The sequence below is a fragment of the Phragmites australis genome, chromosome 15 (assembly GCF_958298935.1).
Source record: "Phragmites australis chromosome 15, lpPhrAust1.1, whole genome shotgun sequence".
Classification (NCBI taxonomy): Eukaryota; Viridiplantae; Streptophyta; class Magnoliopsida; order Poales; family Poaceae; genus Phragmites; species Phragmites australis.
In genome coordinates this window covers 12,960,692-13,104,870 of record NC_084935.1, presented here as the reverse complement: position 1 = coordinate 13,104,870, position 144,179 = coordinate 12,960,692, and the positions used below count along the sequence as shown (strand labels likewise).

The 144,179-nt window shown below is 44.7% G+C and overlaps 5 protein-coding genes and 2 pseudogenes across 8 annotated transcripts; 5 read left to right on the top strand and 2 right to left on the bottom strand.

Moving 5' to 3' along the window:
* Nucleotides 1-34,054: 34,054 nt before the first annotated feature.
* Nucleotides 34,055-37,012, bottom strand: LOC133893151 (D-ribulose kinase). 2 transcript variants are annotated; one of them, XM_062334122.1, is made up of 9 exons: nucleotides 36,760-37,012; nucleotides 36,432-36,646; nucleotides 35,896-36,035; nucleotides 35,550-35,808; nucleotides 35,288-35,420; nucleotides 35,091-35,179; nucleotides 34,712-34,989; nucleotides 34,460-34,529; nucleotides 34,055-34,356 (listed from the first exon to the last, which is right to left on the bottom strand). In XM_062334122.1, exons 1-9 carry the CDS (start codon nucleotides 36,824-36,826, stop codon nucleotides 34,162-34,164), a joined length of 1,446 nt encoding a protein of 481 aa, XP_062190106.1. In that variant the 5' UTR covers nucleotides 36,827-37,012; the 3' UTR covers nucleotides 34,055-34,161. The 2 variants fall into 2 exon arrangements, with proteins under 2 accessions (XP_062190106.1, XP_062190107.1); XM_062334123.1 differs by lacking the exon at nucleotides 36,760-37,012 and having other exon boundaries at nucleotides 35,896-36,039; nucleotides 36,432-36,573.
* Nucleotides 37,013-57,173: 20,161 nt separating this feature from the next.
* Nucleotides 57,174-59,470, top strand: LOC133892141 (probable plastid-lipid-associated protein 12, chloroplastic; annotated as a pseudogene).
* A 417-nt stretch (nucleotides 59,471-59,887) lies between these two features.
* On the bottom strand, nucleotides 59,888-64,157 carry LOC133893627 (uncharacterized). Of its 2 annotated transcripts, XR_009904541.1 has the most exons (7): nucleotides 63,872-64,157; nucleotides 63,060-63,152; nucleotides 62,176-62,311; nucleotides 61,652-61,922; nucleotides 61,453-61,507; nucleotides 60,309-60,605; nucleotides 59,888-60,128 (listed from the first exon to the last, which is right to left on the bottom strand). XR_009904541.1 is itself a non-coding variant. In XM_062334701.1 (6 exons), the coding sequence occupies exons 1-6, from the start codon at nucleotides 64,007-64,009 to the stop codon at nucleotides 60,531-60,533; spliced, it is 768 nt and encodes a 255-aa protein (XP_062190685.1). In that variant the 5' UTR covers nucleotides 64,010-64,157; the 3' UTR covers nucleotides 60,197-60,530. The 2 variants fall into 2 exon arrangements, 1 of the variants encoding a protein (XP_062190685.1); XM_062334701.1 differs by lacking the exon at nucleotides 59,888-60,128 and having other exon boundaries at nucleotides 60,197-60,605.
* A 1,614-nt stretch (nucleotides 64,158-65,771) lies between these two features.
* On the top strand, nucleotides 65,772-71,228 carry LOC133892476 (serine/threonine-protein kinase/endoribonuclease IRE1-like). The gene is made up of 7 exons (XM_062333286.1): nucleotides 65,772-66,275; nucleotides 66,755-66,947; nucleotides 67,028-68,415; nucleotides 69,128-69,300; nucleotides 69,418-69,664; nucleotides 69,762-70,056; nucleotides 70,917-71,228. Exons 1-7 carry the CDS (start codon nucleotides 65,941-65,943, stop codon nucleotides 71,061-71,063), a joined length of 2,778 nt encoding a protein of 925 aa, XP_062189270.1. The 5' UTR covers nucleotides 65,772-65,940; the 3' UTR covers nucleotides 71,064-71,228.
* Nucleotides 71,229-71,689: 461 nt separating this feature from the next.
* LOC133892140 (protein SET DOMAIN GROUP 40-like) lies at nucleotides 71,690-96,280 on the top strand (annotated as a pseudogene).
* A 7,510-nt stretch (nucleotides 96,281-103,790) lies between these two features.
* LOC133893241 (protein argonaute 18-like) lies at nucleotides 103,791-112,422 on the top strand. Of its 2 annotated transcripts, XM_062334216.1 has the most exons (23): nucleotides 103,791-103,930; nucleotides 106,440-107,182; nucleotides 107,271-107,476; nucleotides 107,564-107,728; nucleotides 107,815-107,948; nucleotides 108,176-108,291; nucleotides 108,378-108,484; nucleotides 108,610-108,745; nucleotides 108,843-108,959; nucleotides 109,057-109,164; nucleotides 109,252-109,323; nucleotides 109,695-109,817; nucleotides 109,906-110,062; nucleotides 110,137-110,258; nucleotides 110,347-110,481; nucleotides 110,572-110,675; nucleotides 110,756-110,818; nucleotides 110,905-110,968; nucleotides 111,044-111,167; nucleotides 111,244-111,317; nucleotides 111,405-111,499; nucleotides 111,579-111,610; nucleotides 111,958-112,422. In XM_062334216.1, exons 2-23 carry the CDS (start codon nucleotides 106,457-106,459, stop codon nucleotides 112,131-112,133), a joined length of 3,156 nt encoding a protein of 1,051 aa, XP_062190200.1. In that variant the 5' UTR covers nucleotides 103,791-103,930; nucleotides 106,440-106,456; the 3' UTR covers nucleotides 112,134-112,422. The 2 variants fall into 2 exon arrangements, with proteins under 2 accessions (XP_062190200.1, XP_062190201.1); XM_062334217.1 differs by lacking the exon at nucleotides 103,791-103,930 and having other exon boundaries at nucleotides 106,401-107,182.
* Nucleotides 112,423-121,725: 9,303 nt separating this feature from the next.
* On the top strand, nucleotides 121,726-122,859 carry LOC133892139 (protein argonaute 18-like). The gene is made up of 3 exons (XM_062332868.1): nucleotides 121,726-121,930; nucleotides 121,991-122,189; nucleotides 122,271-122,859. The coding sequence occupies exons 1-3, from the start codon at nucleotides 121,726-121,728 to the stop codon at nucleotides 122,437-122,439; spliced, it is 573 nt and encodes a 190-aa protein (XP_062188852.1). The 3' UTR covers nucleotides 122,440-122,859.
* Nucleotides 122,860-144,179: the final 21,320 nt, after the last annotated feature.

The following is a 144,179-nucleotide window of genomic DNA, read 5'->3' as shown; positions in this document are numbered from 1 at the left end:
CATTGAAAGCTAAATTGCAATGTCTGTTGCAATTATATCTAGAGGAAGTTTGATTTATGGCAATTTGAATAATGGGAAATTAATTACCTGTAATAGCGCATCAAATTGTACTGTGCCTGATAAGATGTCTTGGCACGTACCTGACAGACGTGAACTAACTCAAGATGATTCCCATATCCACACAGGCTGTGATGTTTGTCCACTAAATGTAAGCCATTCATTCTTTCTTCTGTTGCAAATTTGCAAGATTCCAAATTATTCAATTAGCAAACCAGTTGATTCATGGAACATATAGCTATTCCACATCATATTTGTTCATATTTTACTTCTTTTTATACAGCTCTCCTAACTTTTTTTTAATCTTTATGGCAGTGTCTCTCCCGAGAAATCAAATCTACTGTCCAAAGCACCTCATCTGAATGAGTGCGCAACAAGGTTGAAGGACATGACTTGAACATGTGGTAGTGCGATATGCTGCTGCCAAGCTAATCATCAGGTGTGAATTGTTGTGATTTTCCCTCTCCAATTTCTCTTCTTCTTTTTTTTAAAAAAAAACATTGCTCGCATGATGTTAGGGTAACATCTTGGGAATGAGTGGCACTTCGAAAATCTATGTATCAAATAAGCAACGTAGTCAAAAAATGGCACAACTATGGAGCTGAGGGCCCAACGATACATCTCTCTGACTGTCTAAATCTGTGAGTGCATGTAGTTGATACACAGCAAGGTGCTTGGTGATAATGAAACACATATAAGGAGTTTTCTCTAAGCAAATTTTGTTGCTACCCAGTCAAAATATGGCACAACAATTTACTTTCCTGCTAACTTGGCAAACCCTCATCACTTCTGCAGCTTTATATAACGTGTCATCTCTCTTCTGTTTTTGCAGCTTTATATAGCTGAAGGTGAGGTGCTCCCTATAAAATTTTCCTTCGTTCTCAGCTGTGTTATTCCAAAACCTAATGAGTGGGGCATACATATATTGGCGAACAGCAAATGACGTGAGGGTTATATATGGATGCTCTGTTTGGTATGTCTTTTGTTATTGTTAACACCACACCCCCTTCCTCCCTGCCTGGCCCAGCCACATGCGCGTGCGCACACACAGCTTGCCCCTAGATTTTTGTTGTCCATCGTTTCAGAAAGGAGAAAGGAAATTGCTCTTATGATTCACGTAAATGTGCGTAGGAATGGGAGACATCTGGAATGCCAAGCTCCATGGAGCAGAAACAGTTTGAGAGTCAGAGGACCAGCTGTGGGTAATGATTTGGTCCATGGTCATGACTTTGGAAGCGATTTCTATCCACTCTGTTGCTAGGAAGATCATCAAGGATGACAAGTGGGCAAATTGTTGCCGGATGGTTGAGCACAATCCAGGTAGTTGCACCAGGTTAGATAGCGTGCCAGCACGTTTTCTTCAAATCCATCACATACTCAAGTACTGTCACACCCGGTTTTAACAGTCAAAATCAGATACGACTTATGTGTGCCTAAGATGTTCAACACACATAAAGACGTCACAGGTGAAGTAACAAAAGCAATACTTTTATTAAATAAATGTTAAACTCTTACAGCAATTGACATATATTGTTTTCTATGAAGATATCTGCAGCGGAACAGAAGCACTGGTGCCCAACAACACCGCAGGCAACCGACCGGGAGACACGCGCCTAGAACGTCACAATCTTGTCTTGATAGTCTTCAACATCTTCACTCACTGAGCAGCAGCATACATGTCGCATAGCATAGGGAAAATAGCAAGTGTGAGCACATAATGCGCTCAGCAAGTGTGGAAAAAATAATGATATGCAGGCTTATATCAAGAATAGGCTAACACATGGTATATTTGCGTAAATGCGAGTAATGAAAACATATTTGGACTCAAAAATATTAAGCAATTATTAAGTGAATATAACCCATACAGTGCAACATCCAGCATATAAGGCTCCCCACCTTACATACCATAACCATCCAATACTCCATGTACTATAACCAAAACCACAACCATCTAGTACTCTCTGTACCAGAACCATAACCACAACCATCTAGTACTTCATGTACCAGAACCATAACCACAACCAAACTCATAACCACAACCCACTAATCATGTGAGGATCCAAGTCTCCCATAACCGCGGGCACGACTGTTATAACAGTTTTACACTCTGCAGAGGTTGTCCAGCTTTCCCCACGAGTCATGATTTCCATGTTACCGTGTTAGCTAGACACTTAACACACGCCAGTGGTGTGTCGCCCGGAAAGTCACTTCAAAACTATTACAAAGTTTCATCCAGTATGTGCATACCCGCTAGGTTTCACCGCCGTCAAAGTGGCATCACACCACCCAGAAGCCCCCTTTTGCGCCTTGTAGCTCTGGAAAGTTTTCACCCTTCCCTTCCACTACACACCTCATACCACTAACCAAATGGTTCTGGCCTTTGCCATCCCCACACAACCACTCTTCCGTTTGGCACGCACAAGACTGGAATCCACTAATTAATAGGCTAGGCCTGTCCCATACCAGGTCTCGTGGTTGGTACAATATTCCTTGGGTTGTCGCTCCACGAACCGATCCTTACTTAGGTTACTTGAGCAAACACTAAACCAACAACATAACCATGATAATTATCAAAACCACTTTGCTCAAGGCCTAAGATTCCATTTGTTAAACCATTAACACATTAACAACCATTGTTTCATATGTTCATTAGTCAAGATTATGACACTTTTCAACATTCCAAAAGCATGACTAAGCAATCTACCCATAAAAGACAACTAACCATAAACCATCTAGGTTCCAAGGGATGATAAAGGAAAATCTAGGGAAAACCCTATCATAGGTTCAAGATGATCAAGGACACTTGACTTTTACCCATTGCTGCTCAGTGTTGTCGAAATCTTGGTCTTGAAGTCCCTCGAACTGCTCCGGAACTTTATCGACTAATCGCGAGAACTACCGATAAACAACACAAAGGAAAACACTAAGAACAACATACCAAACATTATTAAAACACTTTAAAAACACTATGGTTGGATAGGGATGATTTTAGAATATTTAAATGCAAGAATCGCCTAAATTAGAGTTAAGATGAAAAGAGAATAACTTTCGGGAGATGGATTAGACTGGAAAGGAAATGCTGATTTTCCGAAACTATCTTCTTATGGGAAAGATTTTATTGCGCAATCATTGCGCTAGGCTTGACAACATCATAAAGCATGGTTCAAGAAATGTAGGGCAGACTAGACTTCACTGACTAGGTTAAGGATAATGATGTGGTGCTGATTTGGCATGCTATGCAAGTAACATCTTGGATTAAAGAAGGGATACTCTGAGACCTAGTATCGACCACCTATGATGGATCAAAAAGACTGAAGGTTGCGCTTCTAGGTTAAGGATACTACTAGTGACTCTATGTAGCGGTGGTGGTTCGGGTTTCATCGAGGATGGCGATATGGCACATGGCCACAAACATCGATATCGGTTTCAGTGGTGTTTCAATGAAACGAGGGAAGCATGGCGTAGAATGCGGAAAGACTAACTCAGCGGTATGGTTGGTTTTGGAAGGGGTCATCTGAGGTAGCGGCAAAACAGCGATGACTGCTTCTAGGTTTGGTGGTGACCGCGAACAAATGCAGGAATGAAGGCCCTCGCGTTCCCAGAGATTGGCTATGAATTTTGAGGAACCATTTGAACAAGGATGTTCATATATCCCAGGAACACAATGCTATGGCATTGATTTTGGTAGATCATCCACTGAGAGGAAGAACGATCAGCATAGATAAAACGGGTGATGACTGCGACATGCTGTGGTTGGCAATGGCGTCTTGGTCTTGTCGCTGCACAAACGGGGATGGGCTCCTAGGGTAACGTAGAAGACTCCATTGGACACGCCGTGACTTGGTTGGTGCATCCATACGGCTTTCGGATTAACGGGGACGCGAATGCAAATCCGGTGCGCGTGCAGAACACGTTCAGAAACTGGACAGCAGGTATGTCGACATTGATTGCGGTAGTTTGGCTGCTCTAATGGCCGAACCGGTTGGTGAGGGCGTGGGGAACATCATGGGACATATGCTGGTAAAAGGGCATGGCAAACGGTGCACTAGTTGGCCGGGAACATCGATGCCATTTAGCTACAGCGCTGCTGTCTCGAGGCTATCCGCAACGGCAACGACCGTGGCGGCGTAGATCGGGCTTTGGCCGGAGCTAGGGCTCGGCTAGGGACTTAGTATGATGCTAAAACAGTAGTAAGGGAGGAGAAGAATAGATCCTTACATTGCTTTGATGGTCGAGGAAGAAGGATTCGCGGAGAAGACGACGTAGCGCATCACGGGCGGCGACGGCGGCGGCGACGGCGAACGGCGGCGCTTCGGCGACATACGGACAGGGCAGCAGCGACTTCTAGGGTTTGGTGGCATGGAATAGGGGTAGGAGAGGGCGTGCAACTCATATTTATAGGGCTAGGGCCGGCTGGTTGAGGTGGAGTCCAAACCGAACACGAATCGGATTCGAGTTCGAGTCGGTTACGATTTCTTTTTTCGCAGCTCTCTATTCCGAGGATGATATCTCCGTCGTCCGGACACCAAATTGGACGTTTCTTGATTCTAAATTGTAGTACTCGAAAAGATCTACAACTTTGGTAGTCATTGGAACTTCTGGAAACGTCGTCTTGATTTCCAAAAATGCAGCACAAGATAAACTGTTTGAACTCGGACTTCTCTGCACAGCACTGATTTCGGGGGCCATAACTCCTAGCTCCATTATCCAAAAGGTGACTTCTATAGGTTCAAATCGAAGCTCTCAACAAGGCCTACAACTTTGCTATTTTCAAGATTTGCATTTGAGGCCGTTTTGAACTTCGAAACTTCATGAGAAAATAAGGCTATCTAGGACTCCGCGAAAATTTCCAGATTTCGTGGATCCTTTGTTGGGCCATCTAGAAGACTTGGCTAAGGGTTTGAACTTGAGCAAAATTGAGCTCAAAGACACTTTAGGTATATCTAGGGTTTAGAAAAGAAACTTTTGCAGAGAAATTTGAATACGGTTTGAATTTGAATTGAGTTTGAAGTGAATTTAAGAGAAACGGAAAAGATGAGGTTGAACAAGAATAGGAGTAGATAAAGAATTTGAATTTGGATTTAGGTAGAATTTGAGAAAGAAGAGAGATTGACTTTAAACAAAGACTTGGATAAGATTTGAATTGAACTAGAGAAGGATCAGGTATGATCAAGGATTGAATAGATGATGAATTCAAAGATTTTAAATTCCAACCATTAAGATCATTAACTTATTCACTACTGAGTTTTGTAAAAAACCTTTTCAAAATCTTTTTCACTCAAAACACTAAAAAGAAAGAAAAGAAAAAGAACTCTAATGCATTTACCTGGCTCTTAACAAAAATCAGTATGCAATGCACACAAAATAATATCCTATATTGATCGATTGATTAAAAAATAGATTTTAAGCCTATACTACTGTTGAAGCTATTCAATAATCTTGAAAAGTTTTAAAAAATTATAAATTCTGAAAATCAGGGTGTTACAAGTACCCAACAAACAGGTTTTCTTTTGTCTTTTCAAGTCTGATGACAGAAAAGAATGCATCGAATTCTCAGCTGAAACTACAAATCATACACTATTATTTATATGTTTGATCGGAGCACAAAATTAATAACCTCTTCTGCTTATCAACAAGTCCCTTTGTACAACTAATGTGTTAGAGACTAAAATTAAGCTCCCGTGATCTCTGACCACAATTTAATTAAGCTACCCTGTCAGGACATGTCATAAACCTGAACATAGCTCCGCACAGAGTTATATGTGCCACCTCTCCTCGCTTTCCTATTTATACAGCTCTCCTCCTAGCTTATCGTTGGTCTCCAAAGATCCCTTCGGTCCACTTTGCCTTTTTACCAAGAACTGGTGTAAGGGCAAAGCGTAGATGCATGAAGGGCATAGGAGATCACGATGAAATATGGGGACTTTAATGTCAAGTATTTATGCACATGTCATCTGTGATTTGACTCCAAGATTTCTTTTTGCCTTGTTATAGAAATTATTGTTTTGTGACACAGGCCAAGGTTTGTGGGGACTGGCGGGCCTCGGGAAAGCAAGATACATCATGAGCACTTGTAGTGGAATCAGATTTGAGACCAAAAGAAGATCAAGAGAGAACATTAGCAGAAGTTATGTGATGTGTGGCAACAAGAACTAAAGAGGTAGAGGTAAGTAGATGACTGTTCGGAATGCTTGTATGCATAGAGCACACAGCATCCTCGTGAGCAAAAGGAACTTGGTTTATTCTGTTATATTTTAAGCTGTAAACACATTTATTCTGAAAAATTCCCCATCCAATCCTCTGGTGGGATTGCAAGTTAAACTGACTATAATCTTTTGCAGACAACAGAAAATTAACAAACCGCCCGTGCACTCAGTATGTAGACCAGTCCCACATCCCACGTGGGGGCTGGGCTTTGAGCGATATGTGCCCTTAGATGTTGCACATGCGTGGTATTAGAGCATCAGATCTTCTATCGCATGGTTTACACAATAAAAGGTACATTTTACTCAAATGAGAGTCCATATTAACTCCCATATTACCATATTTCGTTAGCCTTTCTAGGGGTGCAAATTAATTAGCCTAAGGGTACCTACCAACCCTCTTTAGTTCAATCAATTATACTAATTTTCTGAAATTTTGCTTACTTTGAGAAAAATGGTGTTATTAATTCAACTAAAGAGGGTCGGTAGATACCTTTAGGTTCACCAATTTGCACCCCCTATGCCCTTCCTACATAAGAATCGGCGTGCCGGATACAAACTCCAATGCTACTCATTTCAATTTCTGTAATTACAACTTAGACTTTTGGCAAGCGACGTGAAGACACTAAAGGAAACAACACAGAATGAGAGGTTGATTCAATACAGAATGAATGATACCAGAAAAATCAAGTGCAGTGGGATGATCTGTGATCTGCTGATGGAGTAGCCAACGGCTCTGACAAAACCATCCAAGAAAATGCAGACTGGTGCCAGTCTGGATCCGAAACGGGAGTGAATTCATTGCCGCTATCAGCTTGTGGAATTCCGCTAAAATGAAGAGCACAAGACAGGAAGAGAAACAATAACTGTGATGTCAGCTATGTGTGCATGCGTAGCTATGATTTCTTCTAATAAATCTCTCTTTGCAACTGTGATTTTTTTTCTCAAACATGCAGGAGAGCTGCATGTCATTATATTAAGGAGGAAAAAACAGTCTGAAAACAACAACACACAAGGCACTCAGGCCCAAAAAACAGAAGGGAAAAAAAACGCAGTGCCAACTCAATCTACTGACCGACGCTATCACAGATAGAATGAAAAACACAACCAGAAAATCAAATCAAGGAACCAAGGCACTCAGACCCTTTGCTCCGGCGATGCACCACAGCCTAGCCTCATCCATAATCTCTCAGATGGCTCATTGCCCATTCGGAGTGGGGCCGTTGAGCACAATCGTTACAATGTTTCCAAATCCACCATGATCCTAGAATCACAAGTGAATTGAAACCTTTGCGCCTCAGCTTGTCAACTCGCCTTGCTGCCCTGCGCCACCATGTCTCTAACTCATCATCCTGCTACTGTGGTCTTTGCAAATGTGATGAAGAATTGTTTTTGTCTCTGAGGTCAAAGTGTTTCAAAATGGGCGGCATCAGGAAAGCTAGGTACATCATCAAGAAGCAGAATCATAAGACAGAGACTTTGCATCAAAGAGGCAGACTTCTGTGACTTGGTGAAGACTCTATGGAAGCGGATAGTTAGATTCGTAAAACATGGATGAGGCAAATTAGTTTCTAGTTTATTGTAAAATGCTAGGTAAGTTGGTTTCAGGTATCACTAAAAAAAGAAAGGAGCTAGCTTAAGAGTGTTTTATTTTGACCTAGAAACATCTCATCAACAACATATATTATCTCTCATCCAGTTCTCTGTTGGAAAACAGGTGAAACGTACTGTTCATTGAGGCCTTGTTTGCTACGCTTTAAAGTTGAAAATTTTGAAATAATCACATGACACATAGGTCACATAAATGTTTGCTTAATGAACACATTTTTCAGTGACAATGTGAAATAAATCTACAACAAAGAAAGGCAAAAGACAACAAAAAAAGGGAGCAAGGTCACTACGGTCATCTTACCAACTAGTCTTACTGCGACTGCTGGTGGGATCGTGTTAGGCGAATATTACTTTCTGCGAGATGTATATGGGGAGTACGGGCTATAAACCTTCCAGGCGCCAAGCCACAGCTGAAGAGCTGCTGCCCCCTCTCACTAGAGTTGAGCCTGCCAGCATGCCACGGGGCAGAGGAGGATGTAAAACAAAGCAGGCAAGGCCCCCTCGATGACAGAGCAGAATTGATAGTCAGACTGTCGGAGTAAGATCCGCGGAGCACTAATTGATTCGTCAAAAAGAAGTTTTGTAAACTCGTTTCGAATTTAAGAACTTCAAATATCCACTGATTGTACCAGACTATTATGTAGTCAGACAACGGTTAGACTGAGCTTAGGGGTCATCTCATCTTGAATAACCGATTAAGACTGGTCTGAAGGCTGAAGCTTTATTGATTAACTTTCATGCTGCAGAACTTAAGCTTAAAAACTTGATTGTGACAAATTCAAAGTGCCCTGTTAGTATAAGCAATTTACCTATAATTTAGACCATGTTTGATTACCTTGATCGGCCTTATTTCTGGGAAAGAGTAAGCAAGGATTTGCTTTCTTTCGAGGGAGAGCCTCCAAAAGCAAGAATTTTCATGCCCACTACGACGGCAAGATAGCCAAACACGAAACATGCCCACCAACTTTACACATCACCTAAATTGTTACATGTTCTATTTCCCTTAGCTTTTCTATATATGCTACTACCCTCCTAGCTTGTTTTCAGTCTCCAAATGTTCTATCCATACAGTGTAATAGAAAAGACGCAATATGAGTAAGGCAAAACACATACGGATGAAGCAAAGGATATTGGGAGGAATACCAGGACTCCAATGTCAAGTGTGTAGCAATGTCCTTGTATGTGCTCTTGTGATCTGCCGTCTTAGAGTTTTCATTATTTTATGATCTAGGTAAGAGGTGTTCAGAAATAGGAGGCATCAGAAAAATCCAGCTCCATCAATATCATTTGGAGTGGAATCACAGTGTGAGCTAGAGAAGCATCAAGTCTAAGTAATTCAGCTCATGAGAGCATCACAGCGACAAGAACCGACGAGATATGAAGTTTCCTGAGGCCATATTGTTCATTCGTAGTAAATCACGAAACCAATATAGAACGCTAGTCACACTCGCGAGTCCAACCATGGCAATTAGCTTTCCGGTTGAAGAGAAACCACTTTGCGTGAAATGTGAAGGGTATCGAAACAGACGCTATTGAATGTGCTTAGTTATAGTTGAGGCATATTGTCTTCAAGATTATGATAACTAAGCAGGTTTGTCTTCAGACTGATCAGCAATCTAAGGAGTTCTATCAGTCTGCTTCTAGTGTTTCTCTTTGGAACTGCAAGTCAGACATAATCTCTTGCACAAAGCAGCAGCGTATAACCTTTGAACAATTATCTTAGGTCGAGTCACTGATAGTCAATGGTATATTGGAAACAGATTGGCTCAAGGTGATTTCCCCGGTGCCTATTTGACCTATGAACAAGCAATTCTTTGAATTCGGATCCGATCAATGATTTCCCATTCATTTTCTGCTCGAATCGCATAATTGGTTTCTAATGGAACTGATTGACTTAAGACCCAAAGGTTAAAAAAAAGATTAAGCGGAGTGGTTACCAGCAACGCAGCACGGCAGTACGGCAGGTCAACTAGTCTTGGTGCGGACGCCGGTGCGAGCTGCGGCGGAGCCCGAGGGCGGGGAGCACGTACAGCCATGCGACGGAGGCGCAGAGAGTCGCGGCGGCGGCAATCTCTGCCGGCGCCGGCCGCTCGCCGAGGCCGACCCCGCCGGCGCGCCACCGGCGGACGAGGATGTAGATAGAGGCGGCCGCCAACGCCCGGAATACACGGTCGGTGTGACCTCCCGTCGCCGGCGGAGAAGGGTCGGCGTCGGCGAAGTGGGCCGCTCGCATGGCGAGATTTTGACGGGGGAGTGGGGAAGGGACGTCGAAACATCGAGAGATTTTCACTGCCGCGACAGAAATACGTGTTCGATTTGCGTGTTTGGGTGTAGAATCAGCAGTAACTATGTAAGGAGATTCATTCTTTTCGGAATTCGAGCAAAACAGGGTTTTTTTTTTCCAATTCTCCTAAAAGTTCTAACAAAAACACCCTCATTTTTATTTCAATAATCCAAATATCTGCTGGAAATAAAACATGTGGGTAAATTATATTCATTGACCACACTCAATTAGGGCGGGAAATATACCTTTAGATGCTGTTTGGTAACTGGAAAAAGAGAGGTGGGATAGAGAAAAGTAAAGGAACGGAGGGTTAGAATAGAAATTGAAAGAGAGATCGGTGTCTAGGATTGAATTTCAGTGATCACATCTCTTTCCATTTTCCATTTCAACCTACATCCAAATGGCACCTTAGGTTTAGGGTTCACTGTTCCAAGCCGAGAGCCCAAGACAAACACAACACGTCGTCAACACCCACTAGCAAGTTGCTAGAGACACGTCGCTGCCTCCTCACGGACTCCATTTGTGGTGGTGTCCAGCCATTGACACGTCTCCCACCCACCTGCCCTCATCTTGCACTCTCGTCATGCCGCCGCCTCTTTGCCCATAGCCCACCATTGTCGCTCAGTCACCGCCTCTCTGACTGCGTAGCCGCAGTCCATGGAACTGGAGTGGCAACCAAACATCGTCTCCTGTGTCCCCGCCGCCATGCATGGAGGGAAGGGGCACGCTTCCACCGCCAATGCCAAGGCCACCGTGGGCATGAAGGCTGGTGCATCTTTTTGGCCAAGTGTGTCTTCTGCTTCTGAGCTATTGAGGGGAAATGGTCAAATGGATCATGCTTACTATGTTTCTCAGTTAGTGCTTTAAATCCTATCAGTTGAAATGTTGAATGAAAATTGCTTGATAAGATATTATACAGTAGGGACTTGTGATGAATGCCATGTGATGAGGTGAATAAGTATGTCTGTTTTTGTCTCTCCCTTTTGATTTGGTTTAGTACTGGGTTATTCGGTTCATGTGATTTCTCATTTGTTAATTGTTATGTTCACTTGTTCTGTTATTGATACATTGTCACCGAGTCACCAGCACGACAGCACAGTCAAACAAAGGTTGATGCAGAAGAGAACCCTTGGCTCGCGAGAATGCAGAAGAGAACCCTATCTCACGAGCCAACCGAGCTGGCTTGAGCCTGAAACAAGCCCGAGCTGAGCTAGTATTCCAACTCATTTTTTCTATCTAGTCGAGCCTGGCTCGACTTGCCCAAGAGCAAGCTCCCTTGAATCGAGCTGAGCCTGGCTTGGCTTGCCCAAGAGCGAGCTCACCTGAGCCAACCAGGCTTGTTTCCACCCCTACACTCAATCCCTAGCGATAAACCCGCAACATGTCTTTTGCTCCCATGGGTACGATAGCCACCTCAGTGGGTCGAGAGCTTCGTGACGACATATGGACCCTTGTACTTCTTGCTAGGACCTCAGCCACCATGTCGCCTTGGTTCATCGGTCATTGGACCCTCAGAAGGATCAGCCATCTTTACAGAAGCAAAAAAGAAACTATTAAAAACTGGAATATTCATCAATCATGCATCAACAAATGCATTCATCCATTAATGAATTACCTTGCTGACATTAGTGGCGTCATGTTGGTTCATGTTGAGATAGTTGCTCAGGCTACCGCTCTGGTTAGAAGTCCCATCTCCATTGAGCATCAGGATCGGGTCGGAGGGGCCTTCTGCATGTTGCCACGTCCACAGGCGAAAAGCAGTTGGAGGTCCCATCCCTAACAATTTTCAACTAGTAAGTATAACTAACGGTGATATTCCTTCACTAAACTATGAATTTAACATCCAAAATTGAGTCAATCTTCTTCTCACAACTATAAATGCTTTGAAATTCCTATTTATAATCCTATTTTCTAACAAGGCAAAAAAAGTCGGCTGAATATGCTCCTAGTAAGAATTATAGTGCTAGGATCAATTATGGAACAATAATTCCGAGCAGTAGCTTCTCGCAGCCGGCCAAATTTGCCACGCGAGATGTAATCTGTCGGAGAGTGAACTCCTGTCGCAGGGATCCCGAGAGACCCCTTTTTAGAGATTCGGCCGGGGGGATGATCCTGGAAAAACTTGTTTGGGAAATAAGCGGGAACGGAAATAAATGCGATGGCTGGCGGGAGACGATCACCCTAATGCAAGAAAAAGTGGGTACGCCGGGTTTTAGACAGGTTCGGGCCGCACGGAGGCGTAACACCCTACTCCTGTATGAACACTATATTTATCCTTGAAGGGAATTCTTCAAGGAGGTATCTGGTTCTAAGGGGAGAGCTGTTTACAAAGAGCTTGAGGCTCTTATGTTCTAGCTTAACTTGAGCTGGTTCGAGTGTCTGTCGATCTATCTTTGGCCTGGTTCGTCGGAGATTGTTGGTCGTCTGGTGGTCGGGGGCCTTTTTTTCCTTGCTTTTAGTGTTCTCCATCCTTTCCTTTTATAGGCGCGCCGACCCCAACATATCCTGAATGGGAAAGAGGGGACGCGAATGCCAAGGTGCCACGGAGAAAGGCGTAATCATTTCATTTTGGCGAAGTGACAGGGGCGGTGGAGAAATGCGGCGCGCATTCGACCACCAGCCGCTGCGGAAGCCTCGGGGCGCCCTAAAAGGGGCCCACCGGTCAGCCTCAGAGGTGCCCAGTGCGCCCACCCTGTCTTGTTCTTCTGCCAGGGCAGGGTGGCAGGCGGAGTGCTTTGATTCTGGCAACGTTATCCCGAGGCACCTGGATGAAACGGGACGGGACCCGTGCATTTAATGGACCCACGGCCCCCTGCTAGTGCATGGCAGGGTCTGACACTGGGGCGTGGGCAGCTGAGAATGTCAGGATGTCAGGATGTCAGACCGCGCGTGCCTATTAAATGCGGCATTGGGCCTTTGACTGGATGACACCCTGACGACGGGACCCTTCGGGTCGTTGAATGATCTTGCGCGAACCTTCGGGGCACCGAGTCCTCGGGGGCTGCCACGTGCAGCCCCGAACACTCTCTCCCGAGTACTGCGGTGGGACCTTCGGGGCACCGAGTCCTCGGGGGCTGCCACGTGCAGCCCCGAGCACTTTCTCCCGAGCACTTCGGTGGGACCTTCGGGGCACCGAGTCCTCGGGGGCTGCCACGTGCAGCCCCGAGCACTCTCTCCCGAGCACTTCGGTGGGACCTTCGGGGCACCGAGTCCTCGGGGGATGCCACGTGCAGCCCCGAGCACTCTCTCCCGAGCACTTTGGTGGGGCCTTCGGGGCACCGGGTCCTCGGGGGCTGCCACGTGCAGCCCCGAGCACTCTCTCCCGAGCACTTTGGTGGGGCCTTCGGGGCACCGGGTCCTCGGGGGCTGCCACGTGCAGCCCCGAGCACTCTCTCCCGAGCACTTCGGTGGGACCTTCGGGGCACCGAGTCCTCGAGGGCTGCCACGTGCAGCCCCGAGCACTCTCTCCCGAGCACTTCGGTCTTAGTATTTGGACCCTGCAGATCATCGGGGAACTAGGGTGCTCGGGAACCAGAGGCGGCGGCCCCGAGCACCTTCTCCCGGGACTTAGCTTTTTCTTACCTCGCAAGGTGGTGACATGTGGTGGATAGCCGGCCTGGCCTCGGGACTTAGGGACCCCTGGTTCTGAATATACCGACAGTAGCCCCCGGGCCCGTTGGTAGCCGATGGGACGGAGACTGCGAATGGGCCCTTCGTCGCGACCGAGGCCAAGGCTAGCGCGGACGCCATGTGGCAAGCTTTCGAGAGGTGGCCCTTGCGGACCTAGACCTCAAGTACGTTCCAACGGGAAAATGAGTGGACGCGTGTCCACACAACTTCCGAAGGGTATGATAACCATACGGGCGGCACGCGCGGTCGCCGCGCAGATCGAGGAAAATACGCTTGGCAACCGCTGACATCGCGCGATCGGCGGGAGATTCGTCTGACAGTTGCGTCGATCGAGGCGACGCTTCGCCGAGCGAACCGTCTGGGGCGGCAGTTTTCGAATTTTTGAGATATAAAAGGGGGAACGGATCGGTCCGTTTCCCCTTTTTACGCTCTCTTGCACTTGCGCTCCTGCCTTCTTGGTGCTCCGAGGCCCTCAGGAAAATCCCAGGCGACCGGAGCATTCTCCCTTCTCCCTCTTCTCCACCAAAAAACACCTTCCACCCTGTTGAGATGACGAGGGTTGGAGGAGGACGCCGGGATAGGACTTCGGACAGCATCTTGCCGGAGTCTCGTCTGAGGAACGAGGAGGCGGCGGATAAGATTAGGAAGCTGTTGGTACCGGAGGGTCAGGAAGGTGCCGTGGTGGTGAGGCCGGCGACTCTGACGCCGGCGACGACCGTCCCTGGGCGGACCGTTCTCTTCACCTCTTTCGTGGCGGCGGGGCTAGTGCCGCCGTTCTCCGCCTTCTTTCTGCAAGTTTTGGAGACGTACGGCATACAAATGGTGCACCTAAGCCCTAATTCCGTCGTGGCGTTGGCGGTCTTCGCGCATCTCTGCGAAATGTTCGTGCGGGTGATGCCGTCGGCGACGCTGCTTCGCCATTTCTTCGTTCTCCGGCCGGTGGGGAAGAAGAGGGGGCACTCCACGGCGGACGTCGCGGGGTGCTGCAACCTTCGGCTCCGGGAAGGCCTGGGGGATCATTACATTCCCCAGGTGCTGCGCAGCAAGTGGGAGGAGTGGCGGCGGGACTGGTTCTTCGTCGACATCGACCCCCACGAGCGCCTCGAATTGCCAGAGAGGGCGGCGGAACCTCGGCGATCGACGTGGGAGGCGCCGCCGCCAGAAGACGCGAGGCTGAAGCCGGTGCTGGAGCGCATCTTGGAGCTGCGCGAGTCCGGGCTGACCTCAGTCATGGTGGTTGTGGACTTTCTGCGTCGTCGGTTGGCACCCTTGCGAGAGCGGGCCCGACCAAGCTGGTTCTACACCGGGCCGGAGGACATCACCAGGACCCAGATTGGCGCGAGCTGGGATCTGGGGCAGGCGGAGCTGCGAGGGATGACCCGAGTGATCACCGGGACGGAGGACATGAGCCGGGCGGAGCTCCCGTGGCCGGAGATGGCGCTCTGCGCCAATCTCAACCGGGTGGCCATCATGGCGGGGCTGCCAGAGTTCGATGCCCAGGGGCCCGTGGACCGGCCACGAAGCCGGAGTCCCGAGGCCTCCGACCTCCCCGGCCTGGAGGAACTTCTTGGCGAGGAGGTCGCTGGTAGTTCGGCGCGGGCTGGCGACGGGGCCGCCGCAAGCAGCAGCCGCCGTGCCGGAGAGGAGGGCGCCACTGAAGTTGTTGAAGAGTTGGCGCCGGGAGACCGGGGAAAGCGACCCCGGGCCTTGATCCTAGTGCCGGATTCTCCACCGTCGCCGACGGCAGCGGCGGCATTTCCGGTGCTGGAGCCGCGCCTGGTGCGGATGGGGCCTGCATCGGCGCCCAGGAGGAGGCCCGTGCGGCAGCCGCGCGGGAGCAGAAGCTCCTAGAAGACATCCGCACGGAAGCCGCGCGGGAACGAGAAACTCTGAAGACCGCGCGGGCAGAAGCCGCGCGGGAACGAGAAGACGCCGCCCGCTTGGCCGAGGCGTCGAGGCAGCAAGCTGCCGAGGCCCTTGCCAGGATGGGGCAGGCGCAGGAGAGGGAGGTGGCAGTCGCAGCCCGGGAGCATGCTGCGGAGGAGCGGCAAGCCGAGCTGACCCACCGGGAGGGCGCGGCCAAGAAGACGCGCGCCGACCTCCAGCGCTGGGAAGACGACCTCCGGAAGATCAGAGAAGAAATCAAGCGCTGGGAAGAGGAAGTCTCCATCCGGGAAGTAGACAACGAGCTATCGGCGTCTGAACTCGGTGCCCGGGAGGATTCGGTGGTCCAGCAGGAGGAAGTGCTGGCCCGGCGGGAGAATGAGCTGAGTCGCCGAGAAGGCGAACTGAGTCGCCGAGAGGGCGAAGCTGCTGCTGCGGTGGCCGCCGCGGCTACCAGGGCGGAAGAGAATGCGAAGCATGAGGCGGAACTGGCCGCCCGTGAGCGCGCCTTGTCCGAGATGGTGGCCAAGGCGAAGCAGGCTGCCGTCCCCGCCGCAGCTGGCGGTTCTTCTGGTCCGGCCAGGGACCAGGGACTCGAGGCACAGCTGTGGGCCGCCAAGGAGAAGCTCGAAACCGCCTTTGTCTCGCTGGTCAACCTTGAGCATATGCTGGAGGACATCCTCCGGCGGATGCGACGGGCCGTGGAGAAGGGTGGTCTCGGACGGCTTGTCGACGACAAGAAGGGCGACGGCCCCGCACGACAAGTGTTGGGGCTGCAGCAGGTCTGCGAGCGCCTCGAGACCCTGCCCTGGGCAGTTCAGGAACTTGCCGCCCGGGAGGGACGTGGCTTGGCACGTGCCGTGGCCGAGCACGTCCTGGCCTGCTACCGAAGCAGGGACCCGAACTTCCCATTGGAGCCGGCGCGGGAGGGAGTAGTCGAGGCTGAGGAGGAGGCCGCCCGGGCAGCGGTTAGGAGTACCGCCTCCGTGGTGGCGGCCGGCTTCAGGCGAGAGGTGCCGCCGCCGCCAGCCCCCGGGGACGACTCGGAGGATTCAGCCGACGCCTCTGCCGCCGACTAGGCCTTCTGTGCCCTCTTTTCTTTTGTTGTAGATGTAGGAGTGAATATTAGGAGTGAACCCTTAGAAAACGCCTTGTATATGTCTTGTGAATATAATGGCAGCTTTTCCTTGGGCTCGCAACTCCAATTTCTCTGTGTGTTTGATGTTTCTTCTGGTGCTCTGCCTGGAAGTCCCGGGGAGTACTCAGTCGGGCCGTTCCCGACCTTCCCATCCCCGAGAAATGAAGTTGTTCCGGTCGCTGGCGTTGGCGCAGCCAGCCCTCAAGCTCTCGCGAGTCCGCACTGCCTAGGTTAAGAAACGAAGACACAGACTCCCTTGCCCGGGAGATAGATCGATCCTGCTCGGAACACGCCGTGCCTAATGAACACTTTTTCACTTTGCGACCACTCAGTTAGTAGAAGGGAGACGTGTGCGGGCGAGAATGTGACCAAGAGTCCTCGCGGTCCGGTGGTGCCCGGGCTTGAAACGGGCCGGACCGAGCACTGACAGCCTGCCCCCGAGACCTGAGCTCCGGACTACCCGAGTAGCTCGAGCGATAGGATTACCCAGGGTACCCGAGGACTCGGTAGTGCTCGGGGTCCATAAAAGCAGACCGAACACCACGACGACCACGAAGGGCTTCGGTCAGACATTATCGCAAGCACGGTACTCCTTTCTACAAACCGCTATGTCGTTCTGGGAAAAAGTAGACACGCGGCAGGGTTTTTGCGTGCAAGGAGACCACCTCGCCGAACAGATTAAAGCGCGAGAGCCCCCGAGAATGACTCGGGAACATAAATTTACTGAAAGCAGACTTGTCTGAATATAACCACTCACCGGACAGCTGTCGGCCTTCCGGCCAACCGATCCAGGAGGGGTGTGCTTCCGAGCTCGGGGGCCCGGGGACTTGATTCTTTCAACGGAGCGCCCGAGGGCCCAGAGGCATACGAGGCTCCTAGGGTCGGGTGGCCTCGACCACCCAAGCCTAAGTGGTAGGACCACCTGAAGACCCTTGGGGCCGACCAGAGACCGGGGCATTGAAGCCCTCGCGGCCGAACTGCTTGTGATTGCCAGCCTGTGACTTGAGAGAGAATATAGAATTTCTTTGTCTGGTGCGCTCTGTTAGTGCGGTACTTGCTATAGACTGTTCTCGTTTTTAACCCGAGACCTCTCGAATACCCAAACCGGCGAACAAGAGCGGACAGAGGCATAACCTAGAGGTCCTATGGTTCAGTGGCGTCCGGGTATGACAGACCAGACCGAGCACCGACAGCCCGCTCCGAGGGCCCGAGCTCCGGACTACTCGAGCAGCTCGAGCGATTGGATTACCCAGAGCACCCCGAAACTTGGTAGTGCCCGGGAGCCTGCCACGACACCGAACACCACAGCCTACCATGCCGGACGTAGGTCAGCGGCGACTGCTCGCATGCATACCGATCGGGATTCTTTTGTCAGCGGGAAAAAAGAGAGAGCGAACTTTTTCTCGCACAACCGAGCTCCTCACCAGACATATTAAACATACGGAATCCAGAAAAAGTATTTTGATATAGCGATTGCTTATTGAAAAACTTAATGTGCAATATTTACAAGGTTGGGTGACATCGACTTACCCCATGGGGCGAAGCCTTCAGACTGCTCGGGCGGGGAGAAGCCCCCGGCCTTACAAACCTGAACCGCGAGCACGACCATCTACGGGTAGAAGCGTCGAAGATGCTCGATGTTCCACGGATTCGGGAGTGGCTGTCCTTCCTCCGTCGCCAATCTGAAAGACCCCTACCTGGCGCGCCAGCTGTCGGAGAGTGAACTCCTGTCGCAGGGATCCCGAGAGACCCCTTTTTAGAGATTCGGCCGGGGGGATGATCCTGGAAAAACTTGTTTGGGAAATAAGCGGGAACGGAAATAAATGCGATGGCTGGCGGGAGACGATCACCCTAATGCAAGAAAAAGTGGGTACGCCGGGTTTTAGACAGGTTCGGGCCGCACGGAGGCGTAACACCCTACTCCTGTATGAACACTATATTTATCCTTGAAGGGAATTCTTCAAGGAGGTATCTGGTTCTAAGGGGAGAGCTGTTTACAAAGAGCTTGAGGCTCTTATGTTCTAGCTTAACTTGAGCTGGTTCGAGTGTCTGTCGATCTATCTTTGGCCTGGTTCGTCGGAGATTGTTGGTCGTCTGGTGGTCGGGGGCCTTTTTTTCCTTGCTTTTAGTGTTCTCCATCCTTTCCTTTTATAGGCGCGCCGACCCCAACATATCCTGAATGGGAAAGAGGGGACGCAAATGCCAAGGTGCCACGGAGAAAGGCGTAATCATTTCATTTTGGCGAAGTGACAGGGGCGGTGGAGAAATGCGGCGCGCATTCGACCACCAGCCGCTGCGGAAGCCTCGGGGCGCCCTAAAAGGGGCCCACCGGTCAGCCTCAGAGGTGCCCAGTGCGCCCACCCTGTCTTGTTCTTCTGCCAGGGCAGGGTGGCAGGCGGAGTGCTTCGATTCTGGCAACGTTATCCCGAGGCACCTGGATGAAACGGGACGGGACCCGTGCATTTAATGGACCCACGGCCCCCTGCTAGTGCATGGCAGGGTCTGACACTGGGGCGTGGGCAGCTGAGAATGTCAGGATGTCAGGATGTCAGACCGCGCGTGCCTATTAAATGCGGCATTGGGCCTTTGACTGGATGACACCCTGACGACGGGACCCTTCGGGTCGTTGAATGATCTTGCGCGAACCTTCGGGGCACCGAGTCCTCAGGGGCTGCCACGTGCAGCCCCGAACACTCTCTCCCGAGTACTGCGGTGGGACCTTCGGGGCACCGAGTCCTCGGGGGCTGCCACGTGCAGCCCCGAGCACTTTCTCCCGAGCACTTCGGTGGGACCTTCGGGGCACCGAGTCCTCGGGGGATGCCACGTGCAGCCCCGAGCACTCTCTCCCGAGCACTTCGGTGGGACCTTCGGGGCACCGAGTCCTCGGGGGATGCCACGTGCAGCCCCGAGCACTCTCTCCCGAGCACTTTGGTGGGGCCTTCGGGGCACCGGGTCCTCGGGGGCTGCCACGTGCAGCCCCGAGCACTCTCTCCCGAGCACTTCGGTGGGACCTTCGGGGCACCGAGTCCTCGGGGGCTGCCACGTGCAGCCCCGAGCACTCTCTCCCGAGCACTTCGGTCTTAGTATTTGGACCCTGCAGATCATCGGGGAACTAGGGTGCTCGGGAACCAGAGGCGGCGGCCCCGAGCACCTTCTCCCGGGACTTAGCTTTTTCTTACCTCGCAGGGTGGTGACATGTGGTGGATAGCCGACCTGGCCTCGGGACTTAGGGACCCCTGGTTCTGAATATACCGACATAATCCAAGAGGTAAACTGAAATTTTATTGAATTTAGCTTAAATGTTAAATCCAATCAAATTTTTAACTATCCATTCCAAAACAAATGGACATCGCTATTTCGATTTGTCCTCTCGCTATCCTGGACTCTCATATAAAAGGTATACCTATTTATGTCGTACCCTTGGAATATAAGGATTGTACTTGACGATCCCAAGCCAACACTTTAGCTGATCACACTCCGTCTTGTATTATTGCTTGTATTCATATTGCATCTACTTGTTCTTGCTTGTATTCTCGATTCGCTTGCAGAAAAAGCCTTCTTGGCGAGGTCAACCTCATCTTGGTACAGTTGATAACCACGAAGTAGTGGTGTAGTGGTTGCGAAAGTTCTAGATCTATTCTGTTCAGAGTCTTTGGATCATCAACGTCGAAGCTCCATCAATCGACTTATTATATTACGTTTCGGAAGATCGGGCAAATACACATCAAGTGGTATCAGAGCCTCAATTGCCCATTAGGTAATCTCAGTTATCCCGTTTGTTTCGTCGTTTTTCGTTACCTAGAGTCTAGAAAATTGTCCTACAAAAATATTTAAATCTTAGTTTTTTTTCCGCTATCCAAACCACTTTGTGCCTTTGCAATTTTGTTTTCAGTATTCGCGTTTTTGAGTTTATGTCCATTGTTGGTATCTTTGTTGCTGGTCGAGTCATCGTGATCTAGTTTCTAGAGTCGAGTCTTACTGTTTAGTCACTTTAACCATCTACTCAAGTTCGATCACTAATCGAGTTGACCATCAAGTCATGTTCAACCACTAGTCGCTTCAACCATCTACTCGAGTTCGATCACTAGTCGAGTTGATCATACTTGGTTTTGACCTAGTCACTCTGACCACTCACTCGGGTCTGAACCAGTCACTTTGACCACCCACTCGGGGTTCAATCAGGCACTCTGACCACCCACTCGGGGTCCCGACTAGTCACTCTAACCACCCACTCGGGGTCCCGACCAGTCACTCCGGTCACCCACTCGGGGTCGCGACCAACCACTCCGACCACCTAGTCGGAATCGCCCACCTTCTCGAATCCGACCACCTAGTCGGAATCACCCACCTTCTCGAATCCGACCATCCTTTCGGGTTTAACCACCTAGTCAGATTCAACTATCCACTCGTTTTCGCCTCCCCAGCCAAGTCAGAGTATATCTGTTTTTGGCTAGTCTCAGACATCCCCATACACCTTTCATATAGAGCATTGTCCGACAAAGTTCAAGTAGCAATTCATAGCGGAAACAGAGGTAGCCAAAGTTCCGAGAGAGAGTATTTTTTTTATTACCTTTATACCACTGCTCTCCCAAAAAAAATTGTGACCCATGTACCTCACTATTCTTAGAAAAGGCAGTAGAAGAGTTTTTGAGTTTGTGTCACATTCGAAAAAAAAAGGCAAGCAAAAAGCAAAGAGTGCAAAAAGGTAAAAAGTGCAAAAAAAAAAAAAGAAAGCAAAGAGTGCAAGAGAGAGAGAGAGAGAATTCAAAAAAAAGAATCAGTTTGCTTTGCGAATTTTGTTCCATTGTGCTTGTGTCTATTATATATATATATATTTTGCTTGAGCTAGTTCTAAGAACGTGTTCAGGCCCGCAACTGTGACGAGTACTGTAGACTTTTATTTAGCTTTGCTAATCTGATTTCAATTATTGCCATTCATTGCTACTAGATATTGCATGTCCAAGTTACACCTTCTCTCGAACGGAATGGTATCTCCCCTTGCAACTACCTCACTCGCACCCAATAAGGTATCACGAACCAACCATCGGTTGTGCCAACTGCAGTGATTGGTAAAGACACTTGTAAGAGTGTGGTAAGACGCTTGAGAGTGTGTGACTCCACCTCCACCACCTTGTAGTCAATAGAGATAATTTATCTATTGTTGTTTTGTATCTTCGACTAACCATGGCAGGAGAAGCATCGGAAGTGAAAGAGTGTGTTTTGAGAGAAGAACTCACAATGTTGTTGTATGATCATTGGCAAACTATTAGTGATGACATTGACAAGAAGCTTGCGGGAACCAATACCGCATTGCAACGACTCAATGAAAGCACTACAATACTCAATACACACTTTAAACGATTGGTTAATCCACCACCGAATAATGGTCGAGTGGATGCTCATGGTGCAGCCTATGAACAAGAGGAGTTCGCCACGAATGATGAAATTTTGAGACAAGAACATGACACCTATGATGAAGGATAAAGGAACCGATTGAACTTCAACCATCAAGTTATGAGAGGTAATAATTTTCAGCAACATAACCCACGTATTAATGATGATCTATTTGCTAAGGTTAAGTTTACTATACCATTTTTTGAGGGTGCTTATGATGTCGAAAGGTATTTAGATTGGGAGATGACGGTAGAACAGAAGTTTAATGCTCATTTAGTTTCTGAAGTGCATAGAGTTAGGCAAGCCACTAGTAAATTTAAAAATTTTGCAATCGTCTGGTGGAATAGGGTATGCATCAACGGATTAGCTCCTACTACTTGGAATGCTTTAAAGATTGCTATGCGTAATAGATTTGTTCCACCCTCTTTTAAATGTGATTTGTGTAAGAAATTGCAACACTTAATCCAAGGTGATAGATCCGTAGAAGAGTATTACTAGGAGCTACAAATTAGTATGTTACGTTGTGATATTATTGGAGATGAAGAGGCTACAATGGTACTTTTATGGTAGGAGCTACAAATTAGTATGTTACGTTGTGATATTATTGGGGATGAAGAGGCTACAATGGTACTTTTATGGAGGGTTAAGGCGTGAAATTCATGACATAGTTGATTACAAAGAATACAGTAATGTTACTAGATTGTTCGAACTTGCATATCTGGTAGAAAAAGAATTGCAGGGACGACAACAGAGGCCAAGGAGCAATTTTGGAAGCATGAACACTTCAAAATTAACACCGAGACAAGTCAAAATAGCCCCACATTCAACTACACGGTCTGCTACCTCCTTCTCAAATAGGGCGCATTCAACAGTACCTTCGACACCATCGCACACTCTCGAGGTAAGCAAATTCGTAAGTGTATAGGGTCTAGCCAAGAGCTCTTCTTCAATTGCTTCTACAGGTTGATCGACCAGGATTGTATGCCACCAATGCAAGGGAATATGCCACGTCATGAAGGATTACCCAAGTCAGTGAGTGTACATTGTAACATAAGATGGTGGATATGTAAGTGCTAGTGATGTTGAGGATGAATATGCTCTTGCAGCTAACCATGCAGGTGATGAGGATGGTTGTGAGACGGATATTGACCATGAGGAAGTGTTTGATGCCACTACCGCGGAGGATTATTAGACCCTCATTGTATAGCGAGTGTTAAGCACTCAAATAGAGCAAGCAGAATAGTTACAACACCACAATTTATTTCAGATGTTCCTCATAGTCAAGGATTATCGTGTTTGAGTCATTATTGATGGAGGAAACGCAACAACTTGGTAAGTTCATATATGGTCAAGAAGTTTGCCTTGCCAACAAGAAACCATCATCACCCATATCATATTCAATGATTTAACAACAGTGGTAAGGTGAAGGTAATGCAAACAGTTAGGATGTATTTTTCTATTAGTTCATACCATTATTGTACTGATTTTGATGTAGTACCTTTGCAAGGATGTTCACTTTTGTTAGGACAACCATGGGAGTTTGACACTGATGCAACAAATCATGGTAGAAGTAATAAGTACACTCTTATGCATAAAGTAAAGAAAATAACTTTTCTACCTTTAACCCCTACTGAAATTGTAAAATGTGAACAAGAAATAGCTAAAAATAAGATAAAAGAGTTTGAGAATGAATCTGAAAAACAACAAGTAGCAGAAAAAGTTTTTCCACCCAAAAAGGAGAAAGCAATAACAACTTCTAAGTTCGATGGAATTAGACTAAAATGATGTGTTATGATTGCTACTAAATTTAACCTTGCTGAAATTTGTGATGATGAGTTGCATGCTATGCTTTGATATCCAAAGATGCTTTAGTTTCACTCATCTAGCTCTTTATCTCCTGCTGTTGCCAACCTTTTGCAGGAGTTTGTGGATGTATTTTCAGCTGAGGTACCCCAGAATTACCACCTATTTGAGGGATTGGACATCAAATTGATTTGATTTCTAGAGCAACTTTGCCAAACTGTGCTGTATATAGGACCAACCCGGAAGAGACTAAGGAAATTCAGTGACAAGTCTAAGACCTTTTGGACCGCAGGTATACACGAGAAAGTCTTAGCCCTTGTGTTGTTCCTGTTCTTTTGGTTCCTAAGAAAGATGGTAGTTGGCGTATGTATGTTGATTGTAAAGCTATTAATAATATTACTATAAAATATCGTCACCCTATCCCTAGGTTAGATGATATACTTGATGAGTTGAGTGGTTCTATAATTTTTATTAAAATTGACTTGTGAAGTGGATACCACCAAATTAAGATGAAACTTGGAGATGAATGAAAAACTGCTTTTAAAACTAAGTTTAGCTTGTATGAGTGGTTAGTAATGCCTTTTGGATTAATTAATGCACATAGTATTTTCATGCGATTGATGAATGAAGTTTTACGTGCTTTTATTGGTAGACTTTTGGTGGTATACTTTGATGATATCTTGATTTACGGCAAGACACAACGGCAAGACACAAGAACAACACTTTGATCATTTACATGCTGTTTTTAATGCTTTGAGATATGCACATTTGTTCGATAACCTCGAAAAGTGCATCTTTTGCATGGATCGAGTTTCTTTTCTTGGCTATGTTATACTCCACAAGGAATAGAAGTGGATAAAGTAAAAATTGAAGCCATAAAGAGCTAGCCAACCTCTAAGATTATTACTCTAGTGAGAAGTTTTTATGGTCTTGCGGGTTTCTATCGGCACTTTGTGTGGGATTTCAGTATCATTTCTACCCCATTGAATGAATTGATGAAGAAAGAAGTGGTTTTCAAATGGAGATCTGCATAAGAAGAAATATTTAAGTTGTTGAAAGAGAAACTTACCCATGCTCCTTTGCTCCAACTCCCTGATTTTGCAAGGACCTTTGAACTAGAATATGATGCTAGTGGGATTGAAATTGGAGGCGTGCTAATTCAAGAAGGTAAACCTGTTGCTTATTTCAATGAGAAATTAAGTAGACCAAGTCTGAATTATTCCACTTATGATAAAGAATTGTATGCTTTAGTTCGAGTGCTTGAAACTTGGCAACATTATCTATGGTCAAAAGAATTTGTTATACATTCTGATCATGAATCGCTGAAACATATTAGAAGTACTGAATAAACGACATGCTAAATGGGTAGAATTTATTGATCGTTTCCATATATCATAAAACATAAGAAAGAAAAGAACAATGTAATTGCTGATGCACTTTTTAGGCGTTATACCATGTTATCTCAACTTGATCATAAGATTTTTGGCTTAGAGACCATTAAGGATTTATATGCTGTTGATTTAGATTTTAAAAAAGTGCTTGAACATTATAAAGAAGGGAAGACATGGAATAAATATATGCCGAATGAAGGATTGCTCTATCGTACTAACAAGCAATGCATTCCTGCTAGCTCTGTTCATCTTTTGTTGTTATAGGAGGCGCATGGAGGAGGATTGATGACACATTTTGGAGCAAAGAATATTGAAGATATGATGGCTGCCCACTTCTTTTTGCCAAAGGTGAGACGTGACATCGAGTGCTATGTTTTACATTGTACCACTTGCAACAAAGCTAAGTCTCACTTAAATCCACATGGTCTTTATATGTCTCTTCCGGTTCATAGTACACCATGGGAGGATATTTCTATATATTTTTGTTTAGGACTGTCTAGTACAATGAGGGGAGGGATATCATATTTGTAATTGTGGATCATGTTTCTAAAATAGCACATTTTATACCTTATCACAAGAGCAATGATGCTACAAACATAGCTGATTTGTTTTTCAGAGAAATCATTCGACTACATTGAATGCCTAATATTGTCGCCTCGGATTATGACACAAAGTTTTTGAGTCACTTTTGGAATAAATTGGGGACGAAGCTGCTATTTTCTACTACGTGTCATCCCCAAACTGATGGTCAAACAGAGGTCGTCAACCGCACATTATCAACCATGTTACAGACAGTTCTAAAGAAGAATTTAAGAATGTGAGAAGAGTGTTTACCATCTATTAAATTTGCTTAAAACAGGTCGGCACACTCCACCACCAAGGTAACTCCGTTCCAGTTAGTGTATGGATTTAATCACCGTGCTCCTATTGATTTACTACATTTGCCTACTTTTGAAAGACTTAATTTAGATGCTAAGAAACGTGCTGAATTTATTCTTAAGTTGCATGAAACCACTAAAAAGAATATACAGAGCATGACTGAAAAGTATAGAATTGCTGGAAGTAAAGGTAGGAAGGAAATAAAATTTGAACCGAATGATTTACTTTGGTTGCATTTAAGGAATGATAGGTTTCCAAAACTAAGAAAATCAAAATTAATGTCTAGAGCTGATGGACCATTTAAGATAATTGAGAAAATCAATGACAATGCATACAAATTGGACCTACTTGTAGATTTTTGGGTTAGTCCCATTTTTAACATTTTAGGTTTGAAGCCATATTTGGGAGAAGAAGATGAGCTTGAGTCGATGATGACTCCAATTCAAGAGGAGGAGGATGATGAGCCCATGGCTCCTACAGATACGATCAATACTACTAATATTCCTCAAATCATACAAGGTCTAATTACAAGAGCACATGCACAGCAATTAGACCACCAGGTGAACTCGTTGTTCATGCTTCCTTGGATGGGTTACTACTAAATTCTTATGATGTTTTATTACTTAAGAATGAGGGGAGAAGCACCACAACCTTACCCGGATATCGCCCCTCTAAGGCCAAGTCTACTCATACTCGAGGCTGAGCTTTACCCATGGTCGAAGTCGTGGTCATGGTTGTTGTCGAGTTCCAGGACAACACGTCAATAAAACGGGCATAACTCTCTCATACGAAGTCCGTTTTAGGAAATATTGGATATTCTAGAAAGCTGACGATGAGCTCTTTCCAATGGATATGAGCTCGACCAAATATTCCTAATGGTTTAGTCAGAGTCAAATAAATAAGGTGCTAAACCACCATTTTGGGTCTTGTTAGGTCTTGTAATCGTGTCGGAGTCAGAGTCCAGGTTGTTCACGCCTCTTTCCATGGCTGCACAACCCTCGGTCAACCTCCCCACGTCCCTCCTATATAGTCAGTAGCCATCGTAGTTTAGGCTCAGGTTTAGCTTAGATTATTATTTTTAGATAGTTTCACCGTTTATCAGTTTGTTGAACCCCAACTCGAGCACTTCATTGGTAATTAGCAATATTCAGATTGCATCTACTTGTTCTTGCTTGTGTTCTCAATTCACTTGCAGAAAAAACCTTCTTGGCAAGGTCAACCGCGTCTTGGCACGGTTAATAACCACGGAGTAGTGGTGTAGTGGTTGCGAGGGTTCTTGATCTGTTCTGTTCGTAGCCTTTGGATCATCAACATCGAAGCTCCACCAATTGACTTATCATATTACCTTTCGGAAGATCAGGCAAATGCGCATCAAGAACCTGGACAAAATTCTAAAAAATCACACAATATCATTATGGATAGTGTTATTGTACCAAATTAGAGAGCACAAATTCTAAAAAGGACAAGCAATTTCTTGCCTAGATAGAAATAGAGACTGAACAGTAGGATTCAAACAAGTAATGACAGAACAAAAAGGATGAATCAACTTCCTTATCCAGAAACTGATATGCTAATCAATCTCTGAACTTACGATAACACAGCATCCAGAGATCAAATTACAATAGGTAGCCCACTGCAGAGACAACACAAGAAATATCTCTCAGTATACAAGTACAAACCAGCAAGAACTATCAACAAGTCTCACCAAGGGCTATAACAAATATCAGACAACTAGAGAGCCACAGGTCTAAACTATTGTACTCAGTAAATTGCCCAGTCTCAATGTATCAATTCGTCATCAAGCGAAGGGAATATATACCAGTACTGTCTAGAATAGAAAAGGGGAAATACTCATAAGCATCATTTGAACATACAAAAAGGACCGATGCAGCATATGTTCTTATCATTTGAACACACAAAAGGACCGAGGTAGTATATTTGTTCTTATCATTTGAACACGCAAAAGGACCACAAGCAACATCTGTTCTTATCATTTGAAAACATAAAAGGACCACAAGCAGTATCTGTTCTTATCATTTGAACACACAGAAGCACTAAGGCAGCATATATGTTCTTATCATTTGAACACACAAAAGGACCACAAACGGCATTTGTTCTTATCATTTTAACACACAAAAGGACCATCACACAAGCATATGTTCTTATTATTTGAACACACAAGCAGTCGACCATGGATCAATATGAACTTGTGCTGAAACCCTAGGAATCGGAGGGGACAAGGAGACAGAGAGGTAGCCGGGAGGCCTACCTTGACGTCGGGGTGGTTGTCCATGACGACGGCAACGATGGACAAGGGCGTAAGGCACGACAGCGTGGGCTCCTTAGCGTTGGGGTGCTCGTCAGGGTGGAGGCAACGATCTCCTTGGTGTCGGGGTGGTGGTCCTCAACGGCAGCGGCAATGGATGAGGGCGCAGTGCATGGCAGCAAAGGCTCCTCAGCATCAAGGAGAAGGCGGCGAGCTCGTCGGTGTTAGGTTGGTGGTCCTCAGCGGCAGCGACGTGGACGATGGCGCAGGGTATGGAAGCGTAGGCTCCTCGGCATCAGGAGGCGATTCGACGAAGGGCACATGCTAGGAAGGGGAAATTTTTTCTAAGTGTCAAAGGGCGCAGGCGTCGAACACTTTTATAGGGAAGGATTTTCACTGCTAGCTCAAGATGAAGACCGACAGAGAAAGGGGATCTTCACTGCTAGCTTAATAGGACAACCAGCAGTGAAACATATTTCTCTATCGGCCCAAAAAGTCCACCGGTAGTGAAACAACTTTCACTGACGGTTGAATATGTTCACTGGCAATGAAACCTCTTTCACTGCAGGTCCTTTGTGCCAAAAATTTGTTTTAGCTACGCGCGCACACTCGTCGAGACTCAAACCCACGATCTACCCTAAATAAGACCGAACAATTAAACAGCTGCGCTACTCAAATATTTTCAAATTAGTTTGTACTATCTATATTTATTAACATTATGTTAACCTAAAATCCTAATGCAAAAAATTTATTCAATTTTTTAATTCAATAAAAAAATTAAAATAAATATATTCATACCTAAGTTTCCATATTAGGGCTTGCTATATATCTTAATTTCATCAATAAATATTTTAAATCATTAAAAAATTAAAATATATACGCTCATAACTATATCTAATGTAAATCATGTAATATGCAAATAGCAATATGCTAGTGTTATTAATAATTCATTAAAAATAAAAAAATAGTAGTACATAGAAATAATGCTTGTCTTATTGCTAATTCATTAAAAATAAAAAATCAATATACTCAATAATAAAGACATTTTCCACCATAAACTAAAAATTGAAGCTTCCATAACATAAGTAAGGTATAATTACATCTGAAATAAAATCATGCATAGTAATTAATACAATTTAGCTACATTATCTTAATGATTCGCCCTTCATTATGATCACGACGTACTTATGGAGGTTCATCGGTGTCTTCCATGGGACTTAGGTCAACATCCTCTCCGAAAGGAGGTAGCACGTCAAATTTATTGTAGTCTTCCTCATCAATGACATTCTCCACTCCAATAATCCTTCTTTTTTTATGAAGAACCACGTGGTGCTCCTCCTTGTTAGCCGGGTCTGATGAGTTTTTGTTGGTGCCATCTATAGAAATTTTCTTTATCATTCAACCCTTACATGCATGATATACATATATCGATAACTTATCAAAATTAAACAGCTCATTCACCTTCGGGATCAACCTTATGACACTCCACAACGTCGTTCTCTAAAGAGCGATAAAGTGCATCGAAATTAGAATGAATGAAATGCTTGCTATTTTTAAATCTAAAATTATATCAGGTAGTTCAAACAAACTCACACGAGGGAAGTACTCAACATGGCAAAATGTATTGATTATTGTGTAATGTATACATAGAGAATACCTAAACAAATTACTTTCACATTTTATGATTTTTATTAATTTCTGTAGAAATTAATCAAGTTTAAAAGGCTTAATCAAGATTAACAAATAATTAGTGCTAAACAAGCATTTCATGCTTGAAATATATTTTTCCTATATAGAGCATGACAAAATAAGATTAACAAAGTTGGATTGACCAATTTTGGATATTTCAAGATTTAATTATGGATTAACAAGTTACATCATATTTAATAAAATAGAGGTATTTCAGTGGATATTTCATAATTGCATGTATTTTTATCATGTAGATCATGACAAAACAAAACTAACAAACTTGGTGTCATATTTTTCTGAGCTCTAGATATTTTTCTACAAATTATAGATTGTTTCAGCTGATTTATCAATACAAGTAATATTCCTTTTGGTATTTTCTGGATTTTTTGACTTTGACCGGTTGTCGGCAGTGAACAGCGGCAGAGCTTGGTTGGGAAGGGGTACCAAAATGCTTAACACACTGTGGCGAACTCGTTTGAGGGGTCAGCGGTGGTATGCGCGGCAACAAGCACAGCCGGCGAAGACCATGGCAGGTGGCAGAGCTAGACCGATGGTGGTGGTGCACTATAGAGGGAGAGAGTGGAAAGGAAGGTAGCAGCAAAGTTCCCTGGACCATGGTGAATCTCACCGTGCGTTCGGCTCGGGTAGAGGTGTCTCACGAACCGAAGTTCGTCGGCGAGGTGGGTGAGCTTGCGGTGGCGGCTGGTGGAGCATTGGGCTAATGATGGGCTATAATCGAACTAGTGCACGCAAAAGATTGGGTATGGCACTGTGAAGCTCATTGAGCAATGGAATTTTACGGAGAGGGCTTAGAAGTGGTGATGCGTTGGTGAGGGCGATGAAGGTCACAGGGGACGGTGTTGTGCTCGGGCTTAGGGGAGGGTCACTATTTTATACTGTATACATCACCGCCGGCTCATCCCACCAGCCGACAGTGACGTCCAGCTATCACTGTAGGACGGTGGCTCAAGTCGGTAGTGATGAGGTAGCGGGGCATCACTGCCGGCTCAAGCCATTGCCCGACAGTGATTTCCCTTATCACTATTGGTTCATAAGCCATGATAGCTAGTTCTTCCCGTGTAGGCTACAAACCGGCAGTGATGCCCCATCAATGCTAACCCATAAGGAGCCAGCAATGATGGAGTAACATATAAGCCCGATTTTGTAGTAGTGATATATCCTCAAGAGCTATAATTTTCATATAAAATTTGTCTCCATCTGACTCTGTTAGAAAAAAGTTATAAATTTCTGAAATTGATCCTCACTGTCGGTTCATATTATGAACCGGCAGTGATACTATCAGTGTGGGTTCGTAATACGAATCAGTAGTGATAATCCAATGAGATATTTTTTGAACTGACTTTTATTTGTTCATAATTTGTGATGATTATTTGGGCATCAAAATTATTTTTCATGCATTGTTCGGTGTTTACATTTTTGAAGCTATAAGGAGGCTCATCGGAAAGAATATCACGACTTCTACTTTTGAAGCTAATGAGGAGGCTCATCTGAAAAATATTAGTGTTTACACTGTTTACCTTTCTTGACCCAGAAAAGGCTCAGAAAACTATTGACAGGACCTCTAAACACTACGTAAGAAACTAACAAAGGAGACACCACATTAGTGACGACTGCTCAACACGTGTCAGTAATGTCCTATTAATGACGGATCCAATAATAACGCGTCACTAATGTCTGTTTTGATCGGAACCAAATATAGATACGTCACTAATGAGTTGTCATTAGTGACGGGTCGTAACATGACTTGTCACTAATGATAATAGTGACAGGTCAAGTTGTGACCCGTCACTAATGACTAGGATATCAGTGATGAGTCGTCCTAGGCCAGTCATTAGTGACAGATCAAGTTGTGATCCGTCACTAATGATAAGGTCATTAGTGACGGATCGTTCTAGGCCAGTCATTAGTGACGGGTCACATCATGCTATGCTAGTCATTAGTGACGGATCAACTTATAATCCGTCACTACTAAACAACTCCAGTCACTAATGACGGTGTTCGTAAATATTTTTTATTTTTCTCTTATTTTTTCTCACCTCAGCAGCACTAGAATAGAAACTATTGTACACTTTTGCTCAAGTTGATGTAAGGTGTGGCGGCTATGGACACAAACGCACATTCCAAAAATGGTGCAAAAACTTTCAGGGATGAGAACTCAATCTTCCAAGCTATTTTTGGCCTAAAAAAATTCTTCAAACTCGATGGAGTAGGGAAAAAACGAATGTAACTTTTTTTAGATGTTCGTAGAGTCAAAAAAACATCGAAATCGAAGTTTGTATGCAAAAGTTATGCCTATTTTACCAAATACACTCCGAGTAACCTATCAAATTATAACCCTCGATGAAATTTGGCAAATTAGTCATTAGTGACGGGTCATAGTTATGGCGCGTCACTAAGAACCTTTGGCAAAGAAAGTTAAAAGGATAAAATATCCGGTTTATATCACAACTATGTAATAGCATAGGTGGTAAGGTTGCTTACACACGTAAGGAGGAGGTTACGGGTTCGATTCCCATGAAACGTAAAATTGGAAACAATGTGAAAAAAGCATGGTTTGTGAGGCATATGAGATGGGCTTGCGTTAGGATAGCTCTGGTGAAAAAATATTTTTTTAATTTTTTATCCAAAAAATAGAAAAAATGTTCAGTCAATAGTGACAGATCACGGTGATGACCCGTTATTAATGACCTTATTAGTGATGTGATAAGAGTGACGGGTACGAGACCCATCACTAATGCCGATTATCACCCATTACTAATGACTTTTTTCACGTAATAAAAGTTTTTTGTCAAAAATTGACTATCGCTAATTTTTCTGAAAAGTTTTAGAGACATAGTACTGTACTGAAAGTCAGTGTTTCACAAGCACTTCATCAATTCGAGTTACTAAACTCGATATAAAAAATCTTTCAGGTTACAGTTTTCAACATTTTAACCCTATGTGTGGCATTTTCAATCCTATATTGTAGTGTTATACCAAATCCTATGGATTACTTTATGATCCAATGCGTTGTTCAACCTTGGACAGTTTTGTAGACTTAGTTTCTGAGGTTAAAGAAAAGAATTTTTTTTACTAACAGTGACTTCACATCTTGCTTGAAACTTACCATTTTACCTCACAATTTTAGTTGATGGCTATAGTGTAATCTATTTTGACTTTTTCTGTATAAATCTTTAGTCGATTATTATTTATATGGCTTCAAATAAAAAAGCACCAACTTTGTTGTAGATCTCATCCAGAGTTATAATTTTTATATAAAGTTTATCTCCATCCAATTTTGTATGAAAAAAATTATTCCATATAACTCCGTACAAAAACATTATGACTTTCCAAAATGAGTTGTATTTTATTGTCTGCTGATAATATAACAAACCGACAATGATAATATATCTATTATCACTGCTGGTTAATAGCTAGAACCGACAGTGATAATCAAGTATTACTACCGATTTATTTCATTGCCAGTTTTTTAATTGAACCAACAGGAATACTTGATTATCATTACGGTTTTTGTCGGATAGGCTATTATCGACATTGATATTTTATCATTGCCGGTTATTTCTAAACCGGCATTGAAAAGAGGGCAGAGATGATCCTTTATGTAATTATGCAGTTATCGGCAAGAATTTCGAAGCAGATCCATCTGCTCTCCGCGGGGAATAAATTTGAGCCTATTGGTATAGCTCTAGCTAAAAGAATTTTTAGAGCTAGTTATTATAGCTTAAAAATTCTCGAAGCTGGAGCTACGAAGGATTAGAGATCATTGGTTGAAACATTTTATTTTTATTTTATATTAAAAATAAATATTTCAACTATTTTATTTTATTATATAAACTTTAAATTCTGTATGATCATAGAGCCGGAGGTCTATCAAACATGAGCGAAGTCTCCGAATCTGTCATTAGCGCGTACTAGCTACTTGTGCCCTTGAGCGCAAGCAATGCAGCTCCATATGCGGCCTCGGTCTGTTCTGCCTTCCGGACGGGCACGCCGAGCACCCTACCCCGAATCGCTGTCCACTTTTCATTCTGCGCTCCTCCTCCCGCCGTGAGCACTTCCTCCACCGCCGTCGCGCCGAGCTCCTTCAGCAGATTGTACCCCTTGGCCTGGTCGCCATAAATCACGAACCATTTGGTCGGTTAGTATATATGCTTCAAAGCCTTACCCGCCCGAAGAAATGTAGTTTGATTCGGATTCGCATTCGACGACCTCAATTCGCGCAATCGATTCCAGTATCCCGTGCAGATACTCCGCGTCGCTCTCGGGGCGCGGCTGCAACCTTCAGAGACAGAAACTAAAAGTGAAATCACGCCGAATACATGGTCTGAAGATGAGAGCTACCAACGAGTTTCAGATGCATGGTTGATTCATTTTAACAAAAGAAGATGCATGGTTCCTGATCCTCATTTCTTGATGAAAACGGAATGGTAATGAAGGGTGAGTGTACGCAATGTGATCAACCTCGGCATCATGTTGGGGTCGGAGACCGGAAATCTTTCTCCTTTCTTAGTCAGGGGATAATAGTCAAGAGGGGATGGAACTGATGGGTCAACGTTCTTGCTTAGTGCAACAAGCTGGTCATCGGTGAAAAGCTGACGGAGGACGGCTCCCCCAGTATTCGACGCACCGCCGACGAGCCATGTATCGTCCAGGCGATGGCTGTACACGCCGAACCTCGCGTCATCGACGCGAATTTTGCTAACAAGCTTGATCGCCAGAGTTGAGCCCAGTGATGTCACCTGACCAGATCGAGAAAAAGAAACAACAATAAGGTAGAGAATCACACAAGAAAAATTACTAAGGTTGAGTACTCTAGGGTGGCTTGTGCAGAAGTACTCACAGCTCTTCCTGGTCCAGTGGTGCGGGCTGCAAGAAAAGCAGCTATGCTGTCTGTAGTTCCAGTACAGACAACACAGTTTTTGGAAAATCCTGGCAGTCAAATTAACCTTTACATGTTTGTAAAGCATTTAATTTGAAACAATGTGGAACCTATTAAAAAGGAAGAAAAGATGTGAAGGAAACGAAGTGAGTGGTTACCGTATTGCGAGCGCACATCTTCTTTGACTGTAGCAATGGGAGCTCCAGGTGCTCTGACAGAAGGCAACATGTGTGAGTACGGTTGTGACATCAACCAGCTAGGATAGGAGTCGATCTCTGGATCATAGCCTACCTGCAACACAACGACGACAACGTAAATCCTCGACTACCAATGTCCTCGCACTCTTGAGTAAGCCATTGTGTTTCTCTACTATCTCTCTAGGCACTCTAGCTAGCTAGAGCATGGTGACAATAGAATCACCTTGAGAGTGTTGTTGTAATCAGAAACGCCATACTGGCCATGCAAAAGCCAGAGGAGCCAGTCCGACTGGTGCATCAGCACCGCCGAATCGGCGCCGCCACTCGAGCCCTCCGAGCTCCACCATGACACGAGCTTGCACAGGGTGGACGAGCCGGAACACACCGTGTGATTCGTGGGGGCGATCGACTCGACGGCGGGCAGCGCGCCCGGGAAGCTCTCGTTGTAGAGGAATGGGCCGGCGACGAGCTCTCCGTTCTTCCTGCTTGCACCGATCCATCGGCGTTACACGTTTACTTGGCCGATGAGTGAGACGATTTAAAGACGTGAGGATTTCTGAACCGCAAACCTGTCGACGATGAGCGTGGTTGCCGAGGTCCCGTCTATGGAGATGGAGGAGATGGATGGCCGGTGAACGGGTGGGATGTCACTGAGAAGGTGGAAGAGAGCTTCTCTCCAGGAGCTTGCCCTGTCTGTGGCGTCGCCGACCTGCCTAGCAACTCCAATCAAAGGATGTGTAGGCTCATCAGGAATGGAAACTGAAAAAATAGGAGCTAAGTGTACAGGGTACAAAGATCAAGATAGTAAATAATAAAGCTTGAGTGCTTGACTGACAAAAACATGGTGTAAATATTGGCATTGCTAGGATTTGTTTCAGTGAACGCTCCACATAGTCCAAAATAATAACTGATTGCCCGGGCTAAATATGACTCAAATAAATCACGCCCCAGATTATTGGACAATCAAACAATATAATCAGCCAGTCAGGGATGGGATGACCAAAACTGATACACAATCTTACCATAAATCTGGAAAAAAAGTCGCAAACTTAAATAGCATTTACTATGTACACGTAGCAAGAGTAAGAGGAAACCAAACTCTTACAGGTGCATAAGCTCTTTTTCCTTCGGCATGGATAGCCCCTTGCTTGTCAATAAGAGCATATCTGGCTCCTGAAGTTCCAAAGTCTATCCCAAGGTAGAGTGGTATGCCGGATCCATCAGCGCCATTCGGGGCTCCCGGATCCTGCTGCTTAAGCATCTTAATCCTCGTCCTCGATGTAAATGCACGTCTCTGATCCTTTCTGAACCTCAGCAATCCTGAAAATATAGTCAAGAAAACATGGCAGCATACATACTCAGAAATTTACGGCAATTGAGACACCTTAAGGTATTGGTTCAGCAACACAGTAGAGTATCAGGTGCTCACTCGCCTCGTTTTGCAGGGAGATGAGAGTGAAACAGCGGCTTAGCAGGGAGAGTGGGAGTCGACATCATCATTCGATATGAATAGCAGTGGAGAGTTCCTGGGGTGACCGAGTTGATTCGGTCAGATGATTACTAGGTAGGAGGATATTTCTTATGCTGGGCCGTAGAGGAGGACACGATGCCGGCTGGGAAAGGATAAGGAACGTTTGGACATGATATCACTATGGCTTTCCGGGGTTTCAACACGGACAACATTTAGCGGGCACATGCAGGTACACTTCAATCTTAAACGGAGGGCGCGAGAGTGGCTCAAGCTCAGTGCACGTAACATACTAACATGTTTTATTATTTGCAGCAGTCCTATGGACGTTCAACTAGCTTTAATTGCTTTTTGGTTCTAGAGAACTTTTACGATGAACCCAAACAAAATAGAGGCCATCTATTTTAGGGTCCACAGGTTCGGATTAGTTCGAATAGTACTCACCCTCCACCACTAGCTAGGGAAATACCACTCACCCTCCATCACTAGTCATGCAGGAGAGAAAGTAATACTAAAATGATCTCCAAAGTTTTTATTGAAGATTTACTTTTCTAATTTGCTTGAAAATTTTAAAAGACATAGTGTTACATCTAAAAATCAATGTTGTACATACGTTTTACTAATCCAAGTTACTAAACTCACGCTAAAAATCTTTTAAGTTACATTTTTCAACTTTATGGGTTTGTATGTGGTTTTTCAATCATTCTTACTAGTGTTACACCAGATCTGACAAATTACTTTATGGAGTGATTGCCAAACATTTCGATGTGTACTTTCATTTATAGAGGGATGGTGGATCAAATTGGTAGCTTGATAAGAGAATCTGGAATGATGAAGAAGAAAAGCAATGGACAACTGTCTCTTACAAGAAAAAACCTAAGCAAAGGAAGGTCTCCTTTGCTGCTAGAATTGTTCAATCCTCTCCAATAAAGAAATCCATTCCTGTGCTTCATCAGCAAGCAGTTAAGATCGGCAGCTTCATCTGTCATTTTGATCCAAGCTTGAACATTCCTTCCCATGGTCCTTGCCCTTCCGTTGGTTCTAACCTGGTCAGCTCGCGCTTGGTGTTTCCTCTGCTCAAGAGTTTTTCCCCTTCTGATTCCAATGGCTGTCAGGATATTGCTTGCTCTCATTGGTCCCATGGCTCGGCAAAAGCTTTGCTTGCAAGGCCTGTGGCCTTATCCTGTTCCCAAGACCCGGTGCCTTTTTCTCATTGGGGTGGTATCCAAGCAAAGGATTTGGTTTTGAACCAGGATGTCTGTGGTGATATTCATCCTGATCACGGATCTGCACAAGTTGTTTCACCAGATGAGAGTATACCCGGGAGGGTTTGCATCAAATGCCTGTGTCCGGGACACTTTGTCAGAGAGTGCAAAAGCAAAATTAGGTGCAAGAGCTGCTTCTATTATGGTCACATAGCCAAGTCATGTTTCAGAAGACAAGCTAACCAACAATTGAGATGGCGTCGTAAGAGTACAGCACAAACCTCAACCGTTGATCTCCCCACCCTCGTCCCAGAGTGCCACTCTTCTCATCACTAGTGGAGCTGAAGTTAGTCTTGACAGAACAAACCCCCAGCTCTCTCCAGCGCTTGATTCTTCCTTTTCCCCCACTGCTCACGGTGATGCTTCTTCTGCTGGCCTGGAGGAGGAGATTGAAGTGAACATGGCAAACTTTGCTCACGGTGAACCTGAACAGGTGGAAGGAATGGTCAATTTGCAAATGCAATAGGTGCAAGGTGACCCAACTTGGGACTTGGTAGCTCAACAGGCAGCTCATAATCAGGGATGGTCAACATGGCTTCAGCCAAATGTTGATCCTGCTCCAATCCAACGTTTTCATCAAGATGAGCATTCTGCTTCTTCTAACACTAGCTCTGCAGGAACTAGCTCATCTTCTTTAGCCAATCAGATTCTTCAGCAAGGCCTTGCTCATGAACTGAACCTACAGGATCAACAGCTGCAAAGTGATCTACCTTTTATCAACTCTAAAATCAAGGGGCAGCAACCTGGTTGGATTCATCCATTCATGACAAATGCTTTAAAAAGATTGCTTGGGACTGTTTTTCCTGAAGTCCAATCAGCCTGGTGGAAACAGAACAATGCAGCTCCCTCTTACATGAATTTTACTCTTCAGCTTAACATCCAACCCTCTCTCACTGATAAACAGTAGCAGCTCATCATGCCAATGCTCAAATGGTAGCAGATGCAAAGTCAGTAGGCAGGTTTCCCAAGAGTTAGCCATCTTCTCCCTTCTATCCACATTGAGGAGATCAATGAGACTCCCACTAATGCACAGGTGCCTAGTTCAACGCATGTCTGGGAGAAATACTCCTTTAAATCCAACATGGTTATCAAGAAAACTTATGCGAGGAGGAAGAAGACACAATAGAATCACAAGGCTAAAGTAATCACAAAAACATGTGTCAGAAGAAGAAAATTGAAAACTAATTCCAGGAATGAAGAAAGTACCGAGGAGGTCCATAATATCTTTGAGCAAAGAGCAAATTCTGTTGTGAATATAGTTGACAAGTCGGTCCATCCTGCAACCAGCCCAGAAAATGAGGTCAATGTTGAACATAACCAAAATATCACAAAAGATGTAACAAGGCTTAATCAAAAGGGAAAGAGAATGATGATTTCAACACCACTAAGTGATGATAATCTCAGAAGAAGCAAAAGACTGGAACAGAAGAATAATGGGAAGAAGCAAGCAGTTGGCACTGCAGTTACAAGCAAAAGGTCAAGAAGTGGGCGCCTATTCAAGAGTCTTCAATCCATTAACAACTCTATTGGCAATTTCTCCATTTCTTATGTTTTTCTTGGTCCAGTTAAATTCCCTAGTTTAACTGACCTTGATAGCTTAGTGGAGCCTTACCCTGAGATCTCACCGGCTATTATTCAGGCAGTTGCAGTTGAAAAGTGCAGCATTCCTCCTAAGGAGGTGTCGCTGGAGCTGCTTACAAGTATGGGAGGTGAAGCTTCCCAGGAGCAAGGGGGTGGCAGCTCCCAAGACTCCCAAAGAGTTAGTGATGGATAGAAAGTTATTTTGGAATTTAGGGGGTGCAAGGGTTAGTTCGTCACAGTCATTTCATATTTTGTTCATTGTGATCAGTAGTGGCTGCAGTTATTCTGGATGTTTAATTCCTCAGTGGAGAATTTGTGGCAGATCCTTCTACAAGATTGTTTTTTGTGGTTCTATTTGCTGTAAATTGTTGAATAATCTCAAAAGGCAGATTCATCTAAATATTAAGAAGTTTGATGACAGTTGTGTGGTTTGTGCCAGGAATGTTCACCTTGCTCAGTGGTTCTACTGTTTCTTACTCGATAATAGACGCTCACCATGCTTAGCCCTTCAGCTCTATGATCAGAGGATTAGTTGCATCATTCTTCTTACAGTTTCATATGGATATTCAAAATATAAATTGTAACATTTTAAATTGGAATATAAGAGGTTTGAATGCTGAAGACAAATGTAAAGCTATTCGGGCAAAAATTGATGAAAGCTCTTGTGCAGTTTTCTGCATTCAAGAAACCAAAAAGGAATTCATTGACAGTTCTTTCATAAAGAAAATTGCCCCTAAATGCTTCAACAAGTTTGCTTTTGCTCCCTCTGCTGGTGCCTCTGGGGGTATCCTAGTTGGATGGAATGGGACAATTTTTTTAGGGCATGTGATACATATTTCAAGTTTTGCTATCACGATCAGATTTACCTCAAATCATAATGCAGAAATTTGGACTCTTACCACAGTATATGGTCCATGTCAGGGGGAAGAGCGTGATCATTTTGTTCAGTGGCTGCATGATCTTGAGATTAAGGACTTAGAAAATTGGCTGATTGTGGGGGATTTCAATTTCTATAGATCAACAGAAGACCGAAATAGAACAGGTGGGAACATCAATGATATCCTTATCTTTAATGAAGTTATTAGCAACCTTGGTTTGTTGGATATCCCTCTTAAAGGCAGAAGGTTCACATGGAGCAATATGCAAGAAGAACCCCTCCTTGAACAGCTAGATTGGTGCTTCACTTCAACAAATTGGACTTTGGATTTCCCTAATACCCTTCTCATCCCTCTTGTTAAACCTGTTTCAGATCATGTTCCTTGCATGGTTCAAATAGGAACCAAAAGCCCAAAATCTCAAATCTTCCATTTTGAGAACTATTGGATAGAGCACCCTGATTTCTATGATATTGTTGAAGCAGCTTGGAGAACAGAGGTGAGAGTAGGAAACAATGCTGTTAGAATTTCTGCTAAATTCAAAATTTTAAGAAGGGTCCTTAGGAGATGGAGTAAATCCATTTCCAAACTGAATAAGCTAATCAAGGAATGTAACGAGGTTCTAGAAGTGCTGGATAAATTGGAAGAGCAGAGAATTCTATTCACTCAGGAAAGGAATTTTAGAACTATCCTCAAGGGTCATATTCTGAAGCTGCTCAGATACAAGAACGAATATTGGAGACAAATGTACACAGTGAGATGGGTTAAGTTTGGGGATGAGAATACAAAATTCTTTCATGCAGCTGCTACTGAAAGGTATAGATTGAATACTATCACTAGTCTTCAAGCTCCCGATGGAAGAATGGTAACATATCATAATGAGAAAGCTGCAGCATTATTGGATACTTACAAGGGAAGAATGGGTCATACTGACATGCATAAAATGCTCTTTGACCAAGATGATTTGATACAGACACATGACAACCTTGGTGGTCTCTCTGAACCTTTCACCAAAGAAGAAATAGATAATGTTGTAAAAAGACTGCCAATTGACAAGTCACCTAGGCCTGATGGTTTCAATGGATTGTTCCTTAAAAGGTGCTGGCATATCATCGAAGAAGATTTCTATCACATGTGTGGTGACTTCTACAATGGAACTTTAAGTCTGCAGGCCATCAATAACTCTTTCATCACCCTTATTCCAAAAGTTAACAATCCAGTTGGAGTTAATGATTTCAGGCCTATTTCCTTGTTAAACACAGTGTTAAAACTCATTACTAAATTGTTGGCCGATAGACTGCAATCAGTGATTCTTTCTCTTATTCATAAAAACCAATATGAGTTCATAAGAGGTAAAACCATTCAGGATTGTCTACGATGGGCTTATGAATATTTGCATCTATGTTATCATTCTAAACGAGAGATAGTGATCCTGAAACATGACTTTGAGAAGGCTTTTGATACTATGGAGCACAATACAATTTAGAAGGGAGATATGCCTATAATAATTATATACCAACTGGATTGACAATCTCGACAACAAAGCGTTTGAAGAAATTAGGAAGCATCAATATTGGTGTATTTGATAGCCAGTGTTTTAACTTCTGAAATGCATGGTCTTCCAGTGGTGTCCACACAAAGATCACGTGTTTCTTGAGTAAGTCAGTGAGTGGTTTACCGATTAAACCAAAATACTTCACGAATTTCCTAGAGTACCTAGCAAGGCCCAAGAACCTGTGAAGTTCTTTGACTGAAGAGGGAACTAGCCAGCTTTGTATTGCACCGATCTTATCACCTGGAGTAACCCCATCTTTAGATATTGTGTGTCCCAAATAGGAGATGGGTTGCTGTGTGAAAGAACACATTGTTAGCTTCACTTTCAAACCTTGCTCTCTCAGGATCTTGAATACCTTTTCTAATAATATCATATGTTCTTCCAAGGTGCGACTCTATATGAGAATTCATCGACAAAAACTAGTACTCCCTTCCTGAGCATTTCCCCTAAGATCTCATTCATTGCATTCTGGAACATTGCTGGTGCTATGGGTTTGAAAAGCTGTTATGGGTTTGAAAAGCTGTTTTAGCCTCATCTTCGTCACACAACCTGAATTGATGGTACCCCACATGAAAATCAAGCTTTGAGAACCAGGCTACTCTAAATAATTCATCCAATAGCTCATCAATTATAGGTAACATGTACTTGTTTTTCATTATGATGGCGTTCAGATGATGGAAATCGTTACATAATTGCTAGGTTCCTTCCTTCTTCTTGACTAATAGAACCAGTGAGGAGAAAGGACTTGTGCTTAGTTTGATCAAGCCACTCTAAAGAATTTTCGTGACCTGCTTTCTATTTTTGCCTTCTATTTAGGTGTGTACCGGTAGAGCCGAATACTTACTGGCTTGGCCCCTAGCAACAATGGAATATGACGATTCCATGTTCTATGAGGTGGCAATCCCTTAGGCTCTTCAAAGGTATCTATGAATTCAAACACTAAACCATACACTACTAGAGGTATACTGTTGACCTCCATTGTCGGATCTTCTTCAGCTAAGAAAACTGCTGGAGGTATACTGCTGGAGGTATGTGTTCCACTGAATTACTCTTCAGTAGTTATTATAGCTGAAAGGCTGATAGTGACTTGCAAATGTCCAATTAGGGTACTATTCCTTGTAATGACACCATTCTCCCCTTGTATTGGAACAACATTTTCTTCTATCCCATTGATAAACAATCAGAATGTGGGATTCTAACCAATCCATCCCTAGAATGATGTCGTAGCATCCCAATGGAAGAACTCACAGATCTAAACTGAATGATTTCCCTTGTACCCACCACTCACACTGAGGCAAAATTTCACTGCAATGCATGTATCCCCATCAGCTATCTTGACCCTCATATCTAGAATTGAAGTGAGCTTCCTACTGAATTTGTCTGCAATAGTTGACTTGATGAAACTATGTGAGCTCCCAGAATCCACCAGGATGAGCACCTCTTGATCATCTACCATTCCAAGCAATCGAACAGTGCGCTTCAGTTCCTGAAGCAGCCACCTTTGATATTGACATGAGATTGTCTTCCTCCGAATTTTCCCCTTGATGGACCAATTCATTATCATCACCATCTTGCAACATCTTTAGTAGTTCTTCAACCACATGGAGTTGTACCGTATAAGCACAATGATGTTGTGCATTCCAATTATCCCCGCATTTGAAGCACAATCCATGTGCTCGATGGTAGGCGAGCAGAGTGGACAGCTTGTCTTCGATCGATCGACAATCAGGAGCCCGAGCGCTTTCAATGCCCCTTCGATCACTAGCTACCTCATCTCCAGTCCCTCACGTTAGTGGCACCAACATGGGAGTCAACTGAGCATTTCCCCAAACACTTGTGGTACTTTCTCTTAAGCCACTCTGCGGTCACGAGGGAACATCCACTCGTTCCTGCAGGGATGCAAGCGTGTACACAATATACAGGTCTTGCGGGCATGCAAAATTATCATAGATCGGATATCATCTCGGAGCCTATCTATGAACCTAGTAATGAAGAACACCGAATCAAATGCAGGATTATGAGCTAGGATTGAATGCATGATCAGCTCGAATTTGGCCATGTAATCCTCTATCGAGCCGCTTTGCCGCATGTTGAGCAATTGCCTAATCTGCTCTTGGTACTGCTCCCTCTCGAAGTGATTGCACAACTTGTGACATAATTCTTCCCAACTTCCTAATGGTTTTTGAGCTTGCAACCACAACTCAGTGTTGCTAGTGAAGTGGTACGAGGCCACCCGAATCCATATATCCAACAGCACCGCATACACCTCAAAGTAGTCCTCGCATCTCTTCCTCCAAAATTGCAAGTTCTCGCCATCAAAACAAGGGAAATCGAGCTTAAAATTGTTGCTAACTTATGATAGAGTGATGATATGAGAATTGACTCAGGGGAATTGATCGTGAATAGCAAATGGCATGGAAAAACCAAATGGCGCACATGTGACTGGGGTGGATGTAGAGGTGTTGCCAGCCCCATACGCCGCTCCTCGACGATCATGCACCTCACCATGGCAAGTTTGCACGGGATGCACCTCAGATGCATGTGCTCCCAACTCCAATCCAGGTGGCTTTTTGGAGATGGCAGACTACTTCTCAATTCGTTTGACTTGATGATGTAGAGTACCGACAACTTGATGCAAGTCCACCACACGTGACTCAAGTCCTGGATGCCAGTCCTCGAATGATCTCTTCAATGCCTCTATGTGTTCTTGCATCAAATGATTGTCTTGACGTTGTTGAAGGTGATCCTCCTGATAGGCTTTGAGAAACGTCATGAACTGATCCTCCATGGCTTGAGCTCGCTGTTGCTGGTGCGACTAATATCACGGCCATGTGTACGGATCCTCCACGATGATGCTCTGGTGAAGATGTGGGTGAGAGGCTCTAATATCAGATGTCGCGAACCTCGTCATGCTAGAATCGATCAACGAAATAATCAAATCAATCACAGAGAGAATGAGAGGAGGTAGTTCTGGGCACCCAAACACTAACTCCTTTTCGGTTCTTTAGAGTTCATAGTTTTGTCCTATCTTCATAGTTCACTTGATTACAGCAGCGTGATTCCATTTTATCTTCACAATTCAAGACACGGGAAGTTGCTGGTCTCCAGAAGGGATTGTTAGGAGCCATCTTTAAGGACCCCTGATGCCCTTAGACCTGTTAGCCTATGCTTCTGAATCTTGGGTCCTCGAAGGCCTCTTAGGTCTTTGGACTCCAGAGCTCTCCAGAGCCCCAGCCTCCCAGAGCCCCAGTCCTCCAGAGCCTAGGCAAGCTCTCCGAAGTCCGGGAGTGGGCCATTAAGCCTTAAAGGAAAATCAGCCAGAGGGGGGTCACGAGCCGTCCTCCACATGCAAGGAAGTGATCGGTATATAATGCTGGTACAAGTGGTGGCCATCCTGACATTCGAGACCGTGCGGCGTCGTGCTGTGATTGATGACCGACCGAGTATCGCACCCTCTGGGATCACCTACACCACTGTACTTGCCATAGTAGATAATATCTTCTAGTTAGGGGTAAATATTTTCTGCCTGAACCCAGGTTGTGTAATTTGACTAGCCTTAAGTCCCTGTAGTATGGTGGTAACTTGCATCGCTATCTCTGTAAGGGCCTATTTGTACACTTACACCTCGAGTGACACTATAAATATAGACCCATAGCTATCAGGCCAAGGCCCAATCTCTTGGTGATAAACACATCGGTATTTCTTCCTCTCCACTTCCTCTCTAAGCTCGAGTCCCCTCTCTAGAGGAGGCTCTCACCGCACTTGTTCGTGGAAGATATTTTCTTTCACCAACAGCGCGTCGTTCGTAGGGACTCAAACATAGAAGTACAAAGAGAGGTAGGATACCACCCAAAACAAAGACCACCAAGGCCGTAGAACAAGTGGCTGACTCCCCGGCCACACCTCTGCGAGGGTCCACAGAACAACCACAACCGTGCAAGCTATGTACACCGATGAGTTCCGCCACTAGATGGAATGATGACACTCCAGCCACTATCAACCTGGCGGTGGTCCTAGATCGGGCTGGCGTTGAGGCCCTAGCCAGTATACAGGCCCTCCAACAATGGCGTAGCGAGGAACTCACAGCACCCAAGGGGTTACGAACTAGGTCGGATATAACCCTTATCTAACAACTCTTGCAGTTGCTCCTTAAGTTCTGCTAGCTAATTAGCAGCCATTCTATACGGCCTCTTAGATATAGGAGCTGTACCCGGTACTAGTTCTATAACAAACTCGATGTCACGGTCAGGTGGCATACCTGGTAATTCTTCTGGAAAAACATCCGGATAATCACGAACAACTAGAATGCTCTCCATTGGTGTTCCATCAGCTTGATTAACCGTTCCTTTGTCCCTTGGGGAACCTTTTGCAACGTATTCCACTTCTTTTCCTCCTCTCGCAGACAGACGAACAGCTCTTCTTGCACAGTCAATAACCCTATTGAACTTGGTTAACCAATCTATCCCTAGTATGATGTCTATTCCTTCGGATTCCAAAACGATAAGGTTTGCCGGGAAATCTACCCCCCTTATCTCAATACTAAGGTTCGGGCATACATGCCTTGCTTTTATTTCTCCACCCGGAGAGCTAACAACCATTCTATTCCTCATAAGAGATATAGGTAAATTGTGGCTTGCTACATACTTGGTTGATATGAAAGAATGCGATGCTCCAGAATCAAAAAGTACGGTAGCGGGGTTGGAGTTGATGAGAAACATACCGATCACCACATCCGAGGCATCCTGAGCTTCTTCCACTGCCACGTGATTCACACGGCCCCTTGCCATATTCTGCTTTGCTTGGTTCTGGGGTTGATTCCCATTGCGGTTTTGCTGGTTTGCACCTTGGGTGGGTATATGATCCGGACACTTATGAGGGCATTGATATGCAAAATGTCCCTCTACTCCGCAATTGAAACAGGGTTTTCCTTTAGTGGAGGCTTGAGGATTGTTACCAGTGTTGTTGTTCCTTTGAGGGATCTGACTTGAATTGCGGGGAGGTTGAAAATTGGAGCGCGGGTTCTGTCCAGCATTCCTGGATGAGTTCTGATTTGTTGACTGGGCCCTGGGTTGATTGTACTACTGACCGGTACGATTTATAGATCCAGACTGAGGGGTGTCATAACGGGGCCTAGCATTACTGCCTGACTGACCCGGGCGATCCATCTTGCGCTTGCGCTCAATATTGTTTCTCTTATGTTCCAGAATAAGAGCACGATCTACCAGGGACTGAAAATTCTTGAAATCCCGAGAAGCCAGAGAATACTGCAGTCCATCATTTAGTCCTTCCAGGAAACAATCTTGCTTTTTCTCATTGGTATCTACATCCTCTGGTGCATACCGGAACAACTGGGTGAACCTAGTGACATTCTCTCACGGTCATTCCTCCTTGCTTGAGCGACAGGAATTCCTTTCTCTTAATTTTGATAGCTCCTTGGGGTACATGATGAGCTCGAAAAACATTCTTGAACTCCTGCCAGTTGATGTTGTCAGGTTCTTCATGAGCAGCGACATAGGCATCCCACCAGTCCGCAGCAGGTCCCATCAGTTGGTGTGAAGCGAACAGAACCTTCTCCCTGGCGTTGCACTGGGCGACTGAGAGTTTCTTTTCAATGACCTTGAGCCAATCATCAGCGTCCATAGGTTCAACCGCATGAGAAAAGGTAGGCGGTTTAGTCCTTTGAAATTCTCCGAGCTTGTCACGGGATTGATGTGATGGTGCTGGTGCGGTGACGAGTGGATTTTGCTTCATTTGGGTCATGGTTCGAGCCACTCCTTGCAGAATCTGCATTTGCACCGCCAAAAGTTGCTCGAGGGATGGTTGTGGCGGTGGGGAAGGATTATCATTGTCTTGCCCGTCAGAAATATTGCCATTAGCGTTGGCGCGGTTCCGTAGGTTCACCATCTGAGATCAGGGTAGGTAGATGAGGAAACAAGGAATTTATGAAGAACAACAGAAGGAAAACAAAGATAGGCCCCCAATATAACTATTATATTAATTATAAGGATGCATTCGTGAAGAGAAACTTCACAAAACATCACTCACTCAAACAAAAATCCAAATCATTACATATCACACCACCAGATCAACCTACTCTCTAACACACGATTTGCTAATGACTCATAACCACTAAGGGGCAGCCTCCTAAACAACTACTACTTATGCCGAAACCTCAAGGGGCTGGAGCTGGACGACGCTGTGCCTGGAGACGGTGCGGGGAATAGGGAGTCTCTTCCTCAGATCCAGAGTCAGACGCAGAAGATTCCCAACAGTCCGGGTGGTGACGCTTCTTGTTGCGTAGCTCACTCTGAGCTTGAGCTAACTTGCCTCTGACGTACTGCAGCTCCTCGGTGGTTCGATCCAACTCCTGACTCAGCTCCAAGGCCAGTGCTGTTTGTTCTCCCAGCCTGGTGGTTCCCTCCGCGATGACGGGTGTAGCGGTGATGTCGGTGAAGCCGCTGACGCGCTGAGGGTAATGGCTGAATTGCGTGAAGATCAGGTCGTCGCTGTGGCGGTGGCAGAGGACTAGCAGGGCTTGGCGCGCGGCGTCACGTATTCCAGCCTCGAAGGTAGCTCTTGGTGAGATGGCGTAATGGATGCTCGTCACCTCATAGGCTCCATGCTCTGGTAGCGAACTGTAGATCACCACTCCGACTTTCCACTCAGGAGGGGCATCGGCGTACTCCGTCTTCACTCCGGCATATTCTGGTGCCTTCTCGGATCCCAAATAATGAAGTATCTCCCAAAGCTTGGCGGGAATCCATCCGGCACGACGTCCGTCAGAGTGGTAGACACGGCTCCATCGTTGAACTCGGGGTGGCTGTGGTCTTGCCCAGGCCATGGCACGAGTCGGGGTCAAGGGTCGAGCAGGAAGGCGGCCGTTGGTACTCTTTCGCGCTGTCTTACGTGTTCGGGCCATCTACAATCATTTTTTTAAAAAAATAAGGAGAGTTAGAAGCATGGTTTTAAATAGGATCAGCAAGGAAGGTATGAAATAAGACGGAGCAGAGTTTTTCAAAATTAGTTGGCTTTAGCAAAATAGTCCTTAGAAACTCGTCCATTCTAACTAGGCTTGCGACCTACGGTCAACACGGCTCTGATACCACTTCTGTCACACTCGGTTTTAAAAAGGGGCAAAATCAGATGTAAACCACATGTATGCCAGGATCAAGTTTCATACATGCAGCGACTTCATCAGTGTATCACATCCAGTGTCATTATTACAACGCTTTAACTATAATAAATAATGAGACCAAAAGTCTTTAATAAAAAGCACACAGCGAAACTCCGTGAAACTCCAACTTTCACAGGCATTTGACCGGGGGAAACGCCAGCCTAGCAGTCTTCCTCTTCATCCTCGAAGTAATCTGGATCTCCTTCATTGTCTGAGCAGCGCTTGAACATCATTTGGGGTAAAACAACAAGTGTGAGTACAACTAGTACTCCGCAAGTGTGGGAAATAAAATGCTATGCAAGCTTAAACAAGGAACATGCCATAACAATTATAATTTTGCATAAAAACCAACTGTACTATGAAGTTTTATGAAAGCAACCTACTTAACTAGGTTCATCATCATTAAACCTCCAGCTCCTAGAACCATCTCCACAGTGTTTCCCTCCACCCGAGTTCCCACGTCAGGCTTCCCACAGACCAAAACGACCCAACCCTCTTGGCTAATCATGTGAGGATCCAAGTCTCTCATAACCGTGAGCACGACTGTTATAACAGTTTTTACACTCTGCAGAGGTTGTCCAGCTTTCCCCACAAGTCGTGATTTTCCTTGTTGCCGTGTCCGCGAAACACTTAACACACTCCAGTGGTGTGTCACCCGGAAAGTCACTACAAAGCCGTTACAAAGTTTCACCGCCGTCAAAGTGGCATCACACCACCCAGAAGCCCCCTTTTGCGCCCCGTAGCTCCAGGAAGTTCTCACCCTTCCCTTCCACCACACATCTCATACCACTAACCAAATGTTTCTGGCCTTTGCCGTCCCCACACAACCACCCTTCCGTTTGACATGCACAAAACTGGAATCCACTAATTAATAGGCTAGGCCTGTCCCATACTAGGTTTCGTGGTTGGTACGATATTTCTTGTGTTGTCGCTCCACGAACCGGTCCTTACTTAGGTTACTTGAGCAAAGACTAAACCAACATCATAACTTCATCATTACTGACCCAACTTTGCTCAAGGCCTAAGATTCCATGTTGCTATTGCCATCATTAATGTTCCCAACCCATAAATGCATTGATTAGTTAATCATGTTTAACCCTTCAATCCCTTTTGTGCGAAGCTAAGCATGACTACCCATCATATCCTCTACTATCAACATGGCGACAAGGAATTATATGGAACAAGGTACTATACATACATAGGATTCAGGATTAACAGCATGCATATTTGAAAAGAACGCATTTTAAACAAACTGGGATCAAAATATTCAAGGACACTTGCCTCTCCCAACTTGCTGCTCAGACTCTTCAAAAACTTGGTCCTGAAGGTTCTCGAACTGCTCTTCGTCTGCTTTCAACACGTACCGGAAAAGCAAACAACAAACCAACTAAGAACAGTACACCACACAGTAACTAACATCTATGAAAAAGGTACTACAAGATAGTACATGTTGCTGCAAGCGTGTGAGCGCAAAAATCGTCTAAATCGGAGCTAGAACGAGAAAGTTATGCTAGAAACAAGTTTTAGGGTTAATCTGAAAAAGAAAAGGGACCTAATTTGAATTAAACAGAAAGGACAGGGGCCTTTTTGCAAAAATAGAGGGACCTATTTGTAATTATGGAAAACAATTAGGGACTAAACTGCAAAAAGACAGGGGCTTTTAACTAATTTCAGAAGAGTTCAGGGCTTTATTGCAAAAGTACCAATTTCTGGAGTTCTTGGAATTACTTTTGTACTAAAAAAGGCTGATTTAGCTGACTGGGCTGCTGCGGTTGACGTGGCATGATGACTGGGATGACACGTCGGTATGGTTGCTGAGGTGGCAGGCTGACGTGGTGCTGACTGGGTTTAAGTGGTGACACGTGGCGGCTCAGGATGGGGTGGCCGAAGGGGTATTCGGGATCTAATCCGAACCGTCCAGAACAGATCCAACGGCTACCAGGCGAGGGGGGGCTTCGGCCGACCGGCGCTAGAGGAGACGGTGGCGGACCGTTCGGCGTGGCGGTGCTACTCGTCGGAGAAGTGGCAGACCTCGTCGCCGGCTACGGGGGACGACGGCAAGCGGCGAAAGAGAGAGAGGAGAGCACGAGGGTTCCGTTTTAGTCACATACCGATGACGGCGCGGCTCGGGTGGCGTGCGGCGGCGGGGTAGACGTCGGCGGGCCTCGGGCGATGTCGGGGAGGGTGTTCCGGCGGCCAAAACTCGATGAAGAAAGCTGCAGCGGACGTGGTGGACGACGGAGATGCTCAAGCGCGGCTTGGCTACGGCAACCGGGCGTCGGAACAGCGGCGACGAAGCTCTGGTGGCTCGGCTATGGCGGCGGCGGGCTAGACTTTGCGCACGTTTTAGATGGAAAAACCGAGGGTGCTCGGGTGTTTATATAGGAGGGTGTGCGGCTGCGGATAAGTCCGAGTCAGTTGGGATTCGGTTGCGGAAGGTTCGGCGAATCGGCGTCGATTTTGATCCTATCGAGCGGAGTCCGGCGCCGGCGGGAGAAGGAAGACGGCGCTGTTCAGGTGAAAATGGAAAACGGCCAGGCGCCACTTGGAGTAATAAGCCCCGGCGTTGATGGGCTACAGCCTTCGGCCGGCCCAAGCGGGGAGGCGGAAAAGAAGCAGGCCGGCCCGGGCGGGGAGGAAGGGAAAAGGCCCGGAAAGAAGATTTCGGCCCAGAGAGAGTGAGGAAGATTTTCCTTTAAAAGCATTTTCCAATTTCCCCCTTTTCTTTGTTTCTTCATTTGATTTTCTTTTAAATTCCAAATATCGCGCTCGGGGTTTTTCAAAAGGGACTTTCCACACAATCAAACCCTAATGCATCTATTCCAACATGAATGCGACAAACAATTCCTACTTAATTATTTGCTTTATAAATTAATGTTTTTCTCTCTAGGGTTTTCAAGAGCTAGCACAACACTTCTAACAAAAATTCTTTACTATTAGGAAAAGTTAAAAATTAGTGTGTTACAGACCACATGCTCTAGTACGGGTAGATCCTGCCAACGCCTTCAACACCGATCACATGCTTCAGTACCACAGGGAGGGTACTGGTGCATCCTGCACAAAGTCGGGCGCGACCATAATGCTGAGAATTGCTGAAGCTTTATAACCTTCTGGACTGAGTACCTCCCTCGGCCTAGGGGGTCATGGAGTGCCTCCCTCGGCCTAGCCATCAGCTTCACCTCTAGCAACCGCCATCGGGATCCGAATGGCCCTGCCTCCAGAGATTCATTGCGGTTTAGGGCGAAGGAGGTCTCAAACTGTCTCCTCCGGCCTAGCCATCGACACCACCTCTGGCAGCTATCATCGGGCTCTTGATGGCCCTGCCTCCAGAGACTCACTGCGGTTAAAGGCCGAGGGGGTCGCGGACTACCTCCCTCAGGCTAGCAATCGGCCTCATCTCTAGCAGCCGCTACCGGGCTCCAGATGGCTCGGCCTCAGGAGCCTCACCACGGTTAAGGGCCGAGGAGGTCGCGGAGTGCCTCCCTCGGCCTAGCCATTAGCGTCACCTCCGATAACCACTATCGGGCTCCAGATGGCTCTACCTTTGGAGCCTCACCACGGTTAAGGGCCGAAGGGGGTCACAGACTGCCTCCCCCGGCCTAGCCATCGGTGCCACCTCCGACAGCCGTCGTCGAGCTTTGGATGGCCCTACCTCTGGAGGCTCGCTGCGGTTAAGGGAAGAGGGGGTCATGGACTACCTCCCTCGCTGCGGCTAAGGGGCCACAGACTACCTTCTTGGGCCGCAACTGCCGCCCGGCCCCAAATGAATTACTTTGAGTTAGAAATCCAAAACAAATTTGGGAAAGGAGTCTGTACCAGCATCAGACAGAAAAATGTTCATACCATGCTGGAACCTAGCAGCAGTCAGGGCTGAAGGGGTCGCAAATTGCCTCCCTCGACCTTAATTATCGGCTTCGCCTCCGGGGGGGTCACGAAAGGTGAAGCATGGAGGCTTAGGTGCACACAAAAACACAAAAGTCTACACGTTCGGAGGATTACCATACACTTCGATCAAAGGAAAAACATTGAGCGGGTCCAAGGATTTAGTTATCTTCTTAATAACTTGTACATCCAAAAGATGCTTACAAAGAAAGCACTGACAAACCGGCGACAAGCAAAGAAACAAACCCTGAGAGAAAGAATACAAGGTGACTATGAAGGAAACCACAAGCTCGAGCAGTGGTGAATATAGTGGTGTATGCACTTCATATGTGCCCTATCGTTGTGGGAGCTGATGCAGTAGTTAGCGCCCAAGCCGTCAGAGGACGAGGATGAACAGAGCTCCTCCGTGGCCTTCTTTCCCTCCTCCTTGGCCTTTTCCTTCCCCGCTTGAGATGCCTCCTTCTCCGCTTTTTCCTTCTCCTCTTCATCGATCTCCTTCTCCTAGAGATTCCAGTGGACCTCCCCTTCATCATCAGAGATATCAATAATCTCAACTGGAGCGGCCGATCGGACTACAGATCGGGGCAAACTGATGAGAGGCGGCTCCCTCTGCAAGGATGGAAGCATGATGGCCACCAGCTCCAACCTTGTGAGCATGCCTACGGGACCGCTCAACCTCAGAGGCACCACATCTGGCAGAACCGGGGCTGGCGTCAGAAGTGATGAGCCAGTCGAAACCATTGTCATCTTCGACAGGAGAAAGAGGACGCCATACTCAAGCCAAGAAAAGGTGCTCCCTTACACAACGGTGAAGGATCAACTAATTGAACCCTCATCTTTTTTATCTGGCCCAATTGCTTGCGCACACCAGGGGAGGAAAACAGAGTCGTCACAGGCATCATTTTGTGGCACTCCCAATTACTCCCCTAGGGGGATCCGTGGCCACGCCCGGGTCGATCTGCGCCCACACGGCGATGTCTTGTGGAGGCTCCTTGGTTTCTTGTGCACATGTCTTATTGCATTTATGGCTCAAACCTCTTTCAACACATGCGAGGGTCGTGGGCACATGACCCTAGGCGAACCTATGCATTGCCCTATCAGACGCACTGCCATTACCACACATCATCCATTACCCGGGCCAAAAAAATGAGGAGAATACCTCATTGCCACACGCAACCTCCACCATGATAGTGCAAGCGGCCAAAGGACTCACCATCAAGGGAGCTGAAGGGCTTACTCCGCATAGGCCCTGGAGCGCATTGACTTCGTTAGGCCTCGTCGCGGTAAACCACTGAGGGGGTTATGGACTCCCACCTTTAATACCTGTCAACCACGCAGTTTCCTCTAGATTACGCTGTTGCCATCAAGCTTCACCATCGTCGCTCACGGTCACCACAGAGAGGCTCCTCAACGGTGAGAAGCTATAGTAGGATATACTAACTATGATGTTGGACTGGAGCTAGTTTCTTCTGCATCCGCTCATCCATTCATACCTCGGGGCCAACAGATGAGGGTGTACTGTTGGGGGGAAATACCCCAGCCTGTAGACATTACTAAAGGGCCACCATCTAGAGCTCCTCTGGAGCCCTTGTGCTCTGGATCCCCAGCCGGAGGTCTAGCTTCCGAAGACTGTGAACCCCTCCGGCCACTGCCTCTCAAGATAGGGGAAGTTGCTGGTCTCTAGAAGGGATTATTGGGGGCCATCTTTAAGGACCCTGATGCCCTTGATCTTGTCAGCCTATGCCTGTGAATCTCGGGTCCACGAAGACATCTTGGGTCTCCAGGCTCCGGAGCTCTCCAGAGCCCTAGCCTCCCAGAGCTCTAGTCCTCCAGAGCCTGGGCAAGCTCTCCAAAATCCGGGCGGTGGGCCATCAAGCCTTAGAGGAAAATCAGCTAGAGGGGGGCCACGAGTCATCCTCTGCATGCAAGGAAGCGATAGGTATTTAATGCCAGTACAAGTGGTGGCCATCCTGACATTTGGGACCATGCGGCGTGTGCCGCAATTGACGACTAGCCGAGTATCACACCCTCTGGGGTTACCTACACCACTGTATTTGCTATAGTAGATAATATCTTCTAGTTAGGGGTAAATGTATTCTACCTGAACCCAGTCTGTGTAATTCAACTAGCTCTAAGTCCCTATAGCATGGCGGTAACTTGCATCGCTATCTCTGTAAGGGCCTATTTGTATACTTACACCCTGAATGTCACTATGAATATAGACTCATGGCTATTAGACCAGGGGCCAATCTCTTGGTGATAAACACATCAATATTCTTTCCTCTCTACTTCCTCTCCAAGCTTGAGTCCCCTCTCTAGAGGAGGCACTCGCCGTACTTGTTCTTGGAAGATATTTTCTTACACCAACACACACGAATGTGTGAGTTTTTACAAAAAACAAAAAGGTTGAATTTCTTCCATAAGGAAATATGGAGATAGAATACATTATGATCAGTCTTCTTAGAGACTTGCTATTCACCAATAAGCTTTGGCAAGTGAAAACCGAATTGATGCAATAAGTTGTTTCCTATGCCAAAGGAAAAAATCATCCCAACTAAGCAATAAATTATTAAGAATAGAAATGCACTTTTACTGCATCATTTTTTTAGTGTCTTCTAATCTTCTAGGATTTAATAGAAGTGAGCACACTACCTTCTTAGCAGCATACTAAAAGACAATAGTACATAGCTAGCATTAGAGCCAAAGACATAAGCTTCATTGACTTATCCCCATTCTTACAATGATTCTGTTCAAGACTAAGCGGAATTGGCGGTAACGTCCAAATTACTCTGTCGCTAGAGACACTGTTGAAGTTCCACTGAGTGTTATACCAATCTATTGTCATAATATCTCAGAGCAAGCTTTTCAAGAGTTCACAACTCTTATTTCAATCATGAATTCTATACAAAGTAACAACAACAATACAGATATTTAGCAATATATCTAGGGCTCTGAAGATTACACAACAAACAAGTTCTATAATTTGATCTTCAAGGGGATTAAACCCCTGCTCCTTTTAGTTGGATCTGGAAATCGGACACTACTAATTCAAGCACGCGAGCAGCCCAACTCGCGCCCCCTTCCTACAACCCTCCTCCTTTCTTTTTTTGGAAACTTTTGTCCCTCCATATCTTTCTATTTTTGGAAACTTTTCTAAAAAATTATGTCAAAACTTTTGAGAAAAACTTTAGCTTGAAACTTTTGAGAAAAAAGTTAACAAGAAAAAGTTTGTATCGGGCCACTAGTGGGCTCCTATGGGCCGTCTCGCTCGGACGCGCGACTTGGGCTGCTAGCGTGAGCCCGCGGAATAGGATTTTCGCTAGAAATCCAAATGCAGTAGAAAACTGAAAGTCTTCAGCTGGCTCCTATTCATGGACAGACTGAATATTAGAAACCTATGAAAAGGAAAATACTTAAAATTGAGGGAAATAACTACAACTATGTGTTCTGCAATGGTAGAGTGGAAGAAACAATCTTCCATCTCTTCCTTGAGTGCCCTTTTGTCCCTGGGTGCTGGACTTATGTCAACTTGGCTTGGGACAAACAGCTTCACTTTTTCCATATGTTGCTCAACGCCAAGAGAGACTTCCTTTATCCGTTCTTCATGGAGATCTTCATTATCACAGCTTGGACTATATGGAAAGCAAGAAATGATGTTATTTTTAGAAAATCGGCTGTTTCTTTTTCTAACTGAAAAGTGTCCTTTGTAAATGAGATGTCTGTTCAATCCTTTAGGTTGTATTTGTCCTTGAGACCCCTGGGCTCTCCTCGCTCTCCTAGTCTTTTCTTTTTCTTCCTCTCCCTTTGTACAGTCCTGTCTCTTTTTCTCTTTCTTTCTTCTGTTTCTAATATAATTTATACTACAGTAGGGTTTTCCTCTACGGTTTCTCTAAAAAAAGAGAAGCCTTGTACTCCCTAAACTAGAATGAACTAGGAACAGTGCTGATTTTAATTCGAGTCAGATACATGCTTCTTGCAATCTGCAAATCTATGCTACTGCTAACTGCTACTTTATAGTGCTTTACAACACTTCTACATGACTTCACAATGAGGTATTTTATGGAGAAAAAAAATCAGGCAGAAGCTACTATTGAAAATGGAACGCGCATTCTTTTCCGTTTTGACCGAGCAGCATTCACCTACAAGTTTCTGCCATTTAAAGTTCCATACCCCGTGCCATTTAGGCTTCTTAGAGACGAAGCAAAGGGTTGGTTTGATACGTACTTATCTCACACTGGGAACATACGTATTTCAAGGGGAAACAAGGTACATTTGCACGATCCTGATTTTATTTAACTTCCTTGATAACAGATGAGTTTTCATAATTGCAATGTGGCCATGAGTTTAAGGTTTCGATTTGTGTGACTGATCTCTTGATTGAGTGCAAGTCTACAGTGAAGCAAGTTCATAACCCTTATATCCCTTCTATGTAGAAATCTCTGGCTTTCTTTAGACCCGCTTGTATTTCGTCATCTTTTCAAAACAATCTATAGTGCAGGGAACCACATTTTTTCTACATAAAAGTGCAGACCCAAGACAAACTTTGCTGTCAGCTATATGTGCAGGGTCTGGAGTAAAGGAAGTGTGTCATTATAGCTTGCATTATCCGTTGTCGCACTAAATGGTGAAAGCTATCTGTACAATATGCTTGTTTGCTAGACAGGTCATAGATGATTTTTTACTTCAAGCAAAAATGGGGCCGAAGTTGATCTGAACATGCTAGTGGGAGAATGGCAACTATTGTGGTGCTCACAGGTTGACCTTTACATATGTGCTTGAAAAGAAGACTGCGTATTTATCAGTGACGGATCTAGAATCAAAATAATCGGGTGTCCCATATATATGACTATGCATGTTCAATCCGTCCGGGTGTCCTATTTATTCAGACAGGAGATGCCATATGAGCCTAATGTACATAATAGATCTCTAGAAACGAAAGCTATTCGGTGTCTTGTGCACCCCTTGCCTCCACATGGATCCGCCCCTGGTATTTATAGCTATCTTTGATACATAGTTAGATTATTGTCGGCATAAATATCTTCATATTTTCAATTCAAACACCTGACAAGGTTTGAACCTATATAAGTAAAATATTTTAATTTTGCATTATTATCTTATATTTGAAGTTTTCTATGTCACTTTATGAATATTTTTTTGCGGTAGTGGTCTCCCTACTGTTCTTGTCAAAAGAAAAAAAAAGGAAGTAAAAGTTGAAAGAGTTTCAGACTGCGACAAGTCTCTCTCTGTGGGACAGGATTCTTTGTCAGCATCGAACCAGTTGGATTTTTTTTTTCTGGATTGCGAAAGTACATGAGCTGTTAGACATTCTAAACAAGCAATAGATGTTCCTGATGAATGAGTACATAGGACTTGGTATCTTGGATACTTACTCAACTGGACTCTTACGTCACTTATTTGCATGAATATAGGAATCCTGATCTCTATCCTTTTTTGTGCAGACCGAAGGTCATCTATTGCATCTGCCGGTCTCAAGGACTTTCAGGTTAGTTTCAGAGCCAAGTCAAGCTTTGCAAAGTGACAAAGAGATAATGTGTTACTCTAATGTGTTTGTTTGCACTTGACACCTCACATGACTAACTGTAAAATGAAATTTTCACTTAGATTATAATAGAAGATGGACAATTGAAGAATTCAGTCAGTCTGTTGCCAGGCGTCAGCCTCGATGCAAGAGGCAACATATGGTAAGTCTGTAGAGCCTGCTTGAAATAATGTTTATGTGCATTTCCTGTCTAGGATAGTTTGTAGCTGTACAAGACCATCTTAGCGAAACAAAAAACAGAAGTCTTTACTTCATTGCTTCAGTATGTGTGATCTATACTGCTAAAGTAAATTTCTCTTCCATACCAAAAGAAACACTGGTTTGCTGCACTTAGTAAATGCTAACATGTAGAATAATCTGCACACATACAGGGAGGGAAAATGAACATTTTGCAATAAGACCATATGTACCGAAGTGTGCTTTTAATTTTCGCACTCCGTTTTCAATGCCAACTTAGCACTTTGCATTGCATTTGTAGCAAAAAAGGGAATAGCAATACCTTCAGCGTGTCCATGAATGAAGGAGCTGTTCAAGTTGGTGGTGTACAGTTTCCCTTGGATACTCAAGGAGAATTTGTCATGGAAATCTTGTAAGTCATCACCAATTTCTTAATAGATCAAGTTATATTTTAAAAAAATAATGTTGCTCACTGGTGATTCAAATAGCAGAGGACCAATGCTTGTTCTGACTGAGTTTTCCTTGCAGGTACATCGAGAACGAGATAAGAATATCCAGGCTTAACCAGTACATGCTAGTCCATTTACGCATAGCAAATACAATATAAATACCAAAATGAAGGAGCTGTGGTCATATTGCTCGACTTCATTTTTGAACGATATAATTTAAGATTTTTTTTTTCTGATTGTTCATTGGAGTATAACTAACCCTAGTAGTACAAAACTCAGAGGCTTGTGTATATGTTCAATGTTCATTCTCGTAAACAAAACTCAGGCTTGTGTATATGTTCAATGTTCATTACTGCTTCCAGTAAAAGAAAATGGTAAGAAAGATATATGTTCACTGTTTATTGCTGCTTCCAGTAAAAGAAAATGGAATCGTTTTGGAAATCAACACGGTCTCCAAAATAAAATTAGACTTTAATTTCTATTGCAGTAAATTTATTATGTATCGCGAAATCATGATACTATGACACTTTTTTAAAGACAAATCTAGTCATGTCATTTTCAAATATTCAGTCTCAAGATATAAAACGATATCAATGGTCAATGTTCAGCCATTTATTGCACCCACCCAAAACGTCTACTCTAAAAGAGTATATTCACTAAAGAACGAGTATATCTTAGCTAAGCATGTCTGAACTGATGATCTGAAATTGCGCATCAGTACCTATTAATCTGTCAACTCCTGTACTATTGGGACACCTTCAAAACCAACAAGCTATTTCCAGAGCAGCTCACAGAAAATGTCCATGCGATCCAGTTCTGAACAGATTGATGTGAGTAAAAAAAAAATGCCAATATCAGAAACAGACCTTTGTTGCTTCTACACAGCAAAAAAGATGATAATGTGCTTAATTGTCATGTAATAGATACAAACCTAAATTAGGGTAAAGTAACTCAGCCAGGACAAAATAATGACTGGTATAAATAATGTCTTCCTACCTCTGAAAATACAACAATAACCTGTGAGATCCTTTTTACAAGGTACAGTACTTGTCTTATTTGATCAATTTTGGGCTGACTCGATTCCTCCAAGAGGCAAGAGCAAAGCAATTCTTGGTATTGCGGCGGTAGGAGCTTTCGCAAACACATGGTGGCTCTTCAGAGTTGCAGCTACAAAGTTTGAAAGGGACTAATGCAGCTCAGATCTTCATTCAAAATTATTTATGCAGTTGCCAAACTATCACATAAGGTCTTGTATGCTGCACTGCAATGCTTGAATTTCTCCTCTGCTTTAGCCTGTCAATTGAATAAAACCAATATGCTTAATTAGCTATGTAGAATAATAACAATGACTTGTAGTAATTGAAGACAAACGTCCAACCATTAAGCTAGAAAAATGCAACCTCTCCCAGATACAACATTGCAGTTGACTGACTCGACACAGAATTTCATATCATGCTCTCTACTGAACCAGGTACAGGCTAGTTCAGACAACATGAAATACAGACTAACACACATGTTGTAAGGAATCTACGTGAGCTGCTGACCAATCCTTGCTGATCAAACAAAGTGCAGACGTATCAACTAAATAAGCCATACAGTGCATTATCATGAAGGACAGAGATGGGCCCCAAAAGTTAATTGAATAAAGAAAAGAAGGTAAAAGAGGGTAACTAGATCTGTAACTTCTGTTTCTTATCTTTAATTGATACTACCTCCATTCTCAAATAGATGTCGTTTTAGAATACGTACAGTCAAACTTTAAAAACTTTGACAATTAATACACACAAAATTGCTAGGATTTGACACATGTAAATGATGTGATTAGATTCGCATTGAAAAATACTTTCATATGATTATATGTTTAAAAAAATTCACTAAGAAATAATTATAAAAAGTAATGTTAAAATATGTGTGTTAGAGACCATGTCGATGTCCTAAAAGGCAAGTAAAAAAGAACAGAGGCAGTATAACCATATCTCAGTTTGTTGTTCAATTCAATCCTATCTCATGGTGCCACCTCATGTGTGCTCACGACATATGCCAAAGACTACCAGCAGATTATTCACAGCAGAAAAGAGAAGTTACGCATGTATTTTGCAAAGAGAATAAAAGTTAAACATCAATGTCGAAAAAAAATTACCTTAGATGACCCATTGTGGCGATCTGGATGCCATCTAAGTGCACATGTCCGGTACCTAGTATCAAGAGAAAAGAAACAAATGATAAAATAATCTTGGAACAGTTCAAAAAGAAGTATACATTATCATGGCACAATCTCTGCCCCCCCCCCCCCCCCCAAAAAAAAGGCTCAAAGCCATGGAAATGCTAGTAGATCTTACGCGCTTTTAACATCTTCGAGTTTTAGTGGACCAGAAATACTCAATCCAAGAGCTTGCCGTGCCAAAGATACTTCTGATGGAGCAGATACATCGTCCTCATCGTCTGTTTCATAACTCCAATTTCTGGAGTTTTCTGAGTGAGCACGTCTGGAGTTCCTCCACTGAAAACTATCTTTGGAAAAAGACCAATAATATGTGTGCTGCTGCCGAAAAGCATTACGAAAAAGAGTCTCTGGTTCATCCTCATCACTCGTGCAAAACTCGAATCCTCCTGTTGCCAAACAAGAAACAACTGATGTTTACAAGGTTCATTATATGTTGGCTAGTAAAAGCATTGATTTCATCCAGGAATTTTTAATTTTCATTAAATAAGTTGCATCCACATTTATGTCCAGCTAGAATACTTCCCGTAACCAAAACTGCTAGACATGGAAGGCCAGCTCAAGAAGTTGTCCAGAATCAAGGTAAAGTCTAAGAATAATCCAAATATACTTATTAGATGGAAAAAAAACAAAGTAATGTACCTCTGCTTCTGAAATTTCCATAATAAAAATCATGTGAATGAAAACCATTATTGTTCGAATTCCGAACCCAACGGTGTCCTCTAAACCATGAAGGCCCACTAGAAGCATCAGTTTTCTCATCTTCATCGCGCCAACTCTGAACATCAAGATAAATATAAAAATGTGAAAGGACCAAAACTTTCTATATCTACAATTAACATTTGGGGGACATTTTTATTGAAGGCAGCAACCAACATTATAGCAAGAATAAAAATGAACACAAAAACCATGGAAAGCAGAAACAAGAACAGGGATGAAAAAAGGTAAAATAAGTCAGTTCTATTTTATTTCATCCTAAATTTCACGAAAAAATAAAGGCACATGCTTTTATCATCATTATTGATTTCTACACTTTTTATAGGCATAAATGCTCCAAGTCTAATGCGTCAAACCTACCAAGTCTTCTCCCAGGAATCTAAACAGCTGGTTTAAACCATTAATATTTACCAAAATCTTTCAGGGATTCAATTGGCATTCTAGGGCCCACTTTGCACTTGTTGCACTGTGCCGTGGAATCTAGTTTGTTAAGTACATCTAAAATTATAATAAATATGAGCTTTTGAAAACTCGCCACAATGGCAAACAGAGGAGGCTAGGCTGTTCTAATGTTTTTTAGGAACTCTTTCCTCTATTGTTTGCTTAGTTTTGCACTATCTAATATGCAAAGGAGTATGACAAAAGATAATTAAGTAATTTATTGATCTAATTTTAATTAACAAGGTCAGCAGACTTGAAGAATTTGTGGGAGCTAATACTAATCTATCTACTCTTATGTTGTCAGCATAATTAACAAAATGATCAAAAGTTAAATAACAAAAAGATGTGAAACATTTCATTACACTGACCTGGAAGAGGTAATCTGCATACTCCGACATATTCCGTAGCATCGTCCTTTTAGTTTCTCTGTTCCTCCTACATTTCGTGTAATAATTGAACCTCTGCTCAAAGCAAAAGATAAATAATATTGGTTCTTTCTTTTCTCAAAACACAAATTATTTTTGCAATACAAAAGCACATAACTTGCAATACAAAAGCATTCTAACCAGACAAAATGCTAAATTACAGAAACCTAACCATGCAGAACAGAGAAGACCAGCTGAACCAAATCTTCACACATAACATCAGGCCAAAACAGTCATCTTAAAAAGCGCAACACAATTTTACCACAGTCAAGCCCTCAGAAATTTGTTAGAATTCGTGTGCCAAGGTCCTAGCTAGCATTTTATCAAGCACAATATGAGCAATGCATCAAACAGCGCAACAAGACACCAGATAGAAGTTCTATCAAACAAAAGTATCTCCAACTTTCGTATGTATCATCCCGTGCAGAGAAGTGTAAATAAGCACCAAATCCAGCTAATGTCATCTACAGATCTACTTCCACAGTTTTCTCGCGCAAAATTGATCCAACATATCGAGGACGAAAGCTCTGCGGATTCTTCCACCGCTCACAATTCATCAGGCAAGCACAACGATGGTGCCGCAGACCTACCCCATATAGGCATTTCATCGAGCAGCCTCCCGGCCATACCACGTTCAGATCAAACAAAAGGATCCACCTTTTGTCTCATCAACGAAACCGAAGTCCTTCTAATTGGGCAGAGCAGAAAGAGAGGAGGATGAATGGACGAGGGGAGGAAGGGGGGGGGGGGGTTACGTGGTGCCACTGGGTCTTGCGCTTCCGCTGCAGGACGGGGGTGGAGTGGAACGACGCGGCGGCCGCCAGCTGCTGTGGAGCCGCCGCGAGACTGTGCGGACGGTGTCCGGAGAGGAGAGCCGTCTTGACGCGGTTCATCGTGGCGGCGGACGGAGGCCGACGGCGGCGGCGGCGATTGGTGTTTTTTTCCTTTAGCTGGACGGCGGCGATTGGTGTTTACCTCATGGCCGTCGGGGAGGCCCAGAGGTGTTGCGGTGGCGCTCCGCAAGAGAAGGGGGGATGGCTGTTTTTGGAGAATCCCTATTAGCTGGGTCCGGCCCAGCAGAGGCCTAAAAGGCCCACATTGCCATTCTCTTTCTCTCTTCCTTTACAGTATAGCATACAGAGGATGGTGCGTAGATTCTTCAAGAGAAGTCTACCGATGCAGTAGGTAGGTGCCAAGGTATTTTTAAGTACAAGTCGAATTCATACACGCATTCACTTATATGGTACGTCCTAATGTATTATGTCAAATCAAAAACTTAAAACTCATATGAATAAGTTTTACCATAAGAATACTAATCCACTGAGCTATGTCAAAATTAAGCATCATCCTTATGGAGACCTTCTCCACGTTATAATGTATCTATGTGTTGCTGAAGGAGACGATAATGCAATGTCCACACTGGTAGTACTTCTGATGGCCTCTAGGGTTAATGGTGTACGGGAGAGACATAAATATTTCAGGTATGCAAAGTAATTTGAGGTCTTTACTCCCAGGTCCAAGGTGCTACGCTGATGCCGCCATCCTCCCAGATACGCAAATAACTGAACCTCGAAAGGCAGGTCTGGGACTTTTCATTCGCAACACAGCTCCAAATTCATCTTTTGCAGGTATATTCATCACGGCACAGATCTTTCAAGCTCATGGACCTTTGATGGCCGAAGCACAAGCTGTCAGTCTTGCAGCAAAAGTGGTGAAGTCTCTAGGCCTCAACCAAGTGACTTATATTTCAGATAATCAAACTTTGGTGACAGCCCTGCACAAAGGCGATATCATTACAACACCGGGTCACTGGAACTTGCGACCAATTCTTGCTGAGTTCTTTAACAACAATAGAGAAATTCTATTCGAAGCTAGAAAGATTCGAAGAGAACTTAACAAGATGGCTCACAGCCTGGCCCGAAAAGCTTGGAATCAACCTGACAGGACATCCTGTTCTTTCATGTGTAACAATCTCTTTCATGATCAACAATGTCCAGTACTCGAGGCATTGCAATCTTCTTCCTGGGGTGACTTTCACCTTTGTAGAATTACTTGTGTTTAATTGAAGTTCCGCTTTTTATCAAAAAAAAAAGAGGGAGAGGGAGAGAGAAACTGTAGTGGGGAGAGAGATGGGAAGGAACAGAGAATTATGAGGCTAAGAGAGACCTCAGTGTTTTGAGAGAGTAGAAAGGAGATGATAGAAAACAAAAGTACAAGAGTGCAGAATCTCTTTGGACTACACTGTGGTGCCCATTCTACTCGTCCACACACATACTACAATTTCGTAAATCAACACAAAATCGGAGCTAAAACTGGGTGCGAATCTCAATGTCAACTGAAAAATGAGATAGAGCCGTGGGCTCTAATTACAGTCGATGATGCTCTTTTTTTTCTTTTCTTTATTTTAACGATGATGTTTCTTCTCTAGCGAGATGAGACGAGCAAACAGAGGATGATGTGGTGATTGTTTAAACTCTAGCTCCGCTACAGTATTCTATAACTAAATTTTATAAGATTCTATTTAAAAAGATACTTCTGATATTATACCTATATCATCTATCCATGGATTGAACTAAGAAAACGAGAGTAAGAGTAAACACATATATAATCAACTACTGTAAAATTTGCTTCGCTGATCCCCTTCCGCCGCCGCTAGCTTTCGGGAGTCGTGCCCCACCCCAGACCGATCGCTTTGACTCTCAACCCCACGCCCGCTTCTTCTCCTCCCCTTCCTCGCGAAGCAAATAAGCAATCCCAGAGTCCAACTCCGACCAGATCCGAACCCCACCCCCCTCCCCTGAAACCCTAGCATGCCCCGCCGCCGATGAGGTCGCTCCGGCGCGTCATCCTCCCGCTGGTCCTCCTCGCGGGGATCGCCTTCCGCGGGGTCGGCCTCGACGCCAGCCCCGCCGCGCTCCACCCATCGCCCTCCCCGCCTCCGCCCCGCCTCGCGCTCCCCCTCGCCCGTGGAGGAGGCGGCCCGGAGGATGGGGCGGCGGCGCGCTCCACGGAGATCGTCGCGGTGGCCGCCCGCTCCACCGAGATCGTCGTCGCGGCGCCGCCCAAGAAGCAGAGGCCCGGGGACCTCCTGGTCCGGCCGCAGCCCCCGCGTGCGGAGCCGACGAGCGCCGTGAGTGGCGAGGCGGACGCCGAAGCACGGTGAGGTCCTGCCTCTTGGTGTTTATCCTTCCCTGTTCCCGTTGCGATGGTTGGTGTGGGTTTGCTTTGTGCGTGGTTGCTGGTGGTTCTTGGTGTTTGCGGGAATGGGAATTGAGGGCTCCGTGCTTGAGCTCTCGAGCCGTGGAGCAGAGGAAATGGCTTCTGGTTAGGTTGTAGTACTACGAGGTTTGTTGTACTGAGGGGGCTTTCTTGGTTTATCTATCAAAAGTAGACCCCTTTTTAGCGCTGTTCTTGTTTCGTGCTGCAATGGAGCACGGCAAGAGGAATTCTTGCTGATTAGGTTGCTTGTAATTGCTGCTGCTTGTGCATGATACTTGTGTTACTGAGGGTTACTAACCCCATGCTTAGATAAATCACGGTACATTCATGGCGCTTCTGGAGTGGAAGGGGCCACCTTTGTTACCTCTGAATTCTGGTTGATTGACCCTGGAATCACTTTTGGTTGTCTGCGTGAACAGCTCCGTGCTTCAATTTTACGACAATGGTACAATCCAACTTGTTGACCGGCTATCCAAGTCTCCGCTGTGGGAGATCTCCACGGGGCCTCCTCTTTCAAATCATATTTCTACTGCCGAAGATCTGAGTTATCTCATATATCCTTCGGGTGGGAAGGGGAATGATCTTTGGGAAGTTCATAATGGGACCGGTGCGGTATGTTTTGCTCAAGCACAATACTTCTCCTTAATCTTCCTGATACTCGTTTGTTTCTCACCCTTGTCTTGTTCCTGTAGAAACTTCCCTGGAAATTGGATGAATTTGTTGCCAGAACACCATACATACGCGATTCTGTTGTTACTATTGGATCAAAAGTGCCAACCGTTTTTGTTGTTGATGCTGATTGCGGTGAGATTATTTACAAGCAAAGCATTCCAGCCTCCTTGAATGATTTGGAAGGACCAGTGGTTGATGGAACACCATCCAAGTTAAATGTTGGTACAAGTGATGGCCGTGATAACATTGTAGTGGTTGTGAGAACTGATTATTCTCTCAGTGCATCTGATCTTGGCAAACATTTGTTTAACTGGACAAGAACTTCTTTCACTGCAAAGTACTATACGAAATACAATCACCCTGATATGCTTGACCAACCATCCTGTATGCGAGGAGATATTCCATGCATCAGGACTGAGGGTGTGCCACGTGCTTTGCCTGATTCAAGTTTAGCTAATGCAATCTCCTCGATAGATGCGACCACAGTTACCTTCAGTGATGCTGATGCTGATGCCATGAAATCACTTCAAACCTTGTGGAAGTCACCACAAACTGATGGCATGTCTAATGTTGTCTCGGATGGTGCTCAAAATCAAACCTATAATGGTTCTCTATCTCATTTCATCTCTGTTGATCCTGAAGCTACCAACAAGTCCACTAAGAACACTTATGGATGGTTATTCCCTGTGTTTCCCATATTGCTGGTCATAGGTTGTCTGTTGAGCTTGACCTCTGCAAAGTCCTGCAGGCAATTTGTGATTCAGCTTATGAATCCATTAATGCGGGACAGGAAACCAATGGACACTAGAGGGAGGTCAGAGGGAACTCCTAAGAGAAGAAAAACACGGAAGAAAGATGGACTTGTAAATAGCCATGAGACCTTGTCAGCATCTGACAAGGAGAACAGTGAAACTTGTGGGTCAACTGAGGAACCAATCAAGGAAAATTCTGCTCTAACAAATAAGAGGATTGCAGAGGGTCTTGATGGTCGTCAGATTGGTAAACTCTATGTCTCCAATAAGGAAATTGGTAGGGGGAGCAATGGCACAGTTGTTTTTGAAGGATCTTACGATGGTCGTCAAGTTGCTGTGAAACGTCTGCTGCGTTCCCACAATGACATAGCTGAAAAAGAGACTCAGAATCTTATTATATCTGACCGGGATCCAAACATTGTTAGATTGTATGGTTGTGACCATGACAGCGATTTTGTTTATATCTCCCTTGAGAGGTGCCAATGCAGCTTGGCTGATCTAATCCAAAAACACTCCTATTCGTCTTCCGAAGAATCTATTGCTAAGCATGAAGTTACTATCAGCATCAAGTCAAAGATTTCAAATGTTGAGGGAGTAAATGTGGAATTGTGGATGCAGGATGGGCTTCCTTCTGCACAACTCCTAAAGCTGATGAGGTATGTGAATGGTCTCCTTTTATGTTATCTGCTAGCGACGTTGATTATGTGTTATGTTTTTGTCCGATGCTTATGTATAATAATTTCAGCACCAGTTCCTTCTCGAGGTATAATGCCCATATATTTATTGAATTTAGGCAACACACTAGCTCAGCAAAATCATATCTTGGAGGTGTATGATATTGCCCCCTTTTATGTAATTACATGAAACAGTTTGAAATAATGGAATCTATTCTTCAATGGATTGTTTTCACTTTTCCATAAAATTTTGTTGCTCTAGCTCTAGTCTTGGTAGCACAATTTCTACTATCCACACCATTGCAATAGTTTACATTGTTGTGCTGTGTGCTGAGCTGTATTGTGGAATTTAGTTAGTCAAAGGGAATTTTTTACCGACTGTAATACAACTTTTTGGCTCTGGCTCTGAGACAGGTTGTAATTAGTCAGAAAAAAGAGGGTAAATTGTCCTCTATATGATTATCAATAACAAAACAAAAGCACCTGTAAAATGCCACTGCAGTTCCAGTTGAAGCCAACATATGGACCTATCTGCATATTGTGCAATTATGCTTCCGCCACATGCTATTTAGAACATCCTTATTTCTTGTAATTGTGTGCCTTCTTATACTTGCTGTTCTGTTGGCTGGGGCATCCTCTGATGTGTACCCGTAATGCCCGTAGTCATTCTAGTTTTGTGAATTTTCTTATACAGAGATGTGGTTGCTGGTCTTGTGCATTTGCATAACTTGGGAATTATACATCGCGATTTGAAGCCTCAGAATGTTTTAATAAGCACAGAAGGACCTATTAGAGCAAAGCTTTCTGATATGGGTATCAGTAAGCTCCTGCAAGATGACATGACTTCTGTTAGCCATCATGGCACAGGTAAGGAGGTTTCCCCTTGCAGAGTTGCAGTATTAGGAATTACTTTATGTATGCTGTTTATCACGCTGCTTAAACACATTTTAAGTTAGCAGTTTAATCCATGATAGTGTACTGCAGGAATTGGAAGCTCTGGTTGGCAAGCACCTGAACAGCTTCGTCATGGTCGTCAAACTCGTGCAATGGATCTGTTTAGTTTGGGCTGCCTTATTTTTTATTGTATCACTAAAGGCAAGCATCCGTTTGGTGAGTACTATGAACGGGACATGAACATTGTAAACAATCACTTTGATCTCTTTGTGGTGGACTACATACCAGAAGCAGTACATCTTATTTCTCAGTTGTTACTACCAAATCCGGAGATGAGGTAAGAACTAGGTCATGTGCACCCTTGCTTCCTTGATTTCATAGATTATGTATGTCTTCTTGCTTTTACTGAACTGCACTTTTTAAAATGTTAACAGACCAACAGCAGTATATGTGATGCATCATCCACTCTTCTGGGGCCCTGAATTGCGCCTTTCGTTTCTAAGAGATACCAGTGACAGAATTGAGAAAACCAGTGAAATTGACCTCATAAATGCGCTGGAAAGCATAGGACTTGTGGCGTTTGGTGGGAAATGGGGGGAGAAACTGGATGCTGCTTTGGTTACAGACATGGGTCGTTATAGAAAATATAACTTCGAGTCCATTCGTGACCTTCTGAGGTATATCAGAAATAAATCAGGTCATTACAGAGAACTTTCAGACGATCTGAAGGTTTGTTGTGCTGCACTTGTTACAGAGTTTGATTTTGTCTTTTGTTATACGTGCGCAGCTAAATTTTTGATTAGTTACTGGCTGAACCAGCATAGACTGCATGCATTACCTGGTAGTTTTGGCTAGATTTTCAACATTTCAACACCATGCCAAAAGAACATGCAAGAGGTAGCGGGTGGTAAATGAATGAATAATGGAGAGAATGGTTGTAGTAGACTGAAGGATAAATAAAAAACTATTAAATGAATAAATTACAGTGGATTACCTGGTTTTTAACATTGTCATTTTTCCAGGCTTTGTGAATTTCAGATTTTTTTTTTCATGTCTGTCATCGCGTCCAGTTATATGCTAACATATGTTTTGCTTTGCAGAACTGAATTTATAAGAAAGCAGTGCAAGGTTCACTTATAAATTACAAAATTGAGATTTAGTTCGCAGTGGTATTGGAGTTTGCAGAAAGAAACACTAGTTCTGTTATGCCTCATTATGCTAACATGGCACTATCACACACAGCATGGCACAAGGGAGCTAAAGCCATGTTTATTACATGCAGTTGAACATGATAAATTATATAATTTTTTTGTTTCCGTGATATTTTAAACACTTTTTTTGCTAACACTTAAATAAGGAGCTGGCGAGATGTTTGACTACCAGTATTTTGATTGTAGAATCCTTGTTCCTGAACAAGGACACTGCTTGTGCGACTTTGTAGGAAGTACTCAAAGTAGGATAGTTCTCTCTCTCGTTTTTGGATAAGTTAAATGTAAATTGTTTTGTTTTCCAATCAAGTCTAGCTTTGTTTCACTTCTGCACACGACTTCTCAGAAGCTAACGCAATCATGATTATGAATGAATTTTAGGCATTACTTGGGTCGCTGCCAGAGGGATTTGATCGCTATTTCTCGAGCCGATTCCCAAAGCTGCTAATTGAAGTCTACAAGGTCATGTGGGCGCACTGCAAGGATGAGGAAGCATTCAGTAAATACTTCAATGGAAGCTCGGTATAACTGGAGGGGATGCCCTTCCCTATTGTACAAACTAACCCTGACCTAGCCAAAATTGTATGTACATGTAATTTCTATCATATTATCATAGAATAAAGAAAGTCCAACCTGTACATTGTATTCTGCAGAACTGTGTTCCTAATAAGATTGATAATTCTCCTTTTTCCATACCATCTATAGCACAGACATCCTCGGCACGTTTTTTTATTTCTTGAAAGCAAGTCACCAGTACCCTACCAAATATTCACTGGAAATGGCCTATACAGTTCATGAGCATTTGAGTGATCTTTCATAGAATGGCTGCAAAAACGTTGACCTATACAGGCACATGTCATAAACGGTTGAAATAGGAAGATTGAGCTGTGGCCCTTACATTCTAATGCTGCAACCACACATCCTTTTTGACGGAAGAACTATGGGGAAGCTCCCCACAGTATAATTTTTATAAAAGGAGAAGGTTCCAACACTGTACAAAGGTAAAACTAGAACCAAAGAGAAAACTTACCAGAAAGATGAAAAATGAGGACTACGACTAAAAAACTAGCAGAAAACAGGAGGGAAGGAAGAGTTACAAAAACTTTGAGTTTAGGCACACATTTGGATTTTCAGATCCAAATGAGACTGGGGCAATGCGCATGTTGAAAAGTATTACTGTAATTTTTTTGCGAGTATCTTGCATTGCCCCAAATGAAGGCCCATATATCCTTCTCATGAGAGTTATAAGCTGTGCTTGCTATGTGCCTCACATCCTTAAATGTTGCAACAGCATCGTATCAGGTTGGTCTATATTGTGGCGATGCATTCAAATGTCGCAGTGATTACTCGCAACTGTTAAGGTTCTTTTTTTTGGCTAAAGTGTATATTCTGCTGCAACGGTATGTCAGTTTGTTGCAAAATGTTTTTTTTTTTGCAACAATAGCTCTTATTTTGTTGTGCCAACATTCATTTTGCATTTGTGTGTCGTATTTCTCAAAAGATATTTTAGATGAGGATGCCCCCCCCCCACCCCCACTTCGGAGCACCACGGTGGTTTGGTTTTTATTGGACGTCTAGGTGCTAATTACCCAAAAAATCTATGTGTTGTACTGTAAAGCTACATTATTTACTGTGATGTAAATATATCTAGATATAGCATAACGGATTTGGACGTGTTATGAATATTTTAGTTATGGGTGCATAAAACACATGTTTGTAGAAACAAACATTTCTTATCTAAAGCCTACATAAAATTTTATGAGACACCAATTGTTTCGTCATTGTGGAAATTTGCATGAAAAGGTATTCCTTGTCTCAAGCTTTTATAATGTTGGTTTCTTTAGTGTAAAGCGTTACTTCGATTTATACCAAGTAAATGACACTAGGAATACCATTCAAGGCAATGACACTGAAAAATAGAAATGGACGATGTTAAGGCGAAAGGATAAAAAAAGGGTAAAATGCATATAGAAATGGATCATCTGAAGTGAGGATTAGGATTTAGGAGCACATTGGCTATAGCATATTAGTGTTGGGCTCACCACAAAATTGGGAAAAGTTTGGATACAGGTTGTGTTTGTCCAACACAATTTCTTGCTTTGGACACAATTCATGTGCTCATCTTTGCAAACATATAGCATTGTTTTTTTTATTTAATGAAGCTAAATGCAAATCAAAATTTGCTGGTCTTATCACAAGCAAATTTTACAGTTATCTTCACTAGTATAAGATACCAGTGATTTTGCTTTTGCTTTAAAGTACCAATATTGATAATTCTTATTTTCCTTATTATTTCTTGACTTAATCTTCTCTTGTAATTCTGCAGATACTGATGGTATGCTTATTGGCTGAAGTGGGGAAAGGGAAGAGTTCTGTCTGGTACCCCTATTTGTTTCAGCTACCTATCTACGACACTATATCGACTACCTTCAACGATTTTGAAATCAAAGCTCTCCAAGTATAGCTCGGTAGATCTTTCAACAAATTCTACATTATCTTTTGCTATATACAACAAAAGCATCCGTATATTTTGTTATTTATCAGGCTGATGACGCCATTTGGGTTGTACAAAAGGCCTTTTGAGCTATAAGATTAGACTGGAAGAAGCGACACCACTAATGAAAGAATTGGAATTCAAACCTAAGTTTGTGCGTTTGCAATGGTATACTTGTTTTTTCCCCTCAGTTTGTGCAGTTCTTCTTCTGGATTGATATGCTGCTTTGTCTGCTGGCTCAGCTATTATGTAAAATCTATATTGACTCAACATTTTATATAGGTTGTTTAGCCCTAATTCCTTTTCTAGATTGTACATCTTTGTTGTCTGAAGTTTCATTTTTTTTTCAACATGAAGGTGTTTTCATGCACAGTACATATAACATGGGATGATGCTAGTTGCCTATGCCCTGTTGGTGATTTGTTCAATTATGATGCTCCTAATGATGACAAAGCATTAGAGGAAGAAGATATAGCTGATGTTACGAATTGCCAGTAGAGGAATGAAATGTCGGGTTCATCTAAGAGATTAACAGATAGTGGATATGAAGATGCAAAACGATACTATTTTTATGCCAGAAGAAAATATAGAAAGGGAGAGCAGGTTTATTCTTATTTTTAGCATATCACATTATCTCATCATTTTCTTTTCTTTGGCCTTCTCTGTTTTCATACACTTGTGTCACTTTGTACAGATCCTTCTTAGTTATGGGACATTCACAGACCTGGAACTTCTCGAACACTATGGTTTTCTTTTGGGTGAGAATCCTAATGAGAAAACTTTTATCCAAATAAATTTGGATATTTGCTTAGTCGGTACTTGGCCAAAAGATTCTCTGTATATTCAGCCAAATGGACACCCCTCATTTGCATTGTTGTGTGCATTAAGGCTATGGATAACTCCTACGAATTGTCAGAAGGCCGAGACCTCGTCAACTCATGTGGGAGAAACCTCCCGCAGGGTGGATCAAATGCAACATTGATGGTGCTTTCTATGAGAACTCTACTAGTGCGACATGTTGTGTGCACCGAGATGAGTATGGAGACTTTCATGGTTCAACTACTGTTTGGTATGCGAATACACTTAGTGTCTTGGCTATGGAGGCGATAGCCTACAAAGATGGTTTGTTGTTTGTTATCGGGGGGGGGGGGGGCGGTAAATGAAGGTGTTCATGGAGATGGATAGCAAAGTACTCCCTGATCTTTGGAACAACTCTCAGCAACAAAAGTCTGAGATTTCGTTAATCATCGATGATATCAAGGAGATTAGCAGGAGAGTTTTGAATTTTGCTATTTCTTATACTAGTCGTGTTTGTAATAAAGCTGTACATTTGTACGTAAAAGAAGTATCATGTATTAGGGTTAGCTATGAGTGGCTTACCTTAGTACCACTATCGGTATAAGAGTGCTTGCTTTCATATTGTAATTACTGAAAACTAGTAAATGAAGCTCCTTGATTCCCAAAAAAAAATTGAAGAAACTTTGCAATAGTTACCTACAAATGTCGAATTTGATGAAACTCTACTCATCTTTTTATGCAAGATACACAATAGCACCAACTACAGAACAGATGTGAAGTAATCGAGTTTTGAGCAGGAGATTGATGTATTCCTTCGATTCCTCCGTGTGGAGCTGGATTGTTCTACTCACATTCAACTCCCAGCTCGACTTGAAAGATGGGAATTAGCTGTCCAGTGTAGATGCAACTACAAGAAGACACTAACCAAATGTACTAGCTGGTGCCCCACGCGTTGCCACGGGTGTCAGGAGTTCCACATATCCATGTATCAATAACATTTTGCCGAGCTACAACATATCCAATAATATACATGACAAAAGGTCCGTTGATATTGGAGGGATTCTTGGTCCGTTGATATTGGGGGGTGGGGTCATGACGTTAGCTTTTCGTTTCATTTGCAATTTAGGATATCATGCATATTTGATCCTGGTGATTGTGATATGATCATGATCCACAAATGCTGATAAGTGCAGTCATGCAAAAAGCATCACTGGATACTGTGAATGGAGAAGCTAACTTTGGCAAATGCAAACATCCAATCTAAGCTAGCCAGTGGACACGGAAGATGATGTCTATATAGTGATCTGGTCTCAATGGTTGTTCACCTATTCGGTGACTACAAAACCACTGCTAGTAGTAAAGCAGCAACTTGCTTATTTGAAGTTGACTTAAAGGTGCCCAGACATTGGCTGTATAATGAAATTAATTAATAGCACCATGACTACAAAACCCACATTTCAACATATTTAAAAATCTCAGATGAAGACATGATGTATTAGTTGACTAATTGGAGGAATGAAATTGCCAGACAAATCCTCAATAAGAACTATATCTTTAATATATAAAAACTACATACATACACAAATATGAGTGAGCCTCAAGGAACTATTTCAAGATAATACAAATTTCTTTACTCAAATTTGAGTGTTATATAAAGCAGAATAAATGTTTTGTAGCTCATTTGAAGCAAAAAATCAGACGAAGACGTGATGTATTAGTTGAGTAATTGGAGGAATGAAATTGGCAGACAAATCCTCAATAAGAGCTACATCTTTAATATATAAAAACTACGTATATACAAAAATATGAGTGTGGCTCTAAGGAACTATTTTAAGATAATACAAATTTCCTTACTCAAATTTGAGTGTTATATAAAGCGGAAAAAAAATGTTTTGTAGCTCATTTGAAGCAAAGAGACTACCTCTTTGCAACTTCATGATGCTAATGTAAGGACTTGTGGCCAGTTGGCACTTAGATTATTATACTGGCAGCAACCGCATGCCATCGAAATTTTTTTACCATGTATTTGGATAAAAGTAAGTAATAAAAGATGAGGAAAGGATATTATAACATACATAAAAGGTAGAAAGGACATCCAATATTTCAGAATCACAAAGGTGCAACTCAGTATCTACAATACTCCAACATTTATATAGAAATAGGGTTCATGAAGTACTTTGGCAGTGTAAGTAATTTCAATCATTACATGGTACATACCTGACATATTTCTTCACATTAAAAACATGCGCATTCCTTAGTGTGCTTATGCAAAGATGTCCTCCATCCTCCAAGCTGAATCTCCACTCCTTGCTGCAGGACTGCTTGTTCAACAGTATAAGACAGCATCAAGGATATAAGAAGTAAAACACCTAATGAGTTTCATAGTGAAAGTTCCTGAAAGTATTGCCATAAAATAATGACAAAGATTTTACCACAGACTATAATATATACGCAATACCATTTAATGTTATTTCCATATAAAATCAACAAATGCAGCCTCTAAAATTTGCTTCAATATGGACATCAAATTTTTGGGGGGCCATAATTCAGCACATGTTGTTTGGGAAAAACCATAATTAGCTGATGAGATGGTAAATGAGCTTCGTGAACCCATGAACAGCAAATGATTCACTTCATCTCCTGCAAGAAGTAATGAAGAGATGACAAAGTAAACGTTTTACCTCCATGGCATACAGAAGGACAAATTTATCAGATTATTAAAGGAACAAACCTAATTAAGTGATCCTTCAAGCATTCATTGAAAGGATTAGCAAAAAGAGCGATAATTGCCCTTGGAAGCATGGAGTGAGGTTGCAATTGTATTTAAGGGTTTCAACTCTAGGCACCTCACCTTTTGCTATTAAAATAACTACCGAACTCCCGAGTCCTGAGGTTCAAGCAGGGAAAATTCAAGCCAAAAATATAAATATAGACCGGAAGGAGAAATATTATACACACATTTTAATTCTTCATGCATTGAGATTTATTACGTGGACGAACAACAATATACCAGCCCAATGAATACCAATTAGAAAAAGAGAGGGATAAATTAGCAATGGAATTACTCAGTCATCAAAAATCTAACTTAATGCTCCCCAAATCATTAGCACCGCTGTTTTGTCCTCTTCCCCGCACTCCGCTGCCATAGGCACTGCACCTCCTCCAATCCGGGCCACCCGACCAGAGAGGATGGTGGAAGCTACCAAATCTAGGGCAAGACATGGCGAGGGTGGTGCAGGTTATCAAGTCTGGCTATAAACAAACAAAAAACAATAGGCATGAGAGGAAGAGGGGGGAAAAGAGAGATGGAAAGGTTGGAGGTGGAACCTGCAGCAACCGACAACGAGAATAGGGAGCATAAGAGATGGGGAGGTCGATGCCAGGAGGGAGAGGAGCAAACCGACTGCTGGTGCTATGGGAGGATGGTACAGGCTTCTCTTCCGTGATGGATGAATAGGGCAGTGGCAGGAGAGGGTGCATGGGCGGCAAGGGGCAGAGGATGAGGAGTAATAGAAGCAGTGGAGGAACGTGGTGGTGAGACGAAGATGGGAGTGGAGGAGGAGATGCAGAGCTGTGAGGTGATGGAGGCGCGGGAAGGGAAGACCGGTGAGGGTGGAGGTAGTCGAGGCCTTCTTTTTTTCTTCTTTCCTCTCGTCTCTTTACCTACGTGCCTTCTCCACGGCCTTCCTTTTCTTCTTCTTTCCTCTCGTCTCGCTATCTCGCATCTTCTCCTCTCGATGAAGGTAGAGAGGACTTGAATCATCCAAAGAGGAAGGAGGCTTAAGAATAGGGTGGATCGTGCGGCTGTAATTAAATAGCCACATGGCCACAGTGGGGCCGAGTTTGGTATACATAAACAAGGAATATGGTAGATTTCATACTGTAACAGTTTAGTTCACGGCCTTTCCTTGCGACAAAATCAACAATAATCAAAGACTCTAGTTAAGTACTAGTTCCTTTTTTTAATCTCCTGTAATGTAGTAGTTCTATTTTTTAAACTTTCCACTTGCTTAACACCGCACCATAAGTTGGTATTGTATTGCTGAATAGTATGTTTTTCATGGTTGTAGGTATGAACCTTCATGAACTTGTAAGCGTTTAGGTCAGAATTTTGTATCACAAGACATAGGTAGGATCTTATGATTTTTTTTTTAATTATGAGAATCCCCACAATTTAACCCAATTACTCATTTACCCGTAGGTAAATATCTAAATAAGGTTGGATATGGTTCGAATTTGGTACCTGCTGAAGGGACCAATGACGTTCTAATAGAGGAATGAATTAGGACACTTAAAACTAAGGCAAAATTAGCTGGATACTATCGCAAAAGTGCCCATATTAGAAAATACCATCGGTTGTAAGCATGACATATGGGCTTATGAACCACATGTCATCCTCAAACCAATGGTATTTTTCAACTTCTATTATTTTTGCGATGGTACCCAGCAAATTGCCCCTAAAACTAATCAGCTCCAAAAACTTCAAAAGATAAACCTATATCAATTTCTATCTAAATATACTTTAGGTTCATCTAATATGTCTACTCTACCGTTCAAAGGTTTTCCACCTATAGCCAAACTTAGCAAACTACACTATGAAGTTAAACATGCAAGGATAGATTGCAATAAGTAAATGCGAAAACGTAAAGATGGTAGAGAGAGAAAACTCGATACAAAGGATTTTTATCTCATGATATCGATGTTATAAACACCGCCTCTAGTCCACATTGGAGCAGCTAGCTAGGCTATAACTCCTGGATAGCACCCGATCTTGACCCTTGAGCCACCAAGGACTCAAGTGGGTAGATAAATTGCCTAGTTCTAAACTATTATACTCAGTAAATTGCCCAGTTCTGTATTGATAAATTGTCGATTTATCAATACAACTTATATCCTTTTGGCCCGTAAGGAATCGACAGTGATGGGCCAGCATATAAGCCCAATTCTATAGTAGTGTATAAACACATGTTGAACTTAAGGAAAGATATTAGAGCAACTGAGAGAGATGTTCATGAACTACGATCCAATAAAATGATATCAATTGTAGGGATTCAATTCAAAGATATGGTACCAATTGAATTGAAATGGGCTATATGGATACCATTTTAAATAAAAACAGATGGATCACAATTCATGAAAATCACATAAAATAGTCTAAACTCCATCTATATGTGTGCATATATATGATATGGGTGAAACATATCCACAACTTACATAATATTAAGAGATAGAAAGTTTAAGTAATATTATGCATTGAGGTAGCTTAAATGTATGAAAGAATTGACAATATACCAATTGACGAATATGTATTGCATACTTTCGGGGACTTATAGATTACTCCATGAGACTACAAAATATATCACTTGCAACACATGTTAGTCTCAAAATCACAACCCATAGGATATGCTCCCCCTAAATGAGTTCATACAAATGTTGAATACTTGTGAGAGATATGCACTTGTCATTGATAACAATAAAGAATTTATCCTATAGATTGGACTCATGTCACATAAAGAATATCAATTGAAGAAATATGCCATATAAAGAACCTACAACTAATAAACCATGTAGGTTACTTATATATTAGAGAGAAACATAAGCAACCTACCATAAGAAAAGCCTATACTAGACATCGTAATAAATTGAAATATTCATATGCAATCCTAGACATGACAAAAGTACTAGATGCAAAATAAAATGCATAAACAAAAAATCTAGCTATCATTACCTCTTACCTTTGGATATGGGATTTGGGTATATAATGATCAACATCTTTATCAATGTGCTTGATCTTGTATACTTGGCTTCTTTAGTTGAACTTTCATTTCATCTTGTACGTCAAGTCTCCAAATCTCCATGTCACCACGTGGATTTCAAGTCTTTGGAACCCAAATCGATTGGGGTCCTTTCATGCTTGTGATGACTTCCTTAGGCACCCATATAGGTTGGTTCCACCTGCGATCCTTTCTTCCAACCATATGTACAACTACTTTACCAATGTCCTTCTTCTTGAGCATGCAGTGGTTGCTTTTGGTCTTGATCTTGTAGTTGGGCTTAGTGTAGAGGTTGGAGGTTTTGTTGGAGAGATCCATCATCTTCTTCTTCTCCTTGATCCCCTTCTTGACTTGCTTGTATTAGAAGGACCTATGGCCTTCACGGTTGACCCCTTCGTAAGCTTCATCACCATGTTATACGGTTATCTAACGGAGGTTGGACATGTCCCTTTCCCTATAATCTTGCAAGTCATTCTTGAGCTTCTCCACTTCTTGCTTGAGCTCATCATTTTCTTGTACAATGAGATCATTAGATGATTCTACAATAACATTCTAAACGCATGTCTCATTGCAAAGGGGTGAGCAAGATAAATCGATTAATCATCACAAGAAGTGGAAGCATCTACCTTAGGATTGAAATTAAAGAGGGGTGGATTGCTTCAAAGGGACCTTATGTTGAGATTTAATACACTCAAATTTTACCTTAAGCTCTTCATGCTCTTTGTTTAGCAATTCAAATTTGTTCAAAAATTAGTTATAATTAGATACAAAGGTAGCATGAATATCATTAAGAGAATTAAATTTTATAAGTTCTTTAGATTGTTTCTTTAAGGCCCTTTGTTGCTCATTGGTCAAATCAAGAAGTTCTTCTCGAGACGGTAAATCCTTATCAGATTCATCATCACTTATATCATTTTCTATACCTTTGACCATAAGGTACTTGTGTAATGATTTGCATGATGATGACTTGCGTGATGATGAGCTTGAGGAAGAGTTTCTCTTGTAGGAGTGGATGGTGAATCTCTCATTACTTGAGCTTGAATCTTCATCTTCACTCACCTATTTCACATACTTGCAAATGCTTTGCATCTTCCCCTTGTCTCCCTTTTGTTCTCGAACTGTTTACCAGCCCCAAAAGGTCATTTTCTACTCTCTCAGCTCACCTGCCACCAGCCGCATTCACATCATCATCTCTCCCTAATCTTTCTTATGCCACCGCATTCACAGTACCTGCAAAATAATATCCTCCCCAACATCACCAAACACAGAGTAGTACTGATCCTCTGCTCCTCTTCGCACCCCTGCACGAACACCAGCATCCACATACACGACCACCACCGCTAACTCCCGCCGCTGGCTTCTCGGCCTGCAGCCCTGCTCGGCTACGCTCAGGCCATCACACCACGCTGTGCCGCCCAGCTAGCCTGGCCCACAGTGCTGTTATATCGCATAGCAATTCGGCCCATCCCCGCTGAGTCATCGTGCATGCCGTCCATCCTCAATGAGCGCCATCTTCCTCCTCTTCTACTCCCTTCTCCCCCTCTGTTCAGCACCACGTCGTCCAACCACTGTGCCACATCGCTCGTGAGCGCCGTCCCGACTACCGCCGCTCGACCACGCACCACGTTGCACTGTGCCGCTAAGCTCGCCCGGCTACGACCCCGTCTGTGTCATCGTTCCACCACGGAGCCTCACGCAACAACTGGCCAGCCTTACCTCTTGGCCCTCCTCCCCCTCACTGCCATGTGGGCCACCAACCAGACCGGCCTCTAGTCCGTGGTGGACAGCAGACTGAGCCACCCCCTAGTCCACCGACCCGTGAGCCATGTTCATCGCACAATACTCTTAGTCCATGGCCCCTAGTCCATGGTGCACCACCCTTGCGACTCACCCTTGGTTCGCAAGTCCTGTGGACCGAGTCTGTAAAATAGTGCCCCCTTTCTTTTTCCATGATTTTCTCTCCGGAAAATCTTCTGATGGTCATGTCTCCTTCGTTTTAACTCTAGTTTTGGAAATTGTTTTTGTTGATATCCTTTAAAATTGTAATCTACCTCCCTGTATGCTTTAGTTAGAGTGCATGTCGGTGTATCAGGAACTAGGGGTCCCCGAATAGCGGTCAGGCCAGCCATCCACCACATGGCGCCACCCCGCGAGGTCTCTCTTGTGGGATGAGAAAAGGTCAAGTCCCGGGAGAAGGTGCTCGGGGCCACGGTCGGTGGCCCCCGAGTACCCTAGTTCCCCGATGATCCACGGAATCCGAGTACCGGGAAGAAAGTGCTTGGGGAAGTGCCCGGTCACCCCCGAGCACCCTAGTCCCCCGACGATCAGAAGAGCTAAGTTCCAGGAGAAAGTGCACGGGGCTGCGTGCGGCAGCTCCCGAGTGCTCGGTTCCCCAAAGATCCGTACAAGAGTGCTCGGGAGAGAGTGCTCGGGGCTGCACGTGGCAGCCCCCGAGCACTCGGTTCCCCGAGGGTTCGTGCAAGAGTGCTCGGGAGAGAGTGCTCGGGGCTGCACGTGGCAGCCCCCGAGCACTCAGTTCCCCGAGGGTTCGTGCAAGAGTGCTCGGGAGAGAGTGCTCGGGGAGGTGAACAGTACCCCCGAGCACCCAGCACCCCAAGGACAAGGATGGGCATTCTCGGGAGAGAGTGCTCGGGGATGTGAACAGTATCCCCCGAGCACTCGAGCAGCGTCAGTTCCTGCCTTGTTTTGGCAGAGAGGCGTGGGGTTATTAATTGCACGGGTCCCGTCCCGTGTCATCCGGCTTGTCTTGGGATAACATCGTGAGGATCAAGGCCTTCCGTCTGCCGCGCTGCTGTGGTAGGGGAACAAGACAGGGCAGGCACGCAGGGTTGCTCCGCGGCTGCCCGGTGGGCCCCCTCCGTGGCGCCCGTTGCTATGGCGTTTATGGTGACGGGTGACCGGGCGTGCGACGCATTTTTCCACCCGCGGTCACTTCACCCAGAAGAAATGATGACGCATTTTCCATTCATGGCGTCTTGGAACTCGTGCCCCCTCCTTCCCGTTCGGGGCATGTCGCGGCCGACGAGTACTTAAAATAGCCAGCAACACAGAAGCAGAGGACAACAATAGACAACACCAACAACGGCGAAAGAACCCCAACCCCACAACGAACCAGACGAAGGAGAGAGCACAAGAGAAGCACGGTGAGGAAGGTTGAGCCCAGTTCCAGCCGAAGAACAAGGAGCCTCAAGCCCTTAGATAGACCCATATTCTTGTAACCAGCAACATCCTTGAGGGACTTCCTCAGGACAGTTATAGCATTCATACAGGAGTAGGGTATTACGCCCCCGTGCGGCCCGAATCTCTAAAAAGGGGTCTCTCGGGATCCCTGCGACAGGAGTTAATCCTCCGACAGTGCCCAAAGAATTTGTTATACATTCTGATCATGAATCATTGAAATATATTAGGAGTTAAGCTAAACTGAATAAATGACATGCTAAATGGATAGAATTTATCGAGTCATTTCCATATGTCATAAAACATAAGAAAGGAAAGGACAATGTGATTGCTGATACGCTTTATAGGTGTTATACCATGTTATCTCAACTTGATCATAAGATTTTTAGTTTAGAGACCATTAAGGACTTATATATTGTTGATTTAGACTTTAAACAAGTGCTTGAACATTTTAAAGAAGGGAAAATATGGAATAAATATGTGTTGAATGATGAATTGTTCTATCGTGCTAACAAGCTATGCATTCTAGCTAGCTTCGTTTGTCTTTTGTTGTTGCAGAAGGCGCATGGAGGAGAATTGACGGCACATTTTGGAGTAAAGAAGACTGAAGATGTGTTGGCCGCTCATTTCTTTTGGCTAAAGATGAGATGTGACGTTGAGCGTTATGTGTCACGTTGCACTACTTGCAATAAAGCCAAGTCTTGCTTAAATCCATATGATCTTTACATGCCTCTTCATGTCCTAGTGCACCTTGGGAGGATATTTCCATAGATTTTGTTTTAGGATTGCCTAGGACAAAGAGGGGGAGGGCTAGCATATTTGTGATTGTGGATCGTTTTTCTAAAATGACATATTTTATACCTTACTATAAGACCGATAATGGTATAACCATAGCTGATTTATTTTTTAGGAAATCGTTCGACTACATGGAGTGCCTAATACTATCGTTTCAGATCATGACATAAAGTTTTTGAGTCACTTTTGGAGATCACTTTGGAATAAATTGGGGACAAAACTGTTATTTTCTACTACGTGTCATCCCCAAACTAATGGTCAAACAAAGGTCGTCAACCACATATTATCGATCATGTTACGGGCTATTCTAAAGAAGAATTTGAGAATGTGGGAAGAATGTTTACCGCATATTGAGTTTGCTTACAACAGGTCGGTGCACCACACCACCAAGGTAAGTCTGCTTCAGGTAGTGTATGGTTTTAATCTCCGTGCTCCTATTAATTTATTACCTTTGTCTACTTTTGAAAGACTTAATTTAGATGCTTAGAAACGTGCTAAATTTATTCTTAAGCTACATGAGACAACTAAAAAGAATATAGAGAGCATGAATAAAAAGTATAGGATTGTCGGAAGTAAAGGTAGGAAACAAAATAAAATTTGAATCGGTTGATTTAGTTTGGATGCATTTGAGAAAGGATAGGTTTCCAGAATTCAGAAAATCAAAATTGATGTCTAGAGCTGATGGATCATTTAAGATAATTAAGAAAATAAATGATAATGCATAAAAACTAGACCTACACGTAGATTTTAGGGTTAGTCTCACGTTTAACATTTTAGATTTTAAGCCATACCTGGGAGAAGAAGATGAGCTTGAGTCGAGAACAACTCCAATTCAAAAGGGGGAGGATGATGAACCCATGGCTCCTTCAGATATGATCAATACTACTAATATTCCTCAAATCATACAAGGTCCAATTACAAGAGCACGTGCGCAATAATTAAACCACCAGGTGAACTCGTTCTTTGCTGTTCATACTTTCTTAGATGGATTGCTACTGAATCTTTGTGATGTTTTATTTCTTATGAACATGGGAGATGCACCACAACCTTCCACAATTTTATCTGGACGTCATCCCTCAAAAGACAAGTCTACTCAGATTTGAAGCTAAGCTCTGGTCGTGGTCAAAGTCATGGTCGTGGTCGAGTTCCAGGACATCATGTCAATAAAATGGGCATAACTCTTGCATACGGAGTCCAATGGAGGTGTTCTTGAACTTGTTGGAAAGCTATTGAAAAGAAGATTTCAATGGATCTAGTCTCACCCTTAGATTCCTTATAGATTAATCAGAGTCATTAAAATAAGGTGTTGCATAACCGTTGTGGGCCTTGTTATATCTTGTAAGCGTGTCGGGGTCGGAGTACAGGTTCTGTGTGCCTCTTTCCACGGCTGCATAACCCTAGATCGATATCCTCATGACCCCCTATATACACAGTAGCCATCATAATTTAGACTCGGATTTTTCTTGGATTATTCTTTTTTATATTGTTTCACCGTTTGTTCGGTTTGTGGAACCACAACTTGAGTATTATTGGTAATTAGCAGTATTTAGATTGCATCTACCTGTTCTTACTTATGTTCTTGATTCACTTACAGGAAATACCTCCTTGACGAGGTCAATCGTGTCTTGGCACGGTTGATAACCACAGAGTAATGGTGTAGTGGTCGCGAGGATTCTCAATCTATTCTAGTCAGAGCCTTTGGATCATCAACGTCGAAACTCCACGAATCGACTTATCATATTACCTTTCGAAGATCGAGTAAACGAACATCACTTGCTATATCTCATAGTATAGTCCAGCAAGGGAAGGTGATTGAAGCATCTCGGTATGATTCGCTCCTCCGCTTACAACGGTTTTAGGGTAAGCATATCAAGTGGGTACAATGTACAATCTCTGCAGAGTGTAAATCTATTAGAATAGTCGCGTCCATGGTCATGTACATGTGAAGTTACAAATTCACAATGGTTAATTTTGTGATGTGCATACCCCCTTGATGTGTGAGTGGGCAGTGCACTTTTGTTTTGGAGAAAGGTAGTTATATGCCATTGAAACTGGTGGACTAGATGTCAAACAGCTAAAAGATAGGAACTACTGGGGAACGGATAGCTTTTCCCTAGGGCCAAACAACCTTTATCAATCAGATCTGGCTTTTGTTTAACTAGTTTAAACCAAGCGTTACACCTAAATTCACACTGCATGTAAAACTGGCTTTACGCCCAAACTATAGCCCTATGGCTTTATCCTTAGTTACCTCTCTTATGTATCTACTCAACCTTTTGAAGTAGTGTTCAGACTTGTTAAGTATCTTCCATACTCAGTCTTGCTGCTTTTAGATTATTGAGATACAGATTAACCTCAACCCATATGAAGTTAAAGAGAAGAAGTCTAAGATCGCATCCGCACCTGAATTGACTGTAGCATTGGGTTGTTCCGCTTTGTGCCAATTTGTTCCGATGTAGGCTCTTTTGCTTGGCTAGTCTGTCATGGATTCTAGTCCACGAGATCATCGTTCGCTCTATTCAAATAATTATTGTATTTAAAATATATATTTAATATCATTCTATTGAATTTTGTACATATCAACTACTTGATATAGGAACTGATATAGGAGGTATAAGGAAACCTGAGATCAAGGTCTTACATCCTGCCTCCACCCCCTTTGCCCCCACCTCCGCCTCCGCTTACTTCTCCGACCCACGGAACCATGCTCCTCCGACAACGTAGCACCCGCCGCCATTCCTCCACCCTAGTCACTCCCTCCCGTCACATCCTGTTCCACTGCTATCAATGTAGATGTTTGTACACCACGTTGCGAAGGGTAAACGAGTATGCACGTGGGCGACAAGGTATCAATGGGTGACATGCTTTTTGCTCACTATTCACCCATGGGCATTCGCTGGTATACCTACGGGTAGGTAAAAGCTGACGGGTACGGATATAGCTGAGCACTTCCTGTATTCGTCATACCCAATTGACATCCCTACCTGAGCTTCTGATGTATTAGGCTCGCAGTTGCAATCTTGCTTAGGTCAGTTAACTGCGCTAAGAATTGGCTGAACAGGTTTACTGGTTCTGCAAATTCCTAGTGCTCCAAACATGTGAGTGGTTATCGCTTGCCTCACGGCGGATGGCGACAAACTCAGGAGAGCTATGTTGTTCGTGTGTGTTGGACCTCTGATTGTTCAGACCATATCAGACGGAGGATCCATTCCATTCCACGAATCAGACGATGGGTGCTCCAAGTTAAATCTGGAGAGGACAAGCATGATGCGATGCGGCCCTGTTCCTCTGTTCTGTTCATTCAATAACGCACTGTCCCTGGCTACGAGATGGATCTTACATTGTTCAATCAATTGCGAGAAACGGTTTTCAAAACTGACGCACTGTTTGAAGTTGAGAAATGCCGCCTATGCAGACAACTTGGCATGTGAACTTTTCCTATGTGGCACATAGGGAGTTTGATCGAGCACGTCCCTTGTAGCAAGGACTTGATGTGGCCAGTCCAGTGGAAGCCACAGCTTGTGAACCTATATGGGTCAACCAATAGCATGCAAGACTACATAGTAGACTCGAGCACAACAGGGCTAGTCCGACCTAAGCCCGAAGCCCAGCCAAAAAAGCCTAAAACATTACTTTTAATTATTTTGAAATGAAAAAAATACTCGGGAAGGCTGAATTGATTTAGGCGAGACTTTTGCTGGCCCGAGAGCATTACGGAGCTGATCTAGGCAAGGATTTTAGGCCTGGAATAAACCCGGGCTTATTGTTAGCCCTACCTGGCCTGTAAAATGTTAACATTACACCTAAGACGGGTGTACCTATCCAACCAAGCAGACCATTTGTCATATTGCAACTTATTCCCTCCTGTCATAAATATAAAACCATTTTCAGTAAGGTCTAGTCAAATTTTTAAAATTTTATCCATCAATAATTTTTGATATATTTAGTTTCAAAACAAATAAAATTATAAATATAGATCTATCTTGAAAAATACTTTCATGATCTCATAAATTTATTGGACTTTATAAATATATTTTAGTAAAATAATGGTCAAAAGTATGCATCAAAGATCGTATCATGTTATCAAGACGTATCATGTCCAAAATATCAAGTATTTTTTTACCGGAGGGATTACCGTATGCTAGCCAATATCTTCCGTAATTGTGAGGAAACATCCAAATAATATTATAATTAATCATTAAGTCGATCATTTGGGTAATCATGACTACAATGATTAATCAGAATATCACCTTTAATCAGAGAGAGGGAGGTGGGGCTGCTGGTAGGGAAAAAGGAGGGGGTGGGCCAGCCAAGATGGGGCCCACTTTTAAGAGAGAGGAGCTAAAAACTGCTGCTAAACTTTATAAAAACTTGTGCAGTGATTAACTTCTAAGTGAGACTTAAACGAATAAAAATTCTAACGTCGATTATTCTAAAATACATAGCAAATATCAAACCACCTTTTAAATTTAACAAGAAAATATAAAATGCTTAACAATTAAACATGATAATTATGATGCTAAATTATGTTTACATGATTAGAAAAATGGATGTGACAAATCTCCGCCCTTAAAGGAATCTCGTCCCGAGATTCGGGTGAGAAAAGGGGAGAGTATGGCGAAACTAGGAGCTTCATGACTTACGCAACAACCACGCTATGGGAATTGGAAACTAAAGCAACACTCACAAATTGGAGAAAAACTTAGGATAATCGGCACGAACCCGATCTTCCCGTTCCCATGTTGCTTCGTCTTCAGAGTGATTACTCCATTGCACATTGAGAATTTTGAAAATGTTGCGCTGCGTCTTCCATTCGGCTTCATCAAGGATGTGGATTCGATGCTCATGATAGGAAAGATCAGGCTGCAATTCTTGGTTTGCAACTTCAATGACTTCGGTTGGAACTCGAAGGCATTTCTTCAACTACGAGACGCAGAACACATTGTGCACGGCGAAGAGGGATGGAGGTAGCTCTAGTTGATAAGCCACCTCACCATACCGGGTAATTCGGAAAGGTCCCACATAACGAGGCATCAATTTAGCTTTTATTCAAAAATGTTGCGTTCCTCTGAGAGGAGAGACCTTGAGATAGACGAAGTCTCCAATATTGAATACAAGCTCACGCCGACGACGATCAGCATAGCTCTTCTGTCGAGGCTGAGCCATGAGGAGACACTTGCGAATATTCAGAACATGCTCTTCTGCCTCTTTAACCAAATTCGGGCCTAAAAAAGCTCTTTCATCGGATTCGGACCAATTCAACGGGGTTCGGCACCTTTGGCCATAGAGTGCCTCAAAAGGTGACATTCCAATACTTGACTGGTAGCTATTATTGTAAGAATACTCCACGAACAGCAAGCATATGTCCCACCTCTTCCCATATGTGAGAACACACGCTCGGGGCATGTCTTCCAGAATTTGATTCACCCTCTCAGTTTGACCATCGATTTGAGGATGATATGCGGTGCTATGGAAGAGCTCGATTCCTATGGCTTCATGAAGGCTATTCTAGAAATGAGAGGTGAACTGAGTGCCTCGATCGGAGATGATCTTCTTCGGAATCCCATGCAGGCAAACAATTATGGTGAGGTACAACTCCTCATAGTTCTTGTCACTGCATCAAGTCTTCACAGGAAGAAAATGTGCTGACTTTGTGAGTCGGTCCATAATGACCCAAATCGAGTCATACCCCTTAGGGGTCTTTGGTAATCCGGTAATGAAATCCATACCGATCTCCTCCTACTTCCAGGAGGGGATAGGTAAGGGTTGGAGCGTACCGGCTAGCTTAAGATGCTCGGCCTTCACTCTCCGCAAACATCACACTTAGTGACGTATCGAGCGATTTCTCGTTTCATGCGAGTCCACCAGAATCTTGGCTTGAGATCTTGGTATATTTTTGTACTCCCGGGATGAATGGACAACAATGAATCATGAGCTTCATCCAGAATCTTCTTCGTCAGCTTTAGAACTTTGGGGACCACTACTCTCTTCCAAACCACAGGACACCTTTATTGTCTAGTGTAAAGCATTTGGCTTGCCCTTCCTTGAGCATGCCATGTATCCTCTCCATGCCTCTATCTTCCTTCTGAGCCTCTTTGATTTGGTCGAGGAGGGTTGACCTTATCTCCAAGTTGGAGAGATAACCCTCCGGAACCATCTCGAGTCCAAGCCTCCTAAAATCATCACAAAGGGTGGAGCTCTCAGGCGAGACCATAACATAATTGCACTGAGCTTTCAGGCTCAAGGTATCGGCAACAACGTAATTGTGAGGAACCGAAACTTCTGATATAAAAAACAAACTTTCGATACCTTCCAGAATACAAAGTTTTGCGAATAACTTATGTCATTTCGATTTGCATGTTGAAATTTAAGCCACCTAAACATGTAAATGCACTAAGACACTGGTTCTAAACCTAATTTACTCACTCTAAAAGCACGAACACTAGCTATTGCTCATCCAAACATTTCTTCTAGCTCAAAATTACCTCAAGAATGAAAATGTGCTTCGCAATCCTTCGTTCGCAGCTGCAAAACACGAATCCTACCCATCCAAACTGCCATTCTCACCAAGGAAAACCTAAAGGACTTACCCAACGTCTTGTGGAGGTTGGTGGTCGTCGGTTTGAAGGGGAAATCGGAGGGGAAAGAGGCTTGGAGACACCCAAGCTGCTGCAATTTTCAGAGAAAAGAGAGTGACAAAATTGATTGCAAAACCTTCCAACTTTCATGCATGTGAAAGATTCTTGGATGGATTGGAAGCTAAGAAAGAGGGGGAAACAGTAATATAACATGCCTACCACGAATCTTGTCCTTGAGGGCAGATTTTGGGAGGAGAAGAGAGAGTTTGAGGGAGAGGGAGAGCTGCTGTCCTTTGCTCTGTCCAGCTGAGAGAGAGAGAGCAAGTGAGTGAGGGAGAGTGAGTGGGGGAGAGAGGGAGGTGGGGCTGCTGGTGGGGGAAAAGGAGGGGTGGGCCAGCCCAAGATGAGGCCCACTTATAAGAGAGAGGAGCTAAAAACTGTTGTTGAACATGCAGTGATTAACTTCTAAGCGAGACTTAACTAACAAAAATTCTAAAGTTGATTATTTCAAAATACATAGCAAATATCAAACCACCTTTTGAATATAAGAGGAAATTCCAAAATGTGTCATACCTAGTTTTAACAGCCAAAACCAGATGCGGCTTATGTGTGCCCAGGATGTTCAACACACATAAGGACGTCATAGGTGAAGTAATAAAAGCAATACTTTTATTAAATAAATGTTAAACTCTTACAATAATTGACATATATTATCTTCTATGAAGATATCTGCAGCAGAACAAAAGCACTGGTGCCCAACAACATCGCAGGCAATCGACTGGGAGACACGCACCTAGAACGTCATAACCGCATCATGATAGTCTTCAACATCTTCACTCACTAAGCAGCACCACACATATCACATGCATAGGGAAAATAGCAATTGTGAGCACATGACGCGCTCGCAAGTGTGGGAAAGATAATGATATGCAAGTTGATATCAAGAATAGGCTAACACATGGTATATTGCGTAAATGCGAGTAATGAAAAGGTATTTGGACTCAAAAAGCATTAAACAATCATTAAACATATGGTGATAAAAAACCATCGTGAGGAACTACGTGAAGACGATCACTGCTACTATGACCGCAGATCTACAGGATGAGATGGTCGATATGATTCCCTTGCTCGAAGAGACAAGCATGGCAGTCCTCCACCACCTCCTCCTGAAGGCTTTTGTACACGAACTCCGGTCGATTCGATGGCCCAAGAATTTCAAAGTGGGCCCGATCCAGAAATACGATGGGAAGATTAATCCCAACGAATGGTTGCAAATCTACACCACTGTAATTCAAGCAGCCGGTGGTGATAATCGAGTAATGGCCAATTACCTATTAACCACCCTTGATGGACCTGCAAGGTCCTGGTGCTAAACTTGCTGCCCAGCTCGATTTGTTCATGGGCAGATATCAAGGCTCAGTTCATAGCCAATTTCCAAGGAACATTCGAGCGCCTAGGAATGGAGAACGACCTCCACCAGCTGCACCAAGGTGAAAACGAATCTCTTTGAGATTTCATCCACAGGTTCAGTGACAAGTGTAACATGTGTCGAAGATTAGTTCCCGATAATATGTCCGTAAATTGACTGGGAACCTTCAAGGATAGGAATTAATCATGAAGCGAGACAAACAAAGTATACATGTTCAGGCTTCTGATTGGAGTAATACCCTACGTCCTGTGGGGGGTGTTGCTGCATTGTATTGATGATCTCGAGTACAAGCAAGGTGGCTAAAACTATTACAAGGAGTTGATTGGATCTAATATATCCTAGGGCTAAAGTCATCGAGTAACTCCTCTGTTGTTGTCTTTCCTATTGCTCGTTGTCCTTCCCCCAGCCTTTTCACCTTATATAGGGGTGGGGTACCAACTCCTATCCAGCCGTAGTCGACAGGGAGTTGTCTTCATTGACATCTATGTAGATAGATATATTTTGAATACAGGTCGAATCGGGTTGGGTAACCTTCTTGGTATGTACTTTCTTGATTCTGGGTGTATCAGGTACCGCTGCTTCGGTTTCGTGATATCTGGAGTTGCCGAATATGCATCTGTCGTTGAATCAGGAACCGAGGGTCCCCGAATCCCGAGGCCAGGCCAATAATCCGCCACGTGGTGCCATCCCGCGGAGTCTCCTCCATGAGGCAAAAAGATTAAGTCCCGGGAGAGGGTGCTCGGGGCCACAGTCAGTGGTCCCCGAGTACCCAAGTTCCCCGATGATCTGCGAAGTCTAAGTGCCGGGAAGAAAGTGCTCGGGGAGGTCTACGGTGACCCCCGAGCACTTGAGTCCCCCGACGACCAGGGAAGCTAAGTACCGGGAGAAGTGTGCCCAGGGCCGTGAGCGGTGGCCCCCTGGGCACCCAAGTATCCTGAGAACCCACTAAAGGAAGTTCTGGGAGAGAGTGCTCGGGGCTGCGTGCAGTGGCCCCCGAGCACTCGGTCCCCCGAGGATTCGTACAAGCGTGCCCGGGAGAGAGTGCTCGGGGAGGTGAACAGTAGCCCGCGAGCACTCGGTTCCCCGAGGACCAAGAAAGGGCAATCTCGGGAGAGAGTGCTCGGGGAGGTAAACAGTGACCCCCGAGTACTCGGTTCCCCGACGACCCAGGAAGCCCCCTAACAGTGGCCCCCACAGGGGCCCACTGATGAGGTGTCAGCCAGTCAAAGGCCCGAAGCCACATTTAAGAGCGCGCGTGGCCTGTCACCTCCAACTGCTCCCGCCACGCTCGGTGTCAGTTCCTGCCACATTCTGGCAAAAGAGCGTGGGGTCATTAAATGCACGGGTCCCATCCCGTGCTATCCGGCCCGTCTTGGGATAACTTCATGAGGGCCGAGGTGTTCCGTCTGCCGCGCTGCTGTGGCAGAAGAACAAGACAGGGCGGGCACGCCGGGCCGCTCTGCGGCTGCCCGGTGGGCCCTCTCCACGTCGCCCGTTGCCAGTGCATTTATGGTGACGGATGACCGGGCGCGGGGCGCATTTTCCACCCCCGGTCACTTCGCGCAGAGGCTATGATGATGCCCTTTCCATTTATGGTGCTTTGGACTCGTGCCCTCCCGTTCGGGGCACGCTACTGCCAGCGGGTATTTAAAGCAGCCGGCAGCACAGACAAAGACAGGTTCAATATCGGAACAGACGCAAAACAATCTCTGAGCAATCCTAGAGGAAGTGGGTAGAGAAGGGAAGAGAAGCCCAAGAGCACCCAAAGCCAACAGATACACACAGACTGAAGAACAAGGAGCCCCAGGCTCTAGGATAGACAAACATTCTTGTAACCAGCAACATCCTTGAGGGACATTCTTAGGGCATTTATAGTACCCATACAGGAGTAGGGTGTTACGCCTCCGGGCGGCCCGAACCTGTCTAAACACTAGTGCATTTACTTCGTTCCGCACTAGATCATTCCAACCCGCCGGCCATCGCATTTACACCCATTTATTTCTCTAGCAAACATATTCAGGATCATCCCCCCGGCTGAATCTCTAAAAAAGGGTCCCTCAGGATCCCTGCGACAGGAGTTAACCCTCCGACAGCGTCGTATATACCCTATCTGTATATGATGTACTCCTTATGTGTATATACCCCAAAGTTAGATATTGGACAGTAGCCCCCTACCTCTACTCCGGAGGAGAGGTTTCCATAAGCACCCACTCAAGTACTACCAAGTTTAAGCTTGGTCGAGTAAAGTGGATCTAGCTCATAGCCGAAATAATTGAGTATGAATGGATCCTTCCTCGAGTATCAAGTGAAAGCTTAGTCGAGTCGAGCACGCTGTGGCTAACCGCACTCGAGACTTGAAGAAAAATATTTAAAGAACTCAACTGATCGACACCAGACTCCGAGTAGAGTTAAAAAAACCTTTCAAAATTTGAAATGGCAGGTATAAGCACATTTAATGCAGGCAAAAAGGTGTGCAGAGATTCGCACGTCATCATCATTCCTTTTTTCGTGCCGGTCGAAGCATTGTAAAGGTGGGAGTGATTGAACCGATGGTAACTTTTTGATTATTTACCCGTAAGACCTGTACATGCAGCAGCCATTCCTCATCATTGCCCCCAATCTTCCTGCACAAGCCTCTCAGCACTCTCCGCCTCAGCACACACCACCGCTAGAAAGAAGTTTAGATCCATGGATCCCAACTCTTCCTCGATGATTCTGACTTCCTCCTCGCTGGAAAAGTGATCAGACGCAGTAGCTGCCGACGCCTCACTAGATCAGTATGACGAGGTGAGGTTCATGATTGAGGCCTAGACACCCTCAGCTATGCAAGAAACTCAGCTGGCGAAACTCGAAGCAGAAGGAGTGGTGCCGCCATGCAGCCTAGTCGAATGGAGGATGGCATCGGGTGAGAGATTCTCTTCCTGCAAGATTGAGCACGACTTCGTAGTTTTTGAGTCTTTCTTCCATTGTGGTTTTAACATCCCTCCTTCCAAGTTCCTTCTCAATGTGCTCGATCGATACCAGATTGAACTCCACTATCTGAACCCCAATTCGGTCACCATGTTGAGTGTTTTTGTTCATCTTTGTGAGGCTTTCCTTGGCATTGAGCCAAGCTTGAATATTTTTTAGTATTTTTATAAACTGAAGAGGATTACCAAAAATAAATGTGTCGGGGATGTGGTTTCTAGTTGAGGAGTGGAATGAAAAAACTCCTATATCTTGGTTCCCATAACTTCCTCTTGGTCGAAAGATTGGAAGAAACTTTGGTTTTACGTCTCCAATCTTGACCACTTTGGTTTTCCTTTAGTGTATAGAGGTCTTTTTCCTGTCCAAAATCTTTCTTGCATGCAAGAGTATCGAGAGTTCGGCCACACCACCTACTTCGCCAACAGGATTGGCATGCTGAGGCAATTTGGCCTTACTGGGTGGCATGTGGCCAAAGACTTTATTAGTAAGAGACTGAGTTATAGGTTTTCTTTCGGTCATTCTACTAATGACAAGTTTGCATGGGTTGCTTTTTTTTAAGGGGACGTCTGGCGCATCCTTGCAATCGCCAACTCGAGGGACTGTCATGACTGATGACTCAACTAGAGAGGTAATTTCAGTCGAATTATCGCTCTTTAGTTGGTCATACTTTCACTCGATAATGCATTCTTATTATCTGGTTCTTTGCAGGCTACTGATGCCTTGACCTTGCCTAGTTCATGTGTAACTCCTCGACCGACTCCGCCTGTCGGACCCAGAACAAAGAAGGTGACCACAAAAAGGCTAAAGTGAAGCATCATTTCGCACTTTCCTATTTCAAAGAGGTTTGTCCTGGATTCTGATCTCGACTGGTCGATTGGCAGTCCTTTCTTTTCCTCTACTCTTATTCTGTTGATTGCAGACTATCGACTGAGGTGCAAACCAAGGCTGCCAGCGTCTCGACTAGTCATCCAGGGCTAACTCCCTAGTTGACTCATCCTTGGCTCCAATTAGAGATCCTGCCTCAAGCGCGCCCGTAGAAGACCCGCAACTATGGGGAAACGGAACTTCAATATCAATCCTGACAGATGATTCGTGGGTGGCGATAAAAACTCTTCTCCAGGTTACAAGCGCTCAAGTAGCTACCGCCGAGGCCAATCACCACAAGAAAATCAAAGCCAAGAGGGAGAAAATTGAACGTAAGTCTGCCCCTGATCACAAGTGCATGATTCGATTATTGGGTGACTAACAAAGAATTAATATTCAGTTTACCTTTTTCAAGCCTTGAGTCCTCCTATAGCAACAAAGAAAAACTTCTTGCTGATGCAATGAAGAAGGTTGACGACGATGTCAAGTATCGGGAGAGACTCAGAAATCAAGTGAACACCGCCCGAGCTGAAAAGAAGGCGATGATGGCTGAAAGGGATGCTGCCATCGCTCATAGGGATGCTGCTGTCCTTGCTCTTCAAGAGCTGAAGGACCAGACCCTCGACCTCATGTCCCAAGCAGCCTCTGCAAGCACTGCCACATTGCTAGGTATTCTCAAGAGCTATAACCCTACGCTCGATACCTTATTGGTGATTGTCGGGTTTAATTGCACTAGCGAGGAGTCTAGAAAGCTTGTAGAAAGCGTCCAGCCGGTAGTTCCAGCTTTTGTCGAGTCATTGAGGCTCAGTTTGCCTAGTGATGATAGTGAGGGGAGTCCCTCAGACTGATGGTCCATCCTATTTTGGCACTTGTAAAACACATTTTATGATCTGAGAATGCACACAGCAAGACTACACTTTGCCAATCTATTATGCTTTTGTCATCTATTTCCTTATCGATGAAATAGGATTAGCATAAGTAGATACAATAACTAGTATGTTGTTATTGTTCTCAAGACCATAGATTACGCATCTGTTAACACCTAAAATCTTAACTAAACAAGGCATTAGATGCGTGGCCCTCGAGTACTCGAGAAGACCGTAATAGTGAGGAAAAGACTAATACAGAGCTAGAAAAAGAAAAGACATATCGAATTTTTTGTGAATTTTTATCAATTTGCGCATTCGATCAGCATATAAACATAAACTTGATATAGAGCACACGCAAGGCGGACTAGGACTTCAGAACCCTTTTGGTCGTTAGGCATGAGATGTCTGACAATCTTTGTGCCATTATGCCTCCTGAGGTATAGTTGTCCGTCATCGACCCAACACATGCCTCCGTTGGTTCTATTTAATGTGGTCAATATAGTCCAGATAAAATTTTACATTTTAGTCCAGATAAAATTTTGCAAAAACTGTATAAAAGAAATATGGTATTATGATGTAGCCCCCGACTCTATGGTCGAGAAAGAAATTACTCGATCGGAGAGTAGAAAAGGACATACCTGTACCATTAATCGGAGAGCAGTGTTATAGCTCTCAACTCTGTACTCGACAACAGAGTCGTACGAAGAGTAAAACTCATTCTCGACCATGTACTCGATGACTGAGTTGGTTGAAGAGTAAAGCTAGTTCTCGACCATGTACTCGATAATGGAGTTGGTCGAAGAGTAAGGCTTGTTCTCGACTGAATACTTGAGAATGCAAGCCCTACAGCATTATGTTTTAACTACAATATGATTATCGAGTGAACTCGAACCGTCGGGCAAGTGGGCATTAAAAAATCCCACTCCCATTTGTGTTTGTTTTCACCGCAATATTGATCTAACGCGTCATAATGGTCGTCCATCCCTCTTTGCAGAGACGAGACATGCCATAACGCCATCATGACTTCCACCAAATGTGCTACGCACCCGAGGCGATGCCATCGTTCTTGACGGCTATGTTTACACAGTATGACCTGTTCCCCCCGCTATAAATAGAGGGGACTCAAAGCCATTTGTCTGTCGTCTCCTTTGTTTCCTTTGCCCATTGCCTCCTAAGACTCGTAGAGCTTGAAGCCATGGCCTCCACTCCATCTCCGCCTATTGAGCCAATCCAAGAAGTCCTCTCCCCTAAACCTCTCGCCATGGTACTTCCTGAGGTCATTATCATCACGTCCTCCGATGATAAGGACTCGAGTAGCGGGCCTCAAAAGGAGAGGGAAGAAGCATCCATTATAGATCATCGCTATCCCCTCACTCAACTCGTTCGCCGTTACATCAAGACTTATGCTTCAACACAGCGCTCTACACCAGAGAGGAATGAGGAGGATGGTGATCTCGATCAGATCATGTCAACCACCGAATACCTCAATGGCGAATTGGTCGATGATCTGGTCGAGATCACCATCCTCCTCATTCCTCTCCGGTGCAGAGCGCTGCGTTGAAGCATAGGTCTTGATGTAACGACGAACGAGTTGAGTGAGGGGATAGCGATGATCTATAGTGGATGGTTCTTCCCTCTCCTTTTGAGGCCCGCTACTCGAGTCCTCGTCATCGGAGGACGTGATGATAATGACCTCAGGAAGTACCATGGCAAGAGGTCTAGGGGAGAGGACTTCTTGGATTGGCTCAAGAGGTGGAGATGGAGTGGAGGCCATGGCTTCAAGCTCTACGAGTCTTACGAGGCAATGGGCAAAGGAAACAAAGGAGACGACAGAGAAATGGCTTTGAGTCCCCTCCATTTATAGCGGGGGGAACAGGTCATACTGTGTAAACATAGCCATCAAAATCCAAAACGATGGCATCGCCTCGGGTGCATAGCACATTTGGTGGAAGTCATGATGGCGTTACGGCATGTCTCGTCTCTGCAAAGAGGGATGGACGACCATTATGACACGTTAGATCAATATTGCGGTGAAAACGAACACAAATGGGAGTGGGATCTTTTAATGCCCACTTGCCCAACGGTTCGAGTTCACTCGATAATCATATTGCAGTAAAGCCATAACGCTGTAGGGCTTGCATTCTCGAGTATTCAGTCGAGAACAAGCCTTACTCTTCGACCAACTCCATTATCGAGTACATGGTCGAGAACTAGCTTTACTCTTCAACCAACTCAGTCATCGAGTACATGGTCGAGAATGAGTTTTACTCTTCGTACGACTCCGTTGTCGAGTACAGAGTTGAGAGCTATAACACTACTCTCCGATCAATGGTACAGGTATGTCCTTTTCTACTCTCCGATCGAGTAATTTCTTTCTCAACCATAGAGTTGGGGCTACATTGTAATACCATATTTCTTTTATACATTTTTTGCAAAATTTTATCTGGTCTATGCTGACCACATTAAATAGAACCAACGGAGGCATGTCTGGGTCGATGACGGACAACTATACCTCAGGAGGCATAACGGCACAGAGATTGTCAGACATCTCACGCCTAACTACCAAAAGGGTTCAGAAGTCCTAGTCTTCCTTGCATGTGCTCTCTATCGAGTTCATGTTTATATGCTGATCGAATGCACAAATTGATAAAAGTTCAAAAAAAAATCGACATGCTTTTTCTAGCTCTGTATTAGTCTTTTCCTCACTAGTACGGTCTTCTCTAATACTCGAGGGCCGTGCATCTAATGCCTTATTTAGTTAAGATTTCAAGTTAACAGATGCGTAATCGTATGGTCTTGAGAACGATAACAACATACCAGTTATTGCATCTACTTATGCTAATCCTATTTCATTGACAAGGAAATTGATGACAAAAGCATAACAGATTAGCAAAGTGTAGTCTTGCTGCGTGCATTCTCAGATTATAAAATGTGTTTTGCAAGTGCCAAAATAGGATGGACCATCAGTTCGAGGGACTCCCCTCACTATCATCACTAGGCAAACTGAGCCTCAATAACTCGACAAAAGCTGGAACTACTGGTTGGACGTTTTCTACAAGCTTTCTAGCCTCCTCGCTAATGCAATTAAACCCGACTGTCACCAATGAGGTATCGAGCACGAGGTTATAGCTCTTAAGAATACCTAGCAATGTGGCAGCGCTTACAGAGGCTGCTTGGGACATGAGGTCGAGGGTCCGCTCCTTCAGCTCTTGAAGAGCCAGGACAGCAGCATCCCTCTGAGTGATGGCAGCATCACCTTCTTTTCAGCTCGGACAATGTTCAGTTGATTCCTGAGTCTCTCCCAATACTTGAAATCGTCTTCAACCTTCTTTATTGCGTCAGCAAGAAGTTTTTCCTTGTTGCTACAGGAGGATTCAAGGCCTGCAAAAGGTAAACTGAATAGTAATTCTTTGTTAGTCACCCAATAATCGAATCACGCACTTGTGATTAGGGTCAGACTTACTTTCAATTTTCTCCCTCTTGGCTTCGAGCTTCTTGTGGTGATTGGCCTCAGCGGCAGCTACCTAAGTGCTTGTAACCCGGAGAAGAGTTTTTATCGCCACCCACGAATCATCTATCGGAATTGATATTGAAGTTTCATTTCCCCTGAGCTGCGGGTCTTCTTCAGGCGTGCTCAAGGTAGGATCTCTAATTGGAGCCAAGGACGAGTTAACCAGGAAAGTTAGCCTTCGATGACTGGTCGAGATGCTGGCAGCCTTGGTTTGCGCCTCAGTCGATAGTCTGCAATCAATAGAATAAGAGAAGAGGAAAAGAAAGGACTGCCAATCGACTAGTCGAGATCAAAATCTAGGACAAACCTCTTTGAAATCGGAAAGTATGAAATGATTCTTGACTTTAGCCTTTTTGTGGCCACCTTCTTTGTTCTTGGTCCGACAGGCGGAGCCAATGGAGGAGTTACACATGGACTAGGCAAAGTCAAGGCATCAGTAGCCTGTAAAGAACCATATAATAAGAATTCATTATCAAGTGAAAGTATGACCAACTAAAGAGCGATAATTTGACTAAAATTACCTCTTTAGTCGAGACATCAGGCATGACAATCCAATGAGTTGGCGATTGCGAGGACGCGCAAGACATCCCCTAAAAAAAGTCACCCACGCAAACTCGTCATTAGTAGAATGATTGAAAGAAAATCAATAACTCGAGAAGCATTACCTTTTCAGTCGGGTCATCGAGAGTGGCAGTTGCTCAAGGAGGCGATTAGGCTGGTATGCTCGTTGTTCCCTAACAAAAGGCCACTCATCCAATCCGAATGCATTCTAGTATCTACTTGATAATTTGGAAGGAAATAAGAAGATAATAAGAACTTCAATCAGCATACCCGAGGGCTCCTTCGCGTGCGCTTGAGAGGGCTCGAATCCGGTAGCAGGTGAGAAGACGGAGACGATCTCTTCGATCGAAGAGACCACTTGACCTCCTCATTGGTCGATCGTTTCCCTTTGTTGACGGCATCGGTGGAAGTAGCGCTGTCGAGATCAAAGTCCTCATTTGAAAGAATATGTTCTTGACGGAAAACTGGAGCCTGCAGTCACATAGACAAGTCAGAACAAATAGATAATAACAGGTCTTACTGTTCCATTAAGAAAATCCTTACGTATGGTCGAGGATTTGCTAAGGAGTAAGGCGCAATGCCACACTCTGGTGCACTAGAAGAAAAAAGCTTGTTCAACCAAGCAGTGACATCCTGTGCAAGTAGGGCTGAAAAAGAGAGGAAATGTTTACTTGACAAAGCTCGAAGATCGTAGCCAAATGAAAAAGATCAAAGTGCTAACTAAGCCTTACATCTGGCCGCATCCCTAGAAGCATCCTCATTCCCACTGTACTCTGAAGCCAGGCACGTTCCGGCCTTCACTGAACTCAATCTCTTACTAATAAAGTCTCTGGTCACATCCCACCTAGTAAGGCCAAATTTCCTCAGCATGCCAATCCTGTTGGCGAAGTAGGTGGTGTAGCCAGACTCTCAATGCTCTTGCATCCAAGAAAGATTTGGGATGGGAAAAAGACTTCTATACACTAAAGGAAAACCAATTGGGTTAGAATTGGAGACGTAAAACTAAAGTTTCTTCCAATCCTTCGACCAAGAGGATGTTAGGGGAACCAAGATAGAGGATTTTTTTCATTTCACTCCTCAACTGGAAACCACATCCCCGACACATTTATTTTTGGTAATCCTCTTCAGTTTATAAAAATACTAAAAAAGATTCAAGCTTGACTCAATGCCAAGGAAATCCTCATAAAGATGAACAAAAACACTCAACATGGTGATCGAATTGGGATTCAGGTGGTGGAGTTCAATCTAGTATCGATCGAGCACATTGAGAAAGAACTTGGAAGGAGGGATGTTAAAACCACAGTGGAAGAAAGATTCAAAAACTATGAACTCGTGCTCGATCTTGCATGAAGGGAATCTCTCACCCGATGTCGTCCTCCATTCAACCAGGCTGCGCGGCGGCACCACTCTTTCTACTTCGAGTTTCGCTAGCCGAGTTTCTTGCATAGCTGAGGGCGTCCAGGCCTCAATCATGAACCTCACCTCGTCATGCTGATCGGGCAAGGCGTCGGCGGCTATTACGTCCGACCGCTTCATCGGCGAGGAGGAAGTCAAAATCATTGAGGAAGAGCTGGGATCCATGGATCTAAAATTCTTTCTGGCGGTGGTGCGTGTTGAGGTGGAGAAAGCTGAGAGGCTTGTGCAGAAAGATTAGTGGCAATGACGAGGAATGGTCGCTGCAAGTCTAGGTCTTACGGGTAAATAACCAAAAAGTTACCGGTTCAACCACTCCCACCTTTACAACGCTTCAACACGTGCAGAAAAAGGAATAATGACGACTTGCGTCTCTGCACACCCTTTTACCCGCATTAAATGTGCCTATACCCGTCGTTTCAAATTTTGAAAGGTTTTTTAACTCTATTCGGAGTCGAATGTTGATCAGTTGAGTTCTTTAATTTATTTCTTTAAGTCTCGAGTGCAGTTAGCCACAGGGCGCTCGATCCGACTGAGCTTCCACTCGATACTCGAGAAAGGATCCGTCCATACTCAATTCTTTCGACTATGAGCCTAATCCACTTTACTCGACCAAGCTTAAACTTGGCAGTACTCGAGTGAGTACTTATGAAACCTCTCCTCTGGAGTAGAGCTAAGGGGCTACTATTGAATATCTAACTATAGGGTATATACGCATAAGGAGTACATCATATACAGACAAGGTATATACGATGCATATTTGGCAACTCCAGATATCACAGAACCGAATCAGCGGTACTTGATACACCCAGAATCAAGAAAGTACATACCAAGAAGGTTACCCAAACCGATACGACCTATATTCAAAACAGATCTATTTACTTGGACGTCAAGGAAGACAACTCCCTATCGACTACAACTAGATAAGAGTTGGTACCTCACCCCTATGTAAAACGGAAAGGCTGGGGCAGAGGACAGCGAGCATCATGAAAGACAACAACAGAGGAGTTACTCGACGACTTTAGCCCTATGATAGATTAGATCCAATCAACTTCTTATAATAGTCTTAGCCACCTTGCTTGTACTTGAGATCATCAATATAAGGCAGCAACACCCCCACAGGACATAGGGTATTACTCCAGTCGGAAGCCGAACCTGTATACATCGTTTGTCTCACTTCATGATTAATTCCTACCTTCGAAGGTACCCAGTCAATTTACAGACATATTGTCGGGAACTAATCTTCGACAGATATGATACTGGTTATTCTACATAAGGGAACATATGTAAAAAGTCTTACTGAATGATCTTGAGGGACTTAGACCACACCTTAAAGAACTTATTTCTGTGTGTGAAGGTTTATTTGATTTCTAATTGGTGATTATTGTCATCTCATGTGTATTTTGTTTGCTTGTACCAGCTTAAAGAAGAACCGGGGAGACATACTTAAATGAAAACAACTTTAGATCGCATCAAATACTTAAGCTGGTTTGCCTACTACTTAGTTGCATGTAGAAAAGAAAAAAAGGCTTCGATATATTTGTCTAAAATAGTTGCTGCATAGTTTCATCGTTTATGATTTGTTTAATAATTCTTTCAGACTATTGAAAGTTTTGCTCGTGAGTTCTTGGGTAATGACAAGTCAACAACACACTATAACATTAATGATTCATCTGAAACTAGCATATGCAATAGCTTTTGCATATATTTAATATCATCTTATATAATTTTTATTTTTGTTTATAACGTACGAATACTTAACTAGTCTTAGAAGAAAAAAGAGTATCATTACCTCGAGAGGCCATTCAGTAAAGGAAAAAAAAATGATCCGCTGGGTCACGCTGATCTCAAGGTCAATCAGGACCGTCCATCGAGCAGTGCACTTACACATCGAACTGGGATGGAAATGGAGGGCAGAGGCTAGGTGGGCGCACGAGGACCCCGTGATGACCCGTCCGTTCCTCTCGCGTCCTCGCCACCGTCTTATATAATGCCCCCGGCAGAGGGAGAATCACAGAGGCTGCGCGCAGGTTGGAGAGTGGAGAACCAAGCGACCACAGGAAGACGCAGAGACGGCGAGCGGGCGCTCGATCTGCTGGCAGCCATTCCCGGCCTCTGCCTGGTCGTCGTCCTTGATACGAGAGGTTGAACACAACACACCTGCAGTTACTTTCTCTTCTCCTGAATATATATCAAATATGATTTCCGTCGCTAGCCGCATCTGTTCGATCCTTGTACTTTCGTGTTACCATCCGCTAGGATCTGCGACATTTTGTGTATATCTCATGGATTACTTGGATATTTGTCCCTGTTTGAATCTCGAACGCGGTGTTTAATTTCTTCTCGTAGTCGTCCTCGTCGTTGTCGTTGCTGTTGTTGATAGGAACACACGGATTTGGGATCTGCTGGGTTACCGGGCTTCATGATGGCTTTTCGTCTCCTCCATCGATCTAGTGGGGGAGATGATCAGAAAGAGATCTGCTTGTTATTTTTGACGTGTTCGGTTGTTTCTTGGATCTTTCTCCTTGTCTTGCATGATGATGACTTTTTCCCGCTTGATGCTTCAGTTTTGTACTGTTTGGTTGCTTTTCGACAAGGACGGGTGGGCATACGTTTTCAGTGAATCTGTGGGGGTTCTTTGGATCCCTGCATTGGTGCCGGAAGCTTCTGATGTAATGGATTTGTTGTATTTTAAAAGGATTTGAACTTGCTAAGGTTTTGGCCTTGTAGGATGAGAACATGGTTTGGTCTACCATGGTCTTCGTTGGCTCATATAGTGTTTCTCATGGAGGTTTTCGAATAGGAACAGGGTGAGATCTTTTGTTTATTCTTTAGGTATCTGATGTGATGCTGATTACTCTTCGTTTCTGTCGAAAGATTCACTGTTTTCTTTGCCATTTCACTGCTGAGTCGACTGAAAAATGTTCAAAATGAATCGTTTTAAGGTTTGTGCTCCGACCTGTGGGTTTGTCTTCTCTGGCCATGGTGGTGGCGAGTTAAGTGGGTTAGGGATCATGTCAGGGTTCACAAGTGACTCAAGCTTGAGGCAGAGAGGGAGACGATCGATAAATGGAATGAGAACCGGCTTGAAACGGATGGTGATGTGGGAGCAGTGTTGAGCCGCCAAAGACGGGGAAGCATACCAGTGAATAGAGGGGATTCGGGTAGACACATAAATTAGAATTTGCCAGAATTGGAGCAGGGGGCAATGTCAAAGTGAATGGAGGTAGTGTCTGACGAGGGTGGCGGCGGGGTGGGTAGGTGCGAAGGATGGGAAGAGGAAATTAGGGTTTATCTTATATATGGAAAATTAGGAAACAGTTAGATGATTAGATCTCTATCCAATGGATGAAAAAAAATCCCATCTATTATATTTCTTTTATGCACTTGCATGATGCCAGAGGTGTAACAGGACGGGTTGGGCCTAACTCAAGCCCAGTAGAACTAGCTTGAGCCTAACTTTGTCTTTACTCTCACACGATGTTCTTGCTAGTGGAAAGTATGCTATTATCTTTTTTTAGACATGCTTATAAAGCATTGGTGCATTCGATGAAATACGCTATCACTGCTACCACTACTCTTGCCTCCCTTTTCTTTTCATCGATGCCCTCTACTGCCACCACTATGTGCGCCCCATATCGCTATGTTCTTTCCTTCCAGCATAGATGGCTAGCGACGTCCTCCTTGATCTTGGTGGCTCCTCTCTACCCACCCTTAATTGACCCTCTCTCTGCCTATTGTCTATCTACAACTTTGCCCCTCCCCTCCTTCCTGCCTTCCCCACCCTCTCCCCTGTTGCACATCGCCCATCCATCCTCTTTCGTGCCACTCTCTCATCCTTTTATACTATAGCTAAAGGGAGGAAACTCATCACCTATGACTTCGAACAAACACACTACCTGACACAAACAACATATTTTTTTCTTCTTCAAAAGAATAAAGATATTTTCATCCTAAACAGAAGTCTTTGTCTTTAATGTGAACAGCAGTTTAGAAATCTTTCACAACCATGTTCTATGGGTGCATTTCTATTACTAGAAAATGAGATTACTGAGGGGCCATTGAGCAAGGAAATAACTGCACGAGTGGGAAGGAGGGACTCGCATCCTCTAATATTACTAAAGCAATATCACTGGTGAACAGTAGTTGTGACATTAACCCTTCATCAACCGTTAGATTTGAAACGAACACATTCAGACTCAAATCACTGTTTATTTCAGTGACATTGCTTCGTGATGTCAGAGAAAGGAGTCCGGGAAGGAGCACGTTAGAGTGAGATCAAAGTTTCTTACATGCCCGTATTTTTTTGTTACAAGGTTTTTAGTGGCGGGGGAGGGGAACCCAAAATTTTATAATAGCGGTAACTAAAATAAAAAAGAAGTAATAATACGTCCCAGATATATCGTTTATTAATTTGGATCAAACTAATTTATTTCTTTCTAGGCCACGACTTTATTTTGGAAACATTTGCTTAATTATTTCTGGATCTGTAATACATCTTCATTCTCAATTTTCATCTTCCTATTTTCTTGGAAAATTTCGACATGGCTTTTCGACATGACCATATATATAGGTAGTTGGTGGCGAACTTTCTGGATATTTGCTTCCCGTTCCCCTTCTTGTCTTCGTGTGATCAGTTGGTGCGTTTCACAGGGGCGTGAGCAGTTGCCATGGCGAGCCATCACCGTGGAGGAGGCCGCGGCGGCCGGGGCCAGGCGAACTCGAACGTGGCTCAGGGGGGCTATAGAGGCGGCGGCGGCCGAGGTGGGCAGTTCTACGGTGATGACCGCGGCGGCAGGGGCGGAGGTCGTGGCTTCGACGGCCGCGGCGGCTACCAGGGAAGCCGTGATGGGGGCGGTGGCCGAGGCGGCGGAGGGTACCAGGAAGGCCGTGGCGGGGGCGGTGGCCGAGGAGGCGGAGGGTACCAGGAAGGTCGGGGCGGGTGCGGGGCCCGAGGAGGCGGAGGGTACCAGGAAGGTCAGGGCGTGGGCCGAGGCGGCGGAGGGTACCAGGAAGGCCGTGGCGGGGGTGCGGGTGGGGGCGGGGGCCGTGGCGGCGGCTACCAGGGACGCGGTGGCCGCGGAGGCAACGACTACGGCCGCGGCGGCGGGCAGCAGGGAGGAGGCAGCGGTGGTGACTACTTCGGCGGTGACCCCGGGCGCGGGCGCGGCGGTCAGAGCCAGCCTGCCGATCTGCGCCAAGCCGGGCCACCCCTCTCGGAGCGCTACGCGGCTGCGGCCGCCGCGCTTCGGCAGAAGTTCAAGATGATGGACATCCACCGCGACGAGCCCATGCTCCCGGCGCGCCCCGGGGTAGGTGCCAAGGGGACGCCGTGCGTCGTCAAGGCCAACCACTTCTTCGTCGGCCTCGTCGACAAGGGCCTGCACCACTACGACGTAATTAAGGCCTCCCCTGCACTCCCCATTGTTGATCTCGGCGCAATCCGTCTGACCGCGTGTTTGTATCTGTGCTGGTTATTGGCAGGTGACCATCTCGCCGGAGTCGACGTTGAAGGGCGTTTACAGGGAGCTCATGTCGAAGCTGGTGTCCGAGCACCAGCAGACCGACCTCGGCGGCCGCCTCCCGGCTTACGACGGCAGGAAGTCGCTCTTCACCGCCGGTGAGCTGCCGTTCAAAAGCAAGGAGTTCGTGATCACCTTGTTCGGAAACAACAACTCCTTTGACCGAAGGTATACTCTAGCTACGTACTTCTCCGGTTCTCCCTATGGCGATCGCATGCTGAGATGAGTCTTACGAGATGCTTGACGATTCCGCAGGACGGAGAGGAAGTACACGGTGGTGATCAAGCACGCCACGGCGGTCAGTCTGCACCAGCTGATGATGCTCATGGGGGGCCAATCCACAGACATCCCGGGCCAGGCGCTGCAGGTCCTCGACATCGTGATGCGTGACATCGTGCTCAATGAACGCAACGATATGGGGTATACACTTGCTCCATGGACTTGATCATCTTGCTGTTTTCTTGAACTGGGATGACAAATATTCGTTCTTTGTCGACAATGCGCAGGTACGTCGCGGTTGGCCGGTCCTTCTTCTCGCCGGTCATAGAGGACCTAAAGGATCTAGGCCTGGGTATTGAGGGATGGAAGGGGTTCTATCAGAGCATCAGGCCTACACAAAATGGCTTGTCTGTGATCATAGGTCCGATACTGATATCATTTTAATTCAATGTGCTCAGTGCAAATTGATTTTATTGTCTGGTTGACATAAAGTGGATTAAATGGGAAGTAGTTAACTTGTGGTTAGTAGTGATAGCTAGAGGAATAAAAAAAACTTGAGATTCCACGTTCACGCGGTTAGTAATATTTCAGTCCAGATTTTTTTTGTGTCTTTTTAGATGTTTGAGTAAATCACATTTCCCATCGCAGACATTTCTTCAACAGCTTTCATTCGACCCCTGCCACTGGTTGAATTTGTCAAGAAGATTCTTTACAAGGAAAAAACGAGCAACTTTACTAGTATTAGTCATATGGATTATGTCAAGGTATGCATTTTTTTTCCTGCCTGGATGCAAAGTGCCTTGTGCAAAGGTGAACTTTAGATGGATGTTGCTGTTTTCCGAATTTGCAGCTCAAGAAGACCCTCAGGGGTGTGAGGATTGAAGTCACTCACCGAGGAGATGCACGGCGGAAGTACAGAATTGCCAGCTTGACCGAAAGTTCTCTTAGTCATACAAGGTATAGGACTTCCCTCCTTTCCCTTCATGTTGAACAATGCATCCTGTCTCTCTAGTCAGGAATGCTGGCATTGAATTCTCTCGTCAGCGCTTATTTTAATAAAACATTAACTCTTGTATTATCAGTTTCACATCGTCCTCTGGGGTTGAAAAGACTGTCAAGGATTACTTCAGAGAAGCATACCATCTGAATCTACAGTATGGTTTTCTCCCATGTGTACAAGTTGGCACTGAACAGAGGCCCAACTATCTTCCTATGGAGGTTGCTAATTGTGTACTTGGATTTCAGCACGATGGCCTATACTCTTTGCCCCTCCATATGTTCTGCTCCTGTTTCTGAATTTAAATTTGGATTCCAGGTTTGCAGGATAGTTCCCGGACAGCGCTACCAGAAGAAGCTGGGAGACACTCAGGTTGCTGCTCTAATGAAGTTAACCTGTCAGAAGCCATCTGTCCGCAAGCAAGACATTTGTCAGGTTCACACTGTTACCGCACTTTGTGTTTGTCAGGTGTGAACTGAGAGAAAACACATTTCAAGTTTTCTCTAATCCAACTTAATTTGTTTTTGCTTAGGTCGTTGAGCGCAACCAGTACAACAGCACCAAGCGTGCGAATGAATTTGGCATAGAGGTTGACTACAATCCTACTTCAGTTCAGGCTAGAGTTCTGCCGGCTCCAACTGTAATCCTTCTTCCATGTTATGCAGATTTTTTAAAAAAAATTGGAACGCAATTTTGTGATTATATCATTCTATTTTTATTGCTGCAGCTGAAGTACCATGGTTCTGGAGCTGAGAGTTGGTGCTGCCCGAAGGATGGGCGGTGGAACATGATAAAAAGGGTATGTCATGAGCAGCTGAACGCCGGAGCCACCCTTAATATTACAGACACAGTAGAAAACTGTTTGAAGAACCTTGTCCAATTTGCAAGGAATTTTATTTTATGTTCTTTGGAGGAGTACTGCCTTTCCGTGATAAATTGATCATGGGTTACAAAAGAAGCTTTACTGATCACTTGAGTTTTGTTCTCTGTATATACCTTAGTATCTCTTTGTCATTAGCCCGTCACCATATCCAAATATTCACCAGAATGGTCCTACTTCTTTCAGTTGGTACTGATTACTGATAGTTTTTTCTTCTGTGTAATTGCGATGGCAGATATTTGTTCTTGATTTGCCTGCATTGTTTAAACATTTTATTTTATTATTTGCAGAAAGTAGTGAATGGAGCAAGGGTCAGGAACTGGGCCTGCGTCAACTTTTGTCCAGATTTGAATATGGCCGCTGTTCAAAAATTCTGCTTCGAGTTGGCTAAAATGTGTCGTACTACTGGAGTGGTATATACGTTTTTATTATCCCTCTGATTATTTTGTCATCCACACATTCTTGCAGAACTCCGAAGTTCCCATTTCACTTTGATTTCAGGACATGGATAGTTTGAGGCTTCCAATATTCATGGCTCGTCCTGATCAAGTTGAAGCTGATCTTCGTGGGCACTATCAGCAAGCGCGGAACAGGCTGAGCGGTCAAAAGATTGACCTGCTCCTTGCTATATTGCCAGAAAAGAATGGTGGCTTATATGGTAATATTTCTGATAGCAAACTTAGTTTCTTCCTTTTTATGGCATGTCTTACCTGATATTACTCCTGACCACAGGTAATTTCAAAAGAATCTGCGAGACAGAGATCGGTCTCATGTCGCAGTGTTGTCTGGATAAAAATGTCGAAAAAATGAGTGCCGCGTACTTTGCAAATGTTGCTCTTAAGATCAACGCCAAGGTTAGCATTAACTACACGGGCCTCTTGAAGTGTTGTTTGACAAAACTTGTTGATGAAAATGATATTGATGTATCCACCAATTCCACAGGCTGGAGGAAGGAACTCTGTATTTGCTGATCCAGGAGTAAGTTTACCGATTGTTTCGAACAAAGCAACGATTATATTTGGTGCCGATGTCACTCACCCTGCCGCTCTAGATGATACCGCTCCTTCCATTGCTTCTGTAAGATTTTGTTCTCATCAGAAAATGGACAGCGTGTTTCTCTAGTTTCATCTTATTATACTAACACTTGCCACGTCGGGTCCCATTTAGGTTGTTGCCTCCCTAGACTGGCCCGAGGTGGCCAAGTATAATGGTGTTGTTCGCGCACAAGGTCACCGTGAAGAGATCATCAATGGCCTTGAAGACATTGTCAAGTATGATCTTCCTGATATGGATATCTGAAATATGCATAACATGTCGTTGAGAAGCTCCTTAATTTATGAAACTTTTGCAGGGAACTCCTACTTGCATTCCAAAAAGAGTCCAAGCAAACGCCCCAGCAGCTGATATTCTACAGGTTAGTGTCTTTCAGTTCTCAATCGTGCTCTTCTGATCATCATGCTATGGCAATTGACAGTTTCTTTTTTCCAATTTAATCGTTAGGGACGGCGTTAGCGAGGGCCAGTTCAAACTAGTGTTGGAAAAAGAAATCCCAGAGATAGAAAAGGTAAAAACAATTTGAGGGAAAATTGCGCTTGTCAATTTACTGCTCAATTAGAACATTCAGTACTTCCTTCTTCAGGCTTGGAAAGCACTTTACAATGAGAAGCCACAGATCACCTTCATAGTGGTGCAGAAGAGGCACCACACAAGGCTATTCCCCAGTGATCAGCGCTGCATGGATAGGAGTGGAAATGTTCTACCTGGTTAGAGCCATAAACTTATGTGACGGTGTATCATGTTTCGGCGGTGATTTTACTCGCATCTGTCTGAAAATTGCAGGCACAGTGGTTGATAAGATGATATGCCATCCAACAGAGTTTGATTTCTTCCTGTGCAGCCATGCTGGGATCCAAGTAAGATGTGCAGTTTTATCATACATGATTGACATGTGTTCTTGGTGTCAATGGTGTCCTAAAGAGTGGTTACTTGTGCAAATGCAGGGAACAAGCCGTCCTGCACATTACCATGTGCTGCGAGATGACAACAAGTTCACAGCAGATGGCCTGCAGTCTCTCACATATAACCTGTGCTACACGTAAGCGTGCTCTTCCCTGCTATCTTGTTGTTCGCAAAGTTCAGTTGTCTGATGGTTGGTTCTGTTATTCTCTTGTCAGTTATTCAAGCTGCACTCGCTCAGTGTCGATCGGTATGTCATTCTTCTTTCTAATTGCACAGAATTACAGTGAAACAAATTTTTGCTCATTCAATTCTTCTCAGCCATGGCATTTAGTGCAATTAACATACATAGTTTGGTCTGGATTTGTGTATTTCATAAATCTGGAGAATTCTGGTCAATATCCTAGTCTGAAATGATGCGTAGATGGAGAAGCATCAAAGAGAATAGAGAATTGTGTATTTCATATGAGGCAATAACATAAAAAAGTTGCAATTATTTTGCACACTGCTTTTAAGAACAGAGAGAATTTACACTCCATTTGAGCTTTGTAACCCATGCATCTTAACGTGATACTGAGCTGTTGTTTGAAATGGCAGCTCCTCCTGCATACTACGCCCACAAGCTCGCATTCCGTGCCCGCTTCTACGTCACCCAAGGCTCCGACATGGCATCGACGGCCAGCTCCGGCAATACATCTGCTCCTCCCGCTGCTCGTTCGAGGCCACTTCCAGAGATAAAGAATGAACTGAAAAGGTTCATGTTCTACTGCTAGTCCTTACCAGTTAAACTTCCTGAACAAGGCTTTTGCTCTACTGAATGCCTTGAGTGTGCTCTGAATTAGACCTGGAGAATAAAATCTGTTATGGCTGCTGTTTCCTATCCCTTTTATTAGACATGGTATGGATATTGTGCCAGAAATCTACAATGTTTAATTTCCTGTTTCCAGTGACCAGATTTTGTGTTTGTGGTTATGTGTTGAATAAACATGGAAGTCCATGCCAAGTTACCATTTCCAGGTAATCAGAATTGCCAGAGGCCTATATTCGGTACGTTCTGGTTTAGCTTGCAGTGCTCTAAAAATCTCGAGGAAGTGGGGGAATTGTTTATATGCCTCTGCAAATCCTTGACATGCCCTGGGCTCCCCCCTCAAGTCTCAATACATACATAGGAGATAAAGGGCAGCAGCGAATGCACATCAAAGATCTATCCTTGATGTTTTGGACTAAATCTTGTGTCGTCTACCTCTTGTTCTTGCTTGAACTACATAAGCAACATAATGGCTACTCATAATCGCTGATGTCTCAACATGTTATCGGCACGAGATTGCTCGCAATCTCTGGTCTGAGCATGTCATTCTTGTTTTGATTTGTCAGTAGTCGCACATGTTCATGCAACTAATCTCACGCATGCAACCACTGATCCGGGTTTGTCATTCTGAGTTTTATTTGTCTGGTGGTCGTGAGGGTGGCACGTGTGTGATGCGTCCGGGCGGCCTTGGCGGTGGTGGCTATGCGGCAAGCGCAGCGCAATTGCCCTCAGTCCTCTCATGCCATGTCGGCTCCTTCCCTTGTCGGATTTCTACATGTTAAAAATAAACATCATGTGATCAATTAGTCAACTACAATAGTTGTGTCTATTGGAAAAGAAATATCTTTCCAATAGACATGTCATTTCATCATGTCTTTTTATCGTGTATAAATAAGTAAACATCTCAAGAATCAATATAAGAGTTCATTTTTCTCTACTCTATTGTTGTCTATTGTCTGTTACAATCCTATTTGCAATACATTATCAGCACGCTTATTCTCCACTGAGCAATCATAACATCCACGGATAGCGGCGTCCTCCTCCCACGGTGGCACATCTGGTAAGGCTTCTTCCATGAAGGCATCATCCTTTGCGCCATCTTCATCGTCGGTAGACTTCCGCCACCAGCCTAACACAGAGAAGAAGCATAGAGGCCTTTAGCCTCGATCACCCAAAGGGTTGTCCATTCGCCTACCGACGTCGACGTGGATGCCATGGCTTCCGCCACGGCCGAGGGCATCTTTCACACCACGGCTTCGTCATGCACGCTTTCGTGGACATTACGCTCCGCGCACCGGCCCTCAAGTCGACTGCTCCTCCATGTTGACAGTAGCAGTGGACACGGCCACCCCTCCGAGTGGCGGGGCCCCCTTCCTCACCACGGTGGCCATGGAGCATCACTGCTGGATCCTTCAGATCCGTGGAGGCCATGGCTGCCCTAGCACCACGGATGACTCCTTCCGTCTCCTCGATCGCTCACATGGCATGAGCGGCACCTCGCCATGGCTGCACCACCCGCTCCCGGTATTCAACATCATCGTCAACCTTGGGGGTCCATTCATGGGCCTCTTGCTTGGCGACCGACGCACACCATTCTCTACCAACACGTCGACGTCCTCAGCAGATGTTGCCGACCGAACCCTCCAGTTCAGCTCGCATCTTCCAGGCAGCCCATCGGGTGGCGACGCGCACGAGCACATGAGATGGCGCCAATGGTCACACCTGTGGACCAGCCCCGTCCTCATCGTCGGTGCTACTGGTGACGCCGAACCCAGCATGCCCTCATCCATGGGGTTGCCCCATTGGCGCTGCACCCACTTTACCCGATCTATGGGATGACGGTGCTAGCGATGCCTCCACCGGTCTCCACACCGTGGGGCATCACTGAGCGGTGCCCCATACGGCGGCGCCCCTCCATGGCTGCACCAGACCAGTGGCCAGTGACATGCTCACAAGAGCCAGCCAGCGTCGTGCTCTTGCTGCGACAAAGCCTGCAGGGACATCCAGTCGAGGCGGCGGCTCGGTTTGCCCAATCCAGTCCCAGCCTAGCAGCAACCGGCCACACTTGGTGATTTGCGGCAACCAGGCTGATGACGCCGCAATAGAGAAGAGGCAAAGTGGGGGTGGTAACCCTAACTGCCCCTCCCTGGCCCCCCTTTTCCCCGCCTGACCGAATGGGCCCAAAGGCCGAATGGGCCTCAGCCCAGGTTGCCTCGGCCCATACAGCCGGCTCAATTAGGCAAATGGCCATTTTACGGAAAAGATCATGTATTTCTATGAAACTGCATCATAAAATATATTGTATATTGTATTTTTAAAATAAAATCCTCTAATTTTAAACAATTGAGCCGCATTATATTTAGATCAAGTAAATATGCGTTCCAGACCCTATTTTCTAGAATATTGTGAAATGTTCAATGTGTTTGCTTCACACAATCCCTATAACATACAATTAAGTTTATAATTTTACAGTTAAGATTTATTTTCTATTAATTCACCTTAATTAAGCCTAAAGTGCTTTTATGCCCAAAAGTGCTTAATTCAAGCAGAATTAAAATGCAAAATTAAGTGACTACCTCAATTAATATTGGTATAACACAAGATCGTGGATGTTATAAAATCTATTGCAATATTTGCAGATTATGCTCATAACAGCGATTTACTCATGCCACTACTATGCGACCTACACCATTCTTGGTGACTACCGTCAAAGTGTTTAACTATTACTATGCGGTCTACACCATTCTTGTGACTACCGTCAAAGGATTAGATCACTATATTTGAGGTCTACACCATTTTGTTGATTACCTTCTATGTGATTACCTCCATTTAATATTTGTGAAACACAAGGTAATGGAATAATATCATCTACTGTATATTTACAGATTATCTACTATTACTGTGAGGTCTATATTTTGTCATCTTGACTTAATGATTACCTTCAACGTGTTCTTCCAAATATTCTACTTAGCATAACACAAGGTAATATGAACATATGCATCTACTAACAAATATCAGATTATGCCTCCTACTATTGTGAGATCTATACCACATCTGGTGATTATCTTCAACGTGTTAGCTATAAAATTTGAGGTCTACACTATGTAATTCAAGTCTCAACTTGACTTTACAAATTTTATATTATTATTACAACATTACCATGATAATTTTTAATTTTTCCTATAGTAAATTAATCAAATCTATGGTCAAATCAATGTATGATACAATGGCTGGAAAAGTGTTCGATTAACTCGCGCTTGACGGTCACAAATATCCAACATGGACAATGTACGTCAAGGTCAGTCGTGTGTCCGTTGAATTTTAGTGGCTCTACCAACCTCCCCAAGAGAGAGATCCACCGCTACTAGATCATGTTAGATATGGTGTATTATACTTTGTGACTAGCACTCAAAACCATATATGAACAATAGTAGATAGTCATTTTGCTCGATGCAAGTCATGAATTGACACATCTCTGACTCCAGGACTTTAAGTCCGTCAGAAATCACAATCATGATGTTTATAAAATCTACTTAGAATTGCGTTTTGCAAAAAAGAACCTACAAATATGGAAAAGTTAGATAAAACGTTATCTATTATGTTTTCGCTAATAGGATCTTACAACAATAATACTGTGCAAAAGAATACCATGTTTATTCTAACTTAATCCATGTATTACTTCAGGTCGAAAAGCATAATGAACTCCTTCTAAGGAATCATCATTAGCTCTCAATAGACGTTGCTCATTTACCTGAAATACATTATAATGTTCAGAATAACTATAAGTTCGATCGCTCCATTTAAACATCATCCAAAGAACTTCAATGGTAAACGCAAACGCAACAAAAAGTAGAAACTATGTGGACCGGATCAGGGTAAATGCATTTTCAAACTTGACAAATCTATAATTTGTTGCAGCTGTGGATGCTACAAGCACTCCAATAAGAAATGTTGCACCACAATACATTTAGTTGATCTGTATTTAAAATCCGTGGGGGCGTAACTGACCTGCTCAAGGACAAAGATTTGAAGCATATTTCAATCTTCAAACTGACACTACCAAGGAGGTTATTTGTTCACAACAAGTTCTACCAAAACTAAGTAACAACCAGACTCTTCTGTAACCAGAAGATCCCATGAGCACAAAAAACATGTTTGTCAAATTTTCCTTACACGACATGTTTGGAGATCTTAACTAGTCTCTCAATTCCATAGATAACATGTTATCTACGTCCCATTAAATGTTGTAATATAATATTGTATTAGCACTATGATACTACAATAAAGTATGTATGTATTCTATATATCTGATAAAGAATTTTATATCAAATTCTTCAATTCTATATATGGATTTTTACAGGAGTCAATCCAACAGAAGAGGAAATGTGCCTTGTGGACAGTTGTACCACAAACTCTATACTTAAGGATACAAAATATTTCCAAACTCTTACAAAGAGATAAGGAAATATTTTGACAACCGTTGGATGCGATGCAATAATTATTGGCTCAGGTCATGCTATAATTACTCTCACTATAGGTACTCAAGTCATAATCGATGATGCTCTATAGTATCCCGATTTAACCCGTACCTTACTAAATTATAAAGATATCCATCAAACTGGTTTCCATATTAAAACCTCTGATGACAACAAAGAGGAATTTCTCCTCTTAATCAACGGATATGGCAAGCTTCTCTATATACCATCTAGATTGTACTATATATATATCAAATCCCGTACCACATATTACATACAAAATATTTTTTCTATCCTGATCACATTAAGACTTGGCATGATTGCCTTGGTCGCTCTATCTTACAGATGATGAGAAAATTATTAACAATTCTATTGGTCACAATATTCCCAAAATCTTCATATTTGTGTGCACCGTATGTGTCACATGGAATTTAAGGTCTTCTTACCTTAAAATTCATAACATGCCATCCAATTTCTTGAACGCATTCAAGAATATACATGTGGCTCTATTTAGTAATTTTATAGACCATCTAGGTACTCTACGATGCTGATTGATGTATCTACAAAATAGTCCCGAATGTGCCCCTTATATATAAGGCACCACACTTATGCCAAACTCATTGCTCAGATATTCAAATCCATTAACATAGATAATAACGTTCCTTAATGTGCATTCAATTATTGGTTGGTTTTGGACACTATTGCATTAGTATCTTATGTACACATTCATAATGGTCTGGTTGAACTTTTCATCAAGAGAATCAAATAATTTGCATGACCGGCCATAGAATTACAATTTACCAATATCTAATTGGTAACATACGGCTTTACACACTGCATTATTAAACCAAATTCATTCAACCGCAATCATATGGCTCCATCCGTTGCAGTTAATACGTGAAAATTTGACCTCATCCAAGTATTTTTACATCTGCGATTCGGTTACGTTCTGTACGTACCGATATCACCACTGTACAACATATATCAAATGGCATTGGGGACCCATATGAGGTATAATTATCCGTCAATCATATAATACCTCGAGTCCCTCACATTAGACATATTCATTGCTCGTATGCTTATAATATTTTAGGACAATTTCCAGCATTAGGGGGAGATTAATACCACAACGAATGTCAGGAATCGTAAGAGAATGTCATATACATTCACATTCAATCCTGATATACACGTACATGATATCTGAATCCTTATTCAGAGCATCTTGTATTTGCAACATATTGCAAATAATCTACCAAGATGCAGTTATTGACAACAAAGGTGTCATTAAATCCTATATTCCTACTAGAAATGTGGCGGAAAGAGCGGAAGTACTAAACAAAACTACTCAACTCCCAAATTGAAATAAGAGGGGGAGAAGTACGGTCATAAAGGATAAAGCTTCTTACAAGCTACCGCGGAAAAAAAGTAATCTCTCCTCCAAGATAGTAAATACAAATCAATATCAAGTTGATAGACACATTATGGATATTAACTATCCAAACGTCTATGGATGTTCAACATCCAAATGCCCAGCACAAATGTGTACACAAATTCAGGTATTGGGTCATGGTAATATCCTAACTCTATTTGTTTTAGGAAATACACAAAGTTAAATGGGATAATATTTCCACAAACTATATTGATTTTATAGAATCAATCAATACTAAAGACTAAAATTTATTGACATAAATTTCTCCTCAAAATGATCGTACACCTTCAGTTGGATTTTGACCAAAAGTCCTAGGCAGAGTACTTCAAAACTCAAATTGGTAGAACCAAAAGTGGTAATTAAGGAGAATTGCTTTCGCTCAACAGCACAAAAATGGATTATCATTTCATAAGGTGGTGAAGTAGCAAAGCTTGTAGCACAAGGTTCACGCAGAGACCCCACATCAATTAAGATGCTACATACCCCATGGTATGTGTGGAAAGTATGTTTTCGTATTCAATATCATTGGCATATCAAATGAATTGGATATATTCGAACATATAAGTCCCTAATGGACTTCGTATTCTGAATTTAAATACAAATCGTAATATATATTGTGTACAACTTAAAGTCATTAAGTAGTTAAGTTGATTGTCGTACAACTGACTAGATGAGTTCCTTCCACAGAAGGGTTACTCCAACCACAAAGATTGCATATGTATGTTCATAATGAAATCCCAATTGGATTTTGTATCATCTCCAAATCACACATGACAAAGTATGTAATCATCTTATGATGGAATCTGAGATGAATTATTTGGTTAAAACCAAATTTTGCTTAAGTCTATAACTTGAGCATATTCCTTCAGGAATATTTATCTATCAGTCCACCAATATCCAAATGATATTGAAAAATCATATCCATTAAAACACTTATGGTCATTCAATCCCTAAATATGAATCAATATCAGTTCATACATTGGGTTGATGATAAAAAAATATTGAACCTACAGTTCTATATCTTAGTGCTATCAAAGTGCTCATGTATCTTGCAAATTGCAACAGGTCTGATATTACATTTGTAGATAACTTACTAGCTTAAATAGCACGGCTCTAACAACACCATTAGGCGGGAGTCAATGAAGATATCAACAAATATCTTTATGGTACCAAAGATCTAAATTTTTCTATCAGAAAATTCTATATATGATCATAGTGGGATATCCAGATTCTGGTCATATAATTGATCTCTATAACACCATATCACAAACTGATTTCATGGTGATAAAGCCATCTCATAGGAGTCATCAAAACAGATTTCAGTGGCTACTTTCACCTATTATTCTGAAACATCACATACATGTGTATGGATTTGCAGAATGATCAACCACATACAATAGTCATGTGGTATTAGTTCCATTGAATCACCAATAATTATCTATGAAGATAATTCTACATGCATTGCTCAAATACAAACATGTTATATAAAGAGCAATATAACCAAAAAATGTTGCTCCTAAATTATTCTATCCTCATAATGGGGAGATAGAAATCTTGAAAACTAAATAATGTGACAACTTCACTAATTTATTCACTAAGTTCTTACCAACTTTCACATTCCAAAAATGTATTCACGAAATTGGTATGCGACAACTATGAGATTTGCAAGGCTAAGGGGGAGTTGATCCCTGATTAATAACATGTTCATATTATATTGCACTTCTTCTTTTATGAGTTTTTCCTATACGGTTTCTCATATAAAATTTTTAACGAGACAATATCTATACAAGATCATATGTCATATCTCTTAATTTTTTCCTTTCGGAGTTTTTAAAGGAGGTATCAAAGACATATCTATTGTTCTCTAAACTCGCTTATGAGTTTTTCCTTTTAAAGATTTTCTCATATGAGTTTACATAGAGACAATAATTAATACATGTTGTACCCTCTTTTCTCCTTATTTTCTCACTGGGTTTAAAAGGAGTTTTGGTTTAAAAAGAGTTTTAACAACATATCACTATTATTCCTCCTATTTTCCTAAAAGGTTTCACAGAGGTTTTAATATGACTCATAGATCATAACTATTGTTCTCTAAGCTTATCAAAATGAGTTTTTTCTATTTAGGTTTCTCATATGAGCTTACAATGAGGCAATGACCAATATGTGTTATATCATTTTTTTCTTACATTTTTCTATTGGGTTTTAAAGGAGTTATAATGGCATCAATATACTATTTTCTCCTAATATTTTCCTACAAGGTTTTAGTGAAGTTTTCAACAAGAAGTGTACATTGCAGATAATTGATCAAGGAGGAGTGTTGAAAATAAACATCATGTGATCAATTAGTCAATTACAATAGTTATGTCTATTAGGAATGGATGTCTTTTCATCATGTATAAATATGTAAGCACCTCAAGAATCAATACAAGAGTTCATTTTTCTCTACTCTACTGCTATCTATCGTCCTTGTTACAATCCTAGTCGCAATACTACATTCTCTCCGATCTGGCCGGCGGGGAGCATTGTGGTGTGGTGCGGCTTTAAGGTGACGCGTGCTCGTGCTGGCTGTGGCGTTGGGTGGGGGTTGGGTGCCCCGGGTGAAAGTCTTGCTTGACATTTGGCTTAGGTCGACAATGACGACGCTCTCGGGCGCCGCTTCCTCCTTGGAGGCGTTTGTCGAAGGTGCTCCCTCCCTTCTTTGTCGTGGGATCTTTCGGGTGAAAACCTTATCCGTACTTGGATGGGCCATAGCCGTGCTTGAGGTGTTGTTTGCTCCCTAGAGATGTCGCTTTGGAAGATCCCATACCGAGTTCTGGTGGTCGATGTCTTAGTCGTGGTGGGACCTTTCTTTGGCAACAATTGTGAACACTCCGAGTCTCTACAAGGGCCAAGTTGTCAGCGAGGCCTCTGCTCTTTTGGTGCTGCGTCGTTTTGTCCTTGAATAGGCTATGGTGGAGTCAAAGCTACTGCGATGGGGTGTCCGACGAGCTTAGCAGCGATGACACATGGTGATCGTAGACAGAGAAGTGAGGGCATCATGACAGTAGCTTGAGGTCTATTTTGGGAAGTCGGAGCTGTTTGGTCGCAGCATGCGACAAGCTTGGCAACAATGACCTGTTAGCGGAGTCTGCGTGTGTTGTGTTTTTGCTTTTTTGTTGGCGCTCATGCTGGTTGGTCACGTTTCAACTGGACAGTTGTTAAGATTTTTAATCTAATTTTTCTTATAAATAGGATAACTCTCTTATTCTAATACTGTCCTTTCAAAAAAAAAGAAAGCCCCAAATAACGAGGAACGGGAGATAATAGAGATGCTGCACAATGAGAAAAGCTAGTTAGGAAATAGTCGGTCTGTTGACGTGTTTATTTTCGCTTCTTTGGAGGCGGGACAAGGAAGGGAACTCAATTTTCAAAATGCGTAGTAACAGTAGAAATGACGGTACAGAAATTACATTTACCCTTTCTGGAAAAATTACCGCGGTTTAATTTTCGGTGCCACCTTACCTATACATAACTAATTCGGTGGCACACGGCACGCGGCGGTTAACCGCTTCCCCTTCCCTTCTCTTCTCTGGGTGCGATTGTGACGTCCCCCTCGTGCTCAACGTCACGAAGGCGTGAGCAGTTGCGGCCATGGCGAGCCATCAGCGTGGCGGATGGTGCCGCGGCGGCGGAGGGCGCCGCCGAACCAGCAGTGGGTTGCTAAGCAGGGGAACAGCGGCGGGCCCATGTTCCTGGCGCGCCCCGGGCACGGCTACGCGGGGAGGTGGTGCGTCGTCAGGACCAACCACTTCCTCGTCCGCCTCGGCAACATGGACCTCCACATGTACGACGTAAAGCCACTTTTCCGCCCCACTCCTCGTTGTTATTGATGTTGGTGTCCATTTGACTTCTGACCGCTATTGTGGTGGTTGTTTGCAGGTGGGCATCTCGCCGGAGCCAACGCAGAAGGACGTGTACAGGGAGGTCATGTCGAGGCTGGTGTCCGAGCGCCAGCAGACCGACCTCGGCAAAAGAGAGGCCGCCTTCCCGTGTACGACGGCCGCAAGTCCCTCTTCACTGCGGGGAAGCTGCCGTTCGACACCAAGGAGTACGAAGTCACCCTCTATGCGGACGCAAGGTACGTAAACTCTACCTCTCTTTTGCCATGGTGATTGGTGCGGTGCGGATATGACATGCGAATGCTCGACGAAATGCGCAGCAAGGAGAGGAAGTGCACGGTGGCGATCAAGCTCGCCAGGTCGATCAGCCAGGACCAGCTGGCTATGCTCGTGGCGGGCTATCCCACGGACATCTCGGCGCAGGCGTTGCAGGTCCTCGGCATCGTGCTGCGCGATGTCGTGCTCAACGAACACAAAGACATGGAGTAATTGACTTCTTGCTGTTTCACGGTACCTGGTTATCTCATTGTGGTCTTTATTTGGGGTGAAAAATGTTTGTTCGGCTGGACTGTGTGCAGGTATGTTGCGGTTGGTCGGTCATTCTTCTCGCAGAAATTAGGGTGCACTAAGGATGATAAACTGGGTTTTGAGGTATGGAAGGGGTTCTATCAGAGCATCAGGTCGACGCAGAATGGCTTGTCTCTGGTTGTAGGTCAGATATCACTTCACTTCTGAATTCAAGATTATTTGTTTCAATTATCTTCAGTAAGGTCAGAAATGCAGATAGGATTCTTGGATGGAAGACAGCATGGGAAATATGAAAACGATGTGTACTTGTATAAATTGGTTTCATGGGTAATGGGTAGCATAGGCAAATGATGACTTTTGATTAATAATGTGAATCATGATAAAGACTTTGGTGAAAGTGCTTAGATATAGAAGTTAAGGTCTGGGCAAGTGTGGCATGATGGTTGGCCTGTGGATGTGTTCCAAGTAGATTGTGAGATTTGTCGTATATTGGTTATTACTCTATTGTTGGGATGATGGTGGTCTTGCCCAAACCATGTTAAGGACCGGTTCGTGTAGAGACAATTCATGAAAACAATGCAACCACACACCTATTATGGGATGGGTCTAACCAAGTAATTCGTTATTCTCTCAGCATTACGAAGATCATTTGGTGGTGCAGAGACGGAAGGGTGTGCTTCCTAGAACCGTATGGTGCAAGAGGAGGTTTCTGGGGAGGAGGGTGTACTCCACTTATATATGGCAGTGAAACCCCAGCGGGTCGACATGTGCTGAGAGAGGCGTTGGAAAAGTTTTGCAGTGAAATCCTGCCCGCGCACCTCGAAAGTGTGTAAGTGTTTGATCGACACGGGCAAGAAGGAGAACACGTCTTTTGGGTAAAGTGTACGACCTCTGCAGAGTGAAAACTGATATATCAATCGTGCTCTCGGTCATGAGCGGCATGGACTTCTCACATGATTAGTTGGGTGGTTTCGGAGGGTTTGGATGGTTTTTGGTTGGTTCGGGTGGATCACAGTGGTGGGAACTGTAATTCGATCTTGGTTTTGGGTAGATGTGGATGGAACCTCATATGGGGAGCAAGGTGATTGGAACCTTGGCTCATGTCTTAAACAATCATTCACATAAAAATAGATTATTTTTGTAACTGTTTTACTAAAAAATAGTATTTATGCAAATAAACCACTAAGTTAAGCCATTTTTGATATTGGCCCACATGTTATACTTTCCCACACTTGTTGAGTATTCCATATACTCAAACTTGTTATACCCAAACAATATTGCTCAGTCGAGGGAGATTTTGAAGACTTCGCAGAAGCTAACATGCTCTAGGGTGTGTTCCCTGTCGATTACCTGTGGTGTTGCCCGGAAGATTGAAGACTATGCTTAGTTTCGCTACATCGTTAGTCCATTTTGTAAGGGCGAAAGTACGTTTAAGTTAATGATATCGTTATGTTATTCCACTGATGATGTCACTATATGTATATGTAAACTGATCCTAGCATACATATAGCTACCATATCGATCTAGACCACAACCCTAGATAGAAGTGGTATCAAAGCCATATCGATCTACAACGCAACCCTAGATAGTCTGGTCATCCTCTAATAGGAGAAGTGTTGAAAGCTTTGGAAGTTTTGCCTCAAAGACCCTTTTGTTGACCCTTTCCTGCCTTAACCTGTAGATGACAATCTGCATAACTTGATTGGTCTGAGAGCTGGGACCATGCCGCTATTGGTTTGTGATGTGCTAAAGTCTAAGAGACATAAGAAGATACCAAGGATTCCAGATGAAGCTACACCCATATTGAGAGGAATGGCATGTGGAAGTATTAATCTACAAAAAAACACGCGAAGAATGAAGATTTCAAGTCACCCGTATATACATGTGTGTTGGAATAAGAGCAAGCCTTGAAGCTGCAATTCAGGATGCTGCGCATCAAGCCCTATACTGAGTGTGCAACACCTACACCAAGAAACTTGGAGACACGTGCTTCCACTACATTGTTTCCAGGCGTGCCAATGTCCCAGAGAAGGAGATATTAGATCTACCATTGGATGCCCTAAAGTAAACCTCAATTTAAGGGGGTAGACTCTCCAGCAAATTTGTAGTGCTAAAGTCCGAAGAAATAGATATCATTCTCAAAATGGACTGTCAAGCCAAGTACAATGGAGTGTTCGAGTGTGGTTGAAGAATAGTCAAAATCACCATTGTAGAACTTAAGGTCGAGTTTGTGGCTGATACCCCAGCAGTAGAAGTGAAGTAACCTACATATTCGAACTACCACCCAAGCCCATTGATGTGTGCGATGCCCTTCACACCACGGTTCAAGAAATGCCTATAATTGCCGAAGAAGCAACTACCCAGAAGCTAATGCTTCAAAGAAGCGTGATGAAGGTACAAAGATGGAATTTTCCTCCGAGGTTCGTCGACGATCTCGAATCTTGAGGACGAGATTCATTTAAGGGGAGTAGTTTGTCACATCCCAATTTCCCCTCTCTCACTGCCAACCGGGCCCACTCTCCAGAACCATCCCTAACCACCACCCAATCCCCTTTCTATCTGATTCCGTCGGCGGCTGCATCAATTCCCATCGACCCCGCTCGAAATCAAGGTAATTCAATGCCGATTGAAGCCTCATATGGAAACCGTTGGCCACTAATGGAAGCAGGTTATCAAGTCCGCAAAGGTCTCAATCAATTTGCATGGAAACCGAAGCCCTATTTCCGCCGCCACGATTGAACCCTGGCTATAAAACCCACAATTGAACCCCGGCCGATCCAAATTCCACCTCATCTTGGCTATAAAACCCACAATTGAACCCCGGTTGAGGCTTCTTCGCTACACCGCGCTGAAAGCCCCAGATCCTTCCAATTTTCTCTCACCTGAGAGCTCCCGCACCACCGCCGTCTTTCCCCTGAGCTCTGCCACCATCACCAAGTCACTCCGCGCTTCCCTGATGTCGTCCGAGTACACACCCGTGATCGCTGACCGCATCTCATCGACCTCGATCGCTCGCCGTCAAGTTCCACCACTGCAGTCAAGCTCTAGAGGCCGCTAAAGCTCGTCGTTGAAGCCCCGCCATAGCTGATCTGCTCCGGTCTTCCTGGACTCTATCCAAGCCCTCAAATGTTTTTGCCATCAATCGCCCAAGCTCCTCTACCGTTCGCCATCGTCTTCCGAGCATCACAGCGCCGTCTTCGCTCTTCCTCGGCCGTCCTCTACCATTCCCGAGCTCGCTGTCATCATCTGTCTCATCAGAGTTGAGGTAGCACCCACTCATTTGTCCGATCTCTTTTGTACGACGAGGATTAGATCTGAGATACCCCTTCACGTTAGATCATCTCAGCCGTTCGTTCACAGATCAACGTGTGTGACTTAAATAGCCTCCGGTTGAGTCAACGATCCTAGTCAGCATCCACGTCGACATTCTTGTCCGACATGGCAGTCCAGTCACCCTGTTTTGCCAAGTCAGTAGCCAATGAGCCCAATGACATCGGCGCTTGCGCAGTAAATCCGATTTCCCCCTTAGAAGATAATTCATGATAATCCAATTAACCTAAATTTTAATAGAAAATTTCTAGAAAATATAAAATGGTTTAGATAAATGTTTTTACCTATGTTTTTGTTTCTAAAAATGTTATTAATGTTTTTAGTATAAAATCTATTGCAAAAATGTTGAAATAAACGCTTTATTTTGGAAAATGGTTTACAAAATATAGATTAATTTTGAAAATGTTTTAAATATATTTTATTTGATAAAATAAATGCTTTTAATATGTTTTGTTGCATAAAAAATAGTTTTATTTTCATAAAAATGTAAATAAATTATATAAAATTGTTTTAATTAGTTTTATGCTATAAAATAACTCTAGAAAATTTTAAATAAATGTTTTAGGCCTTTTAAAAATTAGGTTTAATGCCAAAAAAAAAAATTGGTCCTTTTTAGCTGTTTAAAAATTCATTTTGCCGTAGTTCTTGCGTTGTATCTCCGATTTAAGCGATTCTTGTGCCTAAATCTTTCTAAAATCATGCCCTAACTAGCCCTAGTATTTGTTTGTTGTGTTAGCTAGCCCTTGTTCTTAGCATAATTTTCTCTCCGCGTGTAGACGATCCTATCCCAGAACCGTTCAAGAATTTCCAAGATCAAGACTTCAGTGACTTTGAGTAGCACTTCGGAGAAGACAAGTATCCTTGAACATATTGCACCTACTTTTGGAAAATATTTGTTTTATAAATTGCATGCTTGCCAAATATGTGATATCCTATAGTTAGGGTTTACTAGTTTTCCATAATATTCCTTGTAGCCGTAGTTTGGTTTTCGTGTTATGGGTAGATTATGCTTAGTGTTGCTTATTCATGGGTAGCATAGGCAAATGATGACTTTTGATTAATAATGTGAACCATGATAAAGACTTTGGTAAAAATGCTTAGACCTGAAAGTTAGGTTCTGGGCAAATGTGGCATGATGGTTGGCCACCAAACCAAGGGGGCATATTTCCCTGGATATCCATGAATTACGGGGCTATCCATATACCTTGTGATACAGTAAAGAACTTGTATCTCTATCAACCTCATATAGACATATTTGTACATTCACACTATGAATATTAGTATAAATACAAACCCTTGGCCATCAAACCAAGGGGGCATATTTCCCTGGAAGCACTAGGAGAGGTAGGATGCCACAAAAGAAGACAACTAGGGCGACGGCCTAGGCGACCGACTCCCCGGCTACGCTGGTGTGAAACTCCACACAGCCGCCGCGACCAAGCTCACGCTACGCCAACGCCAGCCCCTCAAATGGCCGAAATGAGAGCCCTGAGACCACCGGTGACCTGGCCATGACCCTGGCTGTGATTGACGCTAGGGGACTCGCTATTCCAAAGGCCCTTCAGTGGCAGCAAGGAGCAGGCCTTACTGTGCCCCGAGGGGGTGCGGCTCAGGCCGCAGCCGCACATGCCGTAGCGGTCGACCAGCATGCACATGTGGTGGCCCTCTAGGCTTAGCCGGAGGAGCTGCAAGCAGCCTCGCGGGCAGAATATCTGCCTACCGACATGATCATTGTGGCGCCTGTAATGGTCAACGCTGCGCTGGCCTAGGCTCTGGGGCCAGCGAGGCTTCGTCGTCACCATCGCGTGCCATTTGTGGTCGACCAATAGGTATTGGAGCCTCAGGCCTGTTGATGTGAGGCTCCACTCATAAACTCTGACTCCTCGTTTCAGACAGACCTACAGGTCGTACCCTTCTCGGATGGGTTCCGAACCCCCAAGCTTCCTAAATGAAAAGGTGATTCAAACTTGGAGGAGTTCACTCGTGCATACGCCCTCGCCATCGAAGCCAATGGAGGCGGGCAGGCTACCATGACCAAGTGCTTTCCTCTTGCTCTAGAAGGGGTAGCCCTCCGATGGTTCTAGGCGCTAGAACCCAGGTCTATTTACACCTGGGCCTAGCTCAGGGATACCTTCTGCAATAACTTTCAGGGTACCTTTGTCGAGCTGGTGACCTTTGAGAGCCTGTATGTCATTAAGCAATAGCCCAGTGAGACCCTTTGGTAGTACTTCCGAAGGTTTGCTCAAACAAAGGCCTAGGTAAAGGGCATTTCAGAGTCATCAATCATTGACGCTGCTACCCAAGGTCTGGCCACTGGGCCTCTCCTCGATCAACTGCAGCGATGCCCGGTGCGCTTAGTAAGTGCCCTCATATGCAAATTTGAGGAATACACACGTGCAAAGGAGGAATGGCTCCATCGGGAGATTGTGCGTATCATTACAACCCCCTGCGTCGAGCCCGAGAAGCCCACCTCTCAAGCAGGTTCCTCGCATGACCCACCACCTTCATCGGTAAAAAGGGGCTCCGAGGAAGCCGAGGGCTTTAGGGTGCGCAGGCTCTAGCAAAAACAACCGTGTGACATGCACAACATCGCTCAAGACCAAGGGGCTTCGAGCTCGCCCCATTCCAGGGGGCGCGGTCGAGGGTGCTCTGAAGCCTTCCCTGAGAGGAAGCGCACCCAGGGCTAGTAGCGAGAAGAAGTATACTAGTGCACTTTGCACGGGGAGGGAGGAGCCCACAACACCGAAGATTGCTAGACCCTTATCACCTTTCGAGAGGAGTAACTCGATAGGCAGGCAGCACGCATGGCGAGGGACTAGGCCGGCGATGAGTAGCACGGAGATAGTAGGCTACCAGCAGGCTGCTAGATTAATCACCTGGCCTTCCAGCACCCTCCCCCGCTTGCTTTACCTCTGCAACTGTCACTACCCACTATGCAGCACATTGACGAAAGGGACCATGCTATGCGGGTGGTGCTGGTCATAACAGGAGGAGGACCCTCTAGTGGCTCCTCAAAGCGGCAGTGGTGGGATTATGCATGTGGGGTCAACCGCATCAGGGCCACCAGCATCAACCACCAAGTCCCTGAATAAGCCGAAGCCCCTGTAACCTTCTCCCACGATGACACTATAAGAGTAACCTTCCTCCATACTGACGCGCTGGTCATCACAACCAACATCACCAAAATTGAAGTCCAGAGGGTGCTGATCGACGAAGGAAGCTCCACATATATCCTGCTCATACATGCCTTTGACCAGCTCTGCATTTTTCGGAGCCGGCTCTCTCCAGCCCAGCGACCCCTTCAACGGGGCTCCCCTCGATGCCCTGGGCTAAATAGAGCTACATGTCACCTTTGGCGAGGGCCCTGCTATGCGGGCTGAGATGATCACCTTCGATGTTGTGGATGTGCTCTACGCATACAACGTCATCCTAGGCCAGGGAACTCTAAACAAGTTTGAAGGAGTCTCCCATCACAATTATCTCTACATGAAGGTACTGGTCCCAGGGGCTGATCTCCATACACGGCGATCAATACTTGGCTAGGTGCATCGAGTACGGGCACCTCACCCCTCGTGACGGCCGCCACATGCATAATGTGGTTGAAGGCCCCCTTAAAGATCTCTCTTCGGCATGCCTCAAACGTTGGGTCCCTATGAAGCCCCGGCTAGAGGGGGACGTCAAGCATGTCCCATTGGGGTTAGGGAACCCCGACCGAGCGTTCCAAATCAGGGCAGGCCTCACTTCGGAGCAAGAAATCTAGCTCATAGTCATCCTAAGAGACAATTCTGATGTATTTGCATGGTCTCCGCAGGACCTCCCTAGAGTTGATCACCACATCTTTGAGCATACCCTTCGAGTCGACCCGCAGGCTCGACCTGTACGATTGGAGCTTCGCAAGCTGTCCACTAAGCGAGTAGACACTACAAAGGAGGAGGTCCGAAGCTACTATAGGTCGGTGTCATCCAGGAGGTCATCCATTTAGAGTGGATGTCAAATCTGGTCCTAGTCAAGAAGCCTAATAGGAAATGGCGTGTGTGCACCAATTTCATGACGCTCAATAAAGCCTACCCATGAGACCCATACCCGCTCCCTCGCATAGACTAGCTGGTGGACTCCACCACTGGCTACGAGTTGCTCAGCTTCCTGGACGCGTACTTTGGATAGTACCAGGTTTGGATAGTCGCGGAGGACGAGGGCAAGACCAGCTTCATTACCACCTTCAGAGTGTACTGCTGCGTTCGGATGCCTTTTGGCATCTGAAATGCCGGAGCTACCTTCTCCTGCCTAGTACGGAAGATCGTGGAACAACAATTAGGCCGCAACGTGGAGTCCTATGTCAATGACATAGTCGTTAAAAGAAAGCTTAAAGCCAACCACATTGTGGACCTATAGGAAACCTTCAACAACCTCCGGTCGCTGGCGTGTGGCTTTACATAGAGAAGTGTGTCTTCAGTGCTAAAGCTGGGAAATTACTGGGATACCTCGTCTCCAGGTGTGGCATCGAGGCTAACCATGGTAAAATCCATGCCATCACAGAGATGGCACCCCCACCACATAGAAGGGGGTCAAGCGCCTGGCCGGTCGCCTGCCAGCCCTCAGCCATTTTCTTACCAAGTCCGCCAAGCCCAACCTTCTATTCTTCAAAATGTTGAGTGGCTCTGGGCCATTCATGTGGACAAAGGAGTGTCAGGACGCATTCGAGGCCCTCAAGGCCCAATTGTTCAACATCAAGACGCTCGCTATACCCCTTCCTGCCGAGGGGCTCCTCCTGTACCTATCTTCCTCTGCCTCTGCTGTAAGCGTCGTACTCGTATGGGATGAAGAGAAGGAAGGCCGCTCCAATTAGAGGGCAGTTTACTACATTTCAAAGGCCCTATTCGAGGCCAAGATGCGCTACACATAGCTTGAAAAGGTGGCATATGCACTTTTGATGACCTCTCGCAAGCTCCGGCACTACTTGCTTGCCCATGACATCACCGTACCAACCTCATACCCACTGGGTGATATGGTCCGCAATCGAGAGACGACGGGACACATAGGTAAAGGGCAGTGGAGCTTGCACCCTTTGCGGTGCAATTCGTGGCCCGTACGACCATCAAGTCGCAAGTCCTAGCTGACTTCGTAACCGAATGGACTCCCCCATCCGCAGGGCGCCTAGAGACCCCTTCCCAAGATATATGGACAATATATGCCGACGAAGCATACGTGTCCAGCGGCGTGGGGGGCGGAGCCATCCTCATCTCCCCGGCTGGCTAGCAGGTGGCATTCGCAGCCTGCTTGGAGTTCAAGGCAACCAACTACATTGCCGAGTACGAGGTCGTCCTCATGGGGCTCCGCAAGGCTCGAGCCATAGGGGCCGCCATGATAATTATCAAAATAGACTTGCATGTTGTTGCCGAGCATATTGATAAGAGCTTCCAAGTCCAGTATCCGAAGCTATTGAAATACCTCAAAGCCCGTAAGGCCAAAAGATTCTTCCAAGGCATCTTAGTGCGAAGCATACCCTGCATGAAAAACCACTAGGCAGACACCCTAGTGAAGGCCTCCATCGGAAGCAGAGTCCTCCCTTCAGGGGCATTCTTCGAAATCCTCCACAAGTCAGCACCAGGTTCCTCTAACGAGGCCACTGCCACTGTCCTACCCGTCGAGCCTTCCGACTAGAGGGCCCCCTATCCTCCTTCCTAAAGGGAACATAGGAGCCTGATGACCCGGTTGAACTCCATTGTATTAAGAAGCACGCCAGGGGCTACCTCCTGTTTGACAGAGCCCTTTACAAGACTAGAGTCTGTAGCCCCCTCCTCTGCTTTGTCACCAAGGAGCAGGGGGCCAACCTCTTAAGAGAGGTTCACGAGGGGCTCTATGGCATCCACCTCGCGCCTCGTGCCCTCACAGGCAAAGCGCTCCACTAGGGGCTATATTGGCCTACTATCATGACTGATGCCGAGGAACTAGTTCGCACCTACCAAGGATAATAGTGGATGGGACATCGGAGACACCATCGTCTGACCCTGCTGTAGCCTATAACTCCTATCTGGCACCTAGCCCACTGGAGGATGGACTTAATCGGGTCATTCCCTTCTGCTAAAGGGAACCTCAGGTATGTGGTCATGGCCTTGGAGTACTTCTCTAAATAGACCGAGGCTGAGTCCCTCACGACAATCACATCCAAGAATATCCAGAAATTCTTTTGGAAAAACATCACATGTCACCTCGGTGTCCCACAGCACCTCACCATAGACAATGAGACGATGTTTGACTCTGGCCCATTCTGGGACTTCTACGCCGACCTCGGCATCAAGATGTGCTTTGCCGCAGTTCATCACTAGCAATCCAAAGGGGCAGTCGAGCACGTCAACTACAACATCCTCTCTAAACTAAATCAACGCCTCATTGGCCTCGCTAAAGGCCTATGGGTCGAAGAGCTCCCAAAGGTATTACGGTCCCTCCGCACTACGGTCACCCGTCCCACCGAGTTTACTCCCTTTCGTCTCCTGTTTGGTGACGAAGCCATGACTCCAGAATAAATCAAGGGATGCTCCCTCCAGGTTCACTTGCCGAAGACTACCGGAGAAAGAGAAGTATCCCTCGACTTTCCAGCGGGTACAAGGCTTCATGCCATCCAGAACCTCGATCGGTACATCGCTAAAACCAAGGCTTGGTACAATCCTAAAGTTGCCCCGCAAACCTTCAAACCCGAAGAAGACACAAGAAAAACCTAGAAGACACAAGAAAAACCCAACAAGCAATGAGGCCCTTGGGCCGATGTAGGCGCTTTAGACACGACGTCCCACCTCAGAAGCTGATGCAAGTGGGCATAGTCGGAGGACGATGAGGGAACACCTCCTTGGCCTCCTCCTTCACCTACTCCTCTTCCTTATCCTCCTCGTCAATCTCCTTATCCAGGAGATCCCAATTGATCTCCTCTTCATCATCAGAGATGTTGACAATCTCAATTGGAGCAATCGCTTGGGCTAGAGATCGAGCTCGAGCAATGGGAGGTGGTCCCCTCTGCAGTGACAACAGCACGATGGTGGTCGGCTCTAGGCCAGCGAGCAAGCCCCTAAGATTGCCTCCCCTCGATAGCAGCATGACTAACGGGACTACCACCGATGTCGATGGCGGTTCGCCTAGCGTGGAAGGTGATGCCATATGAGATAGAATCTAGGTCACAAGAAGAAATCTTGTCCGGATCAAAGGCAACCAGATTGCAAGGCAGGGCACAACTTATAAAGGCAGGTCACGATGACCCTCATTCCACCTCGGGAGCATGTGACCACACCAAATGCCCCAGTTTTTTGCGCACAAGTCCCACCAAAGTTACTGCCCAAAGTACTTTTGGCACATGCAAGGGCAGTAAGCGCAAGACCCAAGGAGTCAAATGAACACGATTCCCCAGGTGTACCTCACTCTGTGGCATGGTCACTGACGTACAAGGCCCACTATGAGTTGGCCTACGTATCAGACCAATTTTGCTAGGGTCAGGGACACTGCTTTATTGCGCACCATCACGATGCTACGCCAGGAAAAGAGGAGAAGATCTCAGCACATCAGGGCTTCAGATGGTCCTACCTCCTTTGAGCCTTGTTGCGGCCATCAGCAAGGAGGCCTAATTCATGAAAGGTATGCCCATCCGTCGCCCCATTGAAAGTTTAGCATCGCCGCTTACCTTCGACCCTTACATGATGTACAAAAGCCCTTAGTTTGGCATGTGCTAAGAATAGCCATCCGACCTAGGCATATCTTAGCTATTCGTAGATAATAGTAGACATTGAAACTACGTTATGTCTTTGCTCAAAATAATACCACATACAACATAACAGGCACCAAAACCCTCCATCACCCATAGGCATTTGACTCTGTCGCATCAAGGTCCTAAAACCCTCTGCCACCCGAAGGTATCAGCATCGGTCGCGTCGAGGTTCTAAAAACCTCCGCACCCGAAGTCATCAACCTCGGTCATGTTGAGGTCCTAAAACCCTCCATCACCCAAAGACGTCAACCTCGTTCGTGTTGAGATCCTAAAAAACCCTGCCACCTGAAAGTATTAACATCGGTCACGTCGAGGTTCTAAAACCCTTCGCCACATGAAGGCATCAGCCTTGGTCGTGTCGAGGTCCTAAAACCCTCTATCACCCAAAGGCATCAGCCTCAATCACGTCGAGGTCCTAAAACCCTCCGCGACCTGAAGGCATCACTCTTGGTCATGTCGAGGTCCTAAAATCCTCCGCCACCTGAAGGCAGTGGCCTCGATCATGTCGAGATCCTAAAACTCTTCTCCACCTAGCCTTGGTCATGTTGAGATCCTAAAAACCCTCGACCACCTCGAAGGCATCAACCTCGGTCGCATCAAGGTCCTAAATCCTTCCGCACCTAGTACAACTAAATTTCCTATAATCACATCATGCGGCCGCTAATGACTGCACAATGCAAGGGGGCTGGGAAAGGGGAAAACTTCTAGAGCATAGGTGCAAGTAAAGACGAGCAATAAAATCAACACATTACTTATTACTCAAGTATCATATGCACAGAAGTTACACTCGGTGATATGCCATACAATCAATCTATGCCTAACAAACGCGCTAGACCGCCACATCTCCCCGAAGTACAACAAGATGAGGACTGGCCCCAGCTTCCGGAGCCACCAACCCCGTCAGAAGACCTATCTTGCGCTCGGAGTGACGACACGGGTACCCCAGGCGTGAAGGCCTATTAAAAATAGAATCCCCCTAAACCTAAGGAGCTGAGGGTTCTACTTAGAAAGAGTACGAGTCAAAGGCCATAAATCTAGCTCCGCATCTGTATTCACAATCTCCTCTGCATCCTCTTCCTTGACTCGAGCCATGAAGTCCTCAATGATGTCTGATGGCACTAGCCTGTTAGAGCCACAGGGGAGAACAAAATACTGGGACTCCCTCGTGCTAGCAGCCTTGAAAGCCGTTCACCACTCGTCTACCCCTACAAAACTTAGGCCTACCTTCGAAGAAGAAGCGGAAGGGTCTCCTGGCTCCTCCTTCACCAAGACATTAGTGGCCACCTCTGGGTCCATGTGTCTTTGGGAATTGTGAGAAAAGACAAAGCGCTCCCGCCGCTTAGAGGACCACACATGCCAGAAGGGTCCAGACGGGCTGGGCCCTCCTCTAGAGGTATTAGCTAGAGCACCAGATACGTTTCTTGTTGCTCCAAGTCACTGAACCTGAAGGCGCGAATCCTACCCAAAGGTATGCCAGCACAATACACAGATAAATGCACAAAGCGCGAAAGAAGCATGGGCTCACCAAAGAGTGGAGGGCAAAGTCATAATACATAAAAAAGAATGTTGGGCTAACACACTGGCCTCCCGCAAAAGAAGAAGAGAAAAAAAGCAAAGCCCACTGAGGACTACACCTTCGAAGGCTGATCCTGTGAAGCGTCATCCTTGCACGGTTACTATCCCTGCAGAGCGATGTTCCAACAAGGACACTGCCCAAGTGGTGGTAGTGCACTGAAGGAGACATCTGGGTGTGAAGCCTGAAGTCCTAAACTCAGAGTCCCTCAGACGCTGGACTTCAAGTGCTCTAACATGATACACAGTGTTGCAGGTCACCCGTGCCTCGCCCATACTCCCTGGTAGAATCATCCAAGGCGACATGAATCTATGCTGAGGGTGCCTCAGGCTGGACGTCCTCGACTGCAAAGCCTAGGTCTGGCTGCTCCAATGTGATTAACTAATGGACCCTTGCTTAGTGTAGAAGCGCCAAGGCCACCTGAACACTTGAGCTGGCATAAGCCTCGTCAACATTAGCCATCACCCCTGTCGTGGACCGGAGCCAATGGATGTTCAGACCAAGGCATATGGTCCAGAGGGTAATGTTGAGCTCTTCGCCCTGAGGCCAGTCAGATCACTATCTATGGCATGGGCTGCTCTGTAACGTGCTCCGCCAGCCCTTGGTGTTCCGCTCGCAGGACATCCTCTACCACCTGTGCCGCCCTCAGCTCTTGTTGAGCTGTGGCCACCGCTATTTGGAGGTCCCAGCTGTTTCCTTGGGTAGCCACACGTGCCACGTTAACCTCATTAATAGCCTCCACTGTGAACCGGTGGGCTTCGGTAGCTTCCCAGGTTGCGGCCTTCGAGCGCTCCCGTCGCGTCATATCCTCTAACAGGGAAGCCTCCGCACACTCCCATTGCGTTGTCTCCTCCTTCATGGAACCCTCCGTGTCCTCCCAGTGTGCCATCTCACCCTGCAGATGACCCTCCACTGAATCCACATGCTTCGTGGCCTCCTCTAGGGTGCTTCAGAGTGCCGCCGCTTCCTCCCATGCGATGCCTGGGCTGCCGCGAGGGCCTGGCACTGCGAGTAGCTCAGTGTCTCCACTAGCAACAATTCCTGTGAAATGTGGGAAAGGACAGATGAGACAGCGGTCCGAGGGTCGAGGCTAAGAAAAGAACCTACCTCCTCGATATACCTATCAGACCGCCACCTTTAGACGCGCCGCTACCTCCTCCGAGGGCCTCCAAATAAGAGATGCTCTCATCTCTCCGCTCCCCAGGAGCGATGAGGCCAATCAAAAGTAATCAATGCATTCAAGCATAGGGTGAAGTCATCGGGGGTCAGGGCCTCAAAGCCCAAGCTCCTCCATGAGAGAGCTACGATGCTCACCACGTAGGGTCTGACTCCCCCGCCGCTAGCCACAAGGTCCAGGCCATGGCCCTGCATGAGGCCTTGAGGTCAGCTCTAATTCATCTGCCTTTGAATACCAGAAGGAATAAGAAGGTCAGGATCCTCAAGCAGTAGAGCATCAAGATAACAAGTGGGGACCAGCAAAGGTCTTACATGCGCCTCCAGTCACCACATCCGCGGGGCCCGTGACATCCACGTCGACAAAGGGATTGACAAGATCCCACGCCATTGAGTTACCCAAGGGTGCCTCGCCCCCTCCTCCATCCTGGCCATGGCCGGTCAGGACCGGAGGGGCCAGGGCCTCCCAGATGTCACCACCCCCGGATCGAGCGTCATCCTCATCAACACCGCATACTGACCGGGCGTCCATCACACACCTTCGACGCTTCATCCCATCTGACATACACTAAGGTTATTGATGGCCTTCGCTGGGATTGCGTCCTGATATTCCCACCAGAGTTGGAAGTTCACGCTTCCAAAATAGAGGGACTTCATCTCCCCGCCCTTCGTCCAAAGCTTTGGCTAGCAGCTTGCTTCATGGGTAGCATGTCGAGACCAGTTCAAGAAAAAAACCAATCTCATCTATGTGTTGATCCCAGGAATCAATCTCAACACATAGTGACTTCATTGATGATAATCATTATAATATCCATACTTAATTGAATTAATCATATTACAAAAGTGATCTTCAAGGGTCGAAGAACCAAATAAAATGTAGCGGAACTAAATGAACTACGATGAATCTAATCCTTTACGACTCTCCCACAGGCATCATCGACGTAGAAAGCATCTTAGAACGATCCACCTTCAGCGTACTCCTCGATACCTTCTCCAACTGAGTGTTTGGTGATAGCAAGAGTGAGCACTTGTCGTACTTAGCAAGTTGTGAAGGAATAGTATGCATATAAAGACTTGACAAGAATAAGGCTATATGGCTTACTTGCATAAATCAGCATTTAAGTAAAAACATTTGAAAAGCAATATAATTAAGTAAATAACAAACCACCTCAAGATTCCATCCATCTTGACTTAACCAACTAACCAACACATCAACCAAAGTTCCATCCACTAAGGTTGAACCCTCAATCATAGTTCCCACCACTATGACTGACCACCCTCAACTATGATTCCCACCATTACAGTTGACCCGACTAACCAAACATCCAGTTATAATCATAGTAGGTTTTTAGTGCCACTCATGACAGTGAGTACGGCTGAATATTCCGTTTTAACTCTGCAGAGGTTGTACTTTATCCACAAGACGTATCATTAGCCGACGGATAACTCTTACACACTACCGAGGTGTGCACTAGAAATCCACAACAAAGCCTTTACAATGCCCCCTCTCAGCACATGCCTACCCACTAAGGTTTCACTGCCGCGTGATTCCACCTCAACAACGGAAGCCCCCTCTTGCACCTTTGGGATCCCAAGACATTGTCCATTCACCGCTCTTCTGCTTGGTCTATACTATGCTGAGAGTAAGCAAATTACTTGGCTATGCCTGTCCCATACTAGGCTTGTGGTTGTACTGTAAATATAGAAAGGTCACCCCATGAACCGGTCCTTAGATTTGAGGAAAACTACCACTTTCCTATCACACACCAGCCTCAACATACCACTTGCTCAAATCCCTATGCCATGTTGCTACAAAAATTATTCCATCATATTTTATCATTGTTGCATAGGACCATTATCAAGTTCGTGGAACAGTTAACATGATTTCCATACCAAAGCAAGGCTAAGCATCATCTACCCATCCATAATCTAAAACAATACTATGGCGACAAGGATGTAAAGGGAAAACTAGGGTAAAACCTAACACTTAGGATTCCCAACATATTATTAGCATGCATGTTTATAAAACAAAACATTTAAAAATTGGGATAAATATGATTAAGAACAAAACTTGCCTTCATTGTACTCAGTTGGGTCTTCAAAATCTTGATCCTGCAGACCTTCTATCTCCTCCGAAACGTTGATGTCTACTCGCATCACACACGGAAAAACAACAACACATAAACACTAAGATCCAAAAAGAACCAAATATCACTCAACAAACAACATCACATACAAGTTCACACTATTCCTGAAAATCTGGTGAAAGAACGGGTCAAAACGGAGCTACAGTTTACAAGTTATGATTTTCTAAAGATAAAACTAGACTAAAACATTATCTTTAGATGAAATTATGCTGCTAGGAATTTTCTAGGATTTTTCCAAAGTCATCTATGATTTTCTACGATTTTTCTGGATTTTTCTAGTATTTATTTGAATTATAAAACTATTTAAAACTGTTAAACATAATTAAATAAACCTATAAAACATTATTAAACATTTTTAGAAATTAATTATCTAATTCTTATTATTTTTAGAATTATTTTTACACTAAAAACTATTTATTGCGCAATATATAGTATTTATGACATCAGCACAGTAATTAAAACAAATAAAGGAAAAGGAATGCTGACTGAGCAGGCTGACTGGGCTGCTAGTGCTGACATGGCACAACACGCAAGCAAAAGCACTGATGTGGCCGCTGACGCAGCAGGTGAGGCGGCTAATCGGCTGACTGGGATTAAGTTCCACGTGTCACTCTCGTATTAGCTTGCCAAGGGGTATGAAGCTCTTCTAATTTGGGTCGCTGGCTCTGGATCGGATGGCTCTCATGCGTTGGTTCTTAGCTCCGGCAGACCAAAGGCGGCGACGGCGATTCCCGCGGCGGCACAACGCCAGAAACACGCTAGCGAGGCGCTCTGGTGACCTAAACTCAACGACGAGCGGTGGAAAAGCATCGGGGCGGCACATGGAACTCACCTAGGGCACGTGTTGGCATCGGAGAAGCTCCAGAGAGGCTTGCGACGACGAGGGGTGGCACAAAGCTTTAGAACTCATTGGAGATGAGCTCTAGGTGACAATTTCTTCTCGGCGAGATGGGTAAAAGCTGCGCAATGATCTGGGGAGGCTCTAGGGTCGCATATTTATACATGGGAGGCCACTTAATCTCTAAATCGAATCAAATTTGAAAAGGGAGGCGGTGGCGGCTCAAACACGATTATCAGGATTCAAACGCGCTCAGGACTCTATCTCTTGGGCAAAAGGTCACGCGTAGCTCCGGGATTCTTCCTGGTTTTGATCCATAGCTTATCTCTAACACATACTCGTGGATTCGGTTGGGATTTTGGGCTTCGGTGTCAATCACGAGTTTGGCTTGGGCTCTAGCCAAATTGACATGGGATGTAGCTTCTAGAGGCACTGGCAAACTTGATTTGGCGGTTGGGCAATCTTCTTCTACTCGGACTCGGCGATGACGGCGCTAGCGCGGGCGACCGACCGGCTGGCTGAGCTGCGCTGAGCTGAACAAAAGAGGAGAGGAGATGGGCTCGGCTGGGCTGGCTTGCATTGGGCCGAACAGAGAAAAGAGAGGAGAAAAGAGATGGGCTTTGGCCTATACTCATCTAAAAGCTTTTCTTTTTTTCTAATATATTCTCTCTCATGTATATAAACATGTATATTTATACATACAATGTATATACCATCTATATATTTATATTAACTCACAAAATCAAGCAATCTAACAAACAATCAAATATATACACACATATATAACTCTAAATATTCTTTTATAGGAAAAATAGCCCACACTGTATATATATATTTATACGTATAGCACACATACTCACATATATGTGTATATGCATAAAGGTACATATATACACTTAGGATTTTTTATTTAATTTTGCAAATTCCTTTATTTCCTTTGAAAATGTTTTTAACTTTATGGATTTTCAGAATTTGGGCTGTTACATAGTAGGAAATAGCTCCGCCCGACCTTCACAGCCCTCTGCCCGCATGGCCCATTCAAAGATGGCTAGACAAGCGATAGCATTGGCTGAGAGTTAGGGGAGCTCCACGTAGAAGTGGTGGAGAACCCCTTCGAGAAGCAGCACGGCCAGGAACTCGAGCCCCACATCAAAGAAAGCCTAAAAAACCACCACTTCATAATTGGGTCGGGATCACCTCTCCCACCAGAATGCGAGCCACCGACCTAGAGGGGATCTTCCCCTCCTCGAGCATCCGGTCAAGATCGGCTGTGGTGATGGTTGACTCCCCAAGCATGCTTGTTTGCCGAGGGTGCTTCTTGCTGGCGCAGCAGAGTTCCATACCTGGCGGCGGACTAGGAAGTGGTGAGGAATCGTGTCCACCGTAGCTCCCACCAGCGTGACAGCCTGGTCCCCAGACATTGCACGGCTCCTCGGTGGGGATCCAGCCCTACGACGAGCACCAGAACGAGTCATGGCGACCCTAGAAATACAGCGAGGAGCGCTCGACAGAGATGGAGAGTGGAGGCACAGTAGCCGGCGAGCGCGTTGGCAAGAGCAAGGGAAAAAAAGAGGCGAGAATGTTAGATGAGGACACCAACCGGCCAAACTCCTACTTTTGTCCACCCAAGGAGGAGTCGTTGCTGCCTCGGGGCACGGGCGTATGACCTATCACGTCCCCTACCCCACTATCATGGGGGAAATAGAACCACTCTCCATGACCCTCTCATACCAACGTGCCACACATCCCACTACCGCTCGGCCCGACACGACTATATCACTAACCGCATGATACATTTAACGTTCTCTCTCGCAGTGTCGTTAGGCATTCTGCCTAACCATTGGACTGACACTTCCCAACTCGAAACTGACGGAGGGCTGAGGGCCCATGGTCAATGAGCTAAGGATCGTTGAAGGCCCTGCTCTGACTACCGCAAGGAGAGCCGCAGCACTGACCATCCCCGCGAGGGGTTGTTCTATTTGGGGGTCGCCATCAAGGACCCCAGATGCCCCCTTGGCTCCGCCAGTCTAGGCTCGAGACCATCAGGCTCAGGACCACTTCGGGACCCCATGGTTCCAAAGGGGTCCTAGAGGCCATGCCTTCAGGGCCCTCTTAACCCTTGAAGCCATCGGCCCTTTAGAAAGATCAACCAGGAGGGGGCCTACATGTCACCCTCCACTTGCAGCGAAATGATCGGCGTTTAATACTAGTCACGTGGTGGCCACTTAAGACGCTAACACAAGTGGTGGCTGCTTGACAAGCTAGTGTAGTGCGGTGCCAGAATAAACGACCAGCCAATAGGACAACTGCCTCACCAGCCGTAGCCATGAATTATTGGGTTGTACCTATACCCTATGATATAGTAAAGAACTTGTATCTCTATCAGCCTCATATGGGCATATTTGTACATTCACACTATGAATATTAGTATAAATACAGACCTTGGCCACCAAACCAAGGGGGCATATTTCCCTGGAAATGCATGGTGTTCTATCCATCTCCACTTCTCCTCCAAGCTTGAGTCATTTCGATGAAATGGCTCTCACTACACTTTGTTTGCGGAAGACATTTTTCCCCAACATGTATATTTGTCTTCATGTATTTCCCTATTGTACAAGGGGTTTGGTACATAGTTTCCCTGCTTGTGCATGCTCATCTTGTAGACACATTTGTTCCACAGGCTTGTTGCCCTACTGGATTGTCATGTGCTCATCCCTCCGCGTCGTCGATCCGCCGCCCTCCTAACGTCGGTCACTCACCGGACCTTCACCGCTCGCCCCGCCGAAGCTCTACTGCAGGCTTCCCGTCAGGGCGGACCACCTGGCTTCTTCTGCGTGCGTCGCTGCAGCTACTCTATACAGTTTCCTTCAACCGAACAACCTCCATTATTAGGTTTTAGTAAAAAATGGAAGGGTAAAAAGAGAGGACTTTTCTGGTCCTCCGTACTACCTGTAGGCAGGAGGTAGTATAGACTTAATCCTACCATCCATATGGTTGGGTATTTTAGTAATTGTCATATAATAGCGACATGGGAACAATGGCAACAGACCACTCGACAGCATGACAGTCGGAGACATGCATACGATATCTCAATGCCGGCGTGGCAAAATGGCCTTGCACCCACAGTGGAGACCAGAGACCAAGCCAAACTTAATGCGCACGCGCGGCGACGGGGGCACGCACAGCCAGAAGGCAAATTAGACTCAATGCACATGGCACAGAGGCTGGCCAAACTCAACAGTGATGGCATAGCGGTCATAGAGGCACACACGGCTGGATAAACACACAAGACAAGCTCAACGGTTCCACATAGTAATAGACACACGCACACACATATCAGCCAAAATACCTCGACGACAACAACACGATGGTCGGCCAGAGCGTCTCAACGACGAATATATCAACCCGCAGTGAAAACTGATCACCAAAAGATAGAAAGGAAGGCACATGGGAGTCTGGATGTCGGCATGACGGTGACCAGCTCACCGCAGCACAATGACGGTCACGCATACCGGTAACGCACATACTCTGACAATGTCGACACACACACTTGCCCTTCTACTGGAGGTGATAGCACCAACAAGCTATAGCAAGAGCTTAGCACGGTAGAGGCTCTGCCCAATGCCTCTTCGGCAGGCGACATACCATTTCTTTTTTCCCAAAAATGCTTTTATACTCCTTATACTACTCCCATATACTCCCTATACTACCTCGAGATAATGAGGAGTGTCAAGGGTAAATCCCTGACAATGATTTTGGGGTGGCCTGTCCCGACCCGGCTAGGTCCGACCGGAGACCTCGCGACCAGACTATCATGGACCAAGTGTCTGCGCAGAAGAGGCTGGCGGAGGACTCATCCACCGCGGAGGCGTCCAAACGTCCTCACGAAACACCAAGTACTGGTAAACGCCTAGCGGGGTTGTCTTCATCGGCCAGTTGGTCTGACGGCTTTGTGAGGACCAAAGTTGTGCTTAGCTCCCCGCCACCGTGGTAAGTTTCTTTGGGTAGGTATAAATGCTTTGGATTTTGTTTCCTTCGTGATTCAGTAACTTTGTTGTTTGCCACATGCCTGTGGTAGCCCCTGCGGCTCCAGTCATGACTCCTCCGACGGTGCCCCTACAGGACGTCCCAGTGCCTTCGCTAGCTCTGGTTTTGCTCTCTGGAGCATCAGCGGCGGTTCCGGTCCCCGTGGCACCAGTCGAGGTATCCATGGCGGCCCCCGACTTGCTTGCTCTGGTCAGCCGCCTCCCCACTTATGTTCATAGGCTTGTCAAAGAGAAGGAAGCGGTGGCCAGCCTGTGTGCCAAGCTAGAAAAATAGCTGGCCCAAGAAAGGGAGGTCGGGCACCTGCTGCAGCAAAGGTGTGGAGAGCTCTAGTGGGAGAAGGCTGCGCTTTCCGCCGAACACTCCGCACTTTTCCCCGAGCACTCCCATCTCAAGGAGGATGAACACACTGCCCTCTGCATTCTCTAGGACGCCTTCAAGGTGCTGGAGGATCCCCTGGGGAGCTTTGGGCTGGGAGCCACTGACCTGAAGGACAACTACACAGCCTGGGCCAAGGCCTACGCCAGCAGGGTCCTGGTAGAAAATTATTCTGAGCTCCTAGCCACCCTGGCAATGAGGGGTGCAAAGGATGTGGCACATGTAGTGAGGTCGACTGCAAGTACATTTTTTGGTGCTACCACAGTCGCAACCCCAACTTCAACCTGGACCTTATCCGGGAGGGAGCCGTGGTCACCGGACCCGAAGCTAAGGAGAGGCTGCAGCGGGACTATCAAGGAGCGGTGGACCATGTGACTTTTTTCTTCTAGGTGTAACTTTTGTTTTGTAATATATTCGAATGAAGCCTCACTCTTTTTGTTCTCTGGTGAGTTTGTGTTGTTGTGGTCG

Coding starts and splice junctions, on each gene's coding strand:
- LOC133893151 (XM_062334122.1), bottom strand. CDS start 36,826: ATGATGATGTCGACTCCCACTCTCCCTGCTAAGCCGCTGTTTCACTCT. Junction 36,647..36,759: donor TCATCTCCCTGCAAAACGAG/GCGAGTGAGCAC, acceptor CTATATTTTCAG/GATTGCTGAGGTTCAGAAAG. Junction 34,530..34,711: donor GACCCCAACATGATGCCGAG/GTTGATCACATT, acceptor CTGTCTCTGAAG/GTTGCAGCCGCGCCCCGAGA.
- LOC133893627 (XM_062334701.1), bottom strand. CDS start 64,009: ATGAACCGCGTCAAGACGGCTCTCCTCTCCGGACACCGTCCGCACAGT. Junction 63,153..63,871: donor GCAAGACCCAGTGGCACCAC/GTAACCCCCCCC, acceptor TGCTTTGAGCAG/AGGTTCAATTATTACACGAA. Junction 62,312..63,059: donor ATGCAGATTACCTCTTCCAG/GTCAGTGTAATG, acceptor CTTGATGTTCAG/AGTTGGCGCGATGAAGATGA.
- LOC133892476 (XM_062333286.1), top strand. CDS start 65,941: ATGAGGTCGCTCCGGCGCGTCATCCTCCCGCTGGTCCTCCTCGCGGGG. Junction 69,665..69,761: donor CTACCAAATCCGGAGATGAG/GTAAGAACTAGG, acceptor AAATGTTAACAG/ACCAACAGCAGTATATGTGA. Junction 70,057..70,916: donor AACTTTCAGACGATCTGAAG/GTTTGTTGTGCT, acceptor AATGAATTTTAG/GCATTACTTGGGTCGCTGCC.
- LOC133893241 (XM_062334216.1), top strand. CDS start 106,457: ATGGCGAGCCATCACCGTGGAGGAGGCCGCGGCGGCCGGGGCCAGGCG. Junction 108,746..108,842: donor CCAACTATCTTCCTATGGAG/GTTGCTAATTGT, acceptor TTTGGATTCCAG/GTTTGCAGGATAGTTCCCGG. Junction 110,969..111,043: donor AAATCCCAGAGATAGAAAAG/GTAAAAACAATT, acceptor TTCCTTCTTCAG/GCTTGGAAAGCACTTTACAA.
- LOC133892139 (XM_062332868.1), top strand. CDS start 121,726: ATGGTGCCGCGGCGGCGGAGGGCGCCGCCGAACCAGCAGTGGGTTGCT. Junction 121,931..121,990: donor ACTTTTCCGCCCCACTCCTC/GTTGTTATTGAT, acceptor GGTTGTTTGCAG/GTGGGCATCTCGCCGGAGCC. Junction 122,190..122,270: donor ACCCTCTATGCGGACGCAAG/GTACGTAAACTC, acceptor CGAAATGCGCAG/CAAGGAGAGGAAGTGCACGG.